At 37.2% G+C, this 144,179-nt stretch overlaps 1 protein-coding gene and 1 pseudogene across 2 annotated transcripts; both read left to right on the top strand.

Moving 5' to 3' along the window:
• The first annotated feature begins 37,997 nt into the window (after positions 1-37,997).
• LOC121980390 lies at positions 37,998-43,409 on the top strand (annotated as a pseudogene).
• A 30,887-nt stretch (positions 43,410-74,296) lies between these two features.
• LOC121980389 (ABC transporter B family member 6-like) lies at positions 74,297-115,097 on the top strand. 2 transcript variants are annotated; one of them, XM_042532404.1, is made up of 11 exons: positions 74,297-74,902; positions 84,699-84,753; positions 84,835-85,010; positions 85,156-85,356; positions 85,908-86,167; positions 86,250-86,560; positions 86,653-86,873; positions 86,948-87,288; positions 104,966-105,744; positions 105,823-106,064; positions 113,381-115,097. In XM_042532404.1, the coding sequence occupies exons 1-11, from the start codon at positions 74,513-74,515 to the stop codon at positions 114,608-114,610; spliced, it is 4,206 nt and encodes a 1,401-aa protein (XP_042388338.1). In that variant the 5' UTR covers positions 74,297-74,512; the 3' UTR covers positions 114,611-115,097. The 2 variants fall into 2 exon arrangements, with proteins under 2 accessions (XP_042388338.1, XP_042388339.1); XM_042532405.1 differs by lacking the exons at positions 74,297-74,902; positions 84,699-84,753 and having other exon boundaries at positions 84,886-85,026.
• The last annotated feature ends 29,082 nt before the right edge of the window (positions 115,098-144,179 follow it).

Raw genomic sequence — 144,179 nt, 5'->3', positions numbered from 1 at the left:
AGAAGACCAAGCGGGTCGACGGGCTGACCGGATAGCTGGCACGAAGTCCAAACGGGTCGTCGGGCTGATCGGACGTCTGGCAGGTAAGTGAGGTAAGTCACTGGAGGGGAGTGACTGCGAGGACGCGTTCCCGGGAAGGAAACATTAGGCGTCGATCCGGCTTAGATCCATTTCGGATATCTAAGTCGAGATCGTGACTAGATTCCGGTCTCGGAAAGACGGAATCTAAGTCATACTCTTTGCTATTACTTTGTTGAACTTTAATTGTGCTAACAATCTGTTTTACAGGATATACATTTGCCTCGGACTAACTCTATTTTGCAGGAGAAGGAGTTCCTGGAAATAGGAGGTCCGGGCGCCCGGAAGGGATCCGGGCGCCCGGAGGTAAGTTTTATCCAAACTCGCGCATCGCCACGTGGAGCTTGCTGGTTGGACCTGCCACGTCCCACCAGGGCGCCCGAAAGGGATCCAGGGCGCCCCGAGCCTCATATAAAAGGAGGGTCAGAGGGGAGCTTCAAAACAACAACGAAAAGAAAGTCTTCTACTGCTTGCTCTACTGCTCTGCGCTCCAGCGACGCTAACAAAGATCCGACAATACGCTCCTTTCCTTTTCTTTAATTCTTGTCGGTATCTTCTTTATTTTGCTAGCATTCCTGTACTTTAAATTGTAATCATTTTCGAACTGCTAGTGATTGCCCAACGAAAGTACTCACGGAGTACGGGCCTTCGAGTAGGAGTCGTCACAGGCTCCGAACGAAGTAAAAAACACCGTGTTTAGTTTGTCTAAGTTTTTTATTATTCCGCTGCGCTTAACTCTTATTAACGCTGTTTTTCGAATCGATATTCACCCCCCCCCCCTCTATCGACGTTTCATGATCCAACAAGTAGTTGATGACTCAGGTTGGTCAATTTGAGTATTTAGTACTAACTAGGTTTTTACTAGTTAGTTAACCCAAATTGATTCATGTATGTTGTTTAAAGCCCAGATTTATATCGATGCACTGATATAAGCATCTGAAATCTAGGGCTAAGACCTAAGTATCTCACCCATTCTAAGTTATCAAACAAGGGATCCTACTGTGCTTGTGAGATGCTAGCTCCTTGGACTATAGGATCATGTAATTCTAAGGTAAGACCTAGCCTACTCCAAAAAATTTAAAATAATTTGAAAGAAATTTTGAAAACCAAAAAGATTGAAAGGGGATTTTTACAAAAATAATTTTGAAAAATAAACTAAGTAATAATTTCCAAAACAAAAGAACCTACTCTATAAAATTTAGCAAAAGATGTTACTAACTAGAAATTACTTAAGATTAAACTTAATCATAATCCAAGTTAATAGTTACAATAAGTCAAAAGCAATAGATCCTAATCACTCATCCTCATCCTTATCATCTCGATAAAAATCAAACATCCTCCGCTGCTCCCTCTCTAATGCATCAATACGATCCATTATCTCTTGACGAAAATCTGCAATTTATCCCTAAAGAGAGTTGTACTGATCATCCATTTTTGTTTCCAAGGAGTCAAAGCGACTAAAAATATCATCTCGCAGACGGGTAAAGAAGTCACTAGTTGGAGGGGGAGGAGCATATGAACTGCTTTGAGGAAAGTCAAAGTAGGGTGTCATGGCAAATCCTGGATCAATATATACTGGAGGAGGTGCAGTAACTGGGACTGGATCATCTTCACCAATAGGATCATCGACAGCCGGTGGAATGTAGTGTGGATGAGTCCGTTTATATACAAGACCCTCGTCGCTAGTCTTAATCCCAGCCAAGGACAATCGCCTAACCCCGACAAGATCAAAATCTGATAACTCAATCAACTCACCCCGATGAACACCCACACCCAGAGAAGCAATATAGGCAGTAAGAATATGACACTGGATCATATGAACTTTATTCGAGGTGCTATACCCCGAATAATAGATGATGGACCGAAACACCCAGTATCCTAAGTCAAACTCTAGTCTATGTCGTAAGGCGTACATCAGAAAAAGATGGACCGGTCGTAAAACACCCTGATCTCTAGATGACAGGGGATGAATGCAGGAGACAACCATCTTATAAAAAGCATTGTCTCTTGGACTAAGTGGTACAGTAGACATCTTTTTAGGAAGTGGTCCCTCAAAGAAGTCAGCATACATAATATCAAGAGTAAGATGAGTAAATGGAGCAGGTAATGAATCTGGAATGGAAGCACTGAAAAAGATACGATTAACTGAGGGTTGTATCCGTAAAAACCTAAGAAACTTATCCAGATCAAAAAGCATTTCTCTAGTGGCAACCCTAGTCCTATAGTGATGAGGGTCAAGCTCGCACAAGTTGTGGTAAAATTCCGAACAGAGAATAGGATTGTATGCATGTCTACAAAAGATGATGCTATCAAGTTGATAGTGCTGATTGATCTCTATGGCTTCAGGACAAAAGGCTTGGTAGAATTGGAGATCCAAACAACGAGTATCTATCACCTTAAATTTTTTATTAGGAAAAGATTGCCTTAACTCTTCAGTAGAAAACCTAGGGTCCTGACTGGGATTAAGAGAGCTAGCCTCTCGTTGCGCAATAGCTCTACTTTTTTCACTATATATAAAAAATAGCAATAAATAATTGTGCATAAATATTTTTAAAAATTTAAAATAAAGAAATCGTTACCGAGGCATTGTCGGGCTGCTAGACGAACTGAAACCAGCGAAAAAGCTCCGTATACAAGGAAGAAAGAAAGGAGTGGATTTTGGGGGATGAGGTTTTCGGTCTGCCGAAACCTGTATTTATAGAGGTTAATCGGTCGACCGATAGGGGGTTCGGTCGACCGATCCCTTAAATTTCTCATCCTTTTGACTGGTGAGCAGACGTTCGGTCGACCAATAAAACTGTTCGGTCGACCGATATATTTACTTTGGCACATATACATGGTAGGTGGAGAGTACTTGAACGGATGAAATTTTATGTTTTCGGTCGACCGAGTAATTGAATCAGTCTTTAAGTGGGATTAAAAGTTGTTACGTTGTATCGGTCGACCGAACCATTTGTTCAGTCGACGGAACTTTTAATTTTTTTATTTATTTTCATTTATTAAAAAAATTAAAATAATTCTTAACAATAATAATGTTAAAATAATAAATTTTTAATAATTTTTAATAAGGTTTAAAATAAGTTTAAAATAATTTTAAAAAAAGTTTTAAAAAATTTTAATTAAGTTTTGAAGTAATTTTAAAATAGTTTTAAATAATTTTAATTAAGTTTTGAAATAATTTTAAGATAATTAAGTTTTAAAATAATTTTTAAATAGTTTTAAATAATTTTAATTAAGTTTTGAAATAATTTTAAAATAGTTTTAAATAATTTTAATTAATTTAAAATAGTTTTAAATAATTAAGTTTTGAAATAATTTAAAAATAATTAAGTTTTAAAATAATTTTAAAATAGTTTTAAATAATTTTAATTAAGTTTTGAAATAATTTTAGAATAGTTTTAAATAATTTTAAAATAGTTTTAAATAATTTTAATTAAGATTTAATTAATTTAAAATAGTTTTAAATAATTAAGTTTTGAAATAATTTTAAAATAGTTTTAAATAATTTTAATTAATTTAAAATAGTTTTAAATAATTAACTTTTGAAATAATTTTAAAATAGTTTTAAATAATTTTAATTAAGTTTTGAAATAATTTTAAAATAGTTTTAAATAATTTTAATTAAGTTTTAATTAATTTAAAATAGTTTTAAATAATTAAGTTTTGAAATAATTTTAAAATAGTTTTAAATAATTTTAATTAAGTTTTAATTAATTTAAAATAGTTTTAAATAATTAAGTTTTGAAAAAATTTTAAAATAGTTTTAAATAATTTTAATTAAGTTTTAATTAATTTAAAAATAGTTTTAAATAATTAAGTTTTGAAATAATTTTAAAATAGTTTTAAATAATTTTAATTAAGTTTTGAAATAATTTTAAACTAGTTTTAAATAATTTTAATTAAGTTTTAATTAATTTAAAATAGTTTTAAATAATTAAGTTTTGAAATAATTTTAAAATAGTATTAAATAATTTTAATTAAGTTTTAATTAATTTAAAAATAGTTTTAAATAATTTTAATTAAGTTTTAATTAATTTAAAATAGTTTTAAATAATTAACTTTTGAAATAATTTTAAAATAGTTTTAAATAATTTTAATTAAGTTTTAATTAATTTAAAATAGTTTTAAATAATTAAGTTTTGAAATAATTTTAAAATAAATAAGTTTTAAAATAATTTTAAAATAGTTTAAATAATTTTAATTAAATTTTGAAATAATTTTAAATAATTTTAATTAAGTTTTGAAATAATTTTAAAATATTTTTAAATAATTTTAATTAAGTTTTAATTAATTTAAAATAGTTTTAAATAATTTTAACATAATTTTTAATAATTTTAATTAAGTTTAAAAATAATTTTAAAATAGTTTTAAATAATTTTAACATAATTTTTAATAAGTCTAAAATAATTTTTAATAAGTTTTACAATAATTTTTAATAAGTTTTAAAATAATTTTTAATAAGATTTGTTAATTAATTTTGAATTTAAGTTTGAATTAAAGTTTTGATTTAATTATTTGAGAAAGGTTATTGAACCCATGTTAGATTCAAACTCAGCTTTGGGTTAATCAAGCAGACGTCTTAAGGATAAGCTTTCAGTTCAGTGGCGAGGCATACGGCCTACTTGAATTTTATTAGATCACTTGTTGAAGGCTTTCCAAACTGTTCCCACTCAAAAAACTTAATACTAAATTTTGGTCTAACTGGCCCATGTTTGACTGGAGTAGTTTCGGTCAGATCCACTAAGTCTAGTGCACCAGGTAGAATTCCATATTCAGCTTAGACATGTCTTTGACAAAGTTTCCTTGACGTACTATCATCCCAATCCATTCCGATGCTATGTTGTAGGGTTTGGTAAACCTTTTTCATCCAACCGTTCTAAGCAGAAAATAAACCTAATCCTAAGTATTGAGTTTAGTTAATCAAGTTGGTTGTATTGTTTTTCTACTTGCTCCCCCTGAGTCATAGCTTAGATAAGGTCTATCTAAGTAATGGATTTGACTCCTAGGGACCAAGTATAGAGTTGATTCAATTTGTTTGGTTAAGAATTTTGTTTGAACCCATGCTTGGACTTGTCTTCTAGTATTTTGACTGATTAAGGATAAGTATGATTTGTTTGTTTGTTTGGATTTGTAACCGAGTCCTGATTTGTTGTACACGGCTCGTTGTGATCCAAGTACCATATTTAGACACTTGGATCCCATTTCGAACCTTTCCAACGTTTTCTTGAGTCGCTTGACTTGACCTTTCAAATCAGAATTTTCTTCCTCAAGGTTTTCAACTTGAGTTGAAGTTCCGACTTAAACTTGGTTAGTCGAGTCACTCAAGTTAACTTGTTGCTTAAGGTGGTCTATTTCCTTAAGTAACAAGTTATTTTGTTTTTCAGATTTTGATAATTTTTTAAACAAACATTTAACTACTTTAAGTCAATTTGACTTGGAATAAATTGTTACCATATTTGGATCTTCTGATCCGTTGCTTTTGTCGGACTCGATGTCGATCTCGGATTCATACTCTTCGTTGGACTCGGACCCGGAATCTTCGTTTCTTGCCATAAATGCAAGATGACTCGAGTGCTTCGTTTGCTCCGCGTCGGATTCGTCGGAAGAAGTTTCGTCCCATGTTGCATGGAGAGCCTTCTTTCGTCTTGTTGATTTGGGTCTTTCTTCTTTCCGATTTGGGCATTCATTTTTGAAATGCCCCTTCTTGTTGCATCCATAGCAGATTACGTCTGATTTGTTTTGGATCTGGTTCGGTGGGGTCTTCTTGGTGCTTCTTCTAAACTTCTTCTTAGTCAACAACTTTCGGACCATGTTGACTAATTCTTCTCCGTTCGTTGAGTCCGAGTCCGGTTCACTTTCTGACTCGACCTTCGTTTTTGATTTTGTTTCCTTGCTTGAACCTGCATACAATGCTACACCTTTCTCAACATGGCTTGTGTTAGACTATTCGTGTAATTCCAATTCACAAAATAACTCGTCTAACTTAAGAATTGAAAGATCTTTGGAAACTTTGTATGCATCTACAATCGATGCCCACAAAGCATTCCTCGGAAAGGCGTTCAGAGCGTACCTTATCGTGTCGTGATTTTCCAGGTTGTGTCCGATTAGGTGGAGGTCGTTGAGTATGTCCTTCAGACAAGCGTGTAGTTGCGAGGTCATCTCTCCAGGAAACATTTTTATATTAAATAAATTGTTTAAAAGTAAATCCCTTTTGTTTACCTTCGAGTCGTCGGTTCCTTCGTGTAGTTTGACTAGTGAGTCCCACAATTCTTTAGCGTTGTCGCAGGGACCGACTCGGTTCAACTCCTCCATCGTGAGCCCGCACTGAATGGTGTTGATTGACTTGTAATTCAGTTGAGCCTTCTTGATCATTTGAGGAGTCCATTCTTCTGGTTCTAGGGTTGTTCCATCTTTCGTCGGTAGAGTGTAACCTTTTAGGATTGTGAACCAGAGCTCGATGTCGGACTTCAAGTAGCACTCCATTCTATTTTTCCAATAACTAATTTTTCTCCTTTGAACAGTGGAGGCCTTACGGTGTTGTAACCTTCTTGATAAGAATTCAACATCCTTGCAAGATAAGAATTAAGAGAGAAATATTTCCAAGACTTTCGTCTTGGGATTAGTAGTGCTTGAGAAGAAAAATAAAATAGAAAATTTTCTAAAAGAAAAGAGAAAAGTTTTTTAAAAAATTGCTTTGAAAATCGGTTAAGAAATTTCAGAGCTAACAGGCTCTGATACCAATTGATAGATCGAGTAGTTGCGATAGAGAGGGGGGGGTGAATATCGCTTTTTAAAACTCTTCTTTTCGTATATTAAAAATCAAAGTTAAGCAACGGAAATTAAACAAAGAGACACGTTCTTTTACTTCATTCGGAGCCTAGCTCGACTCCTACTCGAAGACCCGCGGTCCTTGACCGCACCGATGGGCAAATCACTATAACTCTTCTCTCTGATATCCTAGGAGAGAAGCAGATCGTACAAGTACAAATATAATAAAATAGTAACAATCCTACTATCTTATTGAAATTAAGTGCAATATACTGACAATTATGTATAGGTTGAAGCTCGGTCGGCACTTCCGGACGGAGTAGATTTACGGAGTCGAAGACTTGTAGCACAATCCGTACGCAAAGAGAAGACTTGAAGATGATCAAAAAATTCTGTTTGGCCTCTGTCTTCGAGCCTGTTTTTATAGATGTACTGGAGGTTCAGTCGACCGATCCCACTGTTCGGTCGACCGAACCCGCTCCCTTCCTTCCTGACTGAAGTTCGAAGCTGGCTCGATCTTTCGCATTTACTGGTCTTTAATGGTTCGGTCGACCGATCATGCCTTTCGGTCGACCGAACAGCCTCCTTCCCTGTTCGTCGTGATTCTGCCGAGATCATCAATTAATGCTGAATAAATGTTGATTGGATCGGTCGACCGATCCCCAGGTTCGGTCGATCGATCAGCTTATTTCCTTCGCTGTTGATCGATGCTGATGATCTGTCCTGTGCTGAGTCACTATGGTTCGGTCGACCGATCTGTCGGTTCGGTCGACCGATATGTCGGTTCGGTCGACCGATTATGCTTTGATCTGACTTGGACTCAGTTCTGATCTGATCTGATTTCTGTGCTAATTCTGCTTGGTTCGGTCGACCGATCCTACTATTCGGTCGACCGATCAGCTCGGATACACAAAACAGTATTAGCCAAAAAGTCTCCTGCAAAACAGATGTTAGAGCAATAATATAAAGTAGGAATATATAAGACAGTAGGACTGTCTTGATCTCAACTTTTGAAACCTTCCCGGTTTCATCAGTTGAATCAGCGACCTAAGGTTGTTCCCTTCGGGAACCCGACCTCACTGTCGCTCATCCAGTTTGTTTACCTCAACCTACCTGCCAAACTTAGATCCTCCAGATCTAGTTTGGACTTTTCACTCAACCTTGATCGACTCGCCAGGACTTTTCCCTTGATCTTAGGTCCTCCAGACCTCTCGATCATACTGCCAAGCTTCAGGTCCTCTCGACCTCCTTGGACTTGCACCTGGGTTCCACGATCTGCTAAGATTTCACCGCCTAGCCTCCAGCTAGGACTTTTCTGGTTGAGTAAACATCCTGCACACTCAGTCAACTTGTTAGATCATAACAAGACTTAACTTGAACCTTTGACAACATCAAAACTCAGGTTTGATTCTGGTGCAACTTGCACCAACAAATAGAATAGGGAACTTTAGGTTGTGTTACACCATAAGACACCATCTACCTCTTTTTTATAATCCTTGGTGAATGCTAAAAAGGAAAGTTTTAAACATAATTAAAACTTTATTTTAATTCCAATCATGACAAAAAAGGAAATTTTAATAATAATTAAAATCTCTCTCTTTTAAATTTCCTATTGTGATGGCTACAAAAGAAAAGTTTAAAAATTAAACTTCTCTTTTAACTCACGGTTACCAAAAAGGAAAAGTTTTATCAAAATTAAAATCTCTCTTTTTAAACCAATATAGATGGCAACAAAAAAGGAAAATTTTTAAAATTTAAAACTCTTTTTTAAAATCATGTGGATGGCTTCAAAAAAGAAAAGATTTTAAAATTAAAATCTCTCTTTTAATCCTTTGTAGATAGCTATAAAAGGAAAGATTTTAACAAAAATTAAAATCTCTCTTTTATCTCTTTAGTGGTTGGCCCCTTGCTTGGTCACCAAGCAAGGCTTGGCCGGTCACATCTTGGACACCAAGATGGGCTTGGCCGACCCCTTGCTTGGGCACCAAGCAAGGATGTGGCCGGCCCCTAGCTTGGGTAAGAAGTTGGGCTTTGAGTGGATAAAAAGGTTTTTAATAAGAGATTACAACAGGGACCTAGAGAAGGAACTGGTTTTGGCCTCCTAATGGACTTGAGCTTCCTGTGTTCGACCCGAACACCCAACTCAAGTTCATCAATAATAACTCATACCACTAAAGAGTCATTATTGAACTACCGCGCCAATCCTATATTACATTATGGGCTCCTTCTTACCATGAGTGCGTTAGTCTCCCTATGTTTAAGATATCAAATGCCCATTAATTAAATGAGTTACTGATAGCTCACTTAATTAATATCTAGCTCCAAGAGTAGTACCACTCAACTTTACTGTCATATTAAACTAAGTCCACCTACAGGGTTTACATGACAATCCTTATGAGCTCCTCAAGGGGACATCATCAACCTAGATAACTAGGACACAGTTTCCTTCTATAATCAACAACACACCATATAAATAATATTATTTGTTAACTTATCGGGCCTATTGATTTAACGAATAAATCTCACCTATTGATAAATTAAAGAAATAAATACTAAGTATATGTGCTTATTATTATATTGGGATTAAGAGTACGCACGTCCATAATAACAGAGATTATATTCTTTTATGCAGTCAGTATAAAAGGAATAATCTCAAATGGTCCTGCTTAATACACACATAGTGTACTAGTGTAATTTTATAGTTAAGATAAACTAGTACCAAATTACATTACAACCATTCCAATGATTTGTCCCAATTCATCTTGGTTGTGAGCTACTATTTATAATTTATAAGGAACTGATAACATGATCTTTTGTGTAACATCACACACCATGTTATCTACAATATAAATTAAATGGACAACTGTATTTAACTAAATGCAGACATTTGACCAATGTGATTCTTATTATAAAATAAATGTTCATATAAAAAGCTAGGCTTTTAGTATACATCCTAACAGTGGGATCCATACAAAAATTATTGAGAGATTTTTTTTATAGTGAAGAGATGAGTGAGATTTTTTACTTTTAATATGACGATGATGTGGTGGTGTGGGAACTCCCCATCATTGGAGATGCTCTATACTTTTGATATGACGTTAACGTGATATTATGGGAGCTCATGGAGATCTTCTACCATTGGATATGCCTGTAAGAGGGGATAAAATCAGGGGTGTAACTATATGGGGTTGGGGGTGGAACTGCCCTCTTGAAATTTAGGGAAAAATTAATACAATGAAAATAAATTTAAAAAGAGTTTAGTTATAAATTTTAAAACTCTTAGGACTTTTTTGCAAAAGGATAACTAATAAATAATTACCCTAATTTATTGATAAAAATTAATTAAAGTATGTTAATAGTTAATTTATTCCTTTAAATTATTTATTTTAATTATAAAATTAATAAAATGAAAGGATAAAATATTTTTAAAAATTATATTTTATAATTTAAAAGATTAAATTAGTAACTTCTAATTTTAGAAATTAATTATAAGTGTTAATTTTTAAAAGGTTTACAATATTTTAAAATGAAATTTAATGAGATAACTTAAAAATCAATTTTTCATTTATCTAGTATTCTAGATCAAATAGTTTAAACTATCTTTCTGAATAAAATATGTTAAATTAGATAAAAAGTACTGATCAATATAATTGCAAAAGGTTTAAATTTAATCATTTTTTTTTGTCATAGTTGTGATGATGAGAAGCACAAGATTCCCTTGAAGTAAACTTGATTAAAATAATATTTTAATAAATAAATTAAATGATGGAGCTTCATAACATTTATTATATTTCTAATGAACATAATTTAATTATAATAAAACATGTAGAAGTTAACATATAACTTTTACAATGTATATCAACTACCTGCTAGCATTTAAATGTTATATAAATTAGTCGATAGCTTTAACACATTGTAGAAACTGACTGGTAACTTATACAATAATGTTAGATCTAAGGGTATTTCCATGATAAAATCATGAGAGAGACACATGGATACACTCGTTTGACTTTTTTAGGAAATAGTGCACTAATATATTGTTTTTGTTAATTTAGAGCGTCTTTTTAATTTTTTTTTTCAATCACGTGTTTTTTTTTGAAAAAAAAAATTAAAATATTTACACACTCTGTGTGTGTATATATATATATATATCAAAGATGCTCCAATTAACAAAAACATTATATTAGTGCGCCTTTTTCAAAAAAAAAAGTCAAACGAGCGCATCTCTGTGTCTTCTCATGATTTTATACTGGAGATATCCTTAGATTCAGTGTTATTTATAAGCTACCAGTTAGCTTCTACAATGTGTAAAAACTGCTAATAATTTTACACAACATTTAAAAGTTAGCAGGTATAGCTGCTACACATTGTAAAAGTTACATGTTAACTTCTACAAACTTTATTATAATTAGATTATGTTCATTTGAAATATAATGAGTGTTATGGAGTTCCTATCATTTTATTTGCTTATTGAAATATTATTTTAATCAGGTTATCATTTACGTTAATATTTTAAAATATTTTTTTAAAAAAACACGAGAATAAAATGATTTTAGGAAAAAGAAAGTTAAAAAGATGCTCTAAATTAACAAAAATATTATATTAGCGCACCCTTTCCTAAATAAGTCAAAACGAGCACATCTCTATATCTCTGTCATGATTTTATCCTGGAAATACCCTTAGATTCAGTTTTGTTGTATAAGCTACCAGCTGACTTCTATAATGTGTAAAAGTTATCAACTAATTTATACATGGTTTAAAAGCTAGCAGGTAGATGCTACACATTGTAAAAGTTACATGTTAACTTTTACACACTTTATTATAATTAGATTATGTTCATTTGAAATATAATGAGTGTTATGGAGTCTTCATCGCTTGATTTGCTTGTTAAATCATTATTTTAATCAGATTATCACTTAAAAAAGCAAAATAGAAATATATAAAATCACTGTTGTAGAAGCTAGTTGATAGCTTCTAAACATTATAGAAGTTAACAACTAGCTTCTGCACATTGTAGAAGTTAAATGCTAGCTTCTACACTATCAATCGTGTTAGATAATATTCATTTGAATATAATAAGTGTCATGAAGTCTCAATCATTTATTTTGCTCGTTGAAATATTGCTTTAACCAATTTATCACTCAAACAAGAAAAATTAAAATGATATAAAGTCACTATTGTAGAAGCTAACATCTAGTTTCTATAATTATAAAATCTAGTTGCTAGTTTCTACACAGCCAAATGATCAGATAATATATGGTAGAAGATAGTTGTTAGTTTCTATACATTGTAGAAGCTAAATGTTAACTTCTATAATTGTAGAAACTAGTTGCTAACTTCTACACGGCTGAATGATCAATTAATATTGTTGGTCCCGATGCGACCGGCTAGAGGGGGGTGAATAACCTGCGATCAGAGTTAGACAAAAAAAAATCTCTTACTTGTGCTTAGAAAGGATGCACAATTAGATTAAGTAAATATGGATAATTAATATTAATGAAAACAACTTTAAAAAGTAAGTAAAAGGTCAGAGTTTTACTTGGTTACAATATAGATTGTTGTTAATTCAAGACGTTGAAAAGCTCACTAAAGAACTCCTTCGTTGAAAGTGGAGAAGTCTTTTACACACGTTGACAGCTCAGAAATGACTAGGAAAGTTAATATAGAAGTTATTATTTATTTTCTAACTCCACGAGTCTTTTTATAGCCCTGGAAAAACCTATCTATGCCTCGGAGGTGCCTTTAAGTAGGTTCATGGCGCCTTTAACAGAGTAAGTTTCATCCGCCGAAGATAAAACTTTATCTTCGGCTAACGGGTATTGAAGGCGCCTTCAACATGCTTAAAGGCGCCTTCCATGAAGCTTTAAGGGAGCCTTCAAGCTCGTTGGAGGCACCTTCCACAGGGCAAATCAGCTTCCATCTAGTCTTCTTCGCGTGGGTGATGCTCTGGTTATCCAGAGTTGAGCTCACCCGAACTCAACTATGACCTTCTCCTCAAGCAGACTTTCATTCTAGCTTCTTATCCCTCGGAAGTGTCGTGTGTGTCCTTCTTATCCGTCGATATACTCTTCTTCAACTTCTCATCTCTCAGATGTACTGAGTCCATCGACTCGCTTCCTGTACTATCCTTCTCTTCTACTGAGTCTTCCGCTTGACTTCTTGTGTTTCTAAGTTCCTGCACACTTAGACACAAGGCATCAAACACAAACATGACATAACTTAACTTGGTTGAACATATCAAAACTATCACAGGATACTTACCATCTTTCCCTTTTTGATATGTATCAATTCAAGTTAAAGTTAGGGAAAAAACGCAATGTAATATAATAAATAAGCGAATGAATATTGCAATGGCACTAATTATTTGCAAATCAGCATAGGAATAAATTTTCAATTATCTCATCTCCCCTTAACTTGTACCTTGATCCCGTCCGAGAGCTGAGTCGATGGACGCTGGGAATGTGGTACTCTTGTTGACTGGTCGAAGACTCTGAAGACATAGATCTCCTGCTGACGTGGGCCTACAAATACAACGCCGAGCCGGGGTGGGGTTCCCCGTCGATGGCCCTCCGACGCTCAAGTAAGATCTCCGGCGGAAAGAAGTAGAGCAAAAAGGAAACGAGAACTGTAGCTACAGTAAAGAAATGAGCGTGCCTCCGTCGAAGTCTGGGGGTCCTTATATAGGGCTCCACAGAGGCACGCGCACGCTCCCCGAGGCATGCACGCTCCTCAAAGCATACCTGGAATGGATGTGTCGGAAAAGTGTGTATGACGTCATACCTTAGTAGCACGAGCATATCTCTAACGTGACAGTGGAAGTTTCCACCGTACAATTCTCTGTCTGACCATGTCGCCGACCATGCCTCTTGTCGGCGACGCTGGTTCCTAGGAAGATATCGCCAACTACTCCATTTGTCCTTTACCGGGCTGAGTGGAGGAACCGCTCGACTAGCGCCTTCCCCGGGCCGAGCGAAGGAACCACTCGGCTAACACCCTCCAGGCGACACCAAGGTCGAACCGATCTTGGATGTCCGCTCGGCCGGTGATTTGATGTCCGACTCCACCCTGTTGAGCGAGGGAGCCTTAACTGCCGTGTTGATACCGTGTCCCTGGTTAGCCAAGCGGGATGGCCGCTCGGCTTTCGTCTCTTCCCACTTTGCCTTATGAGCGTCGGAAACTCAGCGTCAGGCCGAGTTGTCGAGATGTCGGGTCGGCTATTCTTCCTGCCGCTCGGGAAGGTATCTCACCCGATCGGACACCTACCCTAGATGTTGACCACTTTAACTTCATACCGGGCGGGCCTCGTCTTACCACCGGATCACGTGCCTCCCCCTTAAGTCTAGTCGAAGGAGGCTGCAAGTCCGACTGACTGGACAAGTAGCCTTGTGAACGGTTGGCCGGTCGGCTAATAGATGAGTTGGATCCTGCTCGATCTCCGTAGAACTGATCTTTCTCCCTCGATCGGTGCTTCGTGCCTTTGTACTTAGATATTTTGGATACTTTTCCTTACCTCTTTCGAAGGGGCGCAAGCCGGTTAGGTAATGCTGACGCTGTCTGAATCTCCTTGTGATGCGCGCAAATAACTTCCATTAAGGCCGAGCACGCGCCCATTAAATGTTGTCCTGTGGGAGGATGCCACGTGTCGTTGGCGCAGTCACTGCACGTCCGAAGTGACAACTGCTGATGTGATGTTTGGCGATTTGAATTCAACGATCGGATGTGCACTCCGATTCCTGTACCCTAGATCGGACGGGTCCGCTCAGCCGGACCCTATCTCTATAAAGTCGCCTCGCCAACTCCTGCTCCATCGTTGCTGCCTTCGTGTTTGTGTGTTCCGGTGATTGCCCGCGTTCAGTGCTCCGGCGATCCCCGACTTTCTCCTCCAGGGTTCCATTCCCCTATAAGCTTCGACTTCTGTTCCTTCATCTTCCTTTCTGGCCTTTATCGTTTTCCATTGTTCAGTCATTCTATTTAGTGAACCCCTTGTTGACCCTGCTCTGTTTTTCCGGCGGTCCCCTTAGCGAATCCTTCTGCTTCTTTGTTTTCTGATTATGGCCAGTTCCTCCCAACTAGTCGACCCGGCCCCTGGTCTCTGGAATACCACCATAGAGACCAAGTTTGATGCGGGCGACACGGCACACCTTATTAACACTTTTGACATCCCGCCCGACCACGAGATTGTCCTGGCCGGACCATCCGATTGGCCACACAACCCAACGACCGACACTATTTGTTTCTTTCGAGACCAGTTCATGGTCGGTCTCCGGTTTCCCATCCATCCGTTCATCACCAAGGTTTGCAACTATTTTCGAGTCCTGCTCGCCCAGCTCGTTCCCAACTCTTTCCGCTTGTTATGTGGTGTGGTCGTGCTATTCAAGGTGCACAACATTCCCCTTAAACCTTAGATTTTTCATTATTTCTACTACCCCAAATAGTCCGAGCTGAGTACCTATATGTTCTAATCCCGCATAGGTCTGGTCTTCTTTGATAGGATGTCCTCCTCCAATAAACACTGGAAGGAGTATTTCTTCTATCTGAGATTTCCCAAGTTGCCCCACTTCTGAACTCAATGGCAGACCGCCTTGCCACCCTCGCCCGAGCTGAAGAGATATAAGACTCAACCGAACTACCTCCATGTTGCTAATATGTTGGTCGGGCTGAAGTTCGATATCCACAAGTTGTTGCCAGAGGGAGTGATGTACATGTTTGGGCTGAGTCTGAGCCGAATGAAGCTCCCGAGCAGCCTAGGTATGAAATTTCTTTAACCTTCTTCCTTTGAGTCTAACTGATTATGTTCTTCTTTTGATGCCGACGTCATGATGCGTGCCCAGGCAGCTGGTATAATGAAGGCCAAGCAGGCCGAAATCGAAGCAGCGCCAGCCAAGGAGATGGAGCGACTCGGCCTGCCTCCTGTTGGTTCACAGGAGGGCACAACTGGGGGAAAAGCAGCTGCGGGTGACGAGACTGCTGAGCGGACGCCTAGTGCAGGAGGGGCGATCGATCCAGGATCGGTTCGTGGAGCACCTCCTATCATTCCTGTTGAGAGTTCGGGATCCTCGGGCGATGAGGTACCGCTCTCCCGCAAAAGGCGTCGAACGGACGCGCCTTCCCGATCCGCCACTTCAGCCATTCAGGCCTCTACGGGGGAAGGTGCCCCGTCTCTAGCTCCCGCAACAGTGGAGGCTACTTCCTCCGATCGGACTCCGTCCGTGGCTGAGCTGCAAGAGCCACTCCCTATCCAACATATCACCTCCCTTCCTCCGGCTAGGCGGAGGATAACCCGATCCGCCGTTCTTCTAGTCCCCCTGCTTAGGCCTCCGGCCCGTCTGCCTCTGCTCAATCGGCGCTGAGCGGGAGACGATCTATCACTACCACCCTTCGCCTGCCGACCGAGGACCTTCTTGCTCCGGGCGATCAACCCATCTCTCCTCAGCATCAAGTCTACTTCCAAGGTCGGCTCGCTCGCATATGGGAAGAGGCGAGGGTAAGGACGACCATGAAATCCCCTAGCGCACTTGCTAATAGACATCTGGAGATGTCCACCGGGGTTAGTATTTTCAGTTGATCACTTTACAAATTACCTCCAATCGGTACTAATATTTGTTCGCAGTACTGGGTGGAGAACATCGACATGTGCCAGCGGTTGGCACAAGTTGAGGATGAGCTAAAGAAGCTCAAAATTTCTGGAGAAGGCTCCTCCTCCCAGGGACCACTGTCTGCTCGGCTAAAAGCCGAGCTGGAGAAGACCCAAAGGCTTCTCACCGAAGAACAGCAAAAGTTGGCCGAGCAGACCAGTAGGACGAGCCAGATCGAGGTGCAATTAAAGACATATGATCATAAACTCGAGCTGGCTTCCAAAAGGAAGCAACGAGCCATCGCCGATCTAAAGGAAAAAAACAAGGAGGCCAGATAGTTGGCTGAGAAGCTGAAGAAGGCGGAGGACTTCCTGGTGGTCGAGCGGGAGAGCCGTTCGACCAAGGAGGCTGAACTTCAAGGCAAAGTGAAGCACCTTGAAGGGGAATTAGAGGCTTCGTGTGCCGCCCTGAAGACCTACCAGGAGGCTAAGACGAGTCACTTTGCTGCCCTGAAACAACAGTACCTCTGCTCGAAACCATTCTTAGAGAAGGCAACCAACCGGATTATTCACTTGTTCGAGCTGGCGATCGACGCTACGCTCCTCCAGCTTAAGACGAACGACCATATTTCTGAAGCTTTCCCCGACAAGGATGTCAACCGAGTTCAGCTCCTCGAGTCTATTCCTGATGAGGCTTTCAAATATATTGAGTGAACGAGAGGTCGGTGGAGCCTGTTCTTCTTTTTTTTTTTTTTTGTTAAGCCTTGACTATACCCCTGCCATTCGGCAGCGCTTATTAATGAAATCCTTTTGCACCTTTTTCGTATGACATCTGTTTGTTTGCTAAGTATTTGGAAGTGTAGTTCCGATCGGCTATGGCACCCATACTATTATTGAAATATTCTCTTAGGATCATACCTCCGGGGTTTATAGTCGCCGCTCGACTCTAGGTTTTAACATCTCCGCTAGACGATTTCTAAGGTCGAAGCTTAATGTCGCCGCTCGACGGTCTTCAATGCGGGATTTTTATAGTCGCCGCTTCAACTCTAGGGTTTAACATCGCCGCTTGACGATCTTCCGGGCAGATGTTTATAGTCGCCGCTTCGACTCTAGGGTTTAACGTCGCCACTCGACGGTCTTCAAGGCGGGGTTTTTATAATCGCTGCTTCGACTCTAGGGTTTAACGTCGCCGCTCGACGGTCTTCAAGGCGGGATTTTTATAGTCGCCGCTTCGACTCTAGAGTTTAACGTCGCCGCTTGACGGTCTTCAAGGCGGGGTTTTTATAGTCGCCGCTTCGACTCTAGGGTTTAACGTTGCCGCTCGACGGTCTTTAAGGTAGGATTTTTATAGTCGTCGCTTTGACTCTAGGGTTTGACGTCGCCGCTCGACGATCTTCAAGGCGAGGTTTTCATAGTCGCCGCTTCGACTCTAGAGTTTAACGTCGCCACTTGACGATCTTCAAGGTGGGATTTTTGTAGTCGCTGTTTCAACTCTAGGGTTTAACGTTACCGCTCGACGATCTTCAAGGTGGGGTTTTTATAGTCGTTGCTCTGACTCTAGAGTTTAACGTCGTCGCTCGACGATCTTCAAGGCGGGCTGGCCGCTCGGTGATAACTTTGTAAACCTTTGCTTTAGATTTTAATCCTACAGCCGAAGGACGCAAAAAAAATGAAGATTACACGGTATTAGTTACATCAGCGTACCTTTCACCCAGCTCGGTATGGCTGGAGGTGGTTTGCACTCTATGGACGCTCTAGCCTCCGCCTGTCCTCGTCCTCTAGGTAATAAGCACCCGACCGGAGCTTTTTCATGACCCTGAAGGGGTCGGCCCAAGGAGCCTCCAGCTTGGTGACATCCCCAACCGGCTTCACCTTCTTCCATACGAAGTCGCCGACCTGAAAAGATCTGGGTATTACCCGCCTGTTGTAGTTCTGGTGCATCCTCTATCGATAGGCCGTCAGTCGGACGGCTGCTTTGGTGCGTGCTTCGTCCACTAAGTCCAGTTCCAGAAGTCTCCGCTCAGCGTTGTCCTCGCTATACTGCTGCAGCCGATTGGATTCAACTCCGACTTCAATAGGGATGACCGCTTCGCCTCCATAAATCAAGTGGAACGGTGTCACTCCCGTCCCCTCCTTTGGAGTCGTGCAGATTTCCCATAGCACGCTCGGAAGCTCCTCTGCTCAGCTGCCTCCGACGTAGTCGAGCTGAACTCGAAGAATTCACACAATCTCCCGATTGACGACTTCAGTTTGTCCGTTGCTTTGGGGATACGCTATGGAGGCGAAGGCCTGCTGAATCCCGTACCCTTCGCATCATTCTTTGAGACGTTGTCTGGCGAACTGTCTCCCGTTGTCGGATATGAGCCAACACGGAATTCCGAATCGACATATGATGTGATGCCAGATGAATTTTTGAACCATCTACTCGGTTATTCTTGAGAGCGACTCGGCCTCGACCCATTTGGAGAAGTAGTCTACTGCGACGAGCAGGAACTTTCGTTGGTCGGTCGCCATGCGGAAGGGCCCCACTATATCCATGCCCCACTGATCGAACGGACAGGATACTGTGGATGCCGTCATCTCTTCTGTGGGTCGGTAGGAGAGGTTGTGATACTTCTGGCAGGACAAGCAGGTGGACACTGTCCGAGCGACATCTGCTTGGAGGGTTGGCCAAAAATATCTGGCCAACAGTATCTTTCTGGCCAATGACCGACCGCCTGGGTGTCCTCCGCAAGTTCCTTGATGCACCTCCTATAGAATGTAATCGACGTCTTCTGGTCCGACGCACTTGAGTAAGGGTCAGGAGAAAGCTTTCTTGTACAGTTGATCCCCAATCAATGTGAACCTTCCTGCCCTCCTCCTCAATAAGTGGGCTTCCTCTCGATCGGATGGCGTGGCTCCTGATCGCAGGAACTATCAGCATTGTTCGCCAATCGTTCGGGAAGGTGAGTCCTTCCATCCGGTCGATGTGTGCCACCAGAGACACCTGCTCGATTGGCTGCGATATAACAATTGGTGATATTGAGTTGGCTAGTTTAGCTAGCTCGTTCGCAGCTTAATTTTTCGCTCGGGGTATCTTCTGAATAACCATCTCCCGGAAGTTGGCCTTTAGCTTTTCAAAGGCCTCCACGTAGAGTTTGAGTCGGTGTTGCTTATCTCGAATGTCCCAGTGAGCTACTGAGCGGCCAACTGAGAATCCGAGTGAATCAAGACCTTGATTGCTCCAACATGCCAAGCGGCCTACAGGCTGGCTATGAGTGCTTTGTATTCGGCCTCGTTGTTGGTTGCCCGGTAATCCAACCAAACGGGCAAATACATCCGTTCTTCCTAGGGGGAGATCAGTAGCACACCGACTCCACTTCCTTACCGTGTGGGCGATCTGTCCACATATATCCTCTAAGTGGCTTCTGGCTCAAGATTCTGTACTTCAGTAACAAAGTCCGCCAAGGATTGTACCTTGATGGTCGTTCGGGACTTATACTATTGTTAGAGTGTATACTAAAAGTCTAGCTTTTTGTAAACAGTTATTTTGAAATAAAGAATCACATTGGTCAAATATCTACATGAGAGTGTAGTTGTTCAATTAATTTATATTGTAGATAACATAGTGTGTGGTGTCACACACAGAAGATCATGTTATCAGTTCTTTATAAATTATAAATAGTAGCTCACGACTAAGATGGATAGGAACAAACCATTGGAATAGTCGTAGTGTAATTTGGTATTAGTTTATCTTGACTATAAAATTACACTAGTACACTCTGAGTGTATTGAGTATGACCATTTAAGGTAGTTTCTTTTTATACTGACTGCATAAAAGAACAAGACTTTTGTTATTATGGAAGTGTGTGCTCTTAATCCTGATATAATAACAAGCACATATATTTAGTATTTATTTCTTTGACTTATCAAAGGGTGAGATTTAGCTCGATAAATCAAAAGGCCTGATAGTTTAAGAAATGATATTATTTACAGTGTGTGTTGTTGATTATAGAAGAAAATTGTGTCCTAGGAATCTAGGTTGATGATGTCCCCAAGAGGAGCTCATAAGGATTGTCATGTAAACCCTGCAGGTGGACTTAGTCCGGCATGACAATAAGTGAGTTGTCAGTAACTCATTTAATTAGTGGGCATTTGATATCTTAAACACAGGGAGATTAACATACTCATGATAAGAAGGAGCTCATATAGTAATATGAGATTGGTGCGGTAGTTCAATAATAACTCTTTAGGGGTATGAGTTATTATTAATGAACTCGAGTTGGATATTCGGGGCGAACAAGGGAAGCTCAAGTTCATCGGGAGACCAAAATCAATTCCTCCTCTCGGTCTCTATCATAGCCTCTTATTTATAAAGTCTTTTACCCACCTAAACCCACATTCTTACCCATCCTAAGGTGGCCGGCCAAGCCAAGCTTGGAGCCCAAGCAATGGTCGGCCAAATCAAGCTTGGATGGATTAAAGTGTGGTCGGCCTAGCTTGGAGCCCAAGCATAGGTGGCCGGTCACATAAAAAATAAAAGGAATTTTATTTTTAAAATCTTTCCTTATGTGGAAGCCATGATTTAAAAGAGACTTTTAAAATTAAATCTTTCCTTTTATAGTTTCTACAAAGGATTAAGAGAAAGGTTTGATATCTTTCCTTATTTGTAGTTAAAAGAAAGATTTTAATTTTGGAAAAAACTTTTCTTTTTTGTAATCATCCACATGTTTTAAAAGAGAGATTTTAATTTATAAAAGTTTCCTTTTATAACCAACCATGAAGGGAATTTTTTAAAAGAGAAATTTTTATTTTAAAAATTTCCGGAAACAAATTAGGAAGTTTTAATTTTATGTTTAAAACTTTCCTTGTATGGAGGACTTGTAGGGGCCGGCCATTAAGGGTTTATAAGGAAATTTTTAATTAAATTTTCCTTCTTAAACATTAGCAAGGAATATAAGGAAGTTTTAATTATAAAACTTTCCTTATTTGCCAAGACCAAGGATTATAAAAGAGAGGGTAGAGGTGTCTCACCTCACAACATATCATCTATTATTCCTCTCTTCTCTTCCTTGGTGGTGGCCGACCCTCTCTTCCTCTCCTTCTCCTATTCTTCTTCCTTAGTGGCCGGGGCATCTCATCTCAAGGAGCTTGGTGGTGGTCGGATATTGCTAGAGGAAGAATGAGAGATAGGAGGCGTTGTTTCTTAGCATCCCTTGGAGCTTGGTTGGTGGTTGAAAGTTCTTCATCTCTTGGAGATAGTTGGTGGCCGAAACTTGCTTGGAGAAGGAGGCTTGGGTGGATTCTCGTCTAGGTAGATCGTCGCCCACACGACGTCTGAGATAAGAAGAGGAATACGACAGAAGATCGTGAGGTCTATAAGCTACAAAAGGTATAACTAGTTATTAGTTTCCGCAGCATAACTAGTTCATCCTTTTGTTTAGATCTTAAAATACCAAATACAAGAGGCTAGTGATTCTAGGTTTCAGATTTGTGATTCGAATTTGTGTTTCTTTTATTTTTCGATCTTGTGATTTGATTGTTCTTAATGGTTAAACCTAGGGTTACTATAAGGAGATTAAATATTGAATTTAGTTGAAAGACTTTTTCTAGGAAGTGGTGGATGATCCCATGCCCAAGAAGGCCTAGTGTCTCACCATGTTTAACCTGGAAGCCAATCTCTGAAATAAATATTTAATCGAATTTGTAACATCGGTGGATTTGGATCAATAATGTTAAGTATCATTTGCGATCCAAGTCTAAACCTCTAAGAACAGATAAGTTAAATTTGGAATCAATAATGTTAAATTCTGTTTGCGATTTCAAGTTTAATTTCTAAAGAACACAATAGGTTGTTAGGAAAGGTTCAGGACTTGTACAAAATTTTTGTACAGGGGAATCGGTATGATATTCTGAGTAGCAACCAACAACTATATGTCAAATTCACTAAGCTCCGTTGTCTACTTAATCAGTCGCCCGGACGCTTCTGGATTGAGGAGGACTCTACCCAAAGGGTTGTTGGTCATTACGATGATTGTATGCGCGAGGAAATATAGGCGAAGCCTTCGAGCAGCGAGCACCAATGCAAAGGCAAGCTTCTCAAGACCAGTGTAGCGGGATTCAGCATCTTTAAAAATATGGCTCAGGAAGTACACTGGTTGTTCCTCGTCATTCGGCCGCACCAACGTCGAGCCGACAGCGTGCTCGGTCGAGGACAAATAAATGCGAAGTGGCTCGCCGGTAGCTGGCTTAGCCAATACAGGCAGAGAATTCAGATATGCTTTTAGTTCTTCGAATGTCTTGTCGCACTCTTCATCCCATTGGAACTTGGTAGCTCAGCGCAGTATCTTGAAGAAAGGGGGGCTCCGGTCGGCGGACTTGGAGATGAATCGAGACAAGGCAGTTATCTGACCGGTGAGGTGCTGAGCTTCCTTCAAATTCCTTGGTGGCGGCATATCTTACAACGCCTTCACCTTACTAGGGTTTGCCTCGATGCTGCGCTCGGTGACGATATAGCCGAGGAATTTTCCACTCTTTGCGCCGAACAGATATTTGCTCGGGTTCAGCTTAATTCCATATGCGCAAAGCGTCTGGCAAGTCTCTTCTATATCTGCACAGAGGTCGACAGCTCGGAGGGACTTGATGAGTATATCGTCGACATATACCTCCATGTTTCGTCTGATCTGTTGCCGGAACACCTTATTCATGAGCCTTTGGTAGACAACCCAGTATTCTTTAGTCCGAACGGCATCACGTTGTAGCAATAGGTGTCGTTCGCTGTGATGAAGCTCACCTTCTCTTGATCCTTCCGGGCAAGCAGCACTTGATGATACCCCTGATACGCGTCCAGCATGCATATCAGCTCGCACCCAGCTGTGGAGTCTACCATCTGGTCGATCCTCGGCAGTGGGTAGAAGTCCTTTGGGCAGGCCTGACCTTCTACTTGTTGCCAGGCTTTGAGACCAGCACTACATTCATGAGCCAACTCGGGAATTGGACCTCTCTGATGTGGTCGGCCTCCAATAGTTTTTCTACTTCAGCTCGGATGATCTAATTCTGCTCGGTACTGAAGTCCCTTTTCCTTTGCTTCACCGGCCTAGCATTCGGTCGGACGTGAAGCTCATGCTGCGTTACACTCAAGGAAATGTCGAGTGGTTCATGGGTGGACCAGGCAAAGACATCATGATTTCGCTGAAGACATATGATCAGCTTGGCCTTCTGCTCAGCTTGTAAGTCGGCTGCTATGAAAGTCGTTGCCTCCGACCGGCTATGATGTATCTACACCTCTTCTTTCTCTTCATAAACTAAAGTAGGAGGTTTCTCGATTATAGCGTTTACCTCGAGTCGGGGAACTTTCCGAGCGGACTTAGCCTCCGCCTTCACCATCTCGACGTAGCAGCGCCGAGCAGCCAGTTGATCTCCTTTAACCTCTCTGACCCGATCCTCCACGGGGAACTTGATCTTCTGACAATAGGTCGAGACCATCGCCCGGAATTCGTTGAGGGTTGGTCGACCCAGGATGACATTATAGGCTGATGGGGCATCTACGACGATGAAGGTGGTAGTCCTGGTCCTTCGGAGCGGCTCCTCTCCGAGTGATATGGCCAACATTGTCTGACCGATTAGTTGGACCTCATTGCCGGTGAACCCATACAAAGGGGTTGTCATCGTAGCAACTCGGCCCAGTCGATTTGGAGCTGGTCGAAGGCCTTCTTGAAGATGATGTTGACTGAGCTCCCTGTATCAATAAATATGCGATAAATAGTGTAGTTGGCAATTACTGCACGGATGATGAGGGTGTCGTCGTGCGGTACTTCAATCCCCTTGAGATCCTTGGGACCAAAGCTGATTTCAGGCCCGTTCGCCCTCTCTTGGCTACATCCTACAACATGGATCTCTAGTCGTCTAGCATATGACTTTTGGGTTCGATTGGAGTCTCCGCTGGTCGGTCCACCAGCTATGATGTTAATTTCACCCCCGAGCGGCGTTGCCTCGGTTTTCCTCCTCCCGAGCGGAGTGCCTGACTTGCTCGTGGGAGGCTTGGGTGCGGTCGTCACTCCTTGCTTGATGATGCCGCTGCTCGGGTGACCGCCTGATCTCCTCTCGCTATCTGGTACTCGGCCGCCTATATAGCAGTTCAGGGGAAGGTGATCAGCGGCGATAACTCCTGGGAGTTTGCTGAGCGACTGTAGGGACTCCGCGGCAGTCGTGAGTGTTGTGGGTTGAGAATTGATGGAAGACATAGAACATAGGAGTCCATACCTTTCCCTTAGGCCTTGGTCGTTCGGCCGCCACGTGTTAGATGGCGTGTGGCCTTGCTTCCTGATGTGGTCGTGCCACATCGGCTTAGGGCCCTCTTGGAGGCTGGTGGTTGGTTGGCGGCCTTCGTTCGGCATGCACAGATGGTTCTGATGGCGCTTCTTTCCTTCGGGTTGTCTGAGCTTCCTCTACGTTGATATACTCGCTGGCCTTCTTATACATATGGTCGTAATCGCGAGGCGACTTCCTGATGAACGAGCGGAAGAAGTCCCCGTCAATGAGCCCTTGGGTGAAGGCATGCATCATAGTTTCGGACGAGACCGTGGGGATGTCCATGGCCGCCTGGTTAAAGCATTGAATGTAGGCCCGTAGAGTCTCCCTCGGCCCTTGCTTCATAGAGAACAGACTGACGCTGGTCTTCTGATAGCGCATGCTGCTCGCGAAGTGGTGGAGGAAGGTCATCCTGAAGTCCTTGAAGCTCTGAATCGACCCGTCCGGCAACCTTCAAACCCAACGTTGTGCTGAGCCGGACAATGTAGTGAGGAAGACTCAGCACTTAATTCCATCCGTGTATTGATGAAGGGTTGCAGCGTTGTCGAACTTGCCGAGGTGGTCGTCTAGATCAGTCGACCCGTTGTACTCTCCAATCACCAAGGGTGCATAGTGTCTTGGCAGAGGATCCTGCAGAATTGCCTCGGAGCGCTCGGGGGATGAGTCAGCTTGGGGCGCTTTACCCTTTCTCGTGTCCCGAACGGGAGCTTCGTCCGATGAAGATCGGTCCCGATTCGCTTGCGCAATTTCAGATGGCGTCTGGAACAGGGCCCGGTGGAATGGAATTGGGGCGGGCGGCGCCTCCACTTGCATGTCGGTCGAACCCTTGTTCTGTCCCCATATGGAAAGTTGTTCCAGCCAGTCTTCTTGCGCCGCTCGACCTCCAGATGCTGAGGTTACTTGTTGCGCCATCCAATCGGCTAGCGCCTTCTGTTGCTGTTCTATTATCTTGGCCGCTCATGCTTGTATGAGCGTGTCGAGCTCTTCTGGAGAGAGTGTCACAGTGTACTGTCGTCCAGCTTCTTCTATCTTCTTGGCTCGGATTTAGGTGTGTTCCCACAGACGGCGCCAAATTTGATCCTGTCCGAGAGCTGAGTCGATGGGCGCTGGTGATGTGGCGCTCCTGTTGACTGGTCTTAGACTCTAAAGACGTAGATCTCCTGCTGACGTGGACCTGCAAACACAACGCCGAGCCAGGGTGGGGTTCCATGCGATGACCCTCCACGCTCAAGTAAGATCTCCGGCGGAAAGAAGTAGAGCAAAAAGGAAACGAGAACTGTAGCTACAGTAAAAAAGTGAGTGTGCCTCCGTCGAAGTCTGGGGGTCCTTATATAGGGCTCCACAGAGGCGCGCGCACGCTCCTCAAAGCATACATGGAATGGATGTGTCAGAAAAGCGTGTTTGACGTCATACCTTAGTAGCACAAGCATATCTCTGACGTGACAGTGGAAGTTTCCACTATATGATTCTCTGTCTGACCATGCCGCCAACCATGCCTCTTGTCGGCAGCACTGGTTCCTAGGAAGATACCGCCAACTGCTCCCTTTGTCCTTTACTGGGCCGAGCAGAGGAACCGCTCGGCTAGCGCCTTCCCCGGGCCGAGCGAAGGAACCGCTCGGCTAACACCCTCCAGGCGACACCAAGGTTGGACCGATTTTGGATGTCCGCTCGACCGGTGATTTGATATCCGACTCCACCCTGTCGAACGAGGGAGCCTTAACTGCCGGGTTGATGTTGTGTCCCTAGTTAGCCGAGCGGGATGGTCACTCGGCCTTCGTCTCTTCCCGCTTTGCCTTATGAGCGTCGGAAACTCGGCGTCAGGATGAGCTGTCGAGATGCCGGGTTGGCTATTCTTCCTGCCGCTCGGGAAGGTATCTCGCCCGATCGGACGCCTACCCTGGATGTTGACCACTTTGACTTCCTACCGAGCGGACCACGTCTTATCACCGGATCATACCTATTTCTCCCCCTTTGATCACATCAAAAATTTAGGAAAAATAAAATAAATAGTAGAAAAAAAATTTTAAAAAAAACTAGGAGTGCTTTATAAGAATTATTAGTAGGTTAATATTTTTCAGAAATAATTTTCAAAAATATCCTATTTTTAATAATTAATCTTCTATTTTGACAAACATAATTTAAATATTACTTTTTGGTTTAAAAAATCCTAAATTTTTTTTTGTCAAACTTAAACAAATAAGATGGATTAGTAGAAAAATTTACATATAAAGATATTAATTAATTTAGTAGAAATGATTTATTTTAGTAGAGCAGCCTAATTTTTAAAAATAAATCTTTAAAAATATTTTTTCAACTCTAAAAATTATGCTATTTTTTTATATGTAAAACAGATTATTTAATAGTATAAAAATCAAAGTTTTCAAATTTCTATTTTCTTAAATTTTTAACATTAAAAATTAACTTTTTAGAAAAAAATGCATAAAAATGTTATTTATTATCAGAAAATTCTAAAAAAAAATCTCTCAACAAAAATGTTGGAGCAATCTAAGTGTCCTAGGTTTTGATGTTTGGGAAAATGTTTAAGTTAGGTTTATTATTATATTTGATATGCATTGTGAATGTGCAGGATACAGGTATAAGAAGAGAGTCCAAGTGTGATCTCGGCAAAAGTGAAAGTCAAAGTTGAGTCTTGGCGGTGTAAGTCCAAACATGTAGTCTTGGCAATATAAGTCCAAGTGTGACTTAGCAATGGATGAAGTCCCGGAGGCGTGACTTTTTGGTAAAGAAAGACTCGTTAACAATGACAAGGCCGATGGAAGCTCCAGAAGGTAAGGCGTGAAGGATGGGGAGACATCCGAGGGAGGCGAGGCTAATGGAGGAGGCTAGTGTTGGTTGCTACAAGGAATATCGTACCGGTTCCCCTGTACAAAAATTTTGTACAAGTCCTGAACCTTTCCTAACAACGTATTGTGTTCTTTAGAAATTAAATACGGAATCACAAACGGAACTTAACATTATTGATTTCAAATTTAACTTATCTATTCTTAGAGGTTTATACTTGGATCGCAAACGATACTTAACATTATAAATCCAAATCCACCTATGTTACAAATTCAATTAAATATTTATTTCAAAAATCGGCTCCCAGGTCAAACATGGCGAGGCACTTGGCCTTCTTGGGTATGGGGACATCCACCACTACCTCGACAAAGCCTCTTAACGAAATTCAATATTTAATTTCCTTATAGTAACCCTAGGTTTTAACCAAAAGGAACAATTGAATCACAAGATCGAAAAAAATAACAAAAACACAACTTCGAATCACAAATTCGAAAATCTAGAATCGCTAGCCTCTTGTGTTTGGTATTTCAAGATCTAAATAAAAGATGAACTAGTTATGATGTGGAAACTAATAACTAGTTATACCTTTTATAGCTTATAAACCTCACGATCTTTTGTCGTATTCCACTTCTTATCTCGGACGTCGTGTGGGCGACGATCTACCGAGATGAGAATCCACCTAAGCCACCTTCTTCTCTAAGCAAGATTCGGCCACCACAATAACTCCAAGAAAGGATGAGGTTCGGCCACCGCCACCAAGCTCCAAAGGATGCTAGAAACAAAGCCTCCTTTCTCTCATTCTCCAAGCAAAATCCGGCCACCACTAGAGCTCCAAGAGATGATGAGGTTCAGCCACAAGAAGAAGAAAGGAGAAGAGGAATAGGGTCGGCCACACCAAGGAAGAAAAGAGAGAGGAATAATAGATCATATGTTGTAAGGTGAGGCACCTCTACCCTCTCTTTTATATTCCTTGGTCTTGGCAAATAAGGAAAGTTTTATAAATAAAAACTTCCTTATATTCCTTGCCATTGTTTAAGAAGGAAAATTTAATTAAAATCTCCTTATTAAACCTCTAATGGTCGGCCACCTTAATCCCTCCAAACAAGGAAAGTTTTAAACACAAAATTAAAACTTCCTAATTTGTTTCCGAAAATTTTTTAAATAAAAATTTCTATTTTGAAAATTCCCTTCATGGTTGGTCATAAAAGGAAACTTTTATAAATTAAAATTTCTCTATTAAAACATGTGGATGATTTCCAAAAAGAAAAGTTTTCTCTAAAATTAAAATCTTCCTTTCAATATACAAATAAGGAAAGATATCAAATTTTTTCTTAATCTTTTGTAGAAACTATAGTAGGAAAGATTTAATTTTAAAACTCTCTTTTAAAATCATAATGATGGTTTCATAAAAGGAAAGTTTTATCAAAAATTAAAATCTTTCTTTTAACTACAAATAAGTAAAGATATCAAACCTTTCACTTAATCTTTTGTAGAAAGCTATAAAAGGAAATATTTAAATTTTAAACTCTTTTGTAAAACCATGGCTTCCATATAAGAAAATTTTAAAAAAATAAAATCCCTTTTATTTTATTTTGGTCGGCCACCTAAGCTTGGGTTCAAGTTAGGGCCGGCCGGCCACCCAATGGAACCAACTCACCTTGGTTTGGCCGGCCCTAGCTTGGGCTCCAAGCTAGGCTTGGCCGGCCACCTTAAGGTGGGTAAGAAGGTGGGTATGAGTGGGTATAATACTTTATAAATAAGAGGCTACGACAGGGACTAAGAGGAGGAATTGGTTTTGGTCTCCCGATGAACTTGAGCTTCCCGTGTTCGCCCCAAACACCCAACTCGAGTTTATCAATAATATCTTATTCCACTAAAGAGTTATTATTGAACTACCACACCAATCCCATATTACTATACGGGCTCCTTCTTATCATGAGTTTGTAATCTGCCTATGTTTAAGATGTCGAATGTCCACTAATTAAATGAGTTACTGACAACTCACTTTAATTAATTTCATAGTCCAAGAGTAGTACCACTCAACCTTATTATCGTGTCGGACTAAGTCCACCTACAGGGTTTAACATGACAATCCTTATGAGCTCCTCTTGGGGACATATCAACCTAGATTTCTAGGATACAGTTTCCTTCTATAATCAACAACACACACTATAAATAATATCATTTCCCAACTTATCGAGCCTATTGATTTATCGAACTAAATCGCACTCTTTGATAAATCAAAGAAATAAATATTAAATATATGTGCTTGTTATTATATTAGGATTAAAAGCACACACTTCCATAATAACAGAGGTATTGTTCTTTTATTTAGTCAGTATAAAAAGAAACTACCTCAAATGGTCTTGCTCAATACACTCAGAGTGTACTAGTGTAATTTTATAGTCAAGATAAACTAATATCAAATTACACTATGACTATTCCAATGGTTTGTTCATAACCATCTTAGTCGTGAACTACTATTTATAATTTATAAGGAACTGATAACATGATCTTCTATGTGTGACACCACCCACTATGTTATCTACAATATAAATTAATTGAACAGCTACACTTAGCATATAAATGTAGGTATTTGACCAATGTGATTCTTTATTTCTAAATAAATATTTATACAAAAGCTAGGCTTCTAGTATACATTCCAACAGCTAGAAGGTTAGGTCTACGTTGTGCGGGTAAGGACGAGTACATGAGATACTATACTCAAGGTAAAGTTTCAATGTTACTATAACATTAATATAGCATTACTGTAGCAGTCGACTGGTGTTTTCATCAGTCGACTGGTAGTCGATCATTCGCTTGTAACGGTCAAATTTCACTTTGGACTAGTCAACTGGTCGTTGTACCAATTGATTGGTGGCAGGAAAATAGCTTGGTGTGTTCCTCCCGAGTTCTATTTAATAGAGGTCGGGGTGTTTAGGCATGGTTAACAAAATTAGTGGTGGTTAACCCTAATTAGAGTCTCTAAGTGCTTAAGTGATCTAGTGTGGTCTTGTGCAAGGTTGTGGCGAGGTTTCTCCACCCACAAGGAGCTACACGAGCTAGCCGAAAGTTCTCCAGGGAATCATCCACCAATGGATCGAGATCGTCCACCTTATGGGCAGTCGTAGAATGGGAGCTTTAATCTCTGAACCACATAAACGAGCATGTCTTTATGGTTCATTCTTCTTGTTTTAGTTTAGCTTTCTATTTGTTAGTTTGTCTTGTATTCCGTTATGCACTAACATTATAGGAAACGAACAATTTGGGTGAAACGTTATTCACCCCCTTCTAGCGGACATCAAGATCCCAACAAGTGGTATCAGAGCGAGATCGCTCTTTATTGGACTAATCGCCAAAGGAGCAACCGCTAGAGGTAGACAAGATGGAGTCCAAAGGTCCACTAGGATGGGACATCTGAATCTGACCTCCATATGAGCATGAGGACTTCGACTATTGGAGGAAGCACTTAGAGATGTAGTTCCAAATGAATTGGAACCAATGGATTGCATTAGAGGAATCGTTTGAAGCTCCAATGGACAAGAAGAGAAAGCGCTTTCGGCCTCAGTATTGGACCAACAAGCAAAGGGAGCAATCGGAGGTGGACAAGGAGGTAACTAAAATTTTAATTAATTTATTACCTCTTAATTTGGTATTGAATGTAGGTAAATATAAGAACATAAGCAACCTTTAGGAAAAGGTAATTGCACTTCATGAGAGTCCTACACAAGTCCAAAAAGAGGAGGATTCCAAGGAAAGAGGAGGAGAAGGATCAATCGAATGTGGAGACGAGCTCAACATTCGATAAGGAGAAAGAAGTGGAACCATCCACATCTTTGAGTGAGGAAGAAGAGTCTAAGATGGGTGAAGAAGAGGTCTTGGAACCCTCAACCACCTCAACTATCGAGAAGAGTAATAAAGCTCACATCAAGTGTTTTGAGTGCGAGAAGATGGGGCACTACAAGAGTAGGTGTTCATCGCTCCAAAAGGTAAAGGAGGTAAACCCTAAATTCACTAAAGTTAATTTAGAAACTAATGTGAGTTGTAGGAAGAAAAAGGAGAAGAAGCATATTAGATGCTTCACATGTGGTGAGTATGGTCACTACCATACTAAGTGCCCAGGAGAGGAGAGCTCAAGAAATTGGCACACTTGAAAAAATAAGTGAAGAAGAGGAGCTCATGTCAAGAAGAAGCTTCAAAGGTAAAAAGGAAGGGAATACCTAACTTGAAGTTTAATCCAAGCTCTAATTCTTATATGCTTGTTAGAAATAATATAAATTATTTACTCAAGCATAATCATAGATTTAGGTACAATGATAGGAGTAGGGTTAATATAGTAGATAACCCTAGGAAATCATGTACTAAGGTTAGACATAATAAGACCCAAAACACTTTGTCTAAGGGAAGGAAAGTAGGTGAAAACCTAAGCATTAATTCCAAGAAAGGGAGACATATGCCTAGGAAAGTGATAGGTCGAGGAATGTCCAAGATGGATATGTTGATTCTAGGGTTAGAACCCTATAATTGAAAAATCAAGCCTTGAAAGCAAGGCTTGAGGAAATGGAGAAAGTCCTAGATAGGTTCATTATTGTACCTAGAGGATTTGACATGTGTTTGGATGGTCAAAGACCTAAAAATATCAATTTGGGTTTCTCCAAAGCCAAGAGGAGGTCAAGTGCTAGGGTGGCACATGACAATGGCAAGGAAGGAGTGACCAAGGGCAAGGGAGAATCATCCAAGGTCCATGATAAGAAATATACAAGAGTCGCATATGATTATGGAAAGGATGAGGTGACCAAGGTTAAGAAGAAGAAGTCTACTAAGGTACACCATGTGGATATAACCATGGTAGATGAGTCACCTAGGAGGTGATTAAGGTTAAGATTCCTAAAGTTAGGAAGAGCCTCTGGGACCCATGGTAGATGGATTATCAAATATGCCAAGTGGTTAGGAGACGGACTAAAGTTCTAACCTAGTGGATTGACACAATTGAAATGATACCATGCATGAAAATATGAATTGGATTCATATTGCATGAAACTTAGTTTTTGATGTATAGATATCATATAAACTAATGTTAGGAATGAATTATGGTTATTATGAGCAGGTACATCAAGAGGAAGTCAAAACTAGGACTTTAGCTCAAGGTTCAATTGAACTATTTAGCTAGTTTTAGATTTTATGTCAATCTTGAGATTTGTAATAAATATATATATTTTTATATAGTCTTTCCAAGTAGACATTGGTAAAACAAACCTCTCCATAAAATTTAAGAATTTTTATAGGTCAGTGGAATTTCTAGTACATTTCTGAAGTTGGATCAAAAATATTATTTTTTGTTGAAATAGTATACCAGTCGACTGATACAGTTACCAATCGATTGTAACACTATTCACAAGCACAGAATATATCTGTAAGCTCATTTTGAAGAGGATAGTTGAATGGAGTTAATGGCAGTCGACTGATACAGTCTAAAAATGTGTTTTAGCACTAGGAAATGACTAAGAGGATTATGAACATGTATGTAATCTTATGGGAGATAAATACATATGGTCATTAGAGATTAAAAAGTCTAATAATTGAGATATTGTTGGAGCTCTTTTTGATGTATGGCAAAGGAGGAGAAGTGTTGGGTTTAAGTGGGAAACCTACACACCCTTTCAAGAAAACCTAGCTCAAGGGGAGCTTAGGTGAAGGGGGAGAAATTGCTCACTTGTTAGCAAAGGGGGGAAGTTTAACTTCGTCAAAAATCCTAACTCAAGAAGGAGCTTAGGTGAAGGGGGAGCCTAGGGTTAGGTTCCATGACTTATACATGAGTAGATATGCATGTTTATTTGCATTGTTATTACATTTATATTTTTCTAACTTAAACAGGCTGTCCAACATCAAAAATGAGAGATTGTTGGAGCAATCTAGGTGCCCTAGGTTTTGATGTTTGGGCAAAGGTTTAAATTAGGTTTATTGTTATATTTAATATGCATTGTGAATATGTAGGATACAAGTACAACAAGGAGAGTTCAAGCATGTAGTCTTGGCAACGTAAATCCAAGTGTGACTTGGCAATGGATGAAGTCCCATAGGCGCGACTTTTTGGCAAAGGAAGACCTAACAATAATGAAAAGGTCGATGAAAGCTCTATAAGATAAGACGTGAAAAATGGGGAGGCATCCAAGAGACGCGAAACTGATGGAGAAGGTTAGAAGACTAGGTCTAGATTATACGGGCGATGACGAGTGCATGAGAAACTGTACTCATGGTAAAATTTTAGTGTTACTATAGCATTACTGTAGCATTATTGTAGTAGTCGACTGGTATTTCTATCAATCAACTGGTAGTTAACCATTGGCTTATAACGATCAAATTTCACTTAGGAAAAATAACTTGGTATTTTCCTCCCGACCTCTATTAAATAGAGCTCGAAGTGCTTAGGCATGGATGACAAAATTAGTGGTGGTTAACCCTAATTAGAGTCTCTAAGTGCTCAAGTGATCTAATGTGGTTTTGTGTGAGGTTGTGGTGAGGTTTCTCCACCCACAAGGAGCTACGCAAGCTAGCCAGAAGTTCTCCGAGGAATCATCCACCGACGGATCGGGATCGTCCACCTTACGAACAGCTGTGGAGTAGGAGCTTTAATCTCTGAACCACGTAAACGACCATGTCTTTGTGGATTGCTTGTTTTTATTCTTCTTGTTTTAGTTTAGCTTTATATTTGTTAGTTTGTTTTTATTTCGTTGTACACTAATATTATAAGAAATAAATGATTTAAGTGAGACGTTATTCACCCCCTCTAGCGGATGTCAAGGTCCCAACAATAAATATTACCATTCTATTAGTCTAGAAATTTTATATAGAAAATTAAAATAGAAGATTATTCAAAAAAAATATTTTTCTAAGTCAAATAATTTCTATCCTAATACATTAATAAAAATGGGAAATTTAATCTAAAAATGATTTCGGAATCCAATATAGGTTTTTCCCTACTAGATTCATTAGAAATTTTGGTGGTACATAATTCCTAGTGATTTTTCTTATTTGTCCCTTATGATTTCTAATGTTCCAATTAATTTTAAAATTTGATTTTCAAAAATTATTTAAATTCCAACATGCATCATTTTTCATTTTCTCTATTTATGCTTTTAGTTTTTCATTTTCCAGTTTGAGGTTATCATACATGTCTAAAGGGTATGAATTTGCTAAGTTTAATTTTAACTTAGCATTTTCTTTTTCTAATCTTTCTATATTCTTGGAAAGTATTTTAATAAATTGAAATGATTTTTCAAGAGGTAATGCATGTACCTCACTTACCTCGTGGTCTGATGTTCCCCGTTCGTCACTGCTTTCTTCTAAAGATCCTCTCCCTTTGTTGATGCTTATCTATGAGGAACTTTCGACATCCCTCTGGTGGTCTGCCATCAGGGCTAATCCGGCGTACTCTTCTAGTTCCAATTCTGATGACGATGATTCATCCCATGTCACTTTCAAGGTCTGTGCTTTGATCTTATTGGTCTTTTGCCCTTGTTTTTCTCCTTCTTCTTCAGTTTAGGACAGTCATCCTTAATGTGTCCTTCTTCTTGATAATTATAGCATCAAACCTTCCTTTTGCTCCGAAGGTGCTTTTTCACCTGTACTTGTTAAATTTATTACTTTTAATAAATTTACTAAACTTTCTTACCATTAGGGTTGCCTCGTCTTTGTCGATGGATGCTTCAGAGTCCAAATTATCTGTTCTTGCCTTCAGGGCAATTGTTTGGCTTGGGTCCTTTTTTAATTATGCACATCTAGATTCATGAAGTTCTAAAGTGGAAAATGAACTTTCTAATGTACTTACCTCTAGATCTTTAGAAATATAGTTTGAGTCAATTATTGAGGACCATTCGGGTGTCCTTGGAAAGCATTCAAAGCATATCTTAGAGAATCTCAGTTTGTTATCTTTTCTCCAAGATTCATCAGTTCGGTGATCAGCTCCTTCAGTTTGGCGTGTAGTTGCACTACTGACTCTCCTTCTTTTAGCCGGAGGTTCGTCAATTGGTTCCGGAGAAGGTCCCGTCTCATAAGCTTTTCTTCTGACGTTCCTTCGTGTAGCTCCAAGAACTTTTTCCAAAGTTCCTTTGTTGATTCATATGCATCGATCTTGCTGATTTCTTGAGATGGCAGCACACTTAGCAAGTAGAATTCAGCTTGTCCATTTGCCATAAAGTCTACTTGCTCTTTCTTTATCCAAAGATACTCTTTTTTTGTTCATCTTTTTAATCTTTTAGAGCTACAAAATCATATTTGATTATTAATGAAACTTCATAGTCGGTTTTTAAAAAATACCTCAATTCGCTTTTTTCATAGGGAGAACTCCCTCTCAAATTTCGACGGATAGATACTTGATCCGGCCATCATCTAGTTTACTTCGATCGACGGTTAGTCCATCTGAAGTGATTGGGCTCTAATATTACTTGTTGGTCTTGGTGCTGCCGACTAGAGGGGTGAATAACCTATGATCAGAGTTAGATAAAAAAAAATCTCTTGCTTTTGCTTAACAATGATACATAATTAGATTAAGTAAATATGGACAATTAACATTAATGAAAATAACTTTAAAAAGTAAGTAAAAGGCCAGAGTTTTGCTTAGTTATAACATAAGTGGTTGTTAATCCAAGGTATTGAAAAGCTCACTAAAGAACTCCTTCGTTGAAGACGGAGAAGTCTTTTACACACGTTGACAGCTCAGAAATGACTAGAAAAGTTACTACAGAAGTTATTGTTTATTTCCTAATTCCATGGGTCTTTTTATAGCCCCTAGAAAAACATATCCGTAGCTCGGAGACACTTTCAAGTAGGTCTAAGGCGCCTTCAATATACTAAGTTTTATCTGTCGAAGATAAAACTTTTTATTTGGCTAACGGGTATTGAATGCACCTTCAACATGCTTGAAGGCACCTTTCTTGAGGCTTTGAGGGTGCCTTCAAGCTCATTGGACGCACCTTCCACGGGCAGATCAGCTTCTAGTTGGTTTTCTTCGCTTGGGTGATGCTCCGATTATCTGAAGTTAAGCTCACCCGAATCCAACTTTGACCTTCTCCTTGAGTAGATTTCACTCTGAAGAGTCCCTCAAAAGTGCTGCGCACGCCCTTCTCATCTGTCAATGTATTTTTCCACAGCTTCTCGTCCCTCGAATGTACTGAGCCCTTCCACTCGTTTCTCGTATTATCCTTCTTGTTCGCTGCGTCTTATGCTCGACTTCTTGTGCTCTTAAATTCCTACACACTTAGACATAAGACATTAAATACAAACAGGATCTAACTTAACTTTGTTGACCATATCAAAACTATCATGAGATACTTACAAATATAACGGTATTTTGGGTAGATTATTTTAAAAGTGGCACAGAGGAGCGCCCATTTAACTTTAATCAGAAATGGGGCGCCCATCTAATGAAAATATAAATAATGGATGCCTATTTGATTTTTTTTTTCTATAAATTACAGAACTGCATAGGTAAATTTCCAAAATACTCAAATTTCAAAATGACCAAAAAAACATACTCGATATCATTTTTGCCCTTGTTACTATTCCCAATCGACAATCGATTTGGGATAATGTTCATTGACGCAGTAAAGTCCCTAATCGATTGCTACATTGTAGCAATCGATTAAAAAACTTATTTTGTGTTAAAAATCATTAATTTCAATATAGTAGGTCAAATTGATGTTTAAGAGCATGAATATAATAAGGAAAACTAGATAAACACATAAGACCTAGTTTTGTATCACTCCAAACTCTCTAGGTCTATGAGGAGTGATTTTTTCAACACAAATCAAATTGATTCGTATTCAAAAAATTACTGTTCTCAATATATTATGTCAAATTAATGTTTAAGGACATGAATATAATCAGGGGAACTAGACAAACACATAGAACTTAGTTTCATGTCATTCCGAGTTCTCAAGGTCCGTGAGTCAATTTTGGTCTGAATTTGATCAAAACTAACTGATGGACTTAAAGTGTTCAGAATAATATTGAACCAAGTTATTATGTCAACACATGTGTTGGACTACCCCATAGCCCATGTATCTGTACGTGATTGAACCAAGTTGGTCTGAATTTTGGTCTGATTTTTTCAACACGAATCAAATCGATTCGTATTCACAAAATTACTATTCTCAATATATTATGTCAAATTGATATTTAAGGACGCGAATATAATTTTTATAATTATATTCATATTCTCAAATGTTAATTTAGCTGACTATATTTAGAGCAATTATTTTTAACATAAAATATATTTTTTAATCTATTACTATATTAGATGAATAGTTTTCTAAATTAATTGCTATACTATAGTAAATATTATTGAGTACTTAATTTAATAATTTTAAAATTGGAATATATGATTTAGGTATTTTATAAATTTAGCTATGTCGTTTGGTAATAATATTTTTTTCCTTACTTATTCGGTTCCAAAAGTGAGCACGTGAGCTGGACGCTCTGTTAGGTATACCTGTCTATTTGACCCTCCTACCACCCGGCCTCGCTTCCGAGGATATCTTCCCTCGACGGTGCAGGAGTATTCCCTGCTGTTGATTCTCCCCCGGACAGCGTCTCCGGCCGCCAGATCCTACAATGAAGCAGCTCCACAAACAATCCAGCCTCAACCAGAACACCCAGATCCCGATCTACGCCGTCAAGCCCAGCAAGCCACCGGGCCGCTCCTCCTCCTCCTCTTCCTCCTCCTCCTCCTCCCCGTCTTTCCTCCGCGTTGCCTTGGGTTACCTCCTCCGAGAGCAGCGCCTTCTCTTCGTCCTCGCCGGCGCTTTCATTGCCTCTACCTTCTTCCTCCTCCACCCCTACTACAGCTCGTCCCTGTCCCACTCTCACCCCGACGATCACCTCTCCCATCGCATCCTTGATAACTTTCAGCACACCTCCTCCTACCGCAGCGTCTCAAGCGACGGCGTCGCCGTCAGTGGCGGCGGTAGGAGAGTGCCGGTGGGGCTGAAGAAGCCGCCGAAACGGATTGTGGTCACCGGAGGCGCCGGATTCGTCGGAAGCCATCTTGTAGACAAGATTCTCGCGAGGGGGGATAGCGTGATTGTGATAGATAATTTCTTCACCGGGAGGAAGGATAACGTGATGCATCACTTCGGGAACCCGAGGTTTGAGCTGATCCGACATGACGTCGTAGAGCCGATCTTGCTGGAGGTCGATGAGATCTACCATCTCGCTTGCCCGGCGTCGCCAGTGCACTACAAATATAACCCTATCAAGACCATCATATCCTTTTGATTATTTGCAGATATTTCATTTTGCAAGATCTGTTCAAATTCCTAAAAAAATTCCCCTTGCGATTGATCCGCTTAATTATGATGGATCTTAGGAAAACTTCAGTCTCCACATTAATTTATGCTAAAATTTTGATAGAATAAGTATAGCCGGTTGAGTTACAATTGATTATGGTAACTAATTCTCTGTAGACGATTTGGTTTCACAGTATAATTCTCCCTCATTTCAAAGAAATCGGGAACTTATTTTCTTAAACACATTTCATGTCTATAGGGATTGAACTTTAGTTCATTTGCTTCCTATTTCTTGTCATCGAGTGCTTGCTTTGTTGCTGTAACCATCTGATATGCTCTTTGATAGCAGCAAAGATGGCTTTTGAGATAGAAGTGTTTTAATTCCTTAGTGGTTTCGTACAAGACAAATGTAATGGGGACATTAAATATGCTGGGCTTAGCAAAGAGAATTGGAGCTCGTTTCTTGTTGACAAGTACTAGTGAGGTATATGGCGACCCACTTGAGCACCCACAAAAGGAGACATACTGGGGCCATGTCAATCCCATAGGTAGGGAAACTTCTACACAAGGTTGTCTATGTTATATATTTGCATATTTTGTGACACCCATGTTACTTCTGACCTGTCTATTTAATGCATTTAATTTGTTTTCTGTCTCATTAGGATTTTCAGTTGGTTTTCATTTTTATTCATTGGATATTGGCATAAGTGATTTAACATAAACTTTGCTGCTCCGTAGGTGTTAGGAGTTGTTATGATGAAGGAAAGAGGACAGCAGAAACTTTGACCATGGATTACCATCGCGGTGCTGGACTTGAGGTGACTTTACACAATTGAAGTTGGAAAAAAAAAAACTCATCTCAATGCATAAGATTTAGGGATTTCATGGTCCAGACATGTAATAAAACTAAAAACACAAATAAACCATGAGTCCCAACTACTTAAGTCAGTTGTAGGCTACACAAAAATTTTCCTTTTATTGAAGTTTATGGAATGCTACATCACTATTGATTCTGTTGTAGTCTTGTAACCAATATGATAGAACTGATGGTATACAATTTTGATTGTTGTGTTTTCACTGTTTTATGTAACATGCTTGCATCGGCCATTAAAGTTGTCTCAGTTCGAAACTGATATCCAAAAAGTGGAAATCATTTTGAACCTTTAATTGTGATACAGTTGCGTATAGTTTTACATCGTTTTTCTGTTAAACTGAATTTACATTTCCTATTGATACAGGTAACTCCTCATCCAAAACATTTCTTTATAATTTATAAAAAAGAATCATCTAATCTTTTTCTAACTTCACATAGTGGGATAAGGCTTGGTTGTTGTTGAATGTTTCCATTTGAGAATATAATCAATCTTGCAAAGTTGTTACTGAATGAATATACCATTACAGGCAAGATTCTTACCGTGCTTATAATATTGGCAATTCTCATTCTCTTGTCCAATTAACACAATCTCCTTACTCTATGCCACCTATGTGTGAAACATACCCCAAACATTACACTTTCTATGGAATTAATTTGACTGCTGAACTATCTGATTTCTTACATCAATCTAACTGATAAGAGAACAAATTACTTGTTACCCCTTTAGTAACATTTTCATGTGATGAGATGAATTTGAAATACTTGGAAATAGAGTAGTTTGGATGCATTCTTTACCAGTATTTAACCTTAGGTATGCTTATTCCAATCCTTTGTCTCTCTTTTCTCTTTCATCATTTCTTCTTGTAGCTAAACAAACTGAGTTTTCTTTGCAGACATTTCTTTTTCCTTAAATTTTTCTTAATGAATATGTTTCTTTAATACATTGTTTCTAACATATCAGGACAGCAGACTGACAAATTTATTACTCTTAATTGTTGGCCACATCCAGTGTGCTTTACTGAAATGGTTATGTTGTCCCCTTGAGATATAACGATGCCTTAGCTTTGTCAAATGTGCTAATTCATAATCTATTCAATTCTTTCAAACAACTTTCTCAAATGAGGGCTCAAATTTATTGATATCTTTGATGTATTAGGATTTAAAAGTATTGTACTTTTGGTTTGATATATCATCTTTTGTATAAATAATTTACGTTAAGAATAATCTGCATCACTCAATGACTCAAAAAGTGATTGCCTTTTGTTAATAAACCTCTCAGTGAAATTATTTTAGCACTTACTTGCAGTGGAATACTGTGCCATTTTTTCAAGTAGGAACCTTGATGGGAAAACTGTCTTATGATTATGCATGTACAGGTAAGAATTGCACGAATATTCAATACGTATGGACCTCGGATGTGCCTTGATGATGGCAGGGTGGTCAGTAACTTTGTTGCTCAGGTATCTTTGCCTGCAGTGATATTCTTTTCTCATCTGGCAAACAATATATTATTTTAATATAATATTTTTCTTTGTAAATGGTAAGAAGATAAAGTCAGCTGTTTTGAAAATGAATTATTATCATATCATAGTGAATTCAATATTCATATTTTGCAGGCACTTCGAAAAGAACCTATGACTGTGTATGGTGATGGAAAGCAAACTCGAAGTTTCCAATATGTTTCAGATTTGGTATCGTGTTCTATGTTCTACCTTTATATCTGGCATGAGCTGTGACAATTTGATCTCAGATTTAAGTGGACCATTGTCTAAATTACCTACTTCATTTCACCGAACTTTTCCTGTGATCCTTTCCTTTTTTCCATTAAATAAATAGCTTGCTCTAGTAATGCCTCAAATGTTTCGTAGTATTGACAATTTTCATTTATGGAAATCACAGATAACTTTACTGTCTTAAAAAACTAGGATGGTACATAATGTTTTCAGCTGAGACCATCATTAAGGAATCAGAGCATGTTTGTTCATCCTATGTTCTATATTATAAGTATATCAGGTTGATTTGAGATAATTGTTAAATTGTAGTTCACCTCATTGAGTTAAACTGTTAGAATAGGCCACTCTTGCCTAGATAATTTTCTGAATATCATAAGTTTCTTACCTAACTTGTGATATATTTCTGCATATAGCTTCTTTTTTCTTGAAACTAGTTTTCTAGTCTCATTTCCTGGAACTTGGAGACTGAATGCATCCTTGCATAGGCAGCATAACACAAGATACATCATAAGCATGATTTAAAATCTTGTTCTGGCACCAAATTAGTACTTGTTTGGATCAGTATGTAATCTATTTGATAATCATTCATACACTTGGTTCAGATGGTATACCATGTGACCTGATGTCGTATATTTTTCATCCTCTTCATTTAAAATTAGACATTTGACTTGTAGCAAACATTGATAGTTGAGTGAGTTAATGTCAGTTATTGTCAAACAAGGTCCAACACCAAAGTTTCCTTTCGGCGTTGAGTAAATTGCCATTTTTTGGATCCTTTAAGATTTTTCTTAAACCGTGCATGTTAGGCAGCATACTTGTAACACGATTGGAATTCCCATTGGATGATTGAATGTTCTCTTCTGTTAATAAATATGGTTCTGCCTAGTATAGTGTAGTGTTTATTTTTTTTCATCATAATCCTGCTCTATCATCAATTTCTTACCAAATGAGAGTTTTGGTCATATGTTCAGTATTTTGGTCATATGAAAATAGAAAACAAATTAAATCAGAGGAATTGGTTTGAAGTTCAAGTTTATCTCTCTTTAGTAGTATAGAAAAACATTATGTTGGACCTGTTCAGAATTCTTCCCTCTGTTTTCATCAAACTAAAGCTTTGTCTTATTGAATATATCAATAGGTACAACAGAATTATGTCCAATGGTTAGAATTATAGCCCCAAATGCCTTTAGTCCATTCAGAAGACCTCTTTCACCTAGGAAAACAAAAGGACGTTAGTTTGAGGTTCGGAATGAATTTAATTAAATGAAGCAAAATCAAAAACAAAAACAAAAAAAAGTAAGATAACCTATAAAAACTACGTAACCAACATGATCCTATCTTTTCCAACACATTTCTGCATTGCTTCCAAGCCTGTACACATCTGCCACAAATCTAAGAATAATGTTTTTGTAGATCTTTTGTTATCTTGATGCTGGCAGAATACCTAACTTGTGTTGTTAACTATCTTTATACGCAAACTTTCTAGGTTGACGGATTAGTAGTGTTAATGGAAGGTGAGCACATTGGTCCTTTTAACTTGGGTAATCCCGGCGAGTTCACCATGCTGGAGCTAGCTGAGGTACCATATATCCTTGGCTGATGAAAAACTAAGATATCTACCTAGTCATTCCAAACTTTTTTATATTGAATTGTAATCTAACACTCTTGCAGGTTGTGAAAGAGACGGTTGATTCATCTGCAACCATAGAATTCCGGCCTAATACTGCTGATGATCCTCATATGAGAAAACCTGACATATCGAAGGCAAAAGAGCTGCTGAACTGGGAGCCCAAGATTACATTGCGGCAAGGACTGCCCTTGATGGTGACCGACTTCCAAAAGCGTATTCTCAGTCCTCAGAATTAAGAAAATGAGGCCTAAATGCTACTCCATTTCATTCTTTTATTAACTGATATATGCGTTGCTGTAGTTCCTAAAATTCTTGAAGCGCAGTTTTCTAAGTTAAGACTGTTTATTCTACATGAATAGCTGCATTTCAGATAGTTCTATGCCTCCTCCCATAATATGATTGAATAGGTAAATAGTGGGAAATAGAAGCCTCCATGGGTGTTCATGTAAAGATGTTATTGTCAATAGATCGATTATTAACAGGTGTGGTGTCACGCCCCGTGACCTAGGCGCGTGACACTGGTGTTGCTCATGAATGCAAATACTCGAAAACAATAAGTCTCATAAAGTGCATACCAAATCGGTAATACTATAATGAAAATATTGTCTTTACAATCCAAAAGCGAAAGCGTACAAAGAAAGATAACATTAACTAAACGGACGAATCATTTGGACACGGCTTCATTATTAGTCTCAAAACATCTCTTGCTCCTTCTTGACTTATTCCTCGTTTTTATCCGGGGGGTGAGTACTTCGAAAACACTCAGTAAGTGGGATCGATCGAACATAGTACGATAGAATACAAAATATTCAAAATTCATGACGAAAATATTCATGAAACATGACAGAAACATAACTTAATCAAAACATATACTTTTAGCAAGACATTTAAAATTCATGATAGAAATATATTTTAATCGAAAACATAACACTTAATCAAAAATATAGCATTGTTAATCATCTTATTTTCCATGGTCTTACTGATCAGTTCCCTATATGTAATTCCCCTAAGGGGTGAGGTCATATATCGATTATTATTACCCACCACATCAGGGTTATAACTTGTTAAATCTTATCATGTTTTCGAAAATTTCCTTTTACTGATCAGTCCCCTATATGTAATTCCTCTAAGGGGTGAGGCCATATATCGGTTATTATTACCCACCGCATTAGGACCATATATCGGTTATTATTACCCACCACATCAGGACCATAACTTGTCATATCTTATCATACTTTCAGAAATTCCCTTTACCGTATTTAACTTGAGTCGTAACAATGCATCTTAGAATAAAAAGAAATGAAATTTGCAATATAAAATGACGAAATGTAAACATATTCTGCAGCTATACTCGAAACGAAAAGCCCACTTATATGGCCATAAACTTTTCCGTTTTTCGACAGAAACTTTACGGAACTTGAACCTGCGCTTGTTAATTGGAACTTGGCTTCAACTCGAGTTCTCGATAGGTGTGAATGATATCACAGACAGATAGATAGATAAGAGCCCCACGTGTGACTCCTCTAGCGGTATCCACGTGCACTAGATCACGAACTTGATACGATCCGTTAGGTGCTAGCCTCTTGGATCAACAAAGACTTGGAAGCACTACCGATCTATTCCGATAGAAGGTCAACGAAGAAGAAGTTGACGAGGAAAAAATCGAAAGAAGGAATTTCCTTTTGCATTTTTCCGAGGATGTCTACTTATAGCCTCCAAAGAATACGAAGAGTTAAGGTCTCAATTAATTCATCATTTATGATCTTCATTAATTAAGAGGATGAAGAGTTATATGCTTCATAAATTCTTCATTTATAATCTTCATTATGATGACTCTTCAAATTCTTCATTAATTATCATTATGATGACTCTTCGAATTCTCCATTAATCATCATGATTATGGCTATTCGAATTCTCTATTCTTTGTATCAAATAAATCCATATTAAAAAGGCTAGGTGAAAGGTCACCATACCATTACAACTTAGCACATGAAATATTGGCACAGCTAAAATAAGTCCAAGTTACATAAAAGGATTAACACATGACTTATTATGTTATCATGATAAAATCAAAAGAAATTTAGGTATAAAATTTTAACATATGACTCACTATGTCATCTTGTTAAAAAGCAAGAAAAGTATAGATATAATTAGAATAAAAATGTAAAACACATAAAATTAATATTTTACTCATTAAATTCTCATGATGAAGATCATAGAAGAAACATATGAGTAACTAGACCTAACATTCGAAATCCCTAAAATCCAAACATGCACATGACACAAAGTAATCGTAAATTTGGGTTCAATTTTATGGTATTAAGATTTCTAGGAGTTGAACCTAACTTAACCTTTAAAGGTATGTCCACTAGTATCCATCACCATATTCAAAATCGGGTCTTCACATATGGAATGCCCTGTTGATTATCTTAATCCCTTCTTGCATGTGCTGCTATTGTTGGATGAAATTCCTTGTGATTTACCTTCCTTCCAAATAGTGGAGGTCATCCTGGAAGGACCATCGAGGTGACGATTTCACCTTTTACTGTCAATTAAATAATGAAATAGAAATGAGTATGTTTACATGATCCATATGTCATAGGAACATAAATGAGAAGTTGGTGTCCCCTCGGGGCGGTACGATGGTTAAGACATGGGGTGTTGCCACATGAGGTCTTGGGGTCGAAACTCGGCGTGACCGAGCATAACCTCCCCCGTGTCTTGGTCATTTGCACTAATGGCTAGTAGCCACCCGTGATTTACCTTCTCCGTGTTGGCCTAGGGACGGGTTGGCGGGGGCGCTGGGGGCGAGTGAATCGTCTTTTGTGCCACATAAATGAGAAGTTGGTGCCCTCAGGGTGTAGCGCGGACGGTAGGTATATGATATCTCTGGTGTAATGATCAGGGATCGATTCTTAGAAACTAATGACCTGAGATTTATCCCACTATATACCTAATATTTATGCACCTGTATTTACCTCCTTCCATATTCTCGGAACCAACATTAGGGGTTGTTAAGATAATAAATTTACCTTTATTAATGAGAAGTTGTTGCAGTCAAGCTAATACCATATCTTAGATTTGTCTAATGGAACAAGAGTTGAATCCCCTGGTGAAAAATGCCCTTTCACACGATATTTACTTAGTATATGATTTACTTCCTCTTATTGGTATGAGACAGTTGTAGGATAACAGTTTTATATAATAAATGATCCATCACTCTTTGCATAATAAATAAGAAGCTGTTCACGAATAATTTAGTAATGCTGCTAGTGAGCGATGTTGTTTTCGAGGTGTTGTAAACCTAGTTTGCTTCATATAATGATAAAACTAGTTAGATTGATTGACTATCCAGTCTGATTTTATAGAAATTTTCATCGATTATAAAAATAAATCAGGAGTTTACTTCGTATAATACTTGCCCTTTTGTTAAAAATGGAGTTTGTAATGAAAATTCTCTAATATTTTTTATGGCGCACTCGAAAATATATTATTTGCTCAGGTATCTTCCCTAATATTTTTTTATGGCGCACTCGAAAATGCTCTCTAATCATTAGTTTTTGATATATTTTTTTAAAGTACTTAGCACGTGCATATTTTTTACAAATTGATTATTTTTATTCATATTTTTTTTAGCTGGGGGATAGCTAGTTTTCTACTAACCATTTCTTTTTTATTTTTCTCAAACACTGGACAAGTGGTAGATGAAGGCTTTGGCTTTGGCAATTGTCATTTTTTTTAAAAAAAAATCATTTATATTTAATAAAATAAAATAAATCATTAAAAATATAAAATTTCATATTATTTACCTTTAATAAATTTAAATATATTAAAAATATTATTTTAATATTATTTTTTATTTTATTTTAAATAATAAAAACATTTAAATGGAGAGGGTGGATCCTCTGGTCCACAAAGGATGAACTAATTCATGGTCCAACTTTTGCATTAGTGGGGGACAATGACTCCCCACATGTTAACAGATAAGTGTCATTGTTTCCCACCAATTCCCTTATCCTGATCAAGAATAGATCAGAATAAGGGAATCAAAGGATCCGATCTTTTAAATAGACCAACTTAAGATATATGTCTTAGTTGTCTATTTTATTTCCCCAATAGTTTAATATTTTGATATTGTTCGTATTTGATTTTTTAATCAATTTTTTAAATTATATATTTTATTTTTTAAAACCATCCTACTTTTCTTTTTCTATATTGAACCCCACTGATTTGTATCAATCTCTTAAAAAAATATGTTCTTCTCTTCTTTCATGGTTATAGGTGATCCCGTGCTTTTTTACTCCTCGCCCATACTTATATGCTTTTTCCCTCCTCAGTTAGTGATTTTGTGCCCTTCTCCCCTTCCTCTTTAGTGATTTGACTCTCAAAGGATGTTTTTCTCTTTTCGTCGATGATTTCTCATCCTCACTTTTCCTTTCTCTTCCTCACTAAGAACAGAAAATTAAGGATTCCTCATTCATTCATGTGACAAAAGGTGATTCGCTCGCCCCAGCGCCCCCATCAACCTGTCCCTAGGCCAACATGGAGGAGGTAAATCACGGGTGGCTACTAGCCATTAGTGCAAATGGTCAAGACATGAGGAAGGTTATGCTCGGTCACGCCGAATTTCGACTCTAAGACCTCATGTGACAATACCCTATGTCTTAACCATCACACTGCCCCGAGGGAACAGGATTCCTCATTCATTCAGCACAAAACAACGGTGGTCTTTCTCAATAAAAACAGAAAATAAGGATTCCTCATTCATTCAACACAATGCAACGGTGCTCTTCCTCAATCACAATAGAAAGTAAGGGTTCCTTGTCAAGTCAATGCAAAACAACGATCGGCTCTCTTCTTCCTCAGTGAGAAATCCTCTTCTTCCTCCGTAAGAAATCCTACCAATTTAAGAAAAAACAAAAATCAAAATTGAATCCGTGTTCTTTAAGATCACCCTTTTCATTTTAATGTCTGCACCAAATTATAAGCTATTTGATTTCTACTTTAATTTAATTATTATTCTTTATTATTGATATTTGTTTCGGAAGTGCCAGTTCAATAACTTTTTAGATGTTTATTATTCTTTATGTCTGCTCTTACATATTATTTTTTTTTTTTAATTTGGATCAATTATTTTTCTAGATGTTTATTTTTTTAGATGCTCATTTTAATTAATCTAAATAAAAGATAATATTTATTTGTTATTTTATTATATTTATGCAGTTAATAGTGTTAAACTTTAAATTTCAAATTAAAAATACAAGACATAAATCATATTATTTTTAAATTTTAAATATTTTTATTTTGATAAAATATTGAAGATCTATATTTTCTTTTTCTATTATTTGAGTTAAATATGTAAAATATGATTTTAAATATATAAACGTTTTTTTTAAGTCAATTTCAACCTATAATTAGAAGAAACAAATAATTTAATCTAATGAGAATGAAATTAATAAGTTGAGACTTTCAGTTGAAAAATCTTCTTAAGATTAATTATCGATAGTTTAGATTTATTTTCGGAATTAAATTTTTTATAAATAATAAATCTAGAATTAAAATAAAATTTCAGATACTAAACCTGATAAGGAAATATTTTTTTTTCCAATGCAAATAACTTTAATAGAAAGTAGTTTTTTTTTTAAATTGAAATTTTTTTAAAAAAAACTTATTTACACTCAATAATATCTCAAAAAATATTAAATAATTTTATCAATTAAAAAGTTAGAAAATTAAATTATATATATTTTTAAAAATTAATCTTTATTTTTTAAAAATTAAAATTTTTAATATAAACCCTGTAGGATGATACGATTTAAGAAAATGATCGAGACGGCTTGATTTATATTATCCAGATTCTTCACTTAAGTTTTTTTTTTAATAAAAAAATCGTTAATTGCAATGCAGAAGAAAAGGCTAGTTGGTGATGGATGAGTGACTTTATTGACAATTAATTAATTAAGTCTTAACGATAACGCAAATGCCCCTTCTTCTTTTGAAAAAGGTTTTGATTGGGATGGAAACTTTTATTGTCCGACAAATAAATAATTTGCTGTCGATTAGGTCCAGAGTTGAAAGAAAACTAAATTAGCCTAACGGTGGCATTTTAACGGTGGAGTCTCAATTTTTATAAATTTTTTTAATTAATATTTAATTTAAAAAATATTAGGTTGATAAATTATTAATATTTTCTAATTTATTTTAATGGTCATAAAAAAATTATATAATCGAATTAATTATCTTTAAAATTAATTAACATAAACTAAATATATAATGCCAATTAAAAAAACTTAATTAAGTCATTTGAAATTTTAATATCTTGTCATTTTTTTAAAAGATTATAATGTTGTAAATTTTAAATACTAATTTTTCGGAATAACTAAATAAGTTTCTTAACATTGAAAAAGTTATAACAACTGCCAATGTCCCGATATTTGAAAATGACCTCTTTCTCTCTAGCTTTGACAGATACACAATCGGAATAGTTGCGTTTAAGGTGTAAAATTGAATGAGTAGTATGAAAATATTTAAATTTGAGTTCTAATTTAAAATATATATGTGATATTTAAATTTAATGTTCGAAAATTTAAATAATTCTGATTCGAATTTAGTTTAAAATAAATTTTTAGTTTGCTCAAATTGTTCGAATTTTAATTATAATTAAATGATTGAAATTTGAGTTAGGTTTAAATTATTCAGATCTTAATTGAAGTATATTTAAATTAAAATGGTATAAACCAATTTAAAAAATAATAAGTTATTTCAAATTAATTTAAAAAATGTTATTTCAAATTAATTTAAAAAATAATAAAAAATGTTATTTCAAATTAATTTAAAAAATTTGAATTAAATAATAAGTTAAAGTAGTTTACACCTGGTTGGTTGGGTCAGAGAAGCCCATAAACAAGCAGCTCAGATTCTGTGGTCCGTAAAATACGGACCAAAGGATGAGTTTTGATGGAGAGTGATGACTCCACTCGTAAAATAAGTGGAGGTCTGGTGGAGAGTATCCATCCTAGTCCATATATTACGGACCAAAGGATCCATGCCCATGAACAAAACAGCTCGAGGAGGGAAACATGTAGACAACACATGTTAATTTTTAGCTATATATACGGGGCAAAAATTAAAAGGCACTATAATAATTATTAATTGACTATTATAAATAACTATTTAATAGTTATAATATTATTATAATAGTCGTTAAATAATTATGACTTTATAATGATTTTAATTCTTTTAAATAAATTTAATTAAGTTGATAATAAATTAATATATGTTTTGATTGATTTATTTTAATATTTGGTAGTAACTACTCTTAGCTATTATATTATCTAAAAGCTTGATGTCCATTTTCACTCTAAATTAGACATGATTTTAAATATGATGTTTTAATAATTTATTTAGGGGATCTCAAAGTATTTATTTTAGGTTTCATGTTATTGTCATACTGAAAGTAAAAAAATATCACTCTTCCCTTTATTAGGTTTTTTTTTAGTTTTTTTATTGGTATAAATTGTTTTCATATGATTGAATCAGTCATCCCAAATTTGATGTTATCTAATTTAATATTTTTTTCTTTATAATTTTTTTCTAGGTCTCATGTTCATAATGTAAATAAGTAAATAACTGATTAATGTTTTAAAAATATATATGTTTTTTTAACGATGGATCCACTTGATGGTTCTTGTAAAAACTTAAGCCGCATAAATTCTAGACAATCAAAATAAAAATTTGAATAGAAAACCCAAGAGAGCATGGATCTTCGTTTCATCGAGAATATGACATAAGAAAGTAAATACTATAATTACAAAGAACTTGAATGCAGTGGAATTGTCATTGTTCTGTGTATAGAGCTCGTCGATCCAACAATCCTGCGGAAGAAGAAGAAGGAGAAGAAGGATGTCCTTCCGGAATAGTTAGGGTTGATGGCGTCGAATCCTCTTCGTCAATGGGGAATGAAGAAACATCTAAAAGATGTCCTAATCCTCTGGGGACCAATCCATTATATAGTGCACATCGATTATCATCTCATAGATAATCATAGATGTGGACTATAAGTCCATATATATACTGAACATCTATTATCGACATATAGATGATAATAGATGTGGGACTAAAAGTTCTACACATACATGGTCTACATCCAATAATCGAACCCAATAAGCATAAGTTAGACCACTTTAAAGGGTTCAGATCATATTCACATATGCAACTTACAAATAAGCTCGCTTAATAGGGATAATTATATCCAACAATTTTCCACTTGGGTTATATGTGAGTTGTATATGGAATACAAGTAAAATTTTAGTTGATATCAAACTTTATGGGTACAAGATACCCCTGCAAACAATCTGGTCTATTAACTTCATTAGTATAGGATTAAAGAGACCATGACTACTGTATATGATCGTAACAAGCCCCGACAGTAATCATAATACTAATGTCATTAATGACATAGATCAAGATGTAGATGTGTAGAGTGAAAATTACATGAAATATGATCAGTACATATCAATTTTCAACTGGTCCTAAGATGACCTCAAAAGAGGTCAGATCATATTTGTAAATACTTTATGCTAAACTGCAATAACAAATCATGATCCACTTTATGATTCAAAAAAGAATTTATATCATATTTACAAATACTAAATGCTAAACAACAGTAGTAAATGATGATATCACAGTCAGAGTGTTAAACAAATATATAAATTCTCATTAATATTTTGAACTTTAAGTACGTACAATAATCAAAACAAAATGTTTGTCTTAATTATCAAATATAGATCAATAAAATAAATATAGACTCCCACTAGATGAGTTCTTCTCCCATAAGAAGGACTCTCATATCCACAACATGCATATGAAACACCTTAGGCACCAAGCCTTTGGTGAGTGAATCGGCCAACATAGAATTTGTGCTGATGTGCTCTACCATAATCTGACAACTCTGAACTCTTTCTTTAACCGCTAGAAACTTGATGTCGATGTGCTTGGCTTCGATGAACTGCGGTTGTTCTTGGCATAAAGTTCTGTGGCTTTATTATCACAGTAGATCCTCAGTGGCATGCCAATATCATCAACAATCTGTAATGCTATGATGAAATTCTGCAGTCAAATCCCGTGATTGGATGCTTCGTAGCATGCTACTAACTCTGCCTCCATAGTAGAAGTGGCTACTAGCGTCTACATGATGCTCTTCCAAGATATAGCCCCTCCAGCCAGCATGAAGATATAGCCCAAAGTGGACCTCTTGCTATCCAAGCATCTAAAAAAAATCAGAGTTTGAATATCCAATCACCTCCAAGTGATATGATCTTCGATACGTGAGCATATGCCCTTTAATTCTTTACAAATTCCGCATCACTCTCTTTACCACTTTCCAGTGTGACGGTCCTGAGTTACTAACATATCTGCATAACATCCTCACTATATATGCTATATCTGGTCGAGTATAAACTTGTGCATACATGACACTTCTCACTGCTGACGCATATGAGAATTGCTCCATCTCCTTTATTTCAAGTTCAAGCCATGGGCACTGCTACAAGCTGAACTTGTCACCACTTGACACAGGTGTGTCACTGGGTGTACAGTTCTACATACCATACCTTATAAGCATCTTTTCAATATAGGTCTATTGTGAAAGTCCAAGAATACCTCTTGAACGATCACAATAGATCTGTATGTCTAAAACAAAGGATGCTTCCAAGATCTTTCATTTCAAAATTATAGATAGAAATGACTTAGTTTGAAGCAGCAGATCCTTATTATTGCTTGCAAGCAATATATCATGCACATACAAAACAAGTATAACAAACTTACTCCTATTGAACTTGACATATATGCACTGATCAACGAGGTTCTCTTTATATCTAAATGGGATAACCACTTGATCAAATTTCCGGTACCACTGATGAGATGCCTATTTTAAACCATAAATAGACTTCTTTAATCTACATACTAGGTGCTTTGAGTCTTTAGACTCAAAGTTCTCTGTTTGTACTATATATATAGACTCCTCTACGAGGAATGTAATTTTTACATCCATTTGATGTAACTCCAAATCATAATGAGTTACAAGTGTCATGATTACCTTAAGGGAGTCTTTCGTTGACACAAGTGAGAAAGTCTCCTTGTAATCAATGTATTCTTTCCGAGTGAATCCCATGACAACAAGACGAGCCTTAAACTTTTCGACATTGCCCTTTGAATCCCGCTTGGTTTTAAATATTCATTGTTGACACAGGTAAGAAAGTCTCCTTGTAATCAATATATTCTTTCTGAGTGAATCCCTTGACAACAAGATGAGCCTTATACTTTTTGACATTGCCCCTTGAATCTCGCTTGGTTTTAAATATTCATTTACATCCAATAGACTTCTTTCCTTCCAGCAATTCGATAAGTTCCCAAACGTCATTGTCCACCATAGACTTCAACTCTTCTTGCATGGCGTTAATCCACCATTTAAGGTTAGAGCATTGTTTGACTTCTTTGAAAGATGTAGGATCACTCTCCAACCCTATATCAAAATCATGCTGTTGGAGATAAACATAATCACAAGAATTCATGGTTCTCCGTTCCCTTGTGGATCACCTTAAAGACACTTATGTTTGATGTGGTTGAGGTACTTGCTCATCAATATGAGACAATACTTTAATTTCAGTGGCAGGTTCCTCCAATTGCATTGGAGATGTCATGGGAATATCTTGGTTCACTACATTTACTAGATGTGTGATACCTATAATGTGCGGTATGGTAATCATGCCGCTATTGATCGCACTAGTAATAACTATAGGAGGATCGCCAATGTTTTCCTCAAAAGATACTTCCTTGATTTTATTACTCCCACTGTCCTCAATGAACTTGGCATTTCCCGTTTCAAAGAAAGATCCATTAGAGGAAACATAAAATTTATACCCTCTTAACTTCTCAGAGTATCCTACAAAATTACAGCTAACCGTTCTTGAGTCCAGTTTCCTTTCATTTGGCTTGTAAGGCCTAGCTTCAGCTGGACAACCCTAGACATGTAAGTGCCTAATGCTAGGCTTCTTACCTGTCCACATCTCTAATGGGGTTTTAGTTACTACCTTACTAGGTACTCTATTGAGTAGGTAAACTGCAGTCTTGAGTACTTCACCCCATAAGGATTCTGGTAGAGAAGTGAAAGTCATCATACTTCTTACCATGTCTTTTAGGGTTTGATTGCGACGCTCAGCTACACCATTCCGACTGGGTGTACCAGGCATGGTATATTGAGGCATAATTCCACACTCAACAAGGTAATTCACAAAAGGTCCTGGATGTTGGTCAATTGATCCATCAAATCGACCGTAATATTCACCTTCACGGTCGGATCAGACAGCTTAATTTTCTTACCTGGTTGAAGTTCAACTTCGGCTTTGAAAATTTTGAACATGTCCAAAGATTGCGATTTCTCATGAATAAGATATAAATAGCCAAATCTAGAATAGTCGTTTATAAAGCTAATCAAATATGTGTGTTCATTCCAAGATGTCTTAAGGAATGATCCACAAATATTTGTATATATTAACTCTAAAACATCAATACAACAGATAGCCTCCTTATTTCTTTTGTTAGTGATCTTCCCCTTGATACACTTTATGCAGATATCAAAGTATGACATGTCAAGGGAATCGAGAATTTCATGTGACATTAACTTTTCTAGGTGTTGTTTGGATATATGTCCTAAATGTCTATGCCACAACATGGAAGAATTCTCGTTAGTCAATTTACATTTCATACCTATGCTATGCATTATCACGTTGTCAACTGTAGAAGTAAAGGTGTTCAATTTATAAAGCTTATCAATCAAGGAACAATTGCCAACCAACACTAAATTAAAAAAAATACTGAAAATTCTATTTATAAATGAACAAGAATAACCTGATTTGTCCAAACAAGAAATTGAAATTAAATTCCGTCGAAAAAACAATACAATAAATGTATTTTCTAAATCCAGAAAAATATTGGTTCCTAAACAAAGACTAAAAATACTAATCGACTCAACTTTAGCCTTCTTTCCATTTCCTATATAGATGTATCTTTCACCATCAAGTGGAAGTCAACTCCTAAGACAACCTTGCATAGTGACACTTATGTGAGTAGTAGCACCGGTATCTATCCACCAAGTGTCAGTGGGTACTATAGCTAAATTAATTTCTGAACTAACAAAATTTTGAAAACTCCTAGAATCTACAGTATGCTTTCCTTTTTCTTTATTGATCCTCTTTCTCTTCTTGTTTGAACCTTGAGATCTAGATGCTAGGTGAGCACTTTCAGGTGTCTCAAGCCTTAGTCTCTCCCTTATGTTTCATTTTCTAGTATACCGCATGGTTACCAACTTCGTAAGAAGTGTGGTAGTCTCGACCTTTTCATTTGAGGTGAATTGGTCTGCCAATTGGTCCAAGAAACTCCTAGCATTTCCTCCCTCGGTTATTAAGCTCTTTATTAGTGTCGGTATTGAAAGCTCATGATACTCATACACATGCAATTTGATTTCTCTCACAACTGAAATTCAACCCTCTGCTCTATAATGCTAGTACTGGTTAGAGGTGCGGGATGATCATTCCTTAATGCATAGTCTAAGTTCATGCAACCTAAAACTACGGTCACATATTCTTTCCATTTAGCAAAATTCAGACCAGTTAGTGTTGGAATATTATTAATGTTGGCAGTTACAGATTGCACTGAAATTAAAGAGAGAAATTTATTTAAACTCACGATTTAACTAAAGCCAAGAACATATAAGTAATATAAAATTATGCAAATAAAATAAAATTTTAAATGCATATAAATGAACTCTTTATGAGATACCAATACAACATAATGTGTCTTCCTTTGGGCCGACACATTATTTGTCAGTGATATTCTCTAATATAACTCAAACTTTAATTTGTCACACAATGTGTCTTCCTTTGGGTTGACTCATTGTGCGCATAATATGATACTTTATATGAGTTATATTTTGGTACATAGCTCACAACAACCTTAATCGACCACATAATATGCCTTTCTTTAGGGCGACATATTTTGTGCATGATCTGAATAAAATAATATTTTGTTTTATAGTTGTAAGCTACTTTATGTATATATCTGGCCTAAAAATAATCTTCCTTTGGGCCGATTACTTTTAGCATAGATATACGTCTACTAACATAAAATATACTAAACTTACCTAAGGTGCCTTCTTTTGGGTCGACACATTAGTTCAACTTAGTAGCATGTTGTATAGATAGACTCAAGAAAATTCTAGGACTTAATTCGAATAGAAATTACTTAATTAGCCTTAACAACTTTAAATTAGACTTATCAATCGATTGATAACATATGACAGTCGATTGATTTTATCTAATCGATTATCACAACTGATTTAAAAATCTACTATATGCGACTAACCAAGTTTTATAATTAAATAGTATTATTTAATACTATTTAATCTCATAATTATTTATGAAAAAATATTTAATACATTTTTTTCCATGGAACAGTAAACATATATTTTTATTATTATTTTTTTCATTTAGTATTTCATTCAAAATATTTTTTTTTAAAATTTCATTATACTATTTCGATTGAAATAGTGCATATAAAAAAAATATAACATACTGTTTCATCAATTGAAACCGTATTATTATTTTTTTAATGAAATAGCAAATATATTGTTTCATATTTTTTTATTGAATCATTTTTTATTTAATTAATTAATAGAAATAATCGAATAAAAAATAATCTTAATCGCTTAAAAAATTAAACTTAATCGATTAAAATTGACATAATCACAAGTTTAAGTCGGAAAATTATTTAAGAAAAATTCTTAATCAATTTTTATCAATTCTGTTTGATGTGTTAGGCTTGGTAATCGATTGATCGATCAAACCAATCTATTAAACTATTGTTACATGGAAGATCAAGTCTTTCTTAGATTTTCTATACAAAAGATTTCGACGATCAAATAATTGTATTATACTAGAAAAACTTAATCTTGCATACAAACAATAAATCGATGAAAAAACTTAAACTTTAAACATGAAATCGATGAAAAGGTGTTGGAGCAATCCCAATGGTCTGTGCGACCATGTGTTTTGGTATTTGGGCAAAGAGTTTAAGTTAGGTTCACCCTTGTTATTTGATATATGTACTTGAGTTGTGCAGGACTGCAGGATACACATGTGACTCAGGTTGACGGCTTCGGGTCTGGTGAAGGATGGAGCATCCGAGGGACAATGGACAAGGCAGCGAGGACAAGGCCCGAGGGAAGCGACTTCGAGGCATACGCGAAGGATGACATTGGGGGCGAGCCGCGGGTTTGAATGCATCCGAAGGACGAGAGCCAAAGGAAGTAGGCTTGAAGGCAAGAGGTCAAGGTTGTAAAGAAGCGTCAAGTGAGTCATAAGGGTGAGGGTACGAGTGCACGAGAGATTGTACTCGGAGTAAAATCCTAGTTTTAGGATTTTACTGTAGCGTTACTGCAGCAGTACTATAACGTTATTATAGCAGTCGACCAGACAGTCGACTAGGAGCGAACAGAATGCTTCTGTTCGTTCGGTCAGTGTGGATCAGTCGACTGCTAGTTTTAGCAATCGACTGGTATCGAGCCATTGGGATGTAACGGTCGAATTTCCACAAAGGGCAGTCAACTTCATGTTTTGGCAATCGACTGGTAGGCGGGGTTTTCAACCCGCGGCCTATATAACCAAAGCTTGGGAGCTTGGTTATAGCTGACGAAATTAGTGGTGGTAAACCCTAATTAGTAGTCTACTTGTTCTCAAGTGTTTGTGAGTGTTGTGGTGAGGTTTCTCCACCCACAAGGAGCTACTTGAGATAGCCGGAGTTTGTCGGGGGCTAATCCACCGATGGATCGGGATCGTCCACCTCAAGGACACGCCGTGGAGTAGGAGCCCTAATCTCCGAACCACGTTAAACGAACGTGTTAGCGGTTTGCTTGTTTTTCTTTCCTTTAGTGTTTAGCTTTCATATTTGTATTCGTGGTTGTATTCTTTGTTTTCCATTGTGCACTAACGAATACGTAGGAAGCGAGGATTTGGGGGTGCCGTCTATCCAACCTCCCTTCAAGCCAGCCGCTGATCTCCTTACAAGTGGTATCAGAGCAAGGCCGCTCTCTGTCGAACTAACCGCCGAGGAAGCAAAGATGACCAGCTTGATAGAACCGCCAAAGTTTGAAGGCGGAGGCTTATGGAACTCACATATTGGATGATGAAGATGGAGGTCTTCTTCAACACGGATTGAGACATCATGATGGTGGTCAAAGAGTCGTTTGAAGTTCCGAAGGACAAGAAGGGAAAGAGACTCCGACCGCGTCATTGGACGGAGGAGCAAACCTCACGGTCAAAGGTAAATTCAAAGGTAATATCGATTTTAATTGATATTTTACCTAATGACATGATGAGTCGTGTAGGTGAATATGAGAACGCCCACGATTTGTGGAGCAAGATAAAGAAGGTTCCATGGGAAGAACCTTTGTCTACACATGAGGAGGAAAAATCCAAAGAAACGGATGAAGAAACTCAAGTAGAGAAGAATCAATCGGATGTGGAGACCAATTCAACATCAAAAGAAGAAGAGGAAGTGAATTTGGTCACATTTGAGGGAAAGGATGAAGAAAGGTCATCCACAAGTGTGGATGAGGAAGATATAGCATCTACATCCTCAAAGGTTGAAGAAGAATCCAAGACAAGTGAAGAAGAAGAAGAAGAAGAAATCTTGGAAGAAGTCAACCTAGTGAGCACCTCCACCGAAGCAAAGTCAAAAGATCACATTGAGTGCTTCGAATGCAATGAAAGGGGGCACTACAAAAGTAGATGTCCAATGGGTAAGAAGGTAACTCCTAAACCCACTCAAATTATTTTAGATATTAATTTGGGTTGTAGGAATGATGGTGCCAAGAAGAAGAAAGAGAAGAAGCACATTAGATGCTTCACTTGTGGTGAAATAGGGCACTACCACACCAAATGCCCAATGAAGAGAGAGCTCAAAAAGTTAGGGCATTTAAGGATGTGGGAAAAGAAGTGGAAGAAAAATGGAGGCTCATGTCAAGGGAGAGCTCCAAAGGTAAAAGGTAAGGTAAACCCTAATTTAAATTTAAAGTCAAATTTAAATTCCTCCATGCATGTTAAGAAAAATAATGTTAATCATTATATGTCTATGCAAAATTTTGTTTTCAAATATCATGATAGGAGTAGGGTAATTGTAAATCAAAACCCTAGGAGACTCATTCATGAAAAATCTAGAAATGGTAGACCTAAGGAGACCCAAGACATTAATCCCAAGAAGGAGAGACATATGCCTAGAAAGAGTAGGTCTAGGAATGTCCAATTTGGACAAATTAACTCTAGGGTTAGGAACCTAGAGAAGGAGAATCAAGCCTTAAGGGAAAAGTTTGATAAGTTAGAACAATTTCTTAAGAGATTCAATGTTGGATCTAAGGAATTAAATATAGTGTTGGGTAGCCAAAGACCCAACCATGATAGATCGGACTTGGGATACCGATCTAGTCCCTCCAAGGCTAATGAGAGATCATATGCTAGAGTGGCAAATGATCATGGCAAAGGAGAGTCCTCCAAAGCTAAGAGAAAGTCTTATGCTAGGGTTGCATATACCAATAGCAAGGAGAAGCCAATAAATGACAAGGAAAAGTCATTTAAAGGTAAGGAAAAATTAACCAAGGACAAAGTGTCCAAGGTTAAGAAAGTTAGGTTTGTAGGCCAAGTGTCACCGGAGGTGCACCAATGTGGCCTAGCCATTATGGATGAGTCACCTAGGGAGGTGGCTAAGGTTAAGAGCTCTAGGGGGAGCTCTAAGAGTCAAGTTGAGACCCATAGCAAATGGATCTTAAGTGAGTTTTACTTGGGAGTCTAGGGGAGTCATGGAGTGTGCCAAATGGTTTGGAGACGGACTTGAGTCTCAAACCTAGGGAATTGGCACACATGAGTTATGTTTCATGCTTAGAAATATGACATTGGGGTCATATAGCATGATAATTGGTTTTAGATGTATAGATGTCATATAAACTAATGCTAGCGAAGAATTGTGAGTTAGTATGAGCAAATACATCAAGAGGAAGCCAAAACTAGGACTTTAAGTCAAGGTTCAATTGAACCATTTAGCTAGTTTAGAGTTTTGTGTCAATCTTGGGATCTGTGATAAATATATATTTTTTTATATTTTTCCCAAGCAAACATTGATAAAATAGATCTCTCCACAAAATTTGAGAATTTTTGGAGGTCTGTGAAATTGCTGGCGTATTTCTGAAGTTGGCCAGAAAAGGTTGATTTTTGCATGAATAGTGTACCAGTCGACTGGTACAGTTAGCAGTCGACTGGTAACAGTGTTTTTGAGCACAGAATGTCTCTGTAAGCTCATTTTCATGAGGGTAGTCGACTGGTACATCTTGCAGTCAACTGATACCAGTCTGAAAGTGTTTTAAACACTAGATTTTGATCGGATCAGCTCGTATATGTATATGATATCAATGGGGGATTAATACATGAGTTTAGGGTCAATTTGGATGACAAGTTTTCAACAATTGGGATATTATTGGAGAACTTTTTTGATGTTAGGCAAAGGGGGAGAAGTAAGGTTTAGTTGGGAAATGTAACGCCCGAAAATTCTCAAATAAATTTTAGAAATATTCTATGATTTTTCTGAAATTTTATAATATTTTTCTGGAATTTTTAGAATAGTCGAAGTAGCAAAAATAAATGAAAACATAAAACAGCTTAAGCGAGAATCGAACCCGAGACCTATGGACTCTATGTCATATAGGGTGATTCTAGTAACCAAGGGGCCCCAGCAGGGGTGTGCTGAAAGGAAAAGAAAATAATTATACTTAAGGTTTAGTAGGGGGTATTAATCACTTAATATAAATAGGGAATTTAAGTGGGGAGTTATTATTCTTAACGACAACTTCTCCTCTCCCTCAAACCCTCACCGCCGGACCCCTCTTTCTCCTCACCCTCTCGGCGCCCAAGCCCAAGAAACCTAGGGTTCCACCCTAGGGTCGTAGGAGCACCTTCCGGCACGAGGACGCTTCCCTCCACGAGAAGGAAGCATAAACGCAAGAGGATCACCGAAATGATCATCGTCTCTGAAAATCTAGCGATCGGATTGTAAGAAAAATTAGCGCAAGATTTAAGTAATCTCTCACCTGCAGTATAAGTAGCTATTCGCATGCTTGTATGGTTCTAGTCCACTTTTATGGTCTTAGTTTAGCTATATGCAGAATTAGAGCACACCAAGTGCTCGATAAAATGCCTAGAATCGTTAAATGCTACAGTAAGCATTTTAATAGCTCAATTAAATGCCCTAGATGCATTTTAATTAGCAAATATAGCCTTACTTCAGTGATATAGGACTACGGTCCAATGGGTGGGCTCCCATAGTCGCCTCTAGGTTCAGATAACCTAGCTCTGAGTTCAGATAATCTTGTAAGAAGCAAGATATGATAAATCAGTTTATAAACAGTATTTTACTTTATCAGTAGCACTGTACTGGACTTTAGTCGTCCTTGGGTAGGGTTCCCATAGTCGTCTCTAGGTTTAGATAACCTAGTATCCTACTAGATTCGGGACTTGCTACATCGGGCCTAGTTAGGGATGCACGCACAGCAAGTACAGTTGTCGGGCCCATCAGCAGTATGTTTAGTATTTTTACCTATTTATGAAAATAGTTTTCAAACTTCACAAAACAGATAAGTGAATTCAGATTAGCTTCAGTTCAGTTTTCTATTGATATAGCAGATAACTTTATGTTAAGTTCTTGATTGCCATGATTTACATGCTCATGTGCCATGTTCTAGCATTTCTAATATGATTCTCAGCTTGCATATCAACATAGCATCTTTTAAAAAGCATGATTTCTGTAAATGCATGTTTTTATGAGGTAGATGGTTTCTTACTAAGCTCCCAAGCTTACAGTTGCATTTTCCTTATACTGCAGATAAAGGTAAAGGAAAGATGGAATAGCGGAGGCTGGAGGCAATGCGATGAAGGTGTGTGTGTGCAAGGAACCTGGGGAGTAGTCCATTTAAAGACTTTGTATTTCTGTTTTTAGATACTTTCTTCACTCTTAGGATGTTAAGTATCATGAATTGTGATTCTATGAATTATGCCATGTGTAGACTATTAGTTATCTTGTTGATAGATGGTAAAATATGTATGAAGTCATGTCTAGTAGTATTGTTCATAGTTTAGTGATTTCTGAAGATTCTGGATGAGTTCGGGTGGGTTTCTGCTGAAATCAGAACCCCAATCGATCAGCCGATCGATTGAGGAATCCTCAATCGATCAGTCAATCGATTGGGAGAAACTCCCCGTGCACAGAATGCTATTGAATCGATTAGCTGATCGATTGAGGAATCCTCGATCGATCAGTCGATCGATTGAGACGCGACTCCCGCGTACAGAGAGTTGTTGGATCGATCAGCTGGTCGATCGGCCATGGGTCGATCAGCCGATCGATCGGGAATTTATCCCGTGCACAGTAGTCTGTTGAATCGATCAGTGGATCGATCAGACATCTCCAATAGATCAACCGATCGATTGGAATGTCTGAATTCAACTAAAAATGTCTAAGTTCAGCTTTTTGATCAAGAAGAAAGTTAGTCTTCCTTCTTTAGCATGTGTACAACTTCAGAAGTGTACTCTAAGAATAATTTCCAGTGTTTATAGTAAATAGTAGGGACTTTTAATTAGTACAGTCATTTCTCTTTCCGCATCAGAATAGTTAGCATAATGTAACCCCCGGCCTTACAGCCTAGTCAGTAGTAGGCGGGTCGTTACAGAGTGGTATCAGAGCAAGTTCCATACTTCCTCCACACACACATCAGCATTGAACCTGCAACTTCCAAGTAAGAATACCTCTCACTTTATTTATATTTTGTTTGCTTTCATGTTTATAGATAACTAAAGCTTGTTTATATATGACAACATCTAACATGATAATAGTAGTTATGTACCTATGATTGTATTAGTTATGTATGTCCTTTATTTCCTTAGAAAATGGTACGAGGACGCCCAGCTAGAAAGACACCAGCTACTGAGCCCCAGCATGAGGCAGGCAACTCAGTGCCTCCCCCAGACCTTGCAGAGGTAGTGGCTCAGTTACAGAAGCAACTAGCTGAACAGCAACAGGAGATAGCCACCCTAAGGGCTAATCTGCAGAACACTCCCACTGTCACTCCAGAACCTAACTTAGCAACCCCAGTGGTGATAGAGGTTCCACACAACTGCGAAGACACAGTAGCCCAGCGGGCAGGAGAGAAGCCTATCGATCGGTGGCGAAAATCAAGCGGAGAATTTCTCGCACGGTGAACCATGGGATGCCCAAGCCTGGTTCAAAACACTGGAGAGTACGATGGAGCTTGTGGACTGGCCAGAACATGAGAAAGTGAAATGTGCCTCTTTCTGCCTGACAAGGGACGCACGTATGTGGTGGGAGCGAATTAAAGCGAAGCGCCCAGTGAACCAGATGACATGGGCCGACTTCGAGAGAAATTCTTTGAGGAGTTCTTTCACATGCGGGTCATAAACCGCCACTACGACGAGTTCACTGAATTTCGCCAGGGCAATCTTTCAGTTGAGGAGGTCGTGAATAAATTCAACAGATTGGCTCGTCTATGCCCTGAATTAGTCAGCACTGAAAGAGAACGAGTTTGTTGATGCTCAAGATGTTAAGGCCAGAAATAGCAATGAATGTGGCTAGCGGCATTCATAGGCCGCAAACTACTGAAGAATTAGTAAGCAGTGCTCTGACCACTGAGCATTACCATAACAGCATCAAGCAGCAGAAGCAAGCCGTTTCAGAGTCTAAGGGCCAAGGAGGCTCAGGTACTCAGAAACACCAGGGCCACAGCTCTAACTGGAAAGGAAACTCCAGTAACAAACGTAAACCAGGGAGTTACCCAAAAGGAGGACCAGCTAGTAAACAGTCTAGCTATCCCAAGTGTTCCACTTGTGGGAAATTCCACCCTGGAGTTTGTCGCAAGGGCATACGAGGATGCTTCGAATGTGGCCAGGAAGGGTATATGGCTAAGCAATGCCCGAACAAGACCAGTCTCCCTCCACCACAGCCGATCCAGTACAGAGGTAACCCAGCACAGTTACATCAGATGCAGGCTGCTATAGATGGACCACACATCAGTCAGGGCAGACTAGAAGCCCCCTCAGCCACAACAAACGCGAGGATCTACTCACTCACCAGAGAGGACGTAGTGAATGCCTCGACAGTTGTTACAGGTCAGATCAGTATTTTACAGCAAAGTGCAACTGTCTTATTCGATACTGGGGCAACCCATTCTTATATATCCAGGACATTTGTCGATAAGCTAGCAATACCTCCAGAAGCACTTAGTGGTCTGTTTCTGACGACGCTACCTTTAGGAGAAATTATGGCGTCCACGCACTGGCTCCGAGCAGTGCCAGTCATTATAGCAGACAGAGAGATTTTTGGTGATCTGATAGTGCTAGATATGACTGACTATGACATCATCTTGGGAATGGACTTTCTGATCAAGTACGGTGCCTCCATAGAGTGCCATAAACGGAGAGTTGTATTCCAACCTGAAGCAGAAGTACAATTTGGGTACATCGGAGAACCAAAGAGAAAGGCTAAGAAGTTTCTCTCAGCTTTGAAAACACAGAAACTATTGGATTCAGGATGTACGGGGTTCTTAAAGCATGTAGTCAATACCAGTCCGGACAAGGACCAAAAGCTAGAAGAGGTCCGAGTTGTATGCGACTACCCAACAGTTTTCCCTGAGGAGTTACCAGGCCTAGCACCAGACAGGGAGATTGAATTTGAGATAGAACTCGTTCCCGGTACAAATACCATCTCCAAAGCACCCTACCACATGACTCCAGCAGAACTGAAGGAACTTCAGGAGCAACTACAGGAGCTGCTTGACAAGGGCTTCATACGCTCTAGTCACTCACCATGGGGAGCGCCTGTATTGTTCGTGAAGAAGAAGGACGGGAGCATGCGCTTGTGTATAGACTACCGAGCACTAAATCAAGTCACGATTAAGAACAGGTATCCTCTTCCTAGGATAGATGACCTGTTTGATTAGCTAAAAGGAGCAACAGTGTTCTCAAAAATAGACCTCAGATCGGGATATCACCAGGTGAAAGTTAAAGAAGGTGATATACCCAAGACGACTTTCAGGACCAGATACGGACATTATGAGTTCATAGTCATGCCCTTTGGCGTGACGAATGCTCTAGCTACTTTCATGGACCTCATGAACAGAGTATTCGGAGAATACTTAGATAAGTTTGTTATCGTGTTCATCGACGACATTCTTATATACTCCAGGACTCAGGAAGAACACGCAGAACACCTGGAGATAGTACTGCAGACCCTTCAGCAGAACCAGCTATACGCCAAGTTCACGAAATGTGAATTCTGGCTCGATCAAGTATCCTTTCTGGGTCACATCATCTCCAAGGATGGTATCATGGTAGATCCCAGTAAGATAGAGGTTGTGAGTAACTGGAAAAGACCTAAGAACGACAGTGAAATTAGAAGCTTTATGGGATTAGCAGGCTATTACAGAAAATTCGTAGAGGATTTCTCCAGGATAGCCTCCCCACTGACAGCTCTCACCAGGAAGAACAGAAAATTTCAGTGGACAGAGGACTGTGAGAACAGTTTCATAGAGCTCAAAAGAAGATTGACCAGTGCACCCATTCTGACTCTGCCAGAAAATACAGACAGCTTTGATATTTACAGTGACACCTCTAAATTGGGACTAGGATCAGTACTGATGTAAAAAGGTAAGGTGATCGCCTATGCCTCCAGACAACTCAAGGACTATGAGAGGAACTACCCTACTCATGACCTTGTGCTTGCAGCAGTTGTGTTCACCCTCAAAATTTGGAGACACTATTTGTATGGAGCTCAGTGCAGAGTGTATACAGATCATCAGAGTCTGAAGTTCTTCTTCACTCAGAAGGATCTGAATATGCGACAGCGCAGATGACTCGAGCTGGTCAAAGACTATGACATAAACATCTTCTACCACCCAGGAAAAGCCAATAAGGTAGCAGACGCACTTAGCAGGAAGTCCAGTGCTACCTTACTATCCCTAGCAGCCATGTCACCACCCCTACAAAAGGAAATTACAGAGTTTGGTCTCGAACTTATAGTTGGACAACTCTCTACTATGACATTAGCATCTACCCTGCTTGGTGACATCCAGACAGCTCAGGATCAGGACCCTGAAATTCAGAAAATCAAGCAAGGGTTAGCAGAATCAGAAAGTGAAGAGTTCAGAGTATCTGATAGTGGTGTATTGTATTTTGGTGACAGACTATGTGTTCCGGATCAGGAGGAACTACGAAGGAGGATCCTAAACGAGGCTCACAGGACTCCTTATGCGATGCATCCTGGCTCCACCAAGATGTACCAAGACCTAAAGAAACATTTTTGGTGACCTGGGATGAAAAGAGACATCGCTAGATATGTCAATATCTGTCAGAGAGTCAAGGCAGAACACCAGAGACCAGGAGGAGTTCTGCAGCCTATTCAGATTTCAGAATGGAAGTGGGAGGATATTTCCATGGATTTCATAGTGGGACTACCCAGAATCACGAATGGTTTTGATGTCATCTGGGTAATAGTCGACAGATTGACTAAGTCAGCCCACTTCTTAACTATCAGGATATCCTACTCCATGGAGCAGCTAGCTCAGTTGTATCTCAAGGAGATCGTCAGACTGCATGGAGTTCCACGGACCATTATTTCAGACAGAGACAGTAGATTCATGTCACACTTCTGGGAGTGTGTACAGTCAACATTGGGTACCAAGTTAAAGTTTAGCACAACCTTTCATCCTCAGACAGATGGTCAGACGGAGCGAGTAAATCAGGTACTCGAAGATATGCTCCGAGCATGTGCCCTAGACTTCAAGGGAAGTTGGTGCAAATATCTGAGTTTAGCAGAATTTGCATACAACAATAGCTATCAGGCCACTATCGGTATGACACCTTACGAGGCTCTCTGCGGGCGGAGGTGTAGATCTCCAATCTGCTAGTATGAAAGTGGTGAACAGAAAGAACTAGAACTTCAGACAGATCTAGTGGTAGATACAACAACAGCTATACAGCAGATCCGCCAGAGGATAGAGACAGCTCAGAGCCGCCAGAAAAGCTATGCTGATACACGGCGGCGACCCTTAGAGTTTTCAGTTAGGGATACAGTATTTCTCCGAGTGGCTCCCATGAAGGTAGTAATGCGTTTTGGGAAGAAGGGCAAATTAAGTCCCAGATATGTGAGACCATACCTTATCACTAGAAGAGTTGGCAAGGTAGCATATGAGCTAGAGCTATCCCAAGAGATGTCAGCTATCCATAACGTATTTCATGTCTCAATGCTGAAGAAGCATATCACAGATGCCACCCAGGTGATTGAGTCCCAGTCGGTACAAGTCCGCGAAGACCTCAGCTATGCCAGTCGGCATATTCAGATAATAGACCGAGCAGTTAAGAAATTGCGAAACAAGGAGGTACCATTAGTAAAAGTTATTTGGCAAAATCACACAACAGAAGAGGCAACTTGGGAGACAGAAGGTAGTATGAGGCAGAAGTACCCAGAGTTATTCTAAGTTCGAGGACAAACTTTTTATAAGGTATGGGAGATTGTAACGCCCAAAAATTCTCAAATAAATTTTAGAAATATTCTATGATTTTTCTGAAATTTTAGATTATTTTTCTGGAATTTTTAGAATAGTCGAATTAGCAAAAATAAATGAAAACATAAAACAGCTTAAGCGAGAATCGAACTCGAGACCTATGACCTCTATGTCATATAGGGTGATTCTAGTAACCAAGGGGCCCCAGCAGGGGTGTGCTGAAAGGAAAAGAAAACAATTATACTTAAGATTTAGTAGGGGGTATTAATCACTTAATATAAATAGGGAATTTAAGTGGGGAGTTATTATTTTTAACGACAACTTCTCCTCTCCCTCAAACTCTCACCGCCGAACCCCTCTTTCTCCTCACCCTCTCGGCGCCCAAGCCCAAGAAACCTAGGGTTCCACCCTAGGGTCGTAGGAGCACCTTCCGGCGACAATTCCGGCACGAGGACGCTTCCCTCCGCGAGAAGGAAGTGTAGACGCAAGAGGATCACCGAAACGATCATCGTCTCCGGAAATCTAGTGATCGGATTGTAAGAAAAATTAGCACAGGATGTAAGTAATCTCTCACCTGCTGTATAAGTAGCTATTCGCATGCTTGTATGGTTCTAGTCCACTTTTATGGTCTTAGTTTAGCTATATGCAGAATTAGAGCACACCAAGTGCTCGATAAAATGCCTAGAATCGTTAAATGCTACAGTAAGCATTTTAATAGCTCAATTAAATGCCCTAGATGCATTTTAATTAGCAAATATAGCCTTACTTCAGTGATATAGGACTACAGTCCAATGGGTGGGCTCCCATAGTCGCTTCTAGGTTCAAATAACCTAGCTCTGGGTTCAGATAATCTTGTAAGAAGCAAGATATGATAAATCAGTTTATAAACAGTATTTTACTTTATCAGTGGCACTGTACTGGACTTCAGTCGTCCTTGGGTTGGGCTCCCATAGTCGTCCCTAGGTTTAGATAACCTAGTATCCTACTAGATTCGGGACTTGCTACCTCGGGCCTAGTTAGGGATGCACGCACAGCAAATATAGTTGTCGGGTCCATCAGAAACATGTTTAGTATTTTTACCTATTTATGAAAATAGTTTTCAAACTTCACAAAACAGATAAGTGAATTCAGATTAGCTTCAGTTCAGTTTTCTATTGATATAGCAGATATCTTTATGTTAAGTTCTTGATTGCCATGATTTACATGCTCATGTGCCATGTTCTAGTATTTCTAGTATGATTCTTAGCTTGCATATCAACATAGCATCTTTTAAAAACCATGATTTCTATAAATGCATGTTTTTATGAGGTAGATGGTTTCTTACTAAGCTCCCAAGCTTACAGTTGCATTTTCCTTATATTGTAGATAAAGGTAAAGGAAAGATGGAATAGCGGAGGCTGGAGGCAATACGATGAAGGTGTGTGTATGTGCAAGGAACTTGGAATAAAGACCCTTGGGGAGTAGCCCATTTAAGGACTTTGTATTTCTGTTTTTAGATACTTTCTTCACTCTTAGGATGTTAAGTATCATGAATTGTGATTCTATGAATTATGCCATGCGTAGACTATTAGTTGTCTTGCTGATAGATGGTAAAATATGTATGAAGTCATGTCTAGTAGTATTGTTCATAGTTTAGTGATTTCTGAAGATTCTGGATAAGTTCAGGTGAGTTTCTGCTGAAATCAGAACCCCAATCGATCAGCCAATCGATTGAGGAATCCTCAATCGATCAGTCTATCGATTGAGGAATCCTCAATCGATTAGTCGATCGATTGGGAGAAACTCCCCGTGCACAGAATGCTATTGAATCGATCAGCTGATCGATTGAGGAATCCTCGATCGATCAGCCGATCGATTGAGACGCGACTCCCGCGTACAGAGAGCTGTTGGATCGATCAGCTGATCGATCAGCCATGGGTCGATCAGCTGATCGATCGGGAATTTAATTCCCGCGAACAGAGAGCCTCTGAATCGATCATCGGATCGATTGGCCAGGCTGGATCGATTAGCCGATCGATCCAAAATTAATCCCGTGCACAGTAGCATGTTGAATCGATCAGTGGATCGATCAGACATCTCCAATCAATCAGCCGATCAATTGGAATGTCTGAATTCAACTAAAAATGTCTAAGTTCAGCTTTTTGATCAAGAAGAAAGTTAGTCTTCCTTCTTTAGCATGTGTACAACTTCAGAAGTGTACTCTAAGAATAATTTCCAGTGTTTATAGTAAATAGTAGGGACTTTTAATTAGTACAGTCATTTCTCTTTCCGCATCAGAATAGTTAGCATAATGTAACCCCCGGCGTTACAGCCTAGTCAGTAGGAGGCGGGTCGTTACAGGAAACCTTAGTGTCTTTGCGTAGGGGGAGCCTTGTGATAGGTTCTTAAATAGCCCTGTGATAAAATTCCTAACTCAATGGAGAGCCTAGATGTAGGGAGAACCTTGGCATAGGTTCCAATGCATGATGCATTTTTGTTTCGGTGTTGTAAGTCCAAGTGTGTAGCCTTGGCAATGTAAGTCCATTCGGCAGAGTAAGTCCAAGTGTGTAGCCTTGGCATCGTAAGTCCATTCGGCAGTGTAAGTCCAAGTGTGTAGCCTTGGCAACGTAAGTCTATTCGGTTGTGTAAGTCCAAGTGTGTAGCCTTGGCAATGTAAGTCCATTCAGCAGTGTAAGTCCAAGTGTGTAGCCTTGGCAACGTATGCCCATTCGGTAGTGTAAGTTCATGTATGTAGCCTTGGCATCGTAAGTCCATTCGGCAGTGTAAGTCCAAGTGTGTAGCCTTGGCAACGTAAGTCTATTCGGTTGTGTAAGTCCAAGTGTGTGGCCTTGGCAATGTAAGTCCATTCAGCAGTGTAAGTCCAAGTGTGTTGCCTTGACAACGTATGCTCATTCGGTAGTGTAAGTTCATGTATGTAGCCTTGGCAACGTAAGTCCATTGTTTTTAGCATGTTTATTTGCTATTTATTTTCCCTAACTTAAACGTATTACCAAATATCAAAAAGGGGGAGATTGTTGGAGCAATTCCAATGGTCCGTGCGACCATGTGTTTTGGTGTTTGGGCAAAAGGGTTTAAATTAGGTTCACCCTTGTTATTTGATATGTGTACTTGAGTTGTGCATGACTGCAGGATACACATGTGACTCAGGTTGACGGCTTCGGATCCGGTGAAGGATGGAGCATTCGAGGGACCGTGAACAAGGCAGCGAGGACAAGGGCCGAGGGAAGCGACTTCGAGGCATACGCGAAGGATGACATTAGGGACGAGCTACGGACTTGAATGCATCTGAGGGGCGAGAGCCAAAGGAAGTAGGCTTGAAGGCAAGAGGTCAAGGTTGCAAAGAAGCGTCAAGTGAGTCATAAGGGTGAGGGTACGAGTGCACGAGAGATTGTACTCGAAGTAAAATCCTAGTTTTAGGATTTTACTGTAGCGTTACTGTAGCAGTACTATAGCGCTACTATAGCAGTCGACTGGTAGTCAACTGGGAGTGAACAGAATGCTTCTGTTCGTTCGGTCAGTGTGGATCAGTCGACTGCTAGTTTTAGCAGTCGACTGGTATCGAGCCGTCGGGATGTAACGGTCGAATTTCCACAGAGGGCAGTCGACTACATGTTTTGGCAGTCGACTGGTAGACAGAGTTTTCAACCCGCGACCTATATAACCAAAGCTTGAGAGCTTGGTTATAGCTGACGAAATTAGTGGTGGTAAACCCTAATTAGTAGTCTACTTGTTCTCAAGTGTTTGTGAGTGTTATGGTGAAGTTTCTCCACCCACAAGGAGCTACTTGAGATAACCGGAGTTTGTCGGGGGCTAATCCACCGACGGATCGGGATCGTCCACCTCAAGGATACGCCGTGGAGTAGGAGCCCTAATTTTTGAATCAGGTTAAACGAACGTGTTAGCGGTTTGCTTGTTTTTCTTTCCTTTAGTGTTTAGCTTTCATATTTGTATTCGTGGTTGTATTCTTTGTTTTCCGTTGTGCACTAACGAATACGTAGAAAGCGAGGATTTGGGAGTGTCATCTATCCAACCCCCCCTTCAAACCGACCACCGATCTCCTTACAAGAGGGTCATGACTCTGATATCAATTTATGGTTCTTGTAAAAACCTAAGCCGCATGAATTCTAGACAATCAAAATAAAAATTCGAATAGGAAAACTAAGAACATATAAGCATGGATCTTTGTTCATCGAAAACATGATATAAGAAAATAATACTGTAATTACAAAGAACCTGAATGCAACGGAATTGTCATTGTTCTGTGTGTAGAGTTCGTGGATCCAATAATCCTGCAGAAGAAAAAGAATGAGAAGAAGGTTGGCCTTCCGGAAGAGTTAGGATTAACGGCACCGAATTCTCTTGGTCAATGAGGAACGAAGAGACGTCTTAAAGATACTCTAATCCTCTAGGGACCAACTCATTATATAGTGCATATCTATTATAAACCTATAAAGAATCATAGATTTGAGACTATAAATCTATATATATACTGAACATATATTATCAGCATATTGATGATAATAGATGCGGGAGTAAAGGTTCTATACATACATGATCTACATCCAATAACTGAATTTAATAAGCATAAGTTAGATCACTTTAAAGGGTTCAGATCATATTCACATATACGACTTATAAATAAACCCACCTAATAAGAATAATTATATCTAACACCATTATTTATAAAAAAATTGGATTCGAAATATTGAACCCGTTTAAAAAAAAAACTCCATCGAATCTATACACTAACTCAGAAAAGAAAAAAAAAACTTTTCAAACAACTTGGTTGAGATGCCCTGAGATGCCCTCAACTGCGTATCTAAATTTCTTAAATATCTAAGTGGCACATTATATTTTTTAAATTACTAAATCAAGTATCATTTTTTCTTGAATATCATTATAAAATTGATCATTTTAATGCGAGTTCACAGTTATACAGACAAGTCATAACTAGATACACTTGAGTTTTTTTTTTTTTTTTGTTGGTAGATGGAGGCTGGAGGGATATTTTAAAAAATGAATATATGATGTAATATTTTTTTTTTTAAAAAATAGTAAGGTATATATTTTGAATATTTAAAACAATTTAGGTGAGCAATTCACTAAATTATCAAGATTATCCAAGATATTTAATTAAACGATCAAATAGTTTATGTAATGAGAAAACGATCCACCTTTGCCCCTAGGATATATGGTGCAATTATAAATTATGGGATGAAAGTTTAAATATCATCTATCATATATTATATATAATTAGGAATTCAAATTATTTATGATGTTGAACTGTCTATTAAAATATATCTATATTTTTTGATTTATTTTATCGGTCAGTGAAATTTTTTTATAGGATATCATCTTCAAAATTATATATATATATTTTCGGATGTCAAAATAAATACACATATTTGTAGACAAAAATTACTTTTTGCTAAATGTAACTTAAATTTAGTATGAAATATAAATTTAAATAAAAAAATATAAATTTCTCATAATTTGAAAACGATCTAAATTAACTATCCATGAAAAACAAAATCATCCTAGTATACGACGAGCTTCAAGTCAATTCACATGTGTTGGGTCAAGCTTGGTTAACGTGCCGATAAAATTTTTTAATCAATAATCAAATACCAAAAAATAGAACGTAGATTAATTTAATACGGACAGCCAAATAAATAAATAAATAAAAATCGATAATCCCATTAAATGTACTTACAAATTTAGCTAACAGACAACAAAGTAATTAAAGGCCACACTGCCTTCCTTTAATAATATCCACTTGGAATACGACATACTCATGAGCATTTCTTTTTCTCTCTTTTTCTCCGATGGGGCGAGGTAAGACCGTTCCATTTGCCTGCTGCTTTCTGACTCGTACAGACAAAAGGCCATTATTATAATTATTTTATTCTACCCCTCGAGGTTGTAGTATTTTTTAAAATACTCTGAAGATTTTAAAATTATCAAAATTTCACTTATAGCTTATTATTATTTTATCTTCCACCCTTGACATTATAAAATAGCAGAAGTTTATCAGAAAAAAATAAAAAGCAACATTTTTTTAATAAAAAAACAGTCGGATATTTAATTGGTATGGGCGGACTAATTGTGAGATGATGATTGTTTATCATCCTATTAGAAAAAAATTATTCCATAGTGTATCGTAATTAGAATTTGAACAGTAGATAATTAATTGTTGGCGTTCTGACCGTCGTACTAATGCTTTTGACCAAGTTAAATAAATTTTAATTAAATTAAAGTACTTTAAATTACTATTTGAGTAGCTTTAATTAATATTAAAATATTTCTAATTATAATTACTTGATAATTTTAAGTATAGCATAGTTGTTATAAGTGTTTATGTTTTGAGAATAAGAATGTCCTTTTGATGTTTTTTAAAATGAGCTACTTTTTAGTTGATAATGAAAATAAAGGGGCTCTTATAAAATTTCTTAAACAATACTATGCCTGGTTTCATCATTGCTGAACAATTATTCACATTATAGAAGGCATTTTTACAATACGTATAAATATTTTGAGTAAAATGAAAATTGTCGTAAAGATTTATATTTACCGGCTATTTTGTTTATTATGATTACTATTATTATCGCGTTCTTCGTCCTGGAAAAGGAAAGCGACGACCGCTCGTCAGCCACGGCTGCTGTGGACGACCAAACAAGACCGGCGTAGACGAAATTGTAGAGAAAGGGCGGAGACAAAACCCTAGATCCGGCGTCCCTTTGGTGGTTTCGATGCGGCGCTAGGGTTTAAGGTTTTCGTCAGCAGCCGCACCGGGAGGAGAGATCGCGGCGAGGATGATGGGCTCCAGGGGGTTGTTCGGGTGGTCTCCGCCCCACGTACAGCCCCTGACTCCGGTTTCCGAGGTGTCGGAGCCACCTGAATCCCCCTCGCCGTACACGGAGGGCGGGGCCGACCCGGTGGCCCCGGAGGACGAGGGCGGTGCGGAGGACATGGAGGAGATCGAGCCGCCTCCGGCCGCGGTTCCGTTCTCTAGGCTATTTGCCTATGCGGACCGGGTCGATTGGGTGCTGATGGCAGTCGGCTCCGTCGCGGCGGCCGCGCACGGGGTCGCGCTGGTGATCTACCTGCATCTTTTCGGGCAAGGCATCCATTTGTTGCGCTACGAGAGCCCGAGATCCGGCTTACACCATGACGGTGACCTGCTGTTAAGGAAAATGAAGGACGTGAGTTGGATTCTTGTGCTTCGTATCCTGCCTTTTTTTTACGAACTCTTTTCCTCTTTTGCATCTTCCTTGGCGGACAAATAATTAGTTCCATGATTTTGTTTCCAGCCCTTTGAGTCTATTGAACTTGGTATGATTATCAGAAATAGTTAATTATATACCCATTTGAACCAGTTAAACCTTGAAGCTTTGAGTGATAGATTAAGCTTTGATTGGGGGGACACAACCTACGGTAAACAGCTGTGGCCCTGCCCTCACTCTGAATTTATTTTTCAATACATCCGTTTACTACTAGGAAATATGTGGAACATTGTATTTCTTTTGTCCTCTTTGGGTACGTAGCTGCTTCAAATAATTTCTATTGATATACTGGACTATAATTATTCATTTTAAATTTTAGTTTCTTTTACTTTTGTAATATGACATCATCATTAAATCATGCTTGCCTTATTTCTCTGGGTCAACTACTTGGATTTTATCTTCCTATTGGAGCTTTATGTAAGACTATATCACTTACAATATTCAAATTAAATTATTTTTTGATCTTCCCATGCCTTTTACACATTTCAATTTAATTGATTTAACTCATTTAACTATAGAAGCTATCGCTTGTCTTTGAACATGTCCATGCCATTTCAATTTATCATCACTCACTGTATCATTACTGCTACATCTAATTTCTCACAGATGATAGTGTTTTTTATTTTATACTTTACACCGAGCTTTATATATATATATATATATATATATATATATATATATATATATATATATATATATATATATATTTATTTATTTATTTATTTGTTACTTTCTGACAATCCAACACTCCACTCCAAAAGAACACAACATCAAATGTTTTCTAACTTCAAATTGGTCATTGAGTCGGCTAGGTACTAGTTCCTTTTTTAACTTATAGCAAATTTTTCCACACGACGAACCAGTCATGGCCGATAAAGGAGGAGAGTTACATTAGGTTGTCAGCTTAAAACTCTGACAGATATTCAATAAATGAATCCATTAAACTATTATGCTAATACTAGGTCATTCCCCAGAAGGAAGCAAGGATCACTACATCTCCAGAATTTGGGTGTAGTGCTAAATATGCAAGGATTCATATTATAAGGTTCGCCTGTAATGTATCGGCAAGGATCGTTATATCTCCATGAGAACTTGGGTGTAGTGTTAAATAAGCAAGAGTTCTCACACCATAACTTGGATAAGAACGATATGATAGAAAAACTAATAATCTAAGATTTGGAATATGGAACATAGGAACCCTCACTGGTAAATCAATGGATGTAGTAGATACGATGATTAGGAGAAGAACTAGTATTTTGTGTATACAAGAGACAAATAGGTAGGTGAGAAGGTAAAGATAATAGAAAATTCGAGTTTTAAGTTATGATACAGGAAAGAGTAAATTAAGAAATGAAGTGGGTATTGTTGTAGATAGTTCGTTAAAAGATGAAGTCGTAGTAGTTAGAAAAGGGGATAAAATTATAACCCTTAACACAATAGTGGTGAAAGGAACTATGAACATAATTAGCGTATATACACCGCAAGTAGGATTAGATAAAGCTACCAAATCAAGGTTGGGACGACTTAGATAAAATATTACAAAATATTTCGTCAATTGAAATGATTTTAATAGGAGGTGATCTAATGGTCATGTCGGAGTGAAAAATGAGGAATATGAAAGGGTATATGAGATTATGGATTTGAAACTAGAAATGAGGGAGGGAAAACTATATTAGTTTTTGTGATAGCATATGACCTTATATTAACTTATATGTTTTTTAAGAAAAAAGAAGAACACTTCAAAAGTGGGAATAATAAATTGCAAATTGACTTTCTTATGATTAGGAAGAAGGATAAAAATATTTGTAAAGATTGCAAGTTCATCCCTGGAGAAAGCTTAACTACCCAACATAGGTTAGTAGTGTTGGATATATGCCTCAAATATAGTATCAATAGAAAGAAATATATACGACTCTTAGAATTAAGGGGTGCAAGTTAAATGATAGGAAGCAAAATATATTTAAGTAGAAGGTAAGAGTACAAATATTAGGTGAAATATACAGTTACTCTAATACGATATGGGATATTAAAGTTGAAAATAGTAGCTAAGAGTGTACTTGGTGAGTCAAAGGGACATGCACCATTAAGTAAGGAATCTTGGTGGTGGAATGAGAAAGTACAAGAGAAAGTGAAGGAAAAACGAATAGCTTATAAGGAATTATATATTTGTGAAAACTAGGAAAACTTAAAAAATATACAATAGCCAAGAAAGAAGCTAAAAAATTAGTCAATGAAACAAAGAATGAAACTTTTGAAAGATTATATCAAAAATTGGATACAAAAGAAGAAGAAAGAGACATTTATAGAATAGCTAAAGGGAGAGAAAGGAAGATAAGAGATCATATCCAAATAAAATGTATTAAACATGAATGTAATAGGGTACTAGTAAATGATGGAGAAATAAAAGAGTGTTGAAAGAGATATTTTTTATCAATTTTTTAATGAAGGTTTAGGTGATCAACTTAAGTTAGGTAATTTAAGTAGGTCAAATGAGTGTAGAAATTTAATTTTTTATCGTAGAATTCAAATTTCAGAAGTAGAACAAACTTTAAATGAGATGCACAATGGAAAAATCGTTGGACCAGATGATATTCCGATAAAGGTATGAAAGTGAAAATAAGGTATTGAATGACTTATAAAATTATTTAATATGATATTGAAAATGAAGAAAGGGAGCCTTGCGGAATGGTAAAATTGTTGCTATGTGATCAAAATGTCACAGGTTCGAATTCTGGAAACAGCCTCTTGCAAAAAGCACCAGGCTGCCTTTTTTTTATGATATTGAAAATGAAAAAAATGTCTGATCAATGGAGGATAAGTGCTTTAATTCCCTTATATAAGAATAAGGGAGACGCACAAAGTTGTGCAAATTATAGGAGTATTAAACTAATGAGTCATAGAATGAAATTTTAGAAAAAAGTAATAGAAAAAAGATTAAAGAGGCCACGATGAGCAAAACTCAATTTGGGTTTATGCCTGAAAGGTCGACAATAGAAGTTATACATCTTAGACAATTAATTGAAAAATATCGTGAGCAAAAACAAGATCTACACAGGGTATTCATTGACTTAGAAAAAGCTTATGATAGAGTGCTAAGTGAAATTATATAGAAAATTATAGAAAGAGTGGTGTTAGTGTAACATATATTGAACAAAATTAAGGATATGTACGAGAATGCAACAACCAGAGTAAAGACTCCAGACAAAGTAACTGAAGCATTTTCAATAAAGATAGGGTTATATTAAGAATCAACTCCAAGTCCTTATTTTTTTGTATTAATTATGAATTAACTCACTGCACACATTTAAGACACAATACTGTGGTACATGTTGCTTGCAGATGATATTATTTTGGTAGATGAAATACGTGAAGGAGTAAATGCTAAATTAGAATCTTGATAGAAAACAGTAGAAGGGACAAGATTTGGACTTAGTAGAATAAAGACAGAATATATGTAATTTAAGTTTAGCAATATTAGATGTAATGAGATAATTGTAAAGATAAGAGATGATGAGTTGTCCAAAATTGACAACTTTAAATATTTAGGATCATTTTTACAAAACGATGGAGGGATTGGGAGAGATGTCTTGCATATAATACAAGCATGATGATTAAAATGGAGGAGAGCGCCGGGTGTACCTCTAAAACTTAAAGGAAAATTTTATAAAACTGCGGTTAGACCTACTATATTATATGAAGTTGAATGTTGGGTTATGACTCAAGCACATGAGCAAAAGATGAGAGTTACATAGATGAAGATGTTAAGGTGGATGTATGGACATACAAGGATGGCCAGAATAAGGAATGAGAGCGTTAGAGAGAAAGTCGGAGTTGTATCTATTGAGGGAAAACTCCGAGAGACACATTTAAGATGGTACGACTATGTATTTAGAGGACCAATAAATGCCCCAGTTAGGTGATGTAAAACTATTACAAACATGCATATCAAACGAGAAAGAGGAAAACAAAAAAAAACATGGTTAGCAACAATTAAACAAGATAAAATTTTTTAAGTATAGATAATGATATAGTAGGAGATAGAGCTTAATAACGTAAAAGGATCTATATAGCCGACCCCACCTAGTGGGATAATGCTTAGTTATTGTTGTTGTTGTAGCTTCAAAATTTTATGAAAGGAAATATAAAAGATATTCAAAAATAGGGAAATTGTGTTGACTAGTTTGTGTCATTCTAATTTGACACTAGTTCTTGTTCAGTTTGACTAGTTTTGACATGTTTTCCCCTTAAATTTACTACTTTAAGAAATATAAAAGATAATTTAGAAATAGGGAAATTGTGTTGATCTGTTTGTGTCATTCTAATTGACACTAGTTCTTGTTCAGTTGGACTAGTTTTGACACTAGTTCTCTGTTTGGATGAGGTGAGGTAGAGTTCATTAACGGAAAGGGAAGGGAGGGGAAGGAATGGAAAGGGAGGGTAATTACTTACACCGGTGTAAGGAAATAGACCATTTGAGGGTTAAAAGGGGTAAAAGTTCCCCTTCCTCCTCTCACCTCCTTCCCTCACCTTCTACCCAGACAAGGGTAAAAGTTATCTTTCCATTACTTATCCTTCCCTCACCTCCTCCCAAATAGAACATAAATTTATCACTTGAATTAGAATAGGTTGACAATGAAATTGCCATTGAATGGATTAATAGCTGATTCTTACATTGGCTTCACCTGCTCATTTTTTTTGTCCCCACGCATTGTTGACAATTGCATAAACCTTGTCGGTGAATAAACTAACATAAATTGATTGCCATATGTTCATTTGGGCATTTCCTTCTTGATGCTCATTGGCGATAATATGATGCTTCTAAAGTGATGAAAAAAGAGGGATTACTAGAAATGTAAAGCTCTTTATTCGGTGTCAACCCGTGGAAGCTATTTTCTCTTGCCGATTACTAACTAGTGATAACTATTTTCTTGCATTGAGTACATAAAATATTTCTTGAAGAATTGTTTTTTACATGACTTATTTGATATACGAGAACAATTCATTTCAATTGGTAAGGAAGATCTCAAATCTTAGATAAGATGCTATCTTTGTTAAGGAAGATCTTGGACCAAAAACATAGTTTAGAGATTTATAATCACAACAAGTAGTCTAGTCTTCTTCAGGAGGAGGAAACTATCAAGAAAGTTCTCATTAAGTTCAACTAATCGATAACTCTTCGTTTTAGAGAGCTCATTAGCTTTTGAGGCTTCTACAACTACATACCTTACTAGCCCAATTAAGGGACAACTAAATTTCACCTATTTATTATCTAGAACTAGTGACATCTTTTGATTCTGAAGGATCTCCTTCTCATTTTGGTGGGTTTGCATTAAATTGGACTTAGTTTATATCAAGGTTCAAATTTTCGAGCTGTGCTGAAGTTTCGATCTTTGACTTAAACAATACTATTTCGATATTGTGTTGATGTTTTAACACATGGAACTAGTAATGGATTGAAGTCGAAGAAGGAAATAAAGCTTAGGAAGGAAATGTTGTTTGTGCCAAGCATAGTTTTAAATCGCGTACTATGCAGGGCTAAATGGTCAAAACATATGATTTTGATAAATTATTGAAACTTGATACTACTTAGCACTGTCTCCAATTTGTCATCAACATGTATTGGGGCATTGACATGATACTAAAATAATCTCTTTCCAATCAAGGACCGAAACTATGACACGACTTGAGATTTTGAAATTTAGTAATTTATTGAAACGATATGTTTTGACCGTTTCATTTCGCCCGACACAGTATGACATTTTAAATCATGGATTAGATCATTTATCTTTCTTCATAAGTTGTTTGTTCCTTTTTGGGTATAAATTTGAACGAAATATCCATTTGGTAACTAGTATTACATATAATTGAAAGATTCAAGATAGAAATAAATTGAAGTTAAGGTTTTTTGTTAACTTACCCTTTCAATGCACTTCTATTCCTCTTACATCTACAGAAGTTACATAGTTAATTAAGAATCTTGATTCTCCTTGTTTGCAAGTGGGAAGTACTCAGATAAAAAATTTGGCCACCAATGTGTTATCAATTGAAATTGATAGTTACTGTTAGTTGAATAATACAATTGATTGAAAATGACTATCCTAAGGTATTAGTAATATTTGAATTTGAATCTTCATCATTCTTCGATTTTTGCCTCATATCTCACTCTCTTTTAAAGAGTTCGATTGCATCCTTGTATGCCTTTGATTCCACACTTGATGGTAGGATGCAAAAAAAATCTTTGTATACCATCCATGATACCGACATTAAATTATCTTCAGATAATCTCCATAAGATTAACAAACATTTAGGTAATAAGAAGCAACATGAAGTGTACTATTTAACTTTCTGTTCATATATTTATCAATGAGATTCACATAAACATTGTAAGAAGACTCCATATTCTTTAAAAGGGTCATTATATTTTAATAACCCTATTCCAGATGTATCACAAGACATCCCTGATCCCACAACAAATGAAGAGGTCAAGATATCTAATGATTTAGCCTTTCTATGCTTAATCTCTAAAGGCTGTGAATGTGTACTTAGACCTTTAGAACTCCTTTTTTAAAGATTATTAAAGGAGTTATAATAACGCTAAAATCTTCAATGAAACATACATAGAAAGTTGTAAAGCACATGAAAGCTTCGAGCTTCTTGAAGAGTATGAGCATCGGGCCGATTCTTGATTACTCAAATTTCCTCAAGATTTGTTGAAATGACCTGGGCAGAGATAATAAACATAGGTAAGAGAACTTAGAGTTGTAAGAAGAAACACTTCTTTACATTGATAAACAATTTTTTGATCCTAAGGGTTTTAAGAATGAGTTCAATGTATCGTAGGGGATGGTGTGTATCTTATTTTATATTAGGATGTCATTAAAGTAGACTACATGAACTATTTCTATAAAGGGGTTTCAAAACTTGGTTCACTACCTCATAAAAGTATTAGGGGCTTTTGAAAGTTCAAGGGCATGATCAACCACTCATATAGTATATCTTGTATCTTAAAAGTAGGTTCCACTTGTGACCAATCCTAATACTAATTTAGTTACCCATTATCCAAGTCAATCTTATGGAATCATTGACCAATCCTATAGAGTTTTTTAAGGCCATTTTTATACTATGTGACTCTTGCATGGCAATTGTAGCATTATATACCATAATTGAGATTCTCTCGTCTATTAGGGATTTGTGTGATAGCTTCTGCTGGTAGATGACAACTACATGGCTACTCGTGCTAATTGCTTTTTTGATTTTAGAGACACCCTATAAAGAGGTGTGCTGGTTGAGGAGTCTAATGGCTGGAAGGTAGATGTGCTAAGAATTGTTCAATCTTTATGGCCTTATGCCAAGCTTCTTCTATTGATGTTGAAGCAAATAACCTAACTTTTTATTAGACTTCATTGATGAAATGGGTAAGGGATTCTCTAGTCTAATATAGGATTATGCAAGTCGTCGAACTTACTCTGGTGCTCTATTACTCTTAGGTGTAATTGTGTGAGGCTAATCCACATGGTGCATTCATGATCTTTAAAGTTTGTTGGAATGTACTTCTCTATCAATTTTTGTTTTATCTCTACCAAGGTCGTGATGGGTTATATCTCTTATTATGCAATAATCCTAACCATTTTGATAGTACTTCTTCAGCTAATGACAAATTTAATTTTCGCAAATCATGCTTGTTCGACTTGGCTGATATTCTACAAAGTTAAGATAATCCTCCATTTTAGTGACCCAATTGAGAAATGTGTTTGGGTCTAGACGATCATTGAAACTAGGGTCTTTAAGTTTGAACAACCAGGTGTTATTTCTTCCATAGTGGAATAATAATAATGATTTATGTGACCTCGCTATATGAGGTGTGTGATCTATTGGCTTAGAATCTTTTTCCTTTAGTAACTTGTTGAATACACTCACAGCATGCTCATTCAGCTATTCTAGATTGTAGGGTCTTAGACTCATATTCTAATAGCTTACATAATCTACCATCTACATATAGTGTTTTTTTTTGTTATGACCAATGTATAAGTTTGATAAATAATGAAAATTATAAAATTAACTCAATAAATTAAAGGAACAAGTAGAAACTAAGCAAATCAAAAAGATAGTAATTTTTTTTTTGAATGGGAGAGAACAAATGGTATGTGAGAAAATAATAAATGGCTAACAATCAACTAGAGTAACTAAATTAAACAAGAAAATTTTAAATTAAAGAATGAAATTATTGAGTTGATGTGAGTATCTTGGCTGTGAAGTTGGCACCATGTGACCTTTGAATAAAATTTTCTGTTCGAACAATATCAAGAATTTTGACAAGGAGTAATCTTGAATTTACAAATTAGAGGTCTAATCTGGAATATTTCTTAATATCAAGGGATGATGTTAAATCAGGATAATCCCACAAGTTTGAGGATGTTTCGTGTGTGGCCTAAGGTGCTATAAATTCTTTTTCTGTACATGCTCGGCATTGCCATTAGGGATCCAAAGGAGGTTGGAAGCTTGCATTGACAAATATTTTAAGTAGTGGGGGCTAGCTTTAGTGTCGTGTACAAGAAACTGAGAAATAGCAATTTGTCAGCTCGATGTCATGCGGGATGAGTGTGATAGTTGTAGTGGCTGGCTAGTGGAGGACAACTGCAATGGAGGTTGGAGGAGAGCTACAATGGAGTCTACAGGAGATCTAGGGTTTCTATGATTCATCTGCAGTGTCATGGGAGGAAGTGGGTGGCATGGACTGCTGTGGTGGGCATTGACAATACTGGTTGTAGCTTTACCTTGGGAGATCTAAGGCGTGACGCAGAGACAACGATCCAGTCTGACTCCTTGAAGGAGATCGGGCTTTCGATTGGTATTTACGGTGAGACTATAGCGATTGTTGCTGGAGAGGAAGCAGGTGTAAAAAATTGTAGTTGCTGGAACTAGGAAGCTTTTCCTAGGGCACAAGTATGGAGAGGAAGTTTTTTTATAAACGGGAAAAAGGACGAAATGGGATCAACCAGTATAGATGCTGAATTAAGAGTTTGACGAATTGACTAGCACTAAGACAAACACAAATCTCACATAGAAGTTAAAATAGAATCCTTAATAGTTGACTTTCCATGAAATACAGGAATACTTTTCTAGACTTAATCCTATGAGAATTAGGAAACAACTAAACAATTCAGGAAATATAATAATCATTAGTTGACTACCAAAACAAATGATTTATCAAATAACTCGATTGATTATCAAACCACTCGATATTCAAAATTCAAATATTATTCCTAATGTGCGCCAACTCCTGTCTTGGTTCCGAGGTTTAAAATACCTAATTTCTTCACAAAAGCACTGCATTTTTTTTGTTTGAATTTATTGCTCCTCTATAGACCTTTGGTTGCATATGCTGTTGCTTATACATGAAAGTTTTCTTCTAGTTATCCTCATCCTTTGATCAGAAAAGGATATTACTTGATGGTGAGTTTCTAGTTAAATTGTTGAACTGTATTTAATTTTTTTTTGTTCTTTATTTGCTTTGTTCTTAATTATTGTATAAAACAAACCTGTTGTTTGAGGCTTTAATATCTGGATCTCATTTGCAGCATGTGCTGTACATCGTTTATATTTCTATTTCTGTTCTGTATTTAATTTTTTTTTTGTTCTTTGTTTGCTTTGTTCTTAATTATTGTATAAAGCAAACCTGATGTTTGAGGCTTTAATATCTGGATCTCATTTGCAGCATGTGCTGTACATCGTTTATATTTCTATTTCTGTTCTGGTTGCTGGTTGGATAGGTATGATCAAAACAAATTTGAATTTGTCAATTCTCAGTAGCTTGCAGTTCTTCATGCATATAATCATTGACTTGATTGTAGAGGTCTCTTGCTGGATTCTCACTGGAGAGAGGCAGACCGCAGTCATAAGGTCAAAGTATGTCCAGGTCTTACTAAACCAAGACATGAGTTTCTTTGATACATACGGGAACAATGGAGATATAGTTAGTCAAGTACTGAGTGATGTCCTGCTCATTCAGTCTGCTCTAAGTGAGAAGGTTGTAGCACAATGTGGTAGACGATTCTCTCTTTTACAGAGTCATGTTTACGAGAAAGAAAAAAAATCTATTTTTTTTTCTTTTTTCAAATTTCACATCATGCTATCATTCTATGCTAATGATGCAATTTTGCATTTTGTTACAGGTTGGAAACTATATTCATAACATGGCAACGTTCTTTGGTGGCCTTATCATTGGTTTGGTTAACTGTTGGCAGATAGCACTTCTAACCCTAGCAAGTGGTCCTTTTATTGTTGCAGCTGGAGGAATATCTAATATTTTTCTCCACAGGCTTGCTGAAAATATTCAAGATGCATATGCCGAAGCAGCAAGCATAGCAGAACAGGTTTTCATATAGTGTTGTTAAATCATATTTCCTTTAAGCTTTTGATGTGTGTCAGTGCTACTTTGGTTTGACTGCTTGTTCTTTTCCTGCTTTTGATCTTTCTTAGAGGCGTTTCTGTATCACTTAAGCAGGTTGCTATAATTTATTAAGGTTAGGTCCAGGATCACCAATATTAGTTGACTGTACTTGGTTGATCCAAAAATGCATTACAGGATTGCTTTTAAAAGAACCAAAATAAGTTAAGATTGGTCAAGAGTGGTCATGGTTTGTTTGATTAGCTTGATAAGATTCTGGAGCAGTTGGTCCAAATATTCCTGATCAAGGATACTTTCCTTGCAAAGCAACCAGGTTGATTTATATATTAATTTTGTCCATGTTAAGTATCCTTTGATTGTCTCTTTTGGTTTGAAGTGATTAAAAACTGTACTAATTCCTTTATTTTTTGTATGAATAGTTATCTTTAGGAATACAATCACATGTGAAGGAAAATGCATTAATTAGTATTTTGTAGCATTGTGCTTCAGTTGCTAACATGTTTTTTTGTTTTGCAGGCGATCTCATACATTAGGACATTATATGCCTTCACAAATGAAACACTTGCAAAGTATTCCTATGCAACCGCACTTCAGGCTACGCTGAGATATGGTATATTGATTAGTCTTGTACAAGGCCTTGGTCTTGGATTCACATATGGACTTGCTATATGTTCTTGTGCTTTACAACTTTGGGTTGGGAGGTTCCTTATATCACATCACAAAGCTAATGGTGGTGAGATCGTGACAGCTCTATTTGCTGTAATTTTAAGTGGACTGTAAGTGTCCCATGTGTGAAAACATACTTCATTCTTTCTTGCCACTTCGTTGTAATTTTTCTTGGTATTTTGTCACATATAGTGGATTAAATCAAGCGGCTACAAACTTCTATTCATTTGAACAAGGAAGAATTGCTGCATATAGACTTTTTGAGATGATAAGCCGTTCAAACTCTTCTATTAATCAGGAGGGAAGCAATCTAGCTTCAGTGCAAGGAAATATTGAGTTCAGGAATGTATATTTCAGTTATCTTTCTCGGCCAGAAATTCCCATATTGAGTGGTTTCTTCCTAACTATACCTGCTAGAAAGGCTGTGGCTCTTGTTGGGCGCAATGGTTCTGGAAAGAGCAGCATTATTCCTCTGATGGAGCGATTCTATGATCCAACACTTGGTTTGCTTATTTTTACCATCTTTCCCTCTTTCACTTTAGAGGTAGATCTTTTAAATGGCGTAGTTGTGTGACATCTGGATGCTTTGATGCAGGTGAAGTTCTTTTGGATGGGGAGAATATAAAAAATTTGAAGCTGGAGTGGTTAAGAAGCCAAATAGGACTAGTTACCCAGGAGCCTGCTTTGTTAAGTTTGAGCATCAGGGATAATATTGCTTATGGAAGATCTGCTACTTCTGATCAGATTGAGGAGGCCGCCAAAACAGCTCATGCACATGGATTCATTAGTTCCCTTGCAATGGGATACGAAACACAGGTACATTTTGCACTTAGTTTCACCTTAAGCTGTGATGTAATCTGCTTCTGCCTTATGTAATTAATGCAATATAGGTTGGCAAGGCTGGTTTAACATTGACGGAAGAACAAAAAATAAAGATTTCAATTGCTCGTGCTGTGCTTTCAAATCCGTCCATACTTTTACTGGATGAGGTCACAGGTGGACTTGATTTTGAGGCAGAAAGTGCTGTTCAGGAAGCTTTAGATATTCTCATGTTGGGAAGGTCCACTATAATAATAGCCAGACGCCTTAGTCTTATCCGTAATGCTGACTATATTGCAGCAATGGAAGAAGGTCAACTTGTGGAAATGGGTACTCATGATGAGCTATTGAGCCTTGATGGCCTGTATGCTGAACTTTTGAGATGTGAGGAGGCAGCAAAGCTTCCTAAGAGGTAAAGTGAGACCAAAGTTTAAATTTCCCATATGACTTCTTTTTGGCAGGAAATATACCTTAAATAATTCAAACTGTCTTATCAGAGGCTCCCCATTTCTCTTGCAAGTTTGATTTGGTTTGGTTTGTTGATTAGGTTAATAACCATTTAAGAATTTTAGTTTTCTTGTTGATTATAGTTAACCACCAACATGGATAACATGTGTTGCTTTAAATATCTTCATGACCAAGTAGATATCTTTCTTGTTTGTTACATGTGGCAAAAGGTGATTCGCTCACCCCCAGCGTCCCCGCCAACCCGTCGGCTGCGGACAACACGGAGGAGGTAAATCACGGGTGACTACTAGTCATTAGTGCAAGTGACTAAGGTATGTGGGAAGGTATACTCGGACGCGCCGAGTTTCGACCCAAGACCTCATGTGGCAACACCCTATGCCTCAATCACTGCACCGCCCCGAGGGGACTTTCTTATCTATTACATGATCAATATCTTGATTGTGCTATTTTCATCAATGACTAGAATTGAATTCATATTTCTGGTTGTTGTGGTGACCCAGATTTGACTTGTTGAAATGCCACTCCAAGGATCCATGACATATGGGACCTAATTATCGATGTGCGACTTCATAGTAACTCTAAAACTTGCATGTTATTATTAACTCTGCACTCTCCCTCAAGTTGAACATAGATATCTGCTTCCAACTTGTTAATGAAAATAGGAAAAAAGAGAGAGAAATAAGACTAACTAGGACTTTTAATGAAGATAACAAAGGAGCATTCCTGGTGCAAAGTTGAGATATTAATGTAGGATCAAAACCAATGCTGGGGCAGGCGGGCGGAATAGCGCTCGTCGCTTTTTCACGAGATAACGTAGCGGAATAAATAGAAAATAGAAATAATGCTAAGACCGTTGTTTTTACATGGTTCACAACCCGATGACTAATAGTCCAAGGTCCGCACTTGTTGACTGCTTTCGTTGTGCAATTCATTATAAGCTCGATACAAATACAGAAGAATTGAATTCAAGTAAATAAAAAGATACTGACAAAAAAGGAATGAAATAATTTGATCATCGGTTGTTGGAGCAGCGTTTTGACATCGTACAACTGGTTGCAGAGCAGCACGCGAATATGAAAGTTGTATAGAAATGAGTGTCTCAAGTTGCTGGTCGAACCTTTCTTTTATAGTCTCTTTCAAGCGCTTGGACCAGCTTCGGGCGCCTCCATCGAAGTTTATCTGATCCACCTTCGTCATTGACTTATTTAACTCCGGGCACTTGGATTCCTTTCGAGCTCTTGGGTTGCTGACGTGGATGCACCTCGGTGAACCTCTATCCAAGTCGCCTCTATCCATTCCAGGCGTCTGGAGTTTGATGTGTGCCATCCATCCAGGGTTTGCCAACTCAGCTGCTTGCATGACTGGATTCGGGCCATTCTGGGCGCTTGGATCCTTTCTGGTGGTGCGGATCTCCGAGCTCCTGGATCCTTTCTGGGTGTCTGGCATGTCCTAGCTCTATATTTGATTTCATGCATCACAAAATTAGCACGACATACATAATATGAAATATAAGTACAAAATATTTAGACAGTCTCGAACAGTCCAGTCATGATTTATGAATTTTGTTAAAATCCTAGGTTGGATTGACATCTACTGTTTTCTTAACGGGGAACGCGTCCACACCTATTATAGTTTACCTGTTGCCAAACATCCAGTCTTCTTGATCTATTTGGACTTTTACTCACCATCCGATCTTGACTTTTGGGATTTCCGGCTAGACGTCCGATTCTCAATCCTCCTAGACTTTCGCGTGGCTTCCTGTCTAGTGTCCTCGACCCCTAGGACTTCTGCCCAACGCCCTCGGTCTGCTAAGTCTTTTGCCTAGTTCACTCGACCAAGATTTCCTTGCCCAATCCACTAACCAGGACTTCTTTACCTAGCCTCAATTAGGACTTTCTTGCATACTTTAGTTAAACTTGTTAGATCACAATAACCATTAATTTTGAACATTTGGCAATATCAAAATACAGGTTTGATTAATTAGTCTTCCAGCACCATCAATCTCTCCCATTTTGATTTATGATAACCTGATTCAAAGTTAAGTACAGTACAGTATTTTGAAACACACTTAATACACACAAAAAACTTTGAAACTCTTTTTCAAGTGTTAACAATATTTTTCAAATTAATTTTCAAAGTACAGAATTTTCAAATATCCTCCCCTTAATAAAAAAATTCTCCCCCTTAAGATTTTGAATGCATGCATATTTTGAAAATCCACACATCTTGAAAATTTACATATTCTTTCTAAAATATTAACTTTTTCTAAAATATTAACTTTTAACCTATTATTTCTCTCCCTTTTAACATATATAAAAAAAACTTTGTTAAGGGAAAAGACTACATTTTGAAAAATAAGATAGATATATTTTTTTTTGAAACATAATTTTCAATAGGTACTTATTTGAAAAACACAGACGTTTTTGGAAGACTTCTTTTTAAAAAATATTTAACTATAGTTATTTATTTTTTGAAAGACAGAAAAATAGACATGGTTTGAAAGATAGACATTTTTTGAAACACATTTAAAGACTGACATATTTTGAAAACCTTTTCAAAACATTTTAACCTAGGCATTCTTGAAAATATATCATAGGCAAATTTTGAAACACTTTTCTAAAAAAACATGCATTTGAAAATTTGCCAAGGTAAAAATAAGGACATTTGAAAAACTTTTCCAAAATTTCAAAATATTGTTAAGAATACTCAATTTTTGAAAAACATTTCCAAGTACCCAAAATATATTTTATTTTTTTAAAAATGTTTAAAAGTCAGAATAGAATTGTTAATGTAAGAAGCAAGCTCAAATTTGAACATTCGGAATTTAAACAAAGTTGATTGTGTCTTTATAGTCTAAGCATGCATTTAATATAAATATTCTTGGAAATTGTCCCTATAGTCCTTCAGTAAATCATACAATTTTGATAAAATCAAGATTAATTGGATCCAACGCATGCATCCCATTTTGACTTAGCGCCAATTTGAATTAGTTTTTTTTTTTTTTTTCAAATTTGATAAATTATATTTTCTAGTATTTAAGATTATGATTACTCAAATTATCTTGAATGATTAATTTATTAAATTTTATTAATTTTGAATTGTTCAAATTAATTTTATCTTGAATATTAATTTCAGATTAATTGAATTGGATTTGGTAATTTAAATTTACTTTATTAAGTTTAAATTTTGGTCAAAATTATTAAGTAACATTAAGTTTAAATTATTAATCATTTAGGTTAACATTAATTGAATTTGGCTTATTTGAGTTGATTATTCAGGTTTAATTAAGTTTGTATGTTTGATTAAGACTAATTAATTTTAGTTAGATTTGAAATTATTAATTAAGTATATTTAGTTAATTATATTTATTGAACAGATTTTGAATTAATTGTGTTTTAATTAACTTATTTAAGATTAATTATTAAGTTCGAATTAAGTTAAATTTAGTAAGTTTGGGTTGAATTAGTTTTATATAAATTAGTTGGTTTTTGAGTTGATTTAAGTTAAATTAATTTAATTAGGTTAGATTTAATTAAGTAAATAAATTTCTTAGATTAAATTAGGTAAGTAAATTAATTCATTTAAGTTAGTTGGGTTAAATTGATTAAGTTTAATAAAGTAGTTGAATAAGTTAAATTATTTTAAGATTATTAAATTTTAATTAAGTAAAATTTAATTTTAATTATGTTTAGTTTAAGTTTTTTAAATTTTAATTAAGTTGATTTTAATTTTAATTAAGTTTCGTTTAAGTTTATTAAATTTTAATTAAGTTAATTTTAATTAAATTGTTTAGTTTAAGTTTATTAGATTTTAAATAAGTTAAGTTTAAGTTTAATTGAGCTAATATTCAATTTGATCTAAGTTCATCTCACTCTTTTCTAGATTTTCAAATAGAAACATTATAGGTTGTGTGAGATGACTATTAATTTTATCTTTATGAATTTAATTTGAAATCTAAGGATTGATTGACATTTAAGTTAGATTCAAATTTAATAATTGGTTATAGGTTTTGTGAGATGACTATTAATTTTATCTTTATTGATTTAATCTGAAATCTAAGGATTGATTTACATTTAAGTTAGATTCAAATTTAACAATTGGTTAGTTAAGTGCATATAAAATTGGCTTCTAGGCTGTAGCGAGCATAAGGATCTTCTTGGGTATCGGAGCAACGACCACTTCTAGATAAAGTCTTTTTAAGAAATCATACACTTAACGTTCTTCTTGAAAAATTCTGGTCTAACTCGTCTAGGATGTGACGAGGTATCTTCGGCTAGTTTCACTTAGCTAAGTAGACCAAATAGGGTATGTCTTACCCTATTTGACTTATAGATTAAGCTTTCCTAACGTACTATCATGTCGCCCCACCCTGGTACTATGTTGAGCAAGTCTTAATCAAGCCTAAATCCTTATCTAACCATTCTAAGTTAAGTATAAAACTAGTCGAAGATAGGTAAATCAAACAAACATACAAATTTATTTAATAACAAAAATAGTTTTTCTATTAGCTTCCCTAGGTCATAACCTCGATAAGGTCTATCTAGGTAATGAATTTGACCGTTGGGGATCCAATGTTGGTTCAGTCTAACTTGATTAGTTAAGTTTGATCTAGGGACCCATGCTTGGATTTAGTTTCTAGTGGTTCGATTAACAATTGATAAATATGATTTGAAGCTAGACTTAGCCTTATATCATAGTCTGGATCGATTGTATACAACTCTTTGTTTTCCAAGAATCATATTAAGATTTTTAGAATCTAAAGTGAACCGATCCAATGAATTCTTAAGGTTTTTGACTTGAATTTTCAAGATTGAATTTTCTTCCTCGAGTTGTTGGACTTGAGTTGAAATTCCACTTTGAACTGATTCAGTCAAAAGACTTGGGTTAGTCTCCTCCTTAAGGGTTTTTACCTTCTTTTGGATTGACTTGACTCGGACGTTGGACTTAGCTAACTTACGAGTTAAACACTGTTGAATATTTTTGAAGATTCCCTTAATTATAGGTATTATAATTTATTTGGATTAGCTTGATTATATAGATTGTGATTGATTGTAATTAATGATTGATCGACATACCATAATTATAGGATCCTCTTTCCTTCCATATGTATATAAATACCTACATATAAGTAGATTATTGTGATGAGAAATATATTGTCTCTCTCTTTCTGACACTAGTTTTTCCTCATCTTCCGACACTTCGACTATGGCCGCTCGCGGTTGTGGGTTCTTTTGGGGTTGTAATAGTAGTCATGGTCGTGGAACTGATACCACCAAGTGTAGCCGTTTGTGTATTCACTGGTCATTCCAACCATGCCTCTGAGGAGTGTTGAATGAAGTTTGGTAAGCCTGACTGGGCTAATAATGCATATACCGAATTATTGACTCCATCACCAGACATTAGACACCGGCAGTCATGATGATATGGTCTCTGTTGCTCGTACTGATTATGAGAAATTGCTTTGTTCTTTTACTAGCATTCCCTCTGCCACTGCTGCCTCACCTCCTCTTCTTATAGATCTCGACTCTCCTCGCCCCTCTGATACTCTTCGTAAAGGTATTCAGTCTGGCACTACTCATCCTTTGTCTAATTATATTTCGTTTGATTATCTTGGTTCTGCATTCCGTGCTTTTGCTATTTCTCTATCATTTACAGAAGTTCCAACTTCTTACTCTGAGACTTATCAACACTCGGCTTAGCAAATTGCAATGGATGAGGAAATGTCTGCCCTTATCTCCCATGATACTTGGGAGCTGGTGGTTGCACCACCTTCTGTTGATTGTTGTTGGGTATTTACTCTGAAATTTAAAGTTAACGGTACTATAGATCGATACAAAGCTCGTCTGGTGGCCAAAGAATTTACACAAACTTATGGTGTTGATTACTTTGAGACATTCTCTTTTACTACTCGCCTGAATTCTATTAGAGTTTTGTTCTCCTTGACCGTTAATTAATCTTGGCCAATGTATCAGGTAGATGTGAAGAATGTCTTTCTTTATAATGATTTGCACGAGACTGTGTTTATAGAGCAACCTCTAGGGTATGTTGCTAGGGGAGAATGCTACTATGATTTGCAGACTTAAAAAGGTTATTTATGGTCTTAAATAAAGCCTTGCGTCTGGTTTGATAAATTCAGTAATATAATCAGTGTTGTTGGCTTCAAATAGTGCAAATCATATCATTATGTGTTTGTACGACAGAGCACAATGAGATTATCATTCTTATTGTTTAAGTTGATGACATCCTAATAACTGGCAGTGATATGTATGGGATAGACGAAACTAAAAAGTATTTGCAGCAACACTTTGTGATGATGGATATGGGACATTCTAAGTATTTCATGTCGCCCCACCCTGGTACTATGTTGAGAAAGTCTTAATCAAGCCTAAATCCTTATCTAACCATTCTAAGTTAAGTATAAAAATAAGCAAGTAAATAATACGGTAAATCAAACAAACATACAAATTTATTTAATAACAAAAATAGTTTTTCTATTAGCTTCTCTAGGTCATAACCTCGATAAGGTCTATCTAGGTAATGAATTTGATCGTTGGGGATCCAATGTTGGTTCAGTCTAACTTGATTAGTTAAGTTTGATCTAGGGACCCATGCTTGGATTTGGTTTCTAGTGGTTCGATTAACAATTGATAAATATGATTTGAAGCTAGACTTAGCCTTATATCATAGTCTGGATCGATTGTATACAACTCTTTGTTTTCCAAGAATCATATTAAGAATTTTAGAATCTAAAGTGAACCGATCCAATGAATTCTTAAGGTTTTTGACTTGAATTTTCAAGATTGAATTTTCTTCCTCAAGTTGTTGGACTTGAGTTGAAATTCCACTTTGAACTGATTCAGTCAAAAGACTTGGGTTAGTCTCCTCCTTAAGGGTTTTTACCTTCTTTTGGATTGACTTGACTCGGACGTTGGACTTAGCTAACTTATGAGTTAAACACCGTTGAATATTTTTGAAGATTCCCTTAATTGTAGGTATTATAATTTATTTGGATTAGCTTGATTATATAGATTGTGATTGATTGTAACTAATGATTGATCGACATACCATAATTATAAGATTCTCTTTCCTTCCATATGTATATAAATACCTACATATAAGTAGATTATTGTGATGAGAAATATATTGTCTCTCTCTTTCTGACACTAGTTTTTCCTCATCTTCCGACACTTCGACTATGGCTGCTCACGGTTGTGGGTTCTTTTGGGGTCGTAATAGTAGTCGCGGTCATGGAACTGATACCACCAAGTGTAGCCGTTTGTGTGTTCACTGGTCATTCCAACCATGCCTCTGAGGAGTGTTGAATGAAGTTTGGTAAGCCTGATTGGGCTAATAATGCATATACCGAACTATCGACTCCATCACCAGACACTAGACACTGGCGGTCATGATGATATGGTCTCTGTTGCTCGTACTGATTATGAGAAATTGCTTTGTTCTTTTACTAGCATACCCTCTGCCACTGCTGCCTCACCTCCTCTTCTTATAGATCTCGACTCTCCTCGCCCCTCTGATACTCTTCGTAAAGGTATTCAGTCTGGCACTACTCATCCTTTGTCTAATCATATTTCGTTTGATTATCTTGGTTCTGCATTCCGTGCTTTTGCTATTTCTCTATCATTTACAGAAGTTCCAACTTCTTACTCTGAGACTTATCAACACTCGGCTTAGCGAATTGCAATGGACGAGGAAATGTCTGCCCTTATCTCCCATGATACTCGGGAGCTGGTGGTTGCACCACCCTTCTGTTGATTGTCGTTGGGTATTTACTCTGAAATTTAAAGTTGAGGGTACTATAGATCGATACAAAGCTCGTCTGGTGGCCAAAGAATTTACACAAACTTATGGTGTTGATTACTTTGAGACATTCTCTTTTACTACTTGCCTGAATTTTATTAGAGTTTTGTTCTCCTTGACCGTTAATTAATCTTGGCCAATGTATCAGGTAGATGTGAAGAATGCCTTTCTTTATAATGATTTGCACGAGACTGTGTTTATAGAGCAACCTCTAGGATATGTTGCTAGGGGAGAATGCTACTATGATTTGCAGACTTAAAAAGGTTATTTATGGTCTTAAATAAAGCCATGCGTCTGGTTTGATAAATTCAGTAATATAACCAGTGTTGGCTTCAAATAGTGCAAATCATATCATCATGTGTTTGTACGACAGAGCACAATGAGATTATCATTCTTATTGTTTAAGTTGATGACATCCTAATATTTGGCAGTGATACGTATGGGATAGACGAAACTAAAAAGTATTTGCAGCAACACTTTGTGATGATGGATATGGGACATTCTAAGTATTTCTTGGAAATTGAAATTGCTCACAATAAATTTGGAGTTTTATTATGCTAACGGAAGTATGCTACAAATTTACTCAAAGAAACTGGATTGCTTGGAATGAAGCCAGTTGATACGCCTATGGATATCAATTCAAGTGTTTGGGATGATACTAGAGAATTCATAAGACAATATAGATGACTTGTTGGAAAACTCATCTATTTAACAGTAACGAGACCTGAACATCTCTTTTGTAGTTGGATAGTCAGTCGTTTTATGGATAAGCTGAAACAAGTTCATGGGGATGCCGTTATCAAGATTCTTAAGTACATTAAGAAATCTCCATGAAAAGGGTTGCCATTTAAGAGAAATGGACACATAAAAATTGAAGCTTATTCTAATGCTGACTATGCTAGATCTAAGACCGACAGACGGTCGACTTCTGGGTATTGCACTTATGTTGGGAGAAATCTAGTAATATGACGAGTAAGAAACAAATTGTTATTGCTAGGTTAACTGCCGAAGTTAAGTACAGACCCATTGCTCACACTGCCACTGAGATGTTATGGATGAAGAATTTGCGGTTCACCTACAATGAACCACTGCCAATGTATTGTGATAACCAATAAGCTATTCACATTGCAAGTAATCCAGTTTTTCATGAGAGGACTAAGTATATTGAAGTTGACTGTCACTTTATCACGAGTGTGTAATGAGCCAGGAAAATTGTCACTTCATTCACATCATCATCCAACCAAGTTGTTGATGTCTTCACTAAAGCATTAGGAGAAAAACAATTCTCGGAACTTTGTGATAAGCTGGATATGATTGACATATATGCTCCCTCGAGGGGGAGTGTTGAATACTTCCGAAGATTTCCTTAATTGTAGGGATTATGATTGATTTAGATTAGTTTGATTATAGAGATTGTGATTGATTATAATTAATGATTGATGGACGTACCATAATTATAGGATCCTCTTTTCCTCATGTATATAAATACCTAGCGGATTATTGTCATGAGAAATATATTGTTTCTTTTCTCTTTTACAAATACAAAATCATGTTATACAATTTATTTACTAAAGCAGGACTTACAGCGGTGTTAGAACTTTTTGAACCGGATACGGATCCGTGGCTCGGGCTCAGACTCGATTTGGATTCGGCTTTAGATTCGGTCTCGGCAACATGAGCTTGTACTGGTAGTGCCAATAAGCTTGTTTGAGCTTGTTCTTCTTATCTGACTCTTCCGATGACTCGGACCATGTTGCTTTCAGGCCTTCCTTCTTCTTTACTTCTTTAGTAATTTTCGAGCTAGGCTGACTAGTTCAGAGGTGATCTTCTTGTCGTCTTTTGAATCCGATTTTTCTGCGGATTCAGGTTTAGGTCGAAATTTGGGCTTCGACTTCTTAGTCTTGAATTTTCTTGCAAATAAAGCAATTCTTTTCTCGGTAGAGTGTGCATTAGTCTGTTCATGCAATTCAAATTTGGAAAATAACTGATCTAGTCTAATAGATGAAAGATCCATCCTTGGAAATCTTATAAGCATTTAACATAGATACCCACAAAGTGTTCCTTGGAAATGCGTTGAGAGTATACCTTTTGATGTCGCGGTTCTCCACTTGTTATCTGATTGAGAGTAGGTCGTTGAGCAGATCTTGGATTCTTGTGTGCAACTTACTTGTCAATTCTTCTTCTCGCATTTTAATATTATACAATTTTTTCAGAATTAAATCACATTTCGATACCTTGGTGTTAGAAGTCTCTTCGTGTAGTTTGATCAATTTTTGCCAAAGATCTTTGGTGCTGTTTTAAGGTTTGACTCGGTTCAAATCTTCTTTGGTTAGGCCACACTGAAGAGTTTGAGTTGCTTTTGCATCCGCCTCGATCTTTTTTTTTGTTGGTCTATCCCATTTGTCGCATGTGAGAGGTACTCCATCTTTGGTGGAGAGTGTGAATCTTGTTTGGATCACGATCCACATCTCCACTTGGGTCTTCAGATGGTACTCTATTCGGCCCTTCCAATAGTCGAAGTCATCGTCAGATAAAAGAGGCGGTCGTGCGGTACTATAGAATAATGTACTCGAAAAAATATTGCTCGAGTGATGTTGCATCAACTTCGAGAAATTAAAAAAAATAAACTGAAAAATTTGTAATACACGAGAGATATCGCAGCGAAATAAATAGAAAATAGAAACAATCTTGAGACCGTTGTTTTTTCTTGGTTTACAGCTCGACGACTGCTAATTCAAGGCTCGCACTTATTGAGTGCTTTCGGTGGGCAATTCACTATAAACTTGATACGAATACAAATGCATTGAATACAAAGTGCATGTAAATAAAAGATATCGACAAATGAAGAATGTAGTAACTTGAGCTTTAATTGTTGGAGTAGCATTTCAGTGTCGTAGAGTAGGTTTCAGAGCAGCACGCGAGTATGAAAGTTGTATAGAAATGAGTGTCTCAAGTTGTTGGTTGAACCCTTCGTTTATAGTCTCTTCCAGGCGCCTAAACCAGCTCTGGGCGTCTCTACCGAAGCTTATTTAATTCACCTTCGTCGCTAACTTATCCAACTCCGGGCGCCTAGATCCCTTCCGGCCGCTTGGATCCCTTTTGGGCACCTTGATTGCTGACGTGACTTCACCTGGACGAACCTCTATCTAAGTCGCCTCTATCCATTATCAGACAGTTGGATCCCTTCCAGGTGTTTGGAGTCTGACATGTGTTAGTCAACCAGGGTATGACAACTCAGCTGCTCGCATGGCTGGATTCGGGTCATTTCGGGCACTTGGATCCTTTCCGGGCGCTTGGAATGCCCTAACTCCAGCTTTGATTTCCTGCATCACAAAGTTAATACAACAGATATAATATGGAATGAGTACAAAATATTTAAACAGTCTCGGGATTGTTCGGTCTCGACTTTCGGATTTTGCTAAAACCCTAAGTCGGACTGATACCTATTGTTCCCTCAACGGGGAACACATCCTCACCTTCTCCTGAGTTTATCTGTTGTCAAATATTTGGTCCTCCTGATATGTTTGGATTTTTGCTCAACATCCGATCTTGACCCTCGTGACTTCCCGCTAGACGTCTTATCTTTGACCCGCCTAGACTTCTGCTTGGTGTCCGCGACTGCAAGGCTTCTTGCCTAGTGTCCTCGATCCCTAGGACTTTTGCCCAATGTTCTCGATTTGTGAAGATTTATGCCCAACCCACTCAACCGGACTTTCTTGTCCAATTCACTTGACTAGGACTTCCTTGTCTAGTCTTAACTAGGACTTTTGTGCACACTTTAGTTAAGCTCGTTAGATCATAATAACCCTTAATTTTGAATCTTTGCCAATATCAAAACACTGGTTTGATTAGATGGTGCTTTCAGCACCAACAATTGAAAGGTATGACCTGCGTGATACTTTATTACAGTCTACTTGACTCATTGGAGTTCTCACGTCTACTTGACAAAGTAGGTTTCCACTTGAAAAGTAGATTTAGGATATTGGCAGTAGTACAGTTACTATCAAGAAGAGATTAAGTTTCCAATTATTTTACTCCAAGAGAAGTTAGATGTTTAGAGAGGCAAAGTTTGACATTGGGCAAGAAGAGAGATGATAGAACTTGGAAGATACATTCACTAACTAATTTCATTTAAACCATTTACAAAATATCAAAAATGAAAGACAGTTGAAAATTGATTTTGAAATTTACAAACCCAAAGAAACCTCGATTAATTGAGATGGAGGAGAGAGAATAATTTGAATGGTGAAGAATTAATACTCTTTTTAACTACTGCTATCTATTTTTGAGGAACCTGTGATGTCTTTATTTAGTGTAGGTTCCTCCCTTTTTTGTATTTTTTTTGTCCAATAGCGCTGATCTTTTCTGCCTGCAGCTATCTCTCTTTCCATTCTTGAAGGAAATAAATGGGTAGGTTCTTGTATGAAATGACTCAATTTTCAGCAGATTTGGCCTACCACCATCAAGGAAGTATATTGGTTGAATCAGGCCAAAGTTGTGGTTAGCAACTTATTATGAATGTAGGTTCAGATTACCTAAATATCTTTGCACATTAAATAATTGAAATAACAAATCTATTACACAATATTAGCTAATTCACCATTGCAAAAGTTAAAATCTCATATACTATTTTGCAAGGGTTAAAATCTCGTCTCGTCTCACCCGATACCCGATGCGGGCGAAACATTTTGTTCCGCTCATGAACAAAACCGGCACTGACATGTTCGAGGTACTACGACCTCTATCGCACTACGCTAGTGTTCTTCCTTCTGTTCCGCGTCGCGCGAGCTCCTTCCTCTTTCGATCGCGATGCTCACGTGATGCTGTCGCGAAGTCCGGAAGAGGAAGGAGCTCACGTGACGTGGAACATGAAGGAGCTTGTGCGATGCGAAATAGGAGGAACGCTAGTGTCGAGGAACAGGGGAGGAGGGAGGAAATAGGAAGGAGGAAGGAGTGACCTCATGTCGGCCACGGAGGGTTGAGGATGCGTTGTGCGAGCCTCACGGTTAGAAGAGGAAGGAGCTTGTCCGACACAGAACAGGGAGGAGGAAGGAGTCGAACTTAGACTTTTAATTAATTAACTTAGGTTTATAATTTAAATTAACTCTTAACTATAGTTGGAATAATTCAAATAAGCTTAATTAAATCTTAATATAACTACTTAATTAAATCTTAATATAACTATCTCACTATTTTAATATATATATTGTTATTATTTTATTTTATTATTTTATATTTTTTAAATATTTAGATTAAATTTTTTATTTTTAATTAATATATTTTATATTTAAAAAAATGCTGAAATCATATCGGCATAAGACCAACACCTTGGCACAGATCGATATTTTAAACTTTGTTGTTTTGTTATACCGGAAGGGGAGGCTTGGTGCAACGGTAAAATTTTGTCATATAAAGGATCCAAAAACATCAATTATATTTAATATTAATATCAGTTTGAAAGATATAATGCTAATCTATGTCATAAACCCACGTTTGGAAGAAGTTGATGGACCAATATTCTAGGGACGGGTTGACGGAGGCGCTAGGGGCGAGCGAATCGTCTTTTGCCACATGAATGAACCAATATTGTTCAATAGAAAACTGCAGGATTACATCAATACTTACACACAACTGTGTCATGATTCTAATCTAACAATGTTGCATTAAACTATTTATCATTATCTATCCAAATATTACATAAAACAGAAAAAGTTTAACAAATAGAAAATAAGAGAACCTTTGCTAATGAGATGCCAAAGACAGCTTGATCTTTACATTAAAATGGTATATTTTCTTCTATAACCCTCTCTCAAACTGAAGTTAAGAGATCCGAATTTTGCAAAGCTGAAAATGGGAAAAAAATATTAACGGAGAGGAAAAGATAGATTAAGAGCATGTTTGACCTTATCTTATGAAAGAGCATATAAAAACAATATCTTTGAGTTTTTAAATAAGTTGTTTGACAGTTCTACTTTTTAAAACTCTTTATTTAGATAAGTTGTTTGGTTGAATAATTTAGAAAAGATTTAATATTATTTGAAATTACTATTAAGGGTAACACTTCAATCAATATTCACAATTAAAAAAAGTTAACTTTTAATTTTTATTCATTGAAGGATCAGTTTCTTACAATATAAAAGATCTTTTATATAGTATAAAGTTTGTAAAAACTAACTCCTTATGATAAAAAAAGAGTTCTATAAATAATACATAAATAGCGCAAAGTTGAATGAGAGCATCCATAGGAATAACTCATGAATCAATGATTTTTATTTTCCATCAATGTTGTAGCTATTTGATTGCGAACTCTTTCCATATGACCATCATTCACTGCTCTTCTATAAGTTGTCTCCATTTGGTGCTTCCTCATTCACAAACTCACAATCTAAATTGCTATAAGTGAAGAAATCCTTGCCTGGTTGCTAAAAAATTGAAGATATCACCTACTAAAATCACAAAGAAATCTGTTTCTATCTTCTGAATCTTGTGTCTTCTTCTAGGTAAATTGAATCCCTGGTCTTTCTGCTTAGAGATAATTTTTTTTGCTTAAGAAGTGGTACTATTGGTACAAAAACAAATTATGTAAAAAAAAGGTGTTGTGTTTTCGAAAAAAAGAATCAAAAGTTCCCCTACCCTAGTTTTTACTTTATCTTGGTTTTTTTTAATAGCATTATAAAACATGCTGTTTGGCCTGGCTTTTGCCTTTAATGGATAGATAAGCTAAAAATAAACTCGGCCAAATAGGCACCAAGTCATTAAGGTTTCCATATGTATTCTTAAAAGAGACATAGAAGACAATCTGTAGCTATATGTATATATATGTATAGCATTATTGGAACCTAAAGTGATGATATTAATCTGAGAAACGAGATGTTAGAAAAGTGAACGAGCAAAGGTTTTATGTCCATTCAAGAGTAGAGAAAGAAATAAATGGAGGAAAGAGCTTGTAAACCAAAAGGAAATATGTTGAGTTCTATTGCCTACTGTTAAACAAACACAAATGATGAGCAAAAGAAAAGGTTAAAAAAGTGAATGAATAGTTTCAATTTATACTTGAAATAAGGAAAAGAGGATGCTAGAAAAGGTAAGATAATAATTAGTCTAGCTTAAAGAGTTTTAATTAATAGAAAGAATTGATGAAAGTTCTGTAAATCTGTGATTAGAAGTTTAATATCTACTCTAAACCCATATTTCCTACCAGGAAAGGAGATGTGGACTGAAACAAGGTGGCAGAAATATTTCCCTAATAACTTTTTCCCTCAATTTTATTTGGAGATAATGAAGGGAGAAGGGAACTCTTGATGGAAATCTGAACCATCAATAATTTTAATGATTTTAAAATTTTTTAACTATTATTTTTTTAAATTCAAGTTTCTTCCCTCTTTTCTTCTCTTTAAATAAACGCTGGAAAGGGAACTCTTGTTTGCTTTAGGAAAGTTTGCCAGCTTTTCTTTCCAAGAGAAAACGTACAATATAAAAAATCTAAAAAAATGTAAAAGCATGTTTGTAATCCTTTTTTTTTTACTTTTCCAAGAAATAAAAAAATTACTCAGGATAATCTATCCATGCCCATAGGGGGTTTGGGTATTTATCCTTAATATGTTAAAGTCTAATTCAATCTAAGGGTTTAGGACTTGTTTAGTGGAATGCCAGATAAATTTAAGGATAGATGGTTAATGGGTAGATGGATGAGGATTCATTCTATCCTTTCGCTTGTTCTGACGATAATACATCCATCATCAATCCTTTAATTGTAAAAGGTGAATCCCTGGGGTTATGGTGCCACGGTAGGACATTCAGGTTATCACCCAGACACATGTGGTTCGATCCCCAGTTATAGCGCATTTGTAGGAATTTTTCCTCCAAACGAGGCGCGCAACCAAAGGATGTTGGGCTTCTGGGCTGGTCGCCGCGTGCACTTCCCGATTTACCCTAGTGGCCGGTGGGAAACTTTCGTGGGGTCGGAGTGGTCACCTCCAGGAATAATCAATGAGGCTAACTGAGTTTATCATTTTTTTTAATTGTTCAGGTGAACTTGAATGATAAGTTTAAGAACTGATAGCTAAATTTGATAAAAAGACAATGATTCCTTTCTCTTCATAAATACAAGGAACATGGTGCCACAGTGATGTGTAAATGTGTGGAGTTCAAGGAGGTGGAGGAAAGGGAAACTTTTTTCAGTTGCTACATATGATACATAAGTTGCCTATATCTTGCAAGTAGGTAGGAGAAGATGATGACCTTCCAATTATCTCCTCATCAAGTTCCATGAAGACTTACAGGGCAATGAAGTGAGAAGCTTAGAAGCAGAAAAAGAGACTAAGAAGGTCAAGGGATGCAGTGAGCTCCAGCAATTTAGTTTGCTGGAATGTGGTTTTTATGTTGGGTGCCATGAGACAGAAGTTGTCTCCCTCAATCTTTTAAGGGAGCAGCAGGATCAAGCAAATCTAGTGGATCACGTTGTTGTTGTAGGACTAATGCAAGATTGTTGATCAAATGGTGGTCGAGGAAGGAAAGTTGGAAGTAAAGCTGAGATATGAAGAAGAGGAGGCATGGGAGACCAGGGGCTGTCACCTTGATTGATTGAGTCTAGGAACCTCTCTAATGGAATTGGAAAGAAGAAATCCTAGCTTAAATTATAAACATGGTTTTGATAATAACTTGAGAAGAATAGAGGAATGCAATTCACTATACAGCTGAAGAATTAAGACCAACCCAACATAATACCTAATAGATAAACTAACGTGTTACTAAATCATTTAGCTAGCTTAAAAAAGAAATGAAAAAAACCATATGCTATAAACATGCAAAGAACTTGTGAAACTAAAAATGTTGAAACTATAACAAATACTAATTGCTCTACTCTACAAACTACTTGAGTACAAGTTGCATGCTGGAGTGTCATAGGTAACAGGTTTGGGCAGCGTGAAGGTGATCTAAAGTTAGGGTACTTTAAAGTAGTTTTGAATACTACAATTTTGACATTTTCTTGTATGGAGGCAAACTACACAAAAGAAAACAACTCAATTTCAAGCGTTGACATGAAATGATACCCGTTGACATGATTAACACAAAGGAGACATTGTGTCAATGCCGAGTAGTACTGAGATTCAAAAATTTAATGGGACGATATGTTTCAACCATTTCAACCAATAGGTACTAGCTTTTAAACCATGGTCAATTGCTTGGGCATGGTCCACATGATTTGAACTTTGTTTCTACTATGCACCATCTCAAAGCATAGTTGTCATCACCCAAACAACATATGAGTAAGGATAGCCCAGTGCACAAAGCTCCTGCCAATGCGGTCCCAGGGAAGGGTCTATTGGTAATTTCACTCACATCAGCACCGAGCCAAATTTATCCTGTGGCTGCTGCATATGACAATTATCTCTTTTCCATCTAGGTCCTCAATATGTGAAAGTAAGTGCAGACCTTTCATTCTTCTGCCTTAAGAGCATTCAGTCATTCACTACAAATCACACCTCATTTGATAAAATCTGAATTATCATACCGAAAGTAAAAAACCAAGAGGATTCCTCTGTAGTTCACCTTGTTAACCTGTAAATATTTTGTACTCAAAATACTTTGTGATTTTCTTGCTGAAAATGTTGGTATTCAAATAAAGCCATTCTCCTTGTTCTTTAGTTAATGATTTGTGTTCATATTGCATTTGCCTTTACTTGCACCTGAAATTTATGCATGTTTATTCCAAAATTTATAGTCATTTAGTTTTTAGTCCAAGATGACTTCTTCCAAACTCTAATAATTTCCAGGGATTAATTATTGTCTCTGAAATATTCTAGGACACCCATCAGAAATTATAAAGATTCAAATCTTCAAACTGAGAAGGCTTCATCAGGATCTCATAGTCTCCAAGAACCATCATCTCCTAATTTGTCAAAGTCACCTTCTCTTCAGAGAGGACAAGATCTTCATTTATGTAAACAGCAAGATGCTAGTTATAACTCACATGAATCATCAAAGACTCATAGCCCACCTCCAGAACCAAGGGTGGAAAATGGGATGGTGTCTGAAAAATGTCCATCTATCAAAAGACAGGACAGCTTAGAGATGAGATTGCCTGAGCTTCCCAAACTAGAGGTTCATTCCATTAACAGGCAATCTTCAAAAACATCAGACCCAGAATCTCCTATTTCCCCGCTTCTCACATCTGACCCTAAAAATGAACGTTCTCATTCAAATACATTCAGCCGCCCACTTAATCCGTTTGATATGGTGCATGTTAAAAAGAAAGAGGCAAATGATTTTCAACAACAGAAACCTCCATCATTTTGGCGGCTTGTGGAACTCAGTTTTGCTGAATGGTTTTATGCTCTTCTAGGAAGCATTGGTGCTGCAATTTTTGGATCATTCAATCCTCTCCTTGCTTACGCTATTGCACTTATAGTAGCAGCCTATTATAGAATAGGCGACCGTGATGTTCACGACGAAGTAAATAGGTGGTGCTTGATCATTGCCTGCATGGGTATCATTACAGTGGTTGCAAACTTTTTGCAACACTTCTACTTTGGTATAATGGGGGAGAAAATGACTGAACGAGTTAGGAGGATGATGTTCTCTGGTAATTTTTTCGTTTTGCAAAGACATTTCATGATTGCATTTTTATACATTCTATGACCCAATTTTTATCCTTTTCTAGCAATTTTGCACAATGAGGTTGAGTGGTTTGATGAGGAAGAGAATAGCGCAGATACATTGTCAATGCGATTAGCTAATGATGCAACCTATGTTCGTGCTGCGTTCAGCAACCGCCTTTCTATATTAGTACAAGATATTGCTGCTGTTGCTGTAGCGTTTCTTATAGGTTTGCTGTTAGATTGGCGTGTCGCACTTGTTGCACTGGCAACTCTTCCCATTCTAACAGTTTCTGCTGTTGCACAGGTATGAAACTGACTATAAAAAAAAGGATCATTTGCTTTCTTCATGATTATAAGTTGATATAGTTTTCATCTCGCATGCATTTTATATTTTGAATATTATCTGCGGAAGTTGTTGCTGGTGCATTCATAATCTCAATGGATTCAATTCAGTTCATATTATTATATTCTTTGCAATTGAGCATCATGGATGTTGTAAAAGAGTTATTTGTGCGTATGCTTGTATTTTTAAGGTTTTGTTTCCAAAGGGAGGAAACAACTAGGGAAAGAAAGAGGGAGGAGAGAGAGAGAGTAATGAAAAAAAATTTAGAAAAAAATTGTGAAATATTTTCCATCCTTATGTTTGCTTAAAAGAGGGAGGAAAAAAATATATTAAAACTTCATTTGTCAAAGATAAAAAATAAAAACATAAATAAAAATAGATTTGATTTTTTTTCCTGAATTTTTTCAAGCTAAGATTGAGTTCCATTCCATGTGAATGTGAGATTTCCACCCAATTCGGATGGAAACAATATAGAGGAAACATAGAGAAGTTTCTGAGCCGTTCCTTACCTCCAAAGGATATAGAGGAAAATTGGAAATCTTTTTGTCACCTTATTTACTTTCTTTTTTTTTTTTTGCTCGTAGGAAACACACCCTAAGTGTACCTTGCGTGTGACGTTTTCATACTACATGATGTTGTCTCTCAACTAGAGAGCTTTGATTTTTGTCACCTAACGGTCTTTTTCCCTTAGCTGCTAAGAGAATCTGGTATCTTAGTTATTAGGATCAATGGGTGTGCTAGAGGAGGGAGGGTGAATAGCACTTCGCTGAGTTATGTGTGCCTTTAGTACGCAACGGAATATGTATGATGCTAAATAAATACAAGAAATACAAAGCACGTCAAGTTTTTTTACTTGGTTCGGAACTCTTAGATTCCTACCCCAAAGTTTGCCTCAGTGTGAGTCCACTAGTTTGCTCCTTGTTGAAAATCCTCCAGAGGTGGAGAAACCTCTTATATATTTGTTCTTACACATAAATGAATAATACACTATAATAATAACTAAAATTTAATAAACAAAATCTTACACAAAAAACTTGATCACCTCTGGAAGTCTTGAATGCAACAACACTCGTCCAAGTACCTCTTGGATCAAATGAACAACATTTCGAGAACTTTGAAAGTGTAGAATGAATGTTGTGTTGAACGAAGAGTTGTTATCTCAGTCTTTTTTATAAAGGTGTTTCGGTTAACTGGATCATGTGTTGGTCGCTTGGATTCCACTGTTATCCAACGACGATCTCCTCGTTGTTTATCCAATCTCTAGTCGCCTGGATTTTCTTTCGGTCGTCTACACTCCTCCCTTGTCAACTTTTGTGCCCAGATTCATGCTGCATCCCATGCTGATTGGATCTCATCCAACTGATGATGGACCTTTCGGTTGCCCTGAGCCAAACTCTATCCCTGCCATGTCAGCACTTGACATTGTCCAATGCTTGTTAGAATGTTGGTTGCCCAAACCTTTCGATCGATCAGAGCTTCTGTTTGATCAGATTCACTTCCGGTCATTTGGAACCCAAACTTTTGTGCAACAGAGGTTAGTTCAAACACATCGTACAATATATAAATATGCCTAGTATATGATTTACCTGGCCTGCTTGGTAGGTGGTCTACTTGACTTACCGGGACTTACTTGGCTGAAGTTTTACTCGTTTAAGACTTTTCTTTTGCCTATAGTTCACTCTAGCACTCTCCAACCTGTTTAACATTCACTTACTTTAGGACTCTCACACCTGCCTAAAGTTCACTCTTTTAGAACTTTTCCCTTGTCTAGATTTCACTCCTCTTGGACTTTCTACTTGCCTAGGACTTCCCTCTTGATAGACATCCGATTACCTTTCACCTGTCTAAAATTTTCACCTCACTGCTTGACATTCAATCTCTTGTGATTTGCTAGGACTTCCAATCACTTGCCAAATATGACTTGCTAGGACTTCTTCCTCTGTTAACTTCTTGTTGGACTTTAATTAACCTTGAACAAAGATCAATTGCAATAACAATCTCCCTAACACTTAAACACAGGTTCCCTTAAACATATTGATCAAACATCGAAACCGAGACTTGGTCGATTGCATTAACATTAATAACTACTTTGAGAAACTTATTTGATACTGTCTTCCTCCATTTCTCTGTCTTAGATCTCCCATTAATGGATTTGCAGGTTTTAACTTAGTTTACCATTAGCTGTCAAACTCCGCCCATGATGACCGGTCATGGGCGGTCCCAAGCCCGGATAAAGGAGGAGGGTTGCGTTAGGTTGCCAGCCAGCGTCAAACTATGGCAAATATTTCATGAATGAATCCATTAAACTATTGTGCTAATGCTAGGTTGTTCCCCGGTAACGTCTCGGCAAGGACCGCTACATCTCCATAACTCGGGTGTAGTGATAAATATGCAAGAGTTCGCGTTACAGGGTCCGACTGTAATGTCTCAGCAAGGACCGCTACATCTCCATGAGAACTTGGGTGTAGTGTTAAATAGGCAAGAGTTCTCACACCATAGGTTAGATAAGAACAAATATGATAGGAAAACTAATAATCTAAGATTTGGAACATGGAATATAGGAACTCTCACTGATAAATCAATAGAGGTAGTAGATACGATGATTAGGAGAAGAATTAATATTTTGTGTGTACAAGAGACAAAATGGGTAGGCGAAAAGATAAAGATGATAGAGAACTTGGATTTTAAGTTATGGTACACTAGAAAGAGTAAAGCAAGAAATGGAGTGGGTATTATTGTAGATAGTTCGTTAAAGGATGAAGTTGTATGAATAGTTAGGAAAGAGGATAGAATTATAGCCCTTAAGATACTAATGGCGAAAGAAACTATGAACATAATTAGCGTATATACACCGTAAGTAGGATTAGATGAAACTACTAAATCAAGATTTTGGGACGACTTAGATGAAATATTACAAAATATTCCACCAAATGAAATGATTTTAATAGAAGATGATCTAAATGAGCATGTCGGAGTGACAAATAAAGAATATGAGAGGGTACAAGAGTTATGAATTTGGAACGAGAAATGAGAAAGAAAAAACTATATTAGATTTTATAATAACATATGACTATATTAACTAATACACTTTTTAACAAAAGACAAGAACACTTAGTTCCGTTCAAAAGTGAGAATAATAAATCGCAAATTGACTTTCTTATGGTTAGGAAAAAGGATAGAAAGATTTGTAAAGATTACAAAATCATCCCTGGAGAAAGCTTAGAGTGTGTTTGGTTTAAACATAGTATCAATAGAAAGAAAATATATACAATTCCTAGAATTAAGTGGTGGAAGTTAAAGGATGGGAAACAACATATATTTAAAGAGAAGGTAGAAGTACAAGCATTAATGATGACTCTAGTACAACATGAGATAAGATGGTATCAAAGTTGAAAATAGTAGCTAAGAGTGTCCTCGGTGAGTCAATGGATCTTGGTGGTGGAATGAGAAAGTACAAGAGAAAGTGAAGGAAAAACGAATAGCTTATAAGGAATTGTATATTTGTAAGAACGAGGAAAATTTAAAAAAATATACAATAGCCAAGAAAGAAGCTAAGAAAGTAGTGAGTGAAGTAAAAAATGAAACTTTTTAACGATTATATCAAAAATTGGATACAAAAGAAGGAGAAAGAGACATTTATAGAATAGCTAAAGTGAGAGAAAGAAAAACAAGAGATCTTAGCCAAATAAAATATATTAAAGATGAATGTAATAGGGTATTAGTAAAAGATAGAAAAATAAAAGAGCGGTGGAAGAGGTATTTTCATCAACTTTTAATGAAGGTTTAGGAGACCAACTTAACTTAGGTAATTTAATTAGGTCAAATGAGCATCAAAATTTTAATTTTATCGTAGAATTCAAACTTCGTAAAACAAGCTTTAAATGAGATGGAAAAGCCGTTGGACCAGATGATATTCCGATAGAGGTATGGAAGTGCTTAGGAAACAAGGTATTGAATGACTTACAAAATTATTTAACATGATATGAAAAAAAATGCCGATCAATGGAAGATAAGTACTCTGTTCCCTTATATAAGAATAAGGAGACGTACAAATGTAAACTATAGGGTATTAAACTAATGAGTCATACTATGAAACTTGGGAAAAGTAATAGAAAAAGATTAAGGAAGGAGACCATAGTGAAAAATCAATTTGGATTCATGCATGGAAGCTCTACATCTTCTTAGACAATTAATTGAAAAATATCGAGCAAAACAAGATCTACACATGGTATTCATTGACTTAGAAAAGATATGATAGAGTCCCAAGAGAAATTATATGGAGAATTTTAGAAAGAGAGTGTTAGCATAACATATATCAACTAATTAAGGATATGATGAGGATGTAACGACGGAGTAAAGACTTGGTGGAGTAATCAAGCATTTCCAATAAAGATAGGGTTACATCAGGATCAGCTCTAAGTCCCTATCTTTTACATTAATTATGGATGAACTCACCGCACACATTCAAGACACAGTACCGTTGTGCAGATGATATTATTTTGGTAGATGAGACACGTGAAGGAGGAAATGCTAAGCTGGAATCTTGGAGGGAAACACTAGAAGGGAAAGGTTTTAAGCTTAGTAGATTAAAGACTGAATATATGGAATTTAAGTTTAGCAATATTAGAAGTAATGAAACAATTGTTAAGATAGGAGAGGACGAGTTATTGGAACCGAGAGATTTAAATATTTAGGATCATTTTTAAAATGATGGAGGGATTGAGAGATGTCTTACATATAATACAAGCGGATCGGTGAAATGGAGGGGAGCGTCGAGTGTTTTATGTGACCGTAAAGTACCTCTTAAACTTAAAGGTAAGTTCTATAAAACCGCAGTTAGACCTGCTATGTTATATGGAGCTGAACTTGAGCACATGAGCAGAAGATGAGAGTTGCAGAGATGAGGATGTTAAGGTGGATGTGTGGACATACGAGGATGGACAAAATAAGAAATGAGAGCATTAGAGAGAAAGTAGGAGTTGCATCTATTGAGGAAAAACTCAGAGAGACACGTTTAATATGGTATGGACATATACTTAGACGACCAATAAATGCTCCAGTTAGGCGATTTGAAACTATGATAAATATGCATATAAAACGAGGAAGAAGAAGACCAAAAAAGACTTGGTTAGCAACAAAAAAACAAGATAAAATTTATTTAAATATAGATGATGATATAATAGGAGATAGAGCTCAATGGTGTAAAAGGATTCATACAGCCGACCCCACCTAGTGGGAAAATGCTTGGTTGTTGTTGTTGTACCATTAGCTGTCAAAGGTGCTACAATTTTTAATCTAGGCTTGTGTTTGTGTCAAATGTTGATGAATTTTTAGTCGAAGAAAGAAAATTTATATGACATCAACTAATAGATGGTTTCCATCTTGTTGTACTAGTTTGATGGAGTTTTTGTAGGGTTTAGGGTTTATACTTGATTGGCTTATAAGAATTGTAAATGTCAATCCAATTTGAGCTGAGATGTTGGTCACAACCAGAAACAAACTGATTTTTGCCAAATTCATGAAGAAAATGCAAAAGAATTAGCTGGATTCAACAGGAAGTGGGAGAACTTTGAAAGAATGAGATCTCAATAACTAATCGGTTCTAACTTGAGAATCTGTTGGGCATCAAGAGATAGGGTTGATAGATGATGGATAGGAGAAAGAAGACTTCTTCAAAGGGAGCAGTGAGGAGAAGGCCTTTTTTTTTTTGCGAGAGTGGTCCAAATGAAGACGAGAAGGTTTCTTCTTTCCAATGGAGATGGTGTGGTGCAATCTAGAGTGGGGTGTCAAATGACTATTTGGTTGGGTTGGGCATGGATATTAACAAAAACAATAACTAATAACCATCGGATATCCATAATAAAAGGATAATGTTTGGTAATAAGTTTATAGTATAAATATCATTTAATATTTTACTAATAGGATCGAATATAATTAAATTAATAAAATTATATTAATTGTAAATAATATTTATATTGGATTAGTATCCAATTAATGTTTTTATATAATACTTTTATTTGATTTGTGCCTTTAATATTTTTTATTGATAATATTCTATATCATTTATATCTTATTTTATTATTCTTTCATTAATATTATTGCTAACAATTGATATATTATTATTGATATTATTTGTCTTATTCATATATATTATGCTATGTACCAGATAATAGAATGACATTAATATCATATATATTACGAAACTATTGATAATATTATTACTATAAAATATTATTAATGGTAAATTTTGTTAAAATTAATAATATTTTTGATATATCAACAATTGTATATTATTTAATAAATAGTTGCATATCATATTATTACTTTTTTGGTGTGAATATCATTTTTTCACTTGGATATTAAATATCTAATAAGTGATGTTATTAGTTTTATTCTTTTTACTCTAGAATAGTTTTTTTTTTTTACTTTTCCATTTTTTTAGTTTTTTCTTATCAATTTGGATCTAATCTATCCACCTGATCGATACAAATAAAATCTTAATTTTCTGAACATTATTATGTTTTTTTTTTGTAAATAGTCATATAGCTAGTTTGCTTCTTTAACAGGACTTTAATAATTGTTTTTTTTGTATGTACGTGTTCCTTTAGCATGACAGCTTTTTTGTACTTGTCATTTATTTTACTAAATTCTCCATTATTCACATGGTTTCCAAGATTTGTACTTGCCATTTTATTTACTAAATTCTTCATTATTCACATGGTTTCCAAGATTAAAACCATGTGAATATTGTAAAAATAATAATGCAGGCAAGGTACAATGTTGCAAGGGTTTTTAGGTCATTTTGATGGATCTTTCAATCTGAAATATTATATGTATAAAACAGATTACAAAGTACTCTTTTTTTGTGTGTGAAAAAAGGTTACAATGTGATGAACAAGGAAAGGCGTGGATTTAAGAGTCTTATCGATCATATATATTAACTATTGCTATTTTCTCATTGTAATTCTCATGATTTGACTTTTGGAAGGTAAATGAATCTTTCTATTACACCGGACACTATGTTTAGTTAATTCATGCATCCAGCTATGAATATTAGGACTCAGTTGTATAGACATTTTTTTTTTTTCAATCCTCTACTATGAATCTCTGATCAAGTTTCTTGCGTTAGATGAGTATTGATTGTGCTATTTGCACATGCTTATCGCCGTCAGAATTTTGTCTTTTGCTTATGCTTATGCTCTTTTACCATTGTCTTATAGATTCACGTGAGTGCATCTTGCTATAATATCCTTACTATTTAGTTTCTGTAAGTGCAGAAAATGTGGCTTGCTGGATTTTCAAAGGGAATTCAAGAGATGCATAGGAAAGCCTCTTTGGTCCTTGAGGATGCAGTACGAAATATTTATACTGTTGTTGCCTTTTGTGCTGGTAACAAGATTATGGAGTTGTACAGATTGCATCTTTCTACCATACTGAAACAGAATTTCATCCTTGGAATGGCAATTGGTTTTGCTTTTGGCTTCTCGCAGTTCCTTCTTTTTGCCTGCAATGCTCTTCTTCTTTGGTACACAGCTATGTCAGTACACAATGGACGAATCAAAATAGAGACAGCTCTTAAAGAGTACATTGTCTTTACTTTTGCAACCTTTGCTTTGGTGGAGCCATTTGGTCTTGCACCTTACATACTAAAGCGACGGAAGGCTCTTACTTCAGTATTTGAAATCATAGATCGTGTACCAAAGATTGATTCGGATGACAATGCTGGTATAAGCCCTCCCAATATATACGGAAGCATTGAGTTCAGAAATGTAGATTTCTTTTACCCAACACGACCGGAGGCGATGATTCTAAGTAATTTCAGTCTTAAGGTGAGTGGGGGGCAAACAGTAGCAGTAGTGGGGGTATCAGGGTCTGGAAAGAGCACAATAATATCACTAATTGAGAGATTCTATGACCCTGTTTGTGGTCAAATTTTGTTGGATGGACGAGATCTGAAGCTTTTTAACTTGAGATGGCTGCGTGGCCACATGGGTCTGGTTCAACAGGAACCAGTTATATTTTCAACAACCATAAGGGAGAATATAATTTATGCACGGCACAATGCAACTGAGTCTGAGATGAAAGAAGGTGCAAGGATCGCAAATGCACACCATTTCATCAGCAGCTTGCCACATGGTTATGACACTCATGTGGGCATGAGAGGGGTTGATTTGACTCCTGGACAGAAACAAAGAATTGCCATTGCTAGGGTGGTACTAAAGAATGCACCTATACTGTTGTTGGATGAGGCAAGCTCTGCAATAGAATCCGAGTCAAGTCGCGTGGTGCAGGAAGCACTTGACACATTGATCATAGGGAACAAGACAACCATTCTTATCGCACATAGGGCAGCAATGATGAGGCATGTGGACAATATTGTGGTTATAAATAGTGGTAGGATAGTTGAGCAGGGCACCCACGAGTCATTGTTGCAGAAGAATGGATTGTATGTTAGGTTGATGCAGCCACATTTCGGAAAGGGCCTTCGTCAGCATCGACTTGTTTAGGCAAATTTTCTTCTGCAGGACTTGTAAATTGTTCTCTCACCTGACCTTTGGTTGTGAAAAAGCTTCCTTGCCTCTTGCAATGTCGCTAGCCTCAGCGCCATGATGAAATGTCGAAGCATGCGGCGGGCAGTGTCTATTACAAGAGCAGATGAAATGGATAACTAATCTGACTTGTAACATTGTTGATCACCATGGAGTCGTGAAATGCGCCATTAGGAGTTGGGAAAAGAAGTAGAGTTGTCGGACACGTCAATTGGACAATTAAGGCAGCATATGTCGAGTGTTGTGCATTAATTATTTTGGAGGCTAGGCGCTTTGTTCTGGCGACTGCTACCTCCATAGTGTATTGATTTGTAAATTCAAAGGATTTAAGGGGTGTTGTATTTTTATGCTAGTGCTACCATGATAGAGAAATTTGTTTCGTCCAAAATTCCCCGCACTGACCTGTGTTGTAATTTGAGAACCCACTAATGCTTTTGTGTAGAAATGGTATGGTGTAGCAAGAATAGGGCTTATTAGTTTCTTGAATCAAGTCGACAACCAAAAAGCTTGCTATGATTTCTGTTGTGAATTTTGAAAAAGTTTAGCAGCAAATTGTTTTGATCAATAATAGATATATTGTGTATTACAGTGAACCTTGGTTACAGTGGTTCATTGGACTGCATATGAAGATATGGCGGGTGGAGTTTGGTTGGCTTAAGATACATCAAATGAACTCTGAAGGAAGGGTTGAGATAAATGCCAACTCGCTCGAGTTTGTTGGAAGGGTTCAGTTGGATCATGAGTGCAATCGAACAAACAAAAAGGAAGATTCAGTTCAACTAGTCAATTTTTGTCGAATTAGTATAACCGATCCATTTGAAAAGATTAGGGTGTGTTTGGTTTGGAAAATATTTTCTATTTTCTGTTTTCTATTTTCTATTTCTGTTTTCTTATTTTCTGGCTATGTTTTCAGAAAACAGAAAATGTGTTTGGTATGATATACTGAAATTTTATTTTCTGGAAAAGAAAATTGGAAAATGCGTTTGGTACGTTTATATTGAAAATAATATGCAAAACAATGAAAACCCAAAACAAATTGAATATTTCAGACATCATGTTTCAATAAAACGTTTTCCTCATTGACAATCTTATACGTGCCGTAATCGATTATCACATATCGTAATCACAGAGAACGAGGTAATCGATCACCTGATCGATTACCAAACTCTCTGTGCCATTTCCATAATCACAGAGAACTTGGTAATCGATCACCTGATCGATTACCAAACTCTCTGTATCGCAAAAGGGGACCTTAATCTACTAGAGAGTTCAGTTAACTCATAAGTCAAGTGAAGAGTTCAAATAGTGCATGATCAACACTAATCAGAATAGAACAAACAGTTCAAATAGTTCAATACATAACATTAAAGCAAAGGCATGCATAATTTACAGTAATAATGTGATAGATGTTTCTTCCACGTAATGTAATCAGAAAACAAAAATTATACCAACTAAGGAAATGGTATTGAACAATGAAATTATAAAACAGATATAAAACAGATTGTAACACAATATTCAATGATAACAAAAACTATCTTTTCTATTCCTTCACAAAAATCAAGAGCCACAGATTGTAACAAAAAGCTTCCCAACCAAAATTCAAAAACAAAAAACAGCCAATTATAACAGTCATTCATAACAAAATCAAGAGCCATAAAAGGCTGAACCCAGACATTAGCTAATTACGGATGATGCTCCACATAATCATTCCACATATGGCTTGCAATGTCATCACAAATGTGTCCCATCTGAGCTGTTTGGCTTGGATCAATTGGAATCGGCTTTTGATCACCAAAACTATCTTTAACTCCAGACATGAGCATATCTTCATATGAATACTCCATAAATAAATTATCCATTACATGATGTCGACGTATGAAATTATGCACCGCATAACATGCAAGTGGAATTAATCTTTGGCTAGTAATTGGATAGTTTGACATATCTTTTAAAATCCGAAATCTTGCCTTAAGCACCCTAATGCATCGCTCAATAATATTACGACATGTGCTATGCCTATAATTGAACAACTCTTCCTTCCCCCTTGGTCTGCATTGCCGTCGATAATCTCTCAAGTGATATCATTGACCTCGATACGGAGCAAGAAACCCCGGCATATTTGGGTAACCAGAATCAACCAACTAAAATTGATCTGTGATAGTATTTTCATATTAATTAATAATGTAAAATACCAACATAAATGAATATATATAGAGAATTTTTTCTATTACTTACCACCGCAAGGTTTAGGAAAATGATTTTCATGCCTAGTCAAAGCGTCTATGAACACCCTTGAATCATTTGCTGTCCCCTCCCAGCCCGTATACACAAATGTAAAAAGCATATCGAAATCACATACAAGCATCACATTTTGTGTGATAATAACCTTTCTACCATGAAAAGATGTTTGAATTGATGTCGATGCCCATGCCGATACGTGAGTTCCATCGATAGCTCCAAGACAATTCTAAAAATACACAATGTCTTAGTAAAGATATGTTGTTAATGTAACTAGATACATTAGGGAAAATATATACCTTAAAATATGGAAACCACTTTGGATTATGCAATATGTGAGGATGGACGCCATTATGTTCATATGGTCGAATAATATGTGTGCCCAATGTACAAATAGTTCGTAAAACTCGTTTGAACCACTTGCTACAAGTGTACAATGAATGTTGAAATCGATCTGCACATATTCGATGTCGTGTGTCGTGCCCGATGGTTAGTAAGAACATAGCGACACCTTTTTCAACAATAACTTTCTTTCTATCTTGTAATAGATTCATCTTTTTTAATGTCCTACAAAAATTCACAAACACATGTTTCGACATACGAAAATTATCAAAGCAAACTTGAGGGTGCCCATCAAGTATTTCTTGAATATACATCCTCCCAGTAAGAGATGACGTTCGACAAGGCATCCGATCAATAGATCTATGAAACTGAGTCATTTCATGAAAAAAATCATTTGCATGGCTCAAAATAAGAAGCAAATTGATATCTGGGCCTAATTCATCATATTCATCATCAGAGTTTGACATGATCTGCAATAAATTGATATTAAACTTAGCACACATGTATAGAATTAATTATGAATTGAGGCAAACCAATAAATAATTAAAATTTATAAAACATGACATAGTCATCAACATTAAATTTCAAAATATCAAACATGTCTTAAACATTCAATCCACAAAATAGCAAACATGTCTTACACATTCAAGTCACAAAATCAAAAACCATCATTACTTAAAAAGTCTCCGGCTAGGTAATAAAAGCAATCCCTATGAACTTGTCAACATATGACCCTACACATGGTCGAGATTGATACAATCCAACCATTCAGCTCTCCTATTTGATGGAATTTTCATGAAAACCTCTCGTAGCCAAGGTTTACCGAAAGCTTCTGTAGCTTTTGTGTAAACTTGAGTAGATAAGTCATCCATGTGATTTAAAATATGCATGCACATGTCTATAGAGTAAGGATCACTGAACTCGCTCGTTCCAGTAGAGGAAGAAATTTCTTGTTCGCGTTCTAACTTAGCAGCCTTCAAATCCAGGTATTTTTGCCTAGCAATAGATTCTTGACTCAGGTGTTGCAAGGTATCACTCCACTTGTCCATATAAGAATCATATTTTTTAGTTTTTGAACGCTTAGGATCTTTACGTCGATGACTCTCAGTTGATTCTGTACTACGATGTCGCCGATTATTAGGTTCCCCTCCAACGTCCTCATTCTCGTCATCGACAACTTCAACATATGAGCTGACACCTTTGTTAATGAATGCTTCTTCGAGCTCTCTCTCTTCATCAGATGTGGGAGGTAATTGAGTAGAAGCTCTATGCATATCACCAGTTGCAGTTGTCCTGCCGAAAATTTCACTAAGAATGTGAAAATGATCACATCCTTTCTTTTGTATTGACTTATACTCCTTTCTATTTTTTTGTTCCATTGATTACAAAAAATGCATTTTATTATACATAAACATACAATAAAATTATATATTTGATTAGATATAAGTATTTACCAGATAAAATTCTGCCCACACTTCCTCTGGAGCATTCACTTTATCGGTGTCAGGATCCATTGTCACACCAGTATGCGTAAGCAATGCTGCAAAAAGACGTTGTCTTATGCGTAGACGATTCCATTTACCTTTGAGCCTTTCTACACCATAATTCTTGTTCGTAACCTGATATAATTCTTTGTTGATCTCCTTCCAAACCGTATTGGTGAAGGTAGATGTTTGTAACTTATTGTGCTTCACTTTTTCATAAATGATATCGACAAACATGACAACATTTGTCTTTGACCAATCATACTTCTCAATTTCGATACTTGGATTATGCCCTCCCATAATGTAATCTCTAAAAATTGCCAATATTAAAGCCGACATAAAAATGTGTTTGGTAACATATATTAGAAAATGTAATACCCAAAGCAATACCCTAAGCAAGTTACATGCATGTAGAGAAAAAAAATTGGTATGTACATCCAAGTTTTAACCTTTTCATCTAGTAAGTTGATGCCCCAATGTAGAGAAAACAAGGTCCTGAGATTGAGTCGCAATAGACAATGGTACTTGTGATATGCATTGTTAGATATAAAGTAGATAAGCAATGCTACTGAAAAATATAAGCAGTATGTAAATGTGAGAGAATTTAGTTTATAATCACTTGCTCTTCACTTGGTACTCTCCTTCCATCTCAAAATATTGTTGCATGCCTGTTCTAGTTTGTGTGCTACTGGGTAAAACGTTTCCCTTTATCAAATTAAAAATTTGATACCTTTTTGGTTGTATTAGGAATTTAACATTGAAAAACTACAACTTCTTGAGACTGATAAAAAGAAGATCAGGCAAGAATATGAACGAAAGCAGAAGCAAGTTGAGATTCGTAAGAAAATGTAATGTGCCTTGCATCTTCATCCCAAACCTAGAATTTTGGGATCAAAATAGGAGAATGAATCCCAGCGAACAGAAAGGGTTCGTTTGCACAAGAACAAAAAGAAAATAAAGGAAGAAAATAGAAGAACAAAAAGAAAATTTTCCCTTAAAGAAGAACCAAAAGAAAACAAAGGAAATCATGTGAAGAAGCTTACGCCAAGGGAACGAAGAGGCCGAGTCACAGTGAAGTAGGCACGAATCGGCGAACTCAGATTGGTTTGGAAAAGCCTGGAGCAGGAAGCAGCGAAGAGGAGGAGAAGACGACGAAGAACATGAGCACGAACCGGAGAAGACGGCGGAACGAGCTCGAGCACGAAGCGGCGAAATCGTGAATGAGGAGCTGGATCTGCTCGAGTTTCCTGAGGCAGCGCGTTTTCTCATGGAGGCAGCGTGTTTTCTCATTTTCCATATTTCAACGCCTTTTCCCATTTTCGTTAGAAAATAATAAAATATCGTTTTCTATTTTTTTAGAAAATGACTTTTCATTTTCCAGAAAACGAAAATGGAAAACACACAACAAACAACTATTTCCAGAAAAAAGAAAATGAAAATGGGAAAATATCAAACCAAACGCACCCTTAGATTTTATCATTTAATAATAAAAATTATGTAGAAATAATGACTTTGATCAAGCCCTTGAACCCTTGGGGTTTTGTTCTCTTCTCACACTCCTAATTGAATTGCTGACCCTTATTCATCTCGAAATCTCACACTTTTCATCTTTCATTCTTGCTCGCATGATCACATCCGACGCCTTAGTCACTCTTAATTGTTGCACCAATGTTGCCTGATCATTAGTCGCGCATCTTCTCCAATTGTTTGTCCTTGCATCATCAGCCACTCGATTCTAACAGATTCTAACTGTTCATTCGCCATCAGTCAACAAAAAAATAAAAAAAATTCACTAAAGACAAGAACAATAAGCCACTAAGCTGCATATTTAGTTTTTCATCCAATTAAATTAAAGATTTTTCAACCTCCAAGTCATATTAATATGTTCATTAAGTATCAATAACTAATTGATAGTATTGTTACCCCCATCACAGATTAAAATATCATGCCGTTTCTTTCGATATGGGTGAAATATTTCGTTCCATTTACCGATCGTTATAGGCACGCCTCCAGTGCCGACACGCCCCGGGGCCCCGTGGGTGCGTTGCGTTGGCTTGGTGACGTGTCTGGAGGCATGGGCTCAGTGATGCATCTGGAGGTGTCGTGTGGGCTTGACGAAGCGTCATCGCTTGGGCAGGGTGAGGGGTCAGGGGAAGGTTTTAGTTTAATTAAATAACTTATATTAATAATTTTAATCAATTCCTAATTATGATTGAGATAATTTAGATAAATCTAATTAAAGCCTAATAAAATTATTTTAAACCATGCCCTCAATAATATCACATCTCCAAGACCCACGAATTGCAACCTGAAACCCATTAACTTGCTAGGATTTGAAAGCATAAGGCTATATAAATAGCACATGTAAAAGGAGGTATGCCTACCCAAACCCTAAATTCTTTTCATTTTCTACATTTTTATCTTCTTCCTTGAGCATTCGTGAAAACTTAGGCATCGGAGGGGACCTTGCCGAGGCAATTCCTAGTGAGCCCTCTGACACGTGTTAATTCTCACAGAGTCGACTGTGTCCCGAAAAGAAAATATCGCTAACAATATCAAATATGATGTAATAGTTTTTTTGCCACATCAAGTATCTTAGTCATGTTCACACCATCATGTAAAAATCAAATCACGTTAAGTAGAGCAATTTAGCAAAAATTGCATGAGTAGATTGTAATCTAAATGAGTAGATTGCAAGAAGTGATACTTATAATAGGTATGATTTGGAAATTATACCTTAGTTATTTTTTTTAAAAAAATATTCCTAAAATTTAGATATTTATTTAAGTCAATTAATTATTCTATATCCAATTTTTGGTTCTTTGTTAGTTTGATCGGGATGATTCTTAACTAGTGAATGAGTGAGAGTCAGAGGGTTAACTAATTGATCAGTTGTTTAACTAGTGAATAAGTGATCTAAACCTTTCTAGTTTGATTTTTAGTTCAATTATGATGACTATAATTTAGGAGAATGAAAATTAGAATTGAGGGCAGTTCTTTGAATGGTCGAAATGAGAGTCAGGGTTTGATTCCCAAGTAGGGTAATCTTATGTCTATCGTGCTCAAATTATTAAGACTATTGGGTTGCCACATCAGGAGCCGATGTGCTTTTAGATTTATCTTACAAGTGAATTAGGGGGAAGACCTCCCACTTCTAGGGTTAATCCGACCAAAGGCCTGGATACCTAAATTAATAAAAATTAAAATGATGAAGACATTCAGATCAAGTGAAGATACAAAGCTTTGAACTTGGGATGGTTACTAAGTTTGAAAATTGTCAATCAAACTTGGATAATAAGCATCTAGATCGAGAGAAAAGTTTATGGCCATCAAGTTTGGAAGAAGAAACTTGAAAAAAAAAGGGTGAAATCGTCACCTTACCAGCTCTTCTAGGATGATACCATACTCTCTGGAAGAAGTAAATCATAGGACATTTGTCCTAATGTAACATACATTTGTGTAGATTGCCTAAATATATTAGTCGATTAGAATATAATATGATGAACAAATGAGAATTTTCAATTAATGATAATTCATTTTAATGCTACGTTTACTTTAGAAGAATGGATTTAAAAACTAAGGCAAGTTACAAAAAAACTTTGCTCTGTTTATTTGGATTTTATATTTTTTTATTTTTTACTTGTTATAAATAACGGACAGATATTTATAAATCTATTCGTTGATTCATTTGCTACCCCTCAACCATGCGCGCAAGTTGTACTTCCGACCACTAGCCTCACGAGCAGTCGGGGCGGTCGTGCACGACCTCCTCGTGTTTGTAATGAACAACGGGGGCGACTGTACATCTCTACCAGGCATGCACTAAAGTCGACAAGGCTTCTAAGATGCAACTCCAGTTGATTCTATTCCAATTCTTGATGAACCTTTTGTTGGGTTACAAAGTTGTAAATAAAGTTTTATATTAAAAATATATAGGAAAGATCATGAGTCTATAAGAGAAAGATATCTTTATTGGTATAAGATCTTTTGGGTAGAATTCAAGAGCAAAATCATGAGGACTTAGGCCTAAAGTGGACAATATTATATCATTGTGGAGATATCTAAATTTCTTTTGATTCCTTCAATTGGTATTAGAGCCTAGACTGCCAGAATGTCTAACCTTCGATTGTGCACAAGAGCTATGGTCTAATTGAGCTATGTGAGTAGAATATTTATCTCGAACAAAGGATGTTGGGGCTCCTATGTTCAGATCAAGAGGACCAGCTACCAAGCAGAAAGTCCTAGTTGCGGCTAGGCAAGGAAGTTCTAATAGGTGTGTGGATTGAGGGGCAGGAAGACCTGGTCGGTTGAAGATCAGATGTGGGAAGCCTGTGGTCCTTCATTTGAGAGGGGATTGTTGGGTTGTAAGGTTGCAAACAAAGTCCCATATTGAAAATATATGGAAAAGATCATGGGTTTATAAGGGAAAGATATCTCCATTGGTATGAGGTCTTTTGGGTAGAGCCCAAGAGTAAAACCATGAGGGCTTAGGTCGAAAGTGGATAATATTATACCATTGTGGAGATATCTAAATCTCTTTTAGTCCCTTCACCTTTTGATGAGAGAAATAGCAGAGAAGAGATACTATGTACGGTGAGGACAAAGCCGACACTATCTCCGTAGAGGCTAAATTAAGGTTTAGGGACATGGTGGAAGAGAGGTTTGTTGGATAGTATCTGTATTAGGTGGCCTTAATTGTAAGTCATGCATATAAATATATGAACCAAGCCCGTATAAAGTGATCTAACTTAAGTTTATTAGGTTTCAGGTTATTGGATGCAAGTTTAATGTGTAGAACCCTTTAGCCCGATCTGTTATCATCTATGGGCTGATAATGGATCCAAACTTTTATATAAATGATTGGTCCCCAAGGGTTTATGTTATCTTGATAGAACCCTCGTTCCCTATTAACGAGAGTTTACAGTGCCGTCAACCCTAATACCCTTGGAAGATCTCTCTTGTTGCTTCTGCCACTTCTTCTTCCTCAAGAATTCTTAGACAACGTTACAAGACAAGGATAATGGTTATTCAATCAGGTTTCTTGTCATGTTTATTTTTTCTATGTCATGTTTCGATGAAGAAAATCCATGCTCACATGTTCTTGTGTTTTTCTATTTCGAGTTCTCTGCGGTTCTTAGAATTCATGCGACATAGGAATTGCAAGACCTTCAATTGATATTAGATCCAAGGCTCTGTTTAATCGTTTTTCATGGCAATACTATTTGTTTTTTTGTCGATCCTTTATTTTCATGCTAGATTCACTTTTGCTAGTTGCGATAGTCAAACTTTTGTTAACAAAACCTAGGAAAGGTTTTATCTTCTAGGTTTCCATGATTTTCATGAAGAACAGAGGTAACCGTTGCCATCATTGAGAAGAGCCATCATGTTTGACCTAATTTTAGGTCAAATTACGATGGAGTAATTGATTGCCAAGGTTGGACAATCTATTGCTACACCTAAATAAGCACATAGAACTGAAGGGGATCAATTGACTCAATCGATTAGTTGACACCAATTGATTACATTGGTTTTTCAATTGATTGGCACAATAACATCGAATCATGGGATCCTTTTTCAATCCATTACAGATTCGATTGTAGCTGCCAATCAATTGGTGATTGTCACCAATCGATCGAAAGCTTTAAAGTCAGACACAAGAGATTATAATGGATTATGTCAATCGATTAAAGCTGTCAATTGATTAATAACTTTAAATCACAATAGAATTGATTGGAATCAATCAACCTAATCGATTGATGCTATCAATCGATTAGGATTTTATCCAATTGATTAACAACTTTTGAATCACAATAGGACCAACATAATCAATTAGTATGATTGATTGATGTGGCTAAATCGATTACACCAATTGATTATCAATATAAAAATCAATTACAAAAGGCTTTTTGTTCAATTAAGCTAATCAATTGGTGAGAACCAATTGATTGCCATGAAGTCTTAATTGATTGATGAGTTAAATGTTGAACACAGAAGGTTTTGTGATCGATTGGCCAGATCGATTGGTTTGCACCAATCAATTGACACTCATTATCAATCGATGGAAGACACATGTTATCAAAGATGATTCAGTGATTATCTATTGGATTAAATTTCCTAAGGTTTTCTTGGGTCTTTCTCCACACATGCTACTAAATTGAACTATTGTGTTAGTCTAAAGGAGGACACATTAGGAAGATTTAGTGCATCTTATGTTAGTAGATGTATATCTATGCTAAAAGTAATTAGTGTTGGTGCATTTGACACCAATGGTTAAACCTAAGTTTTGATGAATGACAAGTTGATTAAAGTTAGATGTGTTATGTGATCTAACCTTTCTACTAAGTGTACATGACTTAACTGGTTTGACACCAGGCTGAACTCCATCTAAATTTAAAAGACCTGATAGCTAGTGTAGAAGTCCAGATATGTCAAGGAGTGACCTAATATCTGGCAAGAAATTCAGCTAGATTAGCAGAACCTGACAGCTAGCCGAAGTCTAGTTGGGTCTGCTGATCTGACAACTGGTGGGAAGATCTAGTTGACCAAGGTAAAATCGAGTGATTCTGCATGGTAAGTAAGGTAAGTCACTGGAGGAGAGTATTCTAGTGAGGACGAGTCCCAATTAGGGACTTTAGGTGCAAGTCCAATTTTGGTCCATTTTGAAAACCTAAATTGAGACTCTGACTAGATCCTAGTCTTGGATAGATATGATCTAATTAATACTGCTTCTTTTTATTATGCTAACTTCGTCTTGTAGGGCATACTTTTGTTTTATTTGACTAATACATTTTATAGGGTGAAAGGAGCACAAAATATCTCGGGTGAACAATACCTGAGGCGCCTTCCATGCGAAGGAAGGTTCCTTGAGTTGGGCGATGGAAGGCGCCTTGGAGAGGCTTGAAGGCGCCTTCAGTCTGATGAGGCAGAAGTCTTTGTTGATGATAAGAGCTAATTTTTGGGGGATAAAAATTAGAGTTGAAGGAGTCTTTAGTGGTGTTGAAGGTGCCTTCCATCCCCTTTAAAAGGGATACTCGACCAAGGCTTCAAAGACACTTCTTCTATGAACTCCTATGCAATTGTGCGACATTCCAACTACTATGACTTTGTGTTGTTGTTTTGCTACGATGATGTTGCGTTCGACTGCTGTTGAGAAGCCATCCAACACCGAGCTCAATCTGTTAAATCTACAAGGGTTGGGTAACGGAGTTTCTTTGTGTACTTAATTACTGCATTAAGGAAAGTGTAGCTTGTTACACTTATCCTATCCTTTTTATTGTACTCGATCCCCTCTTCTAACGGTTCCAGAAGAGGTCATTAGTGGATTATCCGTCGATAGATCTGCGGGACCTGAGTCTTGGTGTAGGAGTCGTCAAAGGCTTTTAATCAAGTAACTCCTCGTGTACTGTGTTTTTTTGATTTATAGCTTTCTTAAGTTTTTCAATGCGTACTTATTTTTAAAGCTGAAAAAGATAGATTTTAAAAGATATCCAATATTGCCACAAGTCTGAAATCATTTAAACTCAATATGTCTGCATATATATTAGTTCATTTCATCTTCATGTATCTTCATTCATGGTTCACTACCTTTAAGATTTTTTATAATACTCAAAAGAAAAAGTGGACATTAAATGAGCTTATAGCTCAGTGCGTGCAAGAGGAGGAGAGATTGAGACATGAGACACCTGAAAGTACTTACTTAACATCTGGTTCCCAAGGTTCGGGTAAGAAGAGTAAGAGGATCAATAAAGGAAAAGGAAAGTAAACTGTAGATTCTGGGGTTTTTGGCTATAACGAGCAAAATAAATAGGATAAGGAGTCCACTTATTTCTTCTGCAAGAAGAAAGATTATATGAAGAAAGACTGCCCCAAATACGTTAGTTGGTGTGTATAGAAAGGTATACTTCTCAACTTTATTAGTTCAGAAGTCAATTTGACAATTGTATCCACTGACATTTGGTGGATAGATATCGGTGCTACTACTCACATAAATGTCACTCTGAAAGATTATCTTAGGAGTTAATTTCTACTTAATGGTGAAAGATATATCTATACGGGGAATGAAAAGAAAACTAAAGTAAAGTTGATTGGGATTGTTAGACTTTGTTTATGAATTAATGTCTTTCTGAATTTAGAAAATACATTTATTATATAATTTTTTTGACAATTTAATTTCAATTTCTTGTTTGGACAAAGTAGGATATTTTTGTTCATTTAGAAATGTACTATTTAGTATTTTCTTAAATTCAGTGTTGGTTGACAATGGTTCATTTGTTGATAATCTTTATAAATTAAAGATAATAACTTTTACATTTAATAATGTGATTATTCATAGTATAAGTATAGAATACAAATTGACTGACAAGAATTCGTCTATATTGTGGCATAGTTAGGATATATATCTAGACAACGTCTAGAAAGGTTAATATCACATAAAATTCTCAATTCCCTTGACATGTCAAGCTTTGATGTCTGCATAGAGTATGTTAAAGGGAAGACAACTAACAAAATAAATAAGGGAACAAGTCGATGCAGTGATGTTTTGGAGCTGATACATACACATGTTTGTGGATCATTTCATAAGACATCTTGGAATGGTCAAACATATTTTATTAACTTCATAGACGATTACTCTCGATTCGGCAATATGTACCTTATTCATGGGAAGTAACAATCTTTGAACATGTTCAAAATTTTCAAAACTAAAGTTGAAAATTAACTAGGTAAGAAAATTAAAGTCGGTTGATTCGATCGTAGAGGTGAATATTATGATCGATATATAGATCAGGTAAACAACGTTCATGACATTTTTGAACTATCTTGTTGAGTGTTGAATTATGCCTCAATATATCATGTCTATTACATTCAATTAGAATGGTGTAGCTAAGAGACACAATTATAACCAAAAATACATGGTTAGAAGTATGATGTCATTCACTTCTTTATGAAAGTCTTTATCGGGTGAGACTATCATACCCTAGAGGAGTCCCTGCTCGACAAACGGACAACATCTCCCCTGTAACTGTGACAATATGAATCATATATACATTACCACACGACTACTCACAAGCTATAATCAACTGCCCACATAGCTGGAACATACACAATCACACAGTTATTATATACACAGTCCACTCGGTTGGAACAAAATAATCACAACTACGCAGTTGTATAATAAACAACCCACACGGTTGTACTAAAAATATAGCGGAAAATGAAATGATGAACCCATAAACTAAAATGACACACTGCTAACTGGCTAGGATTAACACAACAACCATCAGAAACATCAAAAGTAGCCACAAGGCCAAACACCAAGTTCACGACAACATTATTACAATTCCAAGTATATAATGTTGGAGCAATCCCAATGGTCCGCGGGATCATGTGTTTTGGTGTTTGGGCAAAGAGTTTAAGTTAGGTTTACCCTCGTTATTTGATATGTGTACTTGAGTTGTGCAGGACTGCAGGTGACACATGTGACTCAGGTTGACGGCTTCGGGTCCGGTGAAAGATGGAGCATCCGAGGGACCGTGGACAAGGCAGCAAGGACAAGGGCCGATGGAAGCGACTTCGAGGCATATGCGAAGGATGGCATTGGGGACGAGCCGCGGGCTTGGATGCATCCAAGGGACGAGAGTCAAAGGAAATAGGCTTGAAGGCAAGTGGTCAAAACTGCAATGAAGAGTCAAGTGAGTTGTGAGGGTCCGAGTGCTGAGAGAAATGTACTCGGGATGGAAACCCTAGGTTTAGGGTTGTACCAGTTGACTGGTATTAGGACCAGTCGACTGATGGTGAGCACAGAGAGCTTCTGTACCCAAAACGGCTGGGACCAGTCGATTGATAGATAGCCGTTGGAGTGCCGTTGGACTGGCACCAGTCGACTGGTAACGGGCAAATCAGCAAGGCTGATTTCCTCAAGCTCTATAAGAAGGAGCTTGGGATGGCCAGCACAGGTTGACGAAATTAGACTTGGTTAAAACCTAATTAGTAGTCACTAAAGTGCTCAAGGATCTCTTGTGTCCAAGTATTCTTGGTTGAGGTTGTGGTGAGGTTTCTCCACCCACAAGGAGTGGTTTGAGCTAGCCGGAGTTTTCGGGGACTAATCCACCAACGGATTGAGGGATCGTCCACCTTACGGACAGCCGTGGAGTAGGAGCAAGTTATCTCCGAACCACGTAAACGAACGTGTTAGCGGTTTGCATTTCCATTCTTGTATTTGGTGTTTAGTTTTCTATTTGTGTTCGTTTGTATTCCGCTGCGCTAACATCGTAGGAAGCAAGGATTTGGGGGCGCCGTCTATCCAACCCCCCTTCAAGCCAATCGCAAGAACCTCCAACAAGTGGTATTAGAGCAAGGACGCTCTCCGTTGGACTAACCACCAAGGAAGCACAAGATGACCGGCTTGATAGAACCACCAAAGTTTGAAGGCGGAGGCTTATGAGACTTCACATATTGGATAATGAAGATGGAGGTCTTCTTCAACACGGATTGGGACACCATGATGGTGGTCAAAGAGCCGTTCGAAGTTCCGAAGGACAAGAAAGGAAAGAAGCTTCGACCACGACATTGGACGGAGGAGCAAACCTCACGGTCGAAGGCAAACGACAAGGTAATATCAATATTGATTGAAATTTTACCTTCTAATGTGATAAGTCATGTAGGTGAATACAAGAATGCCCATGAGTTGTGGAGCAAGGTCAAGAAGGTTCAATGGGAAGAACCTATGCCTACACTAGAAGAAGACAAAGAAAAATCCGAAGAAATAGATATTGAAGCTCAATTAGAGGAGGAGCAACCGGAAGTTGAGCAATGCTTAACAACCGAGGAGGAGAAGGAAGATGAAGCATCATCTACATCCTCAAGGGTTGAAGAAGAGTCCAAGACAAATGAAGAAGAAATCTTGGAAGAAGTCAACCTAGTGAGCACCTCCATCGAAGCAAAGTCAAAGGACCACATCATTTGCTTCGGGTGCAATGAGAAGGGACACTACAAGAGTAGGTATCCAATGGGTAAGAAGAAGGTAAATCCTAAACCCATTCAAGTTAATTTAAACACTAACAAGGGTTGTAGGAATGAAGAAGCCCAAAGAAGGAAAATGCGCATTATATGCTTCACGTGTGGAGAGAAGGGCCACTACCACACAAAATGCCCCAAGAAGGGAGAGATCAAGAAGCTAGCACAATTGAAGAAATGGGAGAAAGAGAATAAAAAGAAGAAGAGCTCAAGTCAAGGGGGAGGTTCAAGGGTAAGGGAGGTATACCCTAATTTGAAATGCAACTCAAATTTTCATTCCTCCTTGCATGCTAAGAAAAATAATGTTAATCATTATATGCCCATGCAAAATTTTGGATTTAGATATCATGATAGAAGTAGGGTAAATGTCGATCATAACCCTAGGAGGCCTATGCATAATAGACCTAGGAAAGTTAAATTCTCATTACCTAAGGAGAAGAAGGTAATAGAGACCCAAGACATTAATCCCAAGAAGGGGAGACATATGCCTAGAAAGGGTAGGTCTAGGAATGTCCAAGGTGGACAAATTAACTCTAGGGTTAGGAACCTAGAGAAGGAGAATCAAGCTTTAAGGGGAAAGCTTGATAAGTTAGAACAATTCCTTAAGAGATTCAATGTTGGATGTAAGGAATTAAGTATGGTGTTGGGTAGTCAAAGACCCAACAATGATAGATTGGGCTTGGGATACCGATCTAGTCCCTCCAAGGCCAAAAGGAGACCATGTGATAGGGTGGCACATGATAAGGGCAAGGGAGAGTCATCTAAAGCCAATGAGAAGAAATATTCTAGGGTTGCATATGATTATGGCAAGGATGATGTGTTCAAGGTGCACCACTGTGGTTTAGCCATAATGGAGAAAGCATCTAAGAAGATGGTTAAGGTTAAGAGCTCTAGGGGGAGCTCAAAGAGTCAAATTGGGACCCATGGCCAATGGATCTCAAGTGGGTACTACTTGGGAGTCTAGAGGAGCCATGGAGTGTGCCAAATGGTTTGGAGATGGACTTGAGTCTTAAACCTAGGGATTTGGCACACATGGTTTGTGTTTCATACAAGAAATATGACATTTAGGGGTCATATAACATTAAAATTGATTTTGGATGTATAGATGCCATATAAACCAATTCTATGGATGCATTATGGGTTGGTATGGGCAAATACATCAAGAGGAAGCCAAAACTAGGACTTTAGGTCAAGGTTCAATTGAACCATTTAGCTAGTTTTGGATTTTGTGTCAATCTTGGGATTGGTGATAGATACATTTTGTAATGTATTTTTCCTAAGTAGACAAGGATAAAATAGACCTCTCCACAAAATTTGAGGATTTTTGGAGGTCTAGGGAATTTATGGTGCATTTTTGAAGTTGGTCTGAAAAGGTTGATTTTTACAGAAAAGGGTGCCAGTCGACTGGTAATAGTATTTTTGAGCACAGAATGTCTCTGTAAGCTCAATTTATCGATACCAGTCGACTGGTACAGATACCAGTCGACTGGTAACAGTAGATTTCGACCACAGAATGCTTCTGTAAGATTCTGTCGAAGGGGGCAGTCGATTGGCACTCAGGGGCAGTCGACTGATACCAGCCTGAGATTGTTTTTCAGTGCTGTTCTTGACCGTGACAACTCATTTAGATGTATGAGATCCATGGGGGATAAATACATGAGTTTGGGTTAGTTTGGATGATAAGTTTTCAACAATTGAGATATTGTTGGAGAACTTTTTGGATGTTAAGCAAAGGGGGAGAAGTAAGGTTTAGTTGGGAAAACCTGAAAGTACCTTTGCATACGGGAGCCTTGGGATAGGTTCTTAAAAATCCCTGTGGGGAATCCTAGCTCATTGGGGAGCTTAGGTGTAGGGGGAGCCTTGGGATAGGTTCAAATGCATGTTGCATTTCCATTCGGCGGTTGCCAAGTATGTAGCCTTGGCAATGTAAGTCCATTCGGCGGTGTAAGTCTAAGTGTGTAGCCTTGGCAACGTAAGTCCATTCGGCGGTGTAAGTCCAAGTGAGTAGCCTTGGCAACGTAAGTCCATTGTTTTTAGCATGTTTATTTGCTATATGTTTTCCCTAACTTAAACGTATTGCCAAACACCAAAAAGGGGGAGATTGTTGGAGCAATCCCAATGGTCCGTGGGACCATGTGTTTTGGTGTTTGGGCAAAGGATTTAAGTTATGTTTACCCTCGTTATTTGATATGTGTACTTGAGTTGTGCAAGACTGCAGGTGACACATGTGACTCAGGTTGACGGCTTCGGGTCCGGTGAAAGATGGAGCATCCGAGGGACCATGGACAAGGCAGAAAGGACAAGGGCCGATGGAAGCGACTTCGAGGCATATGCGAAGGATGGCATTGGGGACGAGCCGCGAGCTTGGATGCATCTGAGGGACGAGAGCCAAAGGAAGTAGGCTTGAAGGCAAGTGGTCAAAGCTGCAATGAAGAGTCAAGTGAGTTGTGAGGGTTCGAGTGCTGAGAGAAATGTACTCGGGATGGAAACCCTAGGTTTAGGGTTGTACGAGTCGACTGGTATTAGGACCAGTCGACTAATGGTGAGCACAGAGAGCTTCTGTGCCCAAAACGGCTGGGACTAGTTGACTGGTCCAGGGACCAGTCGACTGATAGATAGCCGTTGGAGTGCCGTTGGACTGGCACCAGTCGACTGGTGCAAGGACCAGTCGACTGCTAACGGGCAAATCAGCAAGGCTAATTTCCTCAAGCTCTATAAGAAGGAGCTTGGGATGACCAGCACAGGTTGACGAAATTAGACTTGGTTAAAACCTAATTAGTAGTCACCAAAGTGCTCAAGGATCTCTTGTGTCCAAGTGTTCTTGGTTGAAGTTGTGGTGAGGTTTCTCCACCCACAAGGAGTGGTTTGAGCTATCCGGAGTTTCCGGGGACTAATCCACCGACGGATTGAGGGATCGTCTACCTTACGGACAGCCGTGGAGTAGGAGCAAGTTATCTCCGAACCACGTAAACGAACGTGTTAGCGGTTTGCATTTCCATTCTTGTATTTGGTGTTTAGCTTTTTATTTGTGTTCGTTTGTATTCCGCTGCGCTAACATCGTAGGAAGCAAGGATTTGGGGGCGCCGTCTATCCAACCCCCCTTCAAGCCGGCCGCAAGAACCTCCAACATATAAATCCAAAGAAAAACTATAAAAACATAAAGCAAAGTAAGAGTGAAGTAAAGACTATCTTCTGATGTGATATGAGACCGACATACAGGATACTCCAAGCAATTCCAAAATCACTACCTACTTTCTGAGGAAAAAGACAACACAGAAATGCAGTAGTGAGTACGGGTCACTCAGCGGGTAATAGATAAGATAATGCATGATTTATATAAAATAAGGAGATCAAAGTATACAGTATCGGTAGGGAAATAAGAACATGCTCATACTGACATAATCCATGCATCTAACTATAACTATATAATGAATACACATATCCAATCTGAATCTAACGCATAAGGTCAAGATCGAAAATGACATAATAAATGCATATACCCAATCTGGAATCAACACATATGGTATAAAGATCAACAAACTCACCAGTGATCAGCAACAGATCTGCTCGTAACACCTGAGCAATGTAATTGATAGCATATACATGTATAATAAATGACATGTGCGAAGCATGACAACCATATTCAACAATCATAGTTCAAACAAGTGTAACGTTTCACAATCACATGTAGACAGTATCTACTAGACATGTATGCAAATATGCAAATGCACCGCACATCATATACAAATGCACATGCATGCCACATGATCACCCCCACCACCTCTCAAGACACTAGGACCCTTGTATGGCCGAGAGACTTGGGTCCATGACAACTATACTACCCTCCAGTCACTATATAGAGGCCGAGGTAGATAGTTCACTAAGTAGTTATCTAACTATATATAGCATCAGGTCCTTGACTGCTCACAATGTCGAATATCCCTCCAACCACTGAGTGGCCAGGTGGTACGATAGGACTAGCTCCAGTCCTAGCTACCACTCTCCCACAGTGGCTAGATGACAACTATCAATGACTGACAACCCGCTCAACCACAAGGGAGACATTTAATTGTCAACATGCAGTGCAAATGGTGGGCATGATGTAATAATCATAATACAGACACAGTCATCATCAATACACAACACAATCAACTTAAATACCCCAGGGCACGATTCAATGAACACCTATAACTATAGGTACAAGTATGTCCAACAGGTGTCCACCAAATATCCTAAACAATAAGTAGCCATACCTGACACGTTCACACTTACACGCGTGCAACCTATTGTTGGTAAGTCCTAGGAAAACGTGTCGGTTCCACTATACAAAATTTTATACAAGTGTCAAACCTTTCCTTAAATAACCTATGGTGTTCTTTAGAAGTTAAATTAGGAATCGCAGATGAAACTTAACATCATTGATTCCAAATTTAACTTATTTGTTCTTAATGGTTTAGATTTGGATCGTAAGCGGAACTTAACACTATTGATCTAAATCCACCTATGTTATTAATTCCATTAAATATTAATTTCCAAAATTAGCTTCCAGGACTGCATGGCGAGACACATGGCCTTCTTGGATATGGGAGCAACCACCACCGCCTAGACAAAGCCTTTGAAGGAAAGCTAATATTTAATTTCCTTAAATAACTCTAGGTTAACCAAAAAGAACAATCGAATCACAAATTCAAAAAATAAAGAAAACACAAACTCGAAAAACTAATTCAAAAAACTACATCTAATGCCTCTTGTGTTTGGAATTCTTACAAAAAGAAATAACTAGCATGATGCGGAAAACAATTGCTAATTATACCTTCTCTTTGTATGCTAATGACCTCGAGATCTTCTGCTGTATTCCTCACCTCGCCTTGGATGTCGTATGGGCGATGATCTTCCAAGATGAACACCACCCAAAAGCTTTCTTCCTCTTCCTCTAAAATCCGTCCACCACCACCACCAAGGAGAAGAGAGCAAAAGGGAAAAGAAGAAGGGAGAGGGAGGGCCGACGACCAAGAGAAACTCCTTTAAGAGAATAAGAATTGTGTCTCATGAGGCCTCCTCACCCCTTCTTTTATATTACTTGCCCAAGGCAAATAAGGGAAGAATTTTTACAAAAATTAAAATCTTCCTCTAGTTTTTTCTTTTCCCTTTATTTTTCCTTTTCTTTAGTCTTGATTGAATCAATCACCAAATCAATGATTGGCTTGATTTAATCTTGGTCGGCCCCTTGCTTGGGCACCAAGCAAGGGTGGCCGACCACTTATAGGAAGGAATAATATTTTTTTTTTATAAAATTTTACAAGAAGAAATCCTCTTATAAAATTTTACAAGCTCTCTTTCCTAAAATGGATGTTAAAAAGGAAAATTTTAAAAATTAAACCATGTTTTAAAATTTAAAACTTCTCTTCAAAAATTTCCTTTTGTAACATGAATAGAAAATTTTAATTTTAAAACTTCTCTTCCTTTTTTTCTAAAACCATGAGGATGGTTAAAAAGGGAAAATTTTAAAACTTTTAAAACTCTCTATTAAACCATGTGGCCTAATTCAAATAAGGAAAGTTTTTAAAATTAAAATATCTCTTTTAAAACTTATAGTTTTCTACAAAGAGAAGATTCTAAAAATTCAAAACACCCCTCTTATTTGAATTTATTATGGCTGGCCCCTACTTGCTTGGTCACCAAGCAAGAGGGCCGACCCTCTTAAGGAGATGGTGGCCGACCATTGCTTGGTCACCAAGCAATGGGTCGACCTCCTTTCTTGGACACCAAGAAATGATTTTAATGAGTGGTTTATAAGACACTAATGAGGCTACGACAGGGACCTAGAGGAGAAATTGGTTTTGGCCTTCCGATGAGCTTGAGTATCCCGTGTTCGCCCCGAACACACAACTCAAGTTCATCAACAATAACTCATTCCACTAGAGAGTTATTGTTGCACTACCGCACCAATCCCAAATTACATTATGAACTCCTTCTTACCATGTGTGTGTTAGTCTCTCTGTGTTTAAGATAATGAATGCCCACTAATTAAGTAAGTTACTAACAACTCACTTAATTAATATCTAGCTCCAAGAGTAGTACCACTCAACTTCATTATCATGTCGGACTAAGTCCACCTGCAGGGTTTAACATGACCATCCTTATGAGCTCCTATTGGGGACATTCTCAATCTAGATAACTAGGACATAGTTTCCTTCTATAATCAACAACACATACTATAAGTAATATCATTTCCCAACTGATCGGGCCTATTGATTTATCAAGCTAAATCTCACCCTTTGATAAGTCAAAGAAATAAATACTAAATATATGTGCTTGTTATTATATTAGGATTAAGAGCACATACTTCCATAATAACTAAGGTCTAGTTCTTTTATTAAGTTAGTATAAAAAGAACTTACCTAAAATGGTCATACTCAATACACTTAGAGTGTACTAGTATAATTTATTAGTCAAGATAAACTAATACCTAATTACACTACGACTATTCCAATGGTTTGTTCCTTTCCATCTTAGTCGTGAGCAACTGTTTATAATTTATAAAGAGCTGATAACATGATCTTCTGTGTGTGACACCACACACCATGTTATCTACTTTATAAATTAATTGAACAACTATATTCAACAAATAAATATAGACATTTGACCAATGTGATTCTATTATTTCAAAAATAAATGTTTACAAAAGCTAGACTTTTAGTATACACTCTAACACCTATAACATAGGTCTAATCAACAAGATACCTCCAATAACCACACTGGACATGTGTACACACACAATATACGAATGGACAATCAACCAGGTGACTCCTACAACACATACCAATCATGTGTACACTCGACACCAAATGCATAATCAGCAATGTTAACTTAGTTATCAAGACATTCCCTACAATATATACTCTACATGTGTATGCATAACTAAGTATAGATATCCAAAAGTCAAGACTGTATGTAAAATAAATAGATCATCTCAAAGGTCAAACATAAGTATCAAGCAAGATTGCAACAAACATACAAATTTAAGGTAAAGCAACCTAATCCATCAATAAAAAACAACCATGCACTAAGTTCAAAGAACTAAAGAGACCAAGGAAGAAATACCCCCCTTAATATAGCTCATAGCTGAAAGAACCCCCATGCCAAGTTGTCCATCTCAAAAGAAATCCGATCAAGGTCCTACATCACATATGTAATTTATTTGATTACATATGTTACTACTAGCTAATCTACATTCAAAAATAAATAGCTAATCCAAAATCATTAATTTTCATTCTAATGATCAATATCAGATCTATTTCCCACCCTAAACACAGTAACCAGTTAAAACACCTAATCTGCTATCAATATGGTTTTAGCAATCCATCCACATGCTTCTATTTGCTCCAAGCAAGACATAATTCAATAACCCATTGGCGATCCTGATAGGATAGATCAACAATAGGAAATCCAAAGGAAAAATCACTGATAAAAGCTCACTCTGATATGCAGACAATGATCAGATGCCTAACCTCAACAAGACATTGCTCTGTTGATACCAAACTTGACGGTAAATCATCCACTTCCTATGATCAATCCAGATCCTATAAAACACAGAGCAATTAGGTATATAAAATCTTGGCAATTAGAAACAAATCTTACCCTAGTTGACCACCTCCTCCCCAAATTAGATCTCTAACAATAGAATGCACGGAAGATATCAGTGATATGCTCAGCGAGATTCCAACAACACACTGTTTAGATGCCTCCCATTAGTCCCGATTAGAGAAGAATATTACAATGGGAACTAAATAGGCAAAATCTATGAATTCTTAAGGTTTTCAAACGAAGTGTACCTCGGTTGATCGTCTCCCGGTGATGGCGCCCGATCCGGACTCTACTTGTGGTGGTACAATTCACTACCCTAAGAATGAATTGATGAGAAGGGCACCGCTGGTGGATCTACTAGGGGTGACACAAGTAGTGAAGGTGATGGTGCCCCAAGGTGCAGAACAACCGATAATCGGACTCAAGAAATCACCGAAAATAGGTGGTAGCTCAACTAGTGGTGAGCTAGATGACGCCGACGCTATCCAGATATGGCAGTGACACACCAGATGATGCAGTGAGGGAGAGGTCGGGAATGGAGAAAGAGCACACTGTCAGCGATGAATCGCTCGCGTGAGAGGGGAGAAGGAAGGAGGATCGGATTTGGCTCACGTGAGGGATGAGAGCTAGCCCTTTATAATCAGCTACCTAGGGTTAACACAGTTAAATCCTAAGTTAACTCCTTAATTAACTCCCAACTTAAATGAGTATTCCAAATAGGCTCCCCTAGATCCATTCGCTTCATCCCCTTAAACACTTCATATAAAATCCATTTAAATCCCAAATATTTTATAAAAATTCTCAAAAAATTCATTACAATTTTTTCTCTAATAACTCTTATTATTTGATTATTATTTATTGCCATATCTCACAGAAGCACTCAAGACTACAATTTACTTACTCAATAGAGTACCTACTAAGGTAGTAACTAAAACTTCATTCAAGATGTGGATGGATAGACAACTTATCATTAGGCATTTACACATCTAGGGTTATCCAGCTAAGGTTAGACCTTATAGACCTAATGAAAGGAAATTGGACTCGGGAACAATTAGCTACAATTTTGTAGGTTGCTCTGAGAAATCAAGGAGGTATTAATTTTATGATCTCTCTTAAAGATCCTTCTTTAAAATGGAAAACATCAAATTCATTGAGAATGGTGGGAGCAATAAGGTGAGGAAAGCATCATTTAAAGAAAGCATTAGCGATCCTTCTATGGTCACTACTAGTGCAATCAGTAGCTATGTGGTTATAATACTGCACATTATGGATATTGCACATCCAGTCAGAGTAGTGAGTCAAGATTATACCGTGTCATCTCCAATACAATTATAGGAGCCTACCATTTAAATTGAAGTATTGCCTCATATTGATGAGCACATACCTCAACCACCTCAAGTAAAAGTGTGTTTAAGGCAGTCCATACAGGAATGGAGAACTACGACTTCTCAGGATTATGTTTATCTCTAAGAACATGATTTTTACATAGGGTTGGAAAGTGATCTTGTATTTTTTCAAGAGGTCAAACAATGCTCTAATCTTGAAGGGTTGATTAACACTATGTAAGAAGAGTTGAAGTCTATGATAGATAAGGACGTTTGGGATCTTGTAGAATTGCCTAAAAGTTTAAACCCTATTGGTTGTAAATGGATATTTAAAATCAAGCAGGATTCAAAAAATATTATAAAAAAAATAAAATAAGACTAGTCTTATTGCCAAGGGATTCACTCAAAAAGAAGATATTGATTACAAGAAGAGTTTCTCACCTATGTCAATGAAAGACTCCCTTAGGTTAATCATAACATTTTTTTCTCGTTATAATTTAGAGCTACACTAAATAGACATAAAGACTGAGTTCCTCAATAGAGACATTGAAGAATCTATATATATGGTTCAATAAGAGAACTTTGAGTCCTCAGACTCGAAGCACATAGTATGTAGATTAAATAAGTCCATTTATGATTTGAAATAGGCACCGCGTCAATGGTTCCAAAAATTTGATCAAGTGGTCATCTCATTTAGATTTAGAGAAAACTCTGTTGATCAATGCATATATGTCAAATTCAGTGGGAGAAAATTTATCATACTTGTTTTGAATGTGGATAACATATTTCCTGTAAATAATAATAAAGGTTTGCTGCATGAAATATTGTCATTTTTATCTAGTATTTTTGAAATGAAAGATCTTAGTGAAGTATCCTTTGCTTTATGCATATAGATCTATCATCATCGTTTAAGAGGAATTCTTGAACTTTCACAATAGACCTATATTGATAAGGTGCTTATAAGGTATGATATGTAAAATTGTGCACCTGGTGACACATTAGTGTCTAAAGGTGACAAATTTAATTTACAGTAGTGTTTGTTGGTGCAATTTGTACTAATGATCTAACTCAAGTTTTAATGAACGACAAATGAATTAAAGTTAAAGTATTTGTGATCTAATTACTTTACTAAGTGTGCAGGAGTTGACAGGTCTGGAGGACCTGACACGAGGCTGAAATACAACTAGATTCGCGGGACCTGATAGCTGGTGTGAAGTCCAGATAGCTTATGGGACTCGATATCTAGCGAGAAGTCTAGTTGGGTTCATGGAACCTGACAATTGACCGAAATTCAGTTGGGTCTGTGCGACCTGACAACTAGCAGGAAGACCTGGTGGGTCAAAGGTAAGTCAAGCGATTATAGTTAGTAGGTAAGCAACTAGAGGAGAGATCTGGTGAGGACATATTCCCAGTTGAGGGGACAATAGGCGTCGATCCAGCTTAGGTCTATTTGAGAAACATAAGTTAAGATCTTAATTATATCTTGGTCTCGGGGAGACAAGATCTAATTACTATTATTATTATACTGTATTATTCTAACTTTATTTTGTAGGATAAATTTATTTTTTGTTGCCTTTACTAACCCTTTTTTGCAAGGAAGGAGCTACTTAAAAAAAGGGAGTCCAGCCGTTGGAAGGGATGTGAGTGCTAGGACTCTGGGCGCCCGAAGCTGGATCGGGCGCTGGGACTAGCCTCACCCGGGCATCCTGGCCAAGCATCCGTGCGGCATGGGCGCCCGGAGCTAGTCCAGGTGCCCGAACCTAAAATTTCATCCAAAATCTGAGTTGGAGTGTGATGACTGGCTGAACCCATGTCAAGGGTCTAGGCACCCGGAGGGGTTCTAGGCGCCCGAAGGTAGATAAACTTGACAGATCAAGTTTTGATGAGAGATCGCCATGTTAGCAATGGTCCAGGTGCCCGGAGGGGTTTCAGGTGCCTGGAATGGGCTTATATAAAGGCATTCGACAAACAGCTTCAGACAATCATCTGCTACAAGTTTCATTCTTGCACGCTGCTCTAAAAAGGCTCTGACGACATCAAAAATTGCTCTGAAGTTTGAAGAACGAAAGACTTCAAATTTCCTTTTTGTTTGTCAGTAATAATTAATTTTAGTTCTTGTACTCAAATATTTTTGTAACTCATTTGTGAACTGACAGTGATTGCCCAACGAAAGCACTTAACGAGTGTGAGCCTTGGAGTAGGAGTTGTTGAAGGCTCTGAACCAAGTAAAAAATTACTTGTGTTAGCGTGTGCTTTTGTTCTCTTTCTTTTCCATTGTGTGACTTGTTTTAAATCATGATTTTTGATGAATGCTATTCACCCCCTCTAGCGTCTTAGTCTTAACGATCCAACAAGTGGTATCAGAGCCAGGTTGGCTCTGAATTGGTACAACCACCAATCAGGCAAGGGGGCGACTATCAAAATCTTCTTTTAATTTTTTATTTCAGTTTTGAGCTACTCGATGTAATTCAAATTGGTGCAATCACCTCTTTTGGACATTTTTTTTCATTGCTAAATATTCTGAATTGGTGCAACACCAATCAAGTTTTAAGACTTTTATTATCTCCTACACTGCTAATCTAAGACTTAGTCTTGGGATTTCTTTCTCCTTTTCTTTATGTGAAAGGTTCCATTCTTAAATAGCCCAAAATGAGGGATATAGTATAGTTCACCCCCCCCCCCCCCCCCCCCCCCACTTCAACGGGGATGATATTCCATATTGGAGGAAGCGTATGGAGGTGTACTTGAAGATAGACTTCGATTAATGGTTCAACATCCACAAAGGATATAAGCCTCCGATCGACAACAACACCAAAATTCTGATGGACCCTGAAAACAATAATTTAGAGATGAAAAAGAAGGCACAAACCCACTTCAAGGTGTTGAACACGATTCAATGCAGACTCACAAAGGAGGAATTGAACCGCGTTGGCTCGCACAAAAATATAAAGAAACTTTGGGATAAACTGATTGCGTTGCACGAAGGAACAAACAAGGCAAAGATAACTGAAAAGGATTCATTTCTGAATAAATTACCTAATATCAAAATACAGGAAGAAGAAAAGGTGACTTATGATGAGGTGTCTTCCGAAGAATCAAACGTCGAAGATCAGGGGCATCACAACTACCTCACGCTAATGGCATCCAGACCAGAATCAGAAAGTGAGACGGAATAAGATGACGAGTCTGAAGATTAATCAAGTTACGAGTCCACACTCATTTCCAAAGGTTCGAATGAGGTATTGTCTATCTTAACTGCTATTTTTTTTAAAATAATTACAGGTCTCAATAAAAAATTAATAAAATATGAAAAACAAAATAACAGACTCCTTAAGGAAAATTAACACCTTAAGGAACAATTTAACTTCCAAACAGAAAACACTAACTCAAATCAAATCGAAAGACTTGAAGAAGAAAACTCTAAATTGAAAACTGAAGTAATTAATCTAAAAGAATTGTTAGAAAAATTCACAACCAAATCTAAGTACCTAGATATGATATTTCGATCACAAAGAGCTGTGCACAATAAGTCCGAATTCAGATACAAGTCCAGCTTGACTAACAAAACCTTTATATCACTTATAAGCTAAAATAAGAAACAAACTAAAGCTTGAGTTCCAAAAGCTTATTTAACTAAGCAAGTAGGACTCAATCAATTTTATGTACCTAAAAATGCAATTTCTAAGATTCAACCAAACAGATTAAGTTTTATTCCCCATAACCTGGTTATATGATTACTTGACAATCATATAACCAAGGTTATGCATGATAACCTTACACCAAACACCCCCCCTATATCTTAGAAGAGTATCAAATAGACGCTAGTAGCCATTTTTACTATGGAGGTAGAGTTGCTAGCATGCTACGAAGTATTCAATCACGAGATTTGACTTTGAAACTTCATCACAGTACTGCATATTATTGATGACATTGACAGACCATTGATGATCAACTGTGATAATAAAGTCAGAATTGTATGCTAAGAACAACCAAAATTCGTAAAAGTCTAAGCATATTGACATCAAGTTTCTAGCGATTAAAGAAATTGTTCAAAGTTATCAAGTTATGATAGACCACATCAACACAGATTCCATGTTAGCATATTCATTCACCAAAGACTTGGTATCTAAGGTGTTTCATGCGTACGTTGTGGAGATGAGAGTCTTTCTTATGGAAGAAGAACTTATCTAGTAGGAATTTATATTTATTTTTTATTGCTCTATGTTAATAAAGATAAATATTTTATTTTGATTATAATACATACGTACTTAAAGTTTAAAATATCAATGGGAATTCTATTTGTTTGTTTGACTTTCTGAAATAAAATATTATGATTTATTGCTACTATTTAGCATTTAGTATTTATAAATATGATATAGATTCCATTTGGAATCATAAGACTTGGATCATGATTTACTAGTGCAGCTTAACATAAAATTTTAGCAAATATGATTAAATTTTTTTGAGTCACTTTAGGACTAGTTGAAAATTGATATGTATTGATCATATTGTTGGATTTTTCGGGCCGCAAAAATCGCTTTCTGCATTGCGGAAACCCCGAAACCCCGCCATCGGATCCGTACGAAGAAATAAAATTTTGTAAAACTTTCACGTACGAGTTTTCTAAGCCTAGATCTACTTTAGATCTACAAGATAAGAATTCACCCTTCATGCGAAGCCCTTCGCTTAATCCCGCTCGTCCAAAGTTCACCGGATCTCAAGAGTATCAAAGTAGATACTCCTCTATGTGTATCCACACAAGCAAGAGATGGAGAAGAAATCTTGAGTGTGCTAGCACTCCAAGAAGTCTCGGCCAAAGAGGAGGAGAGGGAGAGAAGAAAGCTTGAGGAAGAAGATGGAGGTTTCAAAACAAAATGAAAACTCCCAAGATGATTAAGTGGCCGACCACTTTCATGAAAGGTTTCTAAACCCCATGGAATATCAAGAGTCAAGACTCTTGATCTCCCTCATGAGGTGGCACACACATGTGCTAGCCTTGATGATGTGACACATCACCATTAGCCACTTAATGCCAACTCACCAATGAGGTGGCAAATGGTCAAGTCAAACTTGGCCCTTCATCTTCCTATCAAGTCAAGTCAAACTTGACCACTTCTCTCCCTTGGTTGATCTAATCTAACCATTGGTTCAAGTCAATTTTAATTTAATGAATCTCTATTCATTGAATTAAATTAATTAAATGAGTCTAAGTCCAAATTAGACTCACTTAACACATGAACCAAATTGAGTCCAACTCAATTAGCTCAATTTGGATTACTCTTAATCCAATTTGGTTGATCACATGAACCTAATCCTTTAGGTTCATCAAATGAACCTAATCTCCATTTAATTGCCCTTTGTGTGTGATCCTATAGGTTCTTATAACATTGGCAATGCTCCTAAACCCATTTAGAAGCATAAGTAATGAGCAGTATCTAGCAGCACATCATTACTACCCAAGTTATAAGAATGTTGAGATCCAACATCACCTTGTGACTACTAATTGTGACTCTTCACAATATATGACAAGTGTCCTTT

The sequence above is a fragment of the Zingiber officinale genome, chromosome 5A (assembly GCF_018446385.1).
Source record: "Zingiber officinale cultivar Zhangliang chromosome 5A, Zo_v1.1, whole genome shotgun sequence".
Classification (NCBI taxonomy): Eukaryota; Viridiplantae; Streptophyta; class Magnoliopsida; order Zingiberales; family Zingiberaceae; genus Zingiber; species Zingiber officinale.
The sequence above is the reverse complement of the archived record's forward strand: the minus strand, read 5'-3'. Positions and strand labels throughout refer to the sequence as shown.

Bases quoted from the DNA above. Each gene is read 5' to 3' on its own strand.
- LOC121980389 (XM_042532404.1), top strand. From the start codon at position 74,513: ATGATGGGCTCCAGGGGGTTGTTCGGGTGGTCTCCGCCCCACGTACAG. The intron at 85,011-85,155 runs GTTGTAGCACAA...ATTTTGTTACAG, and splicing joins AGTCTGCTCTAAGTGAGAAG to GTTGGAAACTATATTCATAA. The intron at 105,745-105,822 runs GTAATTTTTTCG...ATCCTTTTCTAG, and splicing joins TAGGAGGATGATGTTCTCTG to CAATTTTGCACAATGAGGTT.